Source organism: Dermacentor albipictus, chromosome 2 (genome assembly GCF_038994185.2).
Source record: "Dermacentor albipictus isolate Rhodes 1998 colony chromosome 2, USDA_Dalb.pri_finalv2, whole genome shotgun sequence".
NCBI classification, from domain to species: domain Eukaryota; kingdom Metazoa; phylum Arthropoda; class Arachnida; order Ixodida; family Ixodidae; genus Dermacentor; species Dermacentor albipictus.
In genome coordinates this window covers 82,202,456-82,341,850 of record NC_091822.1, presented here as the reverse complement: position 1 = coordinate 82,341,850, position 139,395 = coordinate 82,202,456, and the positions used below count along the sequence as shown (strand labels likewise).

The window sequence follows — 139,395 nt, the reverse complement described above, 5'->3', positions numbered from 1 at the left end:
CGAAGCGCTGACTTGAAGCGGTGGAGTTTTGCTCTCCTGGTTATATACAAGGGGTGATAATTTTTAAGGTTTCCGGAATGTTTGCTATTACCTGTCGCAGATACCATAATCTTAATTCTTGAGCTGGATTATTCAGACAGGCGTACATTACTTTCGCAAGAACTCGAAACACACATTCAACCAATTAATAAAAAATCACTATTTAACTTCTTAATTACTTCACGGCACATATTGCAATTTACGAATTGGAGCTGGTGAGACTGGAAGGTGCATCCACTTCGAATAACTTTCCAGAATGACACCAGTTGACTGAATAACTGATTGTCTGATTTTCCGATTTTCGTACTATGAAACTTCATAATAATTAAATTATTTTAGCTCTCAGTTGCAAACCCGAAGCAAATAGTAATATATCGAGTGTCCCTCAAACGAATTCTGTCCTGCAAGCTAAAAATTCTGGATGGCTCAAGGACGAAGACAAAGAAAGGGACGCGCTGACATGAGCACATAGGTACGTGCCAGTATATCACTAGGATCTACATGTACCTCTAACTAGTTATTGTTTATTAGCGAGAACTTGATAAATATGAAAAATATATGATCACATCATTATCAATAGGCCAGTCCCCCCCAAAGAAAACAAAAGTGTCTTCACAGCTTTGTGAATGCAAAGAGAGTACAAAAGAACTCCGACGGCCTGCAATGAAGTTTGGGATTTCGCGTACGCAAAGCACCTGGGTGCGCAATTTCTAAAATTCCCTAATGCTTCACTTCGCATATGTGCTTCAAAGAGGAGGAGGAAAGAAAGGATGAAGGCAAGGATGCTAACCAGAAGACCTAGTTGGCTACCCTACGCTGAGGGAAGGTAAAATAGTAATAGAAAGAAGAGAGAGAGAAAGAGAGGGAAGGGAAGATGATGTCGAATGCGCACACGCTCTCGGACGGTGCCTCACAGTCAAATGCGTTCCCAGAGGCCAATCGCCCTAAAGAAGCACAAACATGCTTTCGCTGCCTCGTGGTCTGACGAGCGATGGGTGAAGTACTCGAGGAATATAGCGGCTGCAGCGTACAGTGGTCGATCACCCAGTCGTCGCAATCCGTGGGAGAGTCTTCCTCTTTGTGGTGAAAATCGAGAACCGTGCCATAACAAACGCTCGACGTTGTCTTCGCGTTCCACTGCTGCAAATATAAATAAAAGCTACCTTGCAGCGTTTGTTGTGCAGAGCGGAATGCGAGCGCATTCTGGATGCTACGCTCGAGCAGCTTTCTCTGCGTAATGATTTCTATTGATTTCGCAACGGCCAGGCAACCAAGTGTCCGTAGAAGTGAGTAGGGAATAACGTCTCTTGAATTACAATATATGTATTGCCGTTGTCAAATTCCGACGTTCTGTATGGATGTACATGCTTGATTTACTCTGCTCCGAGGAAGAGACGATACATCCTCGTCCGTTAAAGCATGCATGAACCGATTCCAATGGCTGTGCGATCGAGGCAAATGCTTCTTTCCACTGAATTAGGCACTAAGAAAAGTGTAATTTATTTTCCTTGTGTATTCGTTCGTGTCAATATCCGTTGACCTCATGTGGGGCACAACATGGACATCACTTTTGGCGCACTTTTGCCGCGTCTGTTTGGTGTCATGCAGTGTGCAAGATATATAATCAAAACTACGGTAACGCGGTGCTGCCGCTGATTAAATATAGAGATAAACGGAGTACACTTAATGCAGCCTGCGTTGCATCGCGGACATTGCGCCGAGTGAAACGGACGCACTGAGGCAGTCTACAAGGGTCATAGCAAATACTTTCCTATTGGGAAAGAAATGATGTGACTGCCGCTTGAGCATATGCTTCCCTGTCTCTTCGTGCGGCGTGGTTTCCCCAGGGCAATGAAGCGCTTGTATTTGAGAGCAAGTCCAACTTCTCAGGGATTTTCCAGTGATGGTATTAGTTTCAGCTGAAATAAGCGCCGACATTAAGGACTGCAGTACGAATCCCCCGTTTTGCTCGGAGAGACCAAACACGCTCTTTGATGATTAAACAGTTATCCACGATAGAGTGTCTTGCTCATCAAGCCATCATAGTTGGCAAAAGCCCTTGGCACTCCGTAAGTCCTCCAAATCTTCTGTTATAGTTGTTTTCAATGTAAATGCGTCGGTAAATCTGTGGGATATTTTAAAAGAATGAGTCACGATTCTTCTTTTAGAAGCGTCTTTACGATCATAGACAGCGGTATATACGCTATATTAAGGCGAAAATCCTCCTATGTCCTGCGTTATGGCACCAAAAACTCGTAGGGAGTCGAACCCACTACCTGTGGTACTACTAAAGACGAATTTAAGACCCACGACCTTTGGTGCTAATTAGGGCGAATTTAATTAAGACCCACAACCTTTGGTGGGAGTCGAATCCACGACCTTTGGTGTTAATTAGGGCGCATTAGGACTTCAATTTCTCTATAAGAAAGCGTGAAGCTGAGGCGAAGAATCGTCAGCACGACCTGTGGTGTTAACCCACGACTTTTGGTGGAAGTCGAACGCACTTGAAGATATGGGCGAAGCGGCTATATCTCCAAGTCGGAGTCCAATTGATACTGGAAGGCCGAGAGTCGAAGCCACGACCTCAGATGGGAGTCTAACCCTCGACCTGTGGTGGGAGTCGAACCCATGACCTGTAGGGTTAATTAAGGTAAAGTTAAATAAGGCACAGTTAGTTAAGATAGAGTGAGTAAGCCACTCGTACCTACGACCTCTGTGGGAGTAGAGCCCACTTGTAGATGTGGGTGAACAGGCCACATCTCCAAGTTGGATTCCAATCGACATCGTGAAGGTCGAGAATCGAACCCACTACTTCACTGGGAGTCGAACCCTCGACCTCTGGTGGGAGTCGAACTCATGATCATTGTTGTTAATTAAGGCGGAGTTGATTAAGACACTCGAATCCACGACCCACAAGAGAGATATGGGCGAACCGGCCATATCTCGAAGTTGGATTCGAATTGACATATTCAAGGTCAAGAGTAGAATCCACGACCTTTGGTGGGAGAAGACAAGTAATAGGAAGTAACAATGCATTAGAATGAAAATGTCAAGTAATGTATTGGCTGTCTCATGAGCGGCCAGACTTTCGCTTCATCCTCTTTAGCGTATGCTAAGGGGACTGTCAACTTTCCGCATTGGGTGTCGTGCTCTTCTTGGAAGTTAATTTCTTGATACACTGACTCAGACCACGTGCTTCCACAAAATGACTGAAATCACGTACGAAATTGTACGCGCAATTCTCATAGAAGGTTTTAAATTTTGCGCACGCAAATACGGCTTTAAATACCCAAAGGAACCTTTGCATACCGAAAGCGCGACACCCTGCTTGAGTATTTTTTCGCAGCTATGGCGTTCTTTTGTGCATATTTTCGCGTTCTTCCGTACGTCTTTACGTACGTCCTGTTGTCAGTGTCCCCTGACGTTGGATACTGAACGTGCGACGACGTTGAGTGCGCAAAAATCAAAACTCCCTAATACGTCTTCTACCCCGTTGTCCGTCGCTGTCGCGCACGTATACCGACTCAAACTTTACCTCCCCTTCCCGTGTTGCTGCTCCTTACGGGCGCAGGGTTGGGGCTTCTGCTACCAGGAGTCATGCTACATGACACTCAACGACGATGATAACAGTATTGTACATACATACATACATACATACATACATACATACATACATACATACATACATACATACATACATACATACATACATACATACATACATACATACATACATACATACATACATACATACATACATACATACATACATACATACATACATAAGCGTAAAACAATTGACAGTCACAATTTCACTTTAAGGAGGGGAACATACAAAACCACAAGAACATTCGAAGACAACCGAATTCCCAGCCATGTACAGACGGTAGCCGGCACTCACATTCCTTGAACGACCTCATACTGTCAGCCGTTGCACGCTAGCGCTTCATTGCCTTTAGCCACGACTCGTTCATCTACGATCACTCGCAGCCACGCGACTTGGTGTCGGCCGGCAGGTGTGGAGAAGCATCGAAAGCTTCTCCCTCCTTTGTCACGTTTGTATCGCACTCTGTAGCACTGCGTGTCAGTTCACTGGGCGTTTGACCAGTGCTGCTTAGGGCGGGAGTTGAGGGCACTTGCCTCTTTCAGGGCGTCCGACGTAACGACGCATTCGAAAGCGACAGGTCAGAAGGTCGGGTGCGCTAGATGGTGTGCGTCACGGCACTCGCGGAAAAGAAAACAAAAAATGTAAAAGAAAAGAAAAAGTGGAAGAGCGGACGACCCGAAGGAGCCAAGTGAGGGGCGCTAGCGAAACGGAAGAATGTTAGATGGTTGGGCGGGGTGGGAGGAGAGCGCAGGGGGGGGGGGGGGAGGTGAGGGCTGATCGGAGTTACGAGGTAAAGCCCCCATACTACGAGGTGCCGCCGAAAAGAGAAAAACGACCGAAAACGAGGTACTATGCGCACTCGGGAGCAGGGCGATTGAGATGGAGACGTCGGGGGGGAGGCGTCGTGTCGCCCCTTCCGGCGCGCCACGTTCGCGCAAATCGACGCTGGGTCGATTTCCGGAACTGCAGCGGCGATTCGGGCCGACGCAGAGCGAGTGACTCGCACGCGGTCCGGAAACGTCGAGAGATCCAAAAGATCGACACGCGCAGGTTGGGAGCACTCTTCGCCTTTCGCCCACCTTTCTCGGCACCCCCCCCCCCTCTAATTTACTTTTTTTTTTTTGCGCGTGGGCGCGTTACAGGGCGGTGTTCTGCGATATCGTTTTCTTTGTCTTTTTCTTCTTTTTTTCCTTCTACCGCGTTCTTTTTCGGTCCTTCGGTTTCTTCGTTTTGGTCGGGGACCGTATAAACGGAACCAACTTAACGGCCTCTAAGGAATCAGATTTGACGTAAGGCGACCGTCAGCACCTTTGAGAGTTAAGCGTCTCGGGAAACGCTTTGCCCCGAGGTCGGAGCATTAAGCTGTCCATTTGGAAGGTGCCTGCCGCGCGGGAGGTACGAACGCAACGATTCACATTTGATGCCACCACGCGCGTTTAGTTAAAAGGATGAGAGAGAGAGAGAGAGAGAGAAAACGAATGCGGTACAAGCTCGCAGCAAACGGTATTTCATTTGTTTAAAGGGCTGGGCGATGCATCGATTAACCTTGCGCATAATTAATTAGGGCTTCATTCACGGTAATGCTAATCGGCTGTTGTCAAGAAAGAACAAAAATCAGGCGGACTAGTGCACCGACGTCCCCATTTCGCTTGCTCAATAGCGAGAAATTGAAAGATGGTTTGAGCTACGGTGTTCCGATCAGACGGGGTCTGTGAGTAAATGTGTCTCCTCCTCCTCCTCAGGACAAAAACCTCCCATTCGCGTTGCACTTCGAGCTACCTCTTCCTCTTCAGCAAGATTTGCGATTTATTTATTTATGTCATTATTTTTTTTGCCTCTTAGGCGCTAGTTATGGGGCATTACATGAGGAGGTGTGAGTTTTGATATGCTTGATATGGTCCTTTCAGGGAAAGTGTCGTTCACGTGCAACTGCGAATTCATAGCATGGTTTCATCTGTCTTCAACGTTTGTGCATTTCATTCATCTGTTTTGATTTACTTACCTCAGCAGTGCGTAAAGCAAGATATCCTATTAAGGGAATAATTAATCAGTTAAAAGGTATTTATTTATTTATTTATTTATTTATTTTATCCATTTACTTATATTCATACTTTCAAGGCCTGTTGGCCATGCAGCAAGAAGTGGTATAATAGAAGAAGTAAACGGTAGAACCAGGCACGTCCCCAGGATTTTCTTTCGGGGGGGGGGGGGGTGCACCACCTCCATCATCATCATCATCATCATCATCATCATCACCGTCGTCGTCGTCGTCGTCGTCATCGTCATCATCATCATCATCATCATCACCATCATCCTGTTTTATGTCCATTGCAGATCGAAGGCCTCTTCCTGCGATCTCCAATTACCCCTGTCCTGCCGCCAACCGATTCCAGCTAGCACCCGCGAATTTCCTAATTTCATCGCACCATCTATAGCTTTCTGCCGTTTTCTATTGCGCTTCCCTTCTCTTGGTACCCATTCTGTAACCCTAATGGTCCAACGGTTATCTAACCGGCGCATTACATGACCTGCCCAGCTACATTTTTTCTTCTTGATGTCAATTAGAATATCGTCTATACACGTTCGCTCTCTGATTCAAACTGCACTCTTTCTCTCTCTTAACGTTATGCCTAGAATATTCGTTCGATCGCTCTTTGCGCGGTTCTTAACTTGATCTCAAGTCTCTGCCCCATATGTTTAGCACTGGCAAAATGCATTGAGTGCACACCTTACTTTTCAATAATAATGGTAAGCTTCCAGTCAGGAGCTGGCAATGTCTGCCGTATGCGATCCAACCTATTTTTATGCTTCTGTGAATTTCCTTCTCATGATCAGGGTTCCCTGTGATCAATTGACCTAGGTAAACGAACTCCTTCACAGCCTCTAGTGGCCGACTGGCGATCCTGATGTCTTGTTCCTTTGCCCGACTATTTACCATTATCTTCACCTTCTGCATATTAATATTCAGCGCCACTCTTACATTCTCTCAGTTAAGGTCTCCAATCATTTGTTGTAACTCGTCTGCATTGTTGTTGAATAGAACACTTTCATCGGCAAACAGAAGGTTGCTGAGATATTTGCCGTCGATCTTTACTCCTAAGCCTTCCCAGTTTAATAGCTTGAATTCTTCTAAGCACGCAGTGAACAGCTTTGGAGAAATTGTGTCTCCCTGTCTGACCCCTTCCTCTACAGGTATCTAACTGCTTTTTTTGTGTAGAATTAAGGTAGCTGTAGAACCTCTGTACATATTCTTACGCGAAGGACGAGTCAGTAAGACGAGAAACTATTTACAGTGACAGTGACAAGAACTTGTTTGGATTGTCCTGAGGAACTTGATTGGGGGGAACCGAAGGCTCCCCGATCAAGTTGGTGGCTCCGGCCACGACGGGACAGGGAGATGGTGACTCTCCGCGACGTCGCGGGCCCTCTGGACGGCCTGTAGTTGGCTTGGGAAATCCGAGCTCCTCAGCAAGGCGTCCCACTTGGACTTGTTATGAAAGTCGGAGCCCGCGTTGTATGGGCACAGCCAGAGCATGTGGTCGAAGGAGCAGCACGCGTGACCGATTATATTTACAACAACGGTTGCAGCGCTGACCGGTTAGATTCACAGCGCGAGCCCAGTTCGTTCTTCCTCCTCTTTTCTGGAGTGATGGCGCCCACGCGCCTCGTTCAAACAAACAGATAACACACGCATGTAGCAATATTTTCCAAGCTTTTTACGTGAGCGTTCTGTACTCCTTGATTACGTAGTGCCTCTATGACTGCTGGTATCTCTGCTGAATCAAATGCCTTTTCGTAATCTATATAAGCCACGTAGAGAGGCTTACTGTACTCTGCGGATTTCGCGATAACCTGAGTGATGACATGGATGTCATCCATTGTAAAGTACCTCTTCCCGAAGCCAGCCTGTTCTCTTGGTTGACAAAATCCAGTGTTGCCCTTATTCTATTGGAGATTATTTTGGTAAATATTTTATATCATACTGGGAGCAAGCTAATGGTCCTATAATTTTTCACTTCTTTAACGTCTCCTTTTTTGTGGATTAGTATAATGTCTGCATTCTTCCAGTTTTCTGGGACCCTTGCAGTCGATAGACACTTCGTATAAAGAGCCGCCAGTTTTCCAAGCATTATGTCTCCTCCATCTTTGATTAAATCGACTGTTATTCCACCTTCTCCTCCCGCTCTTCATCGTTTCATTTCTTGCAGGGCCCTTCTGACCTCATCGCTAGTTATAGGAAAGTTTCTGTATCCTGTTCGTTACTGTTTCTAAGTGAGGTGTCGTGTCTCCTCTGAGTACTGTATACAGGTGAGCTTAAAATTTTTCCGCTGCTTTTACTATACCTTCGAGATTCCTGATGATATTATCTTTTAGTGTATACATCATGGTTTGTCCCAAGCCAGGTTTCTTTTTTACTGATTTCAGGCTGCATTCATTTTTCACGGCTTCTTCAGTCTTTCTCATGTTATAGTTTCAAATATCAGTTATTTTCGCCTTGTTAGTCAGTTTTAACAGTTCTGCGAATTGCGTAACGCTGTGCGGCCGCCAGTCCCACACAACCGCGTAGAGCGCAGGACTCTGCGATTCTAGATGTGCTGCGCTCACCGCGAAAGGTTAGATAAACACCCACATAAGCACAGCAGAGAAGTGGCTACGTGAGGCGGTTCGACCGATAACTGTAGAAGCGTCATTCAAAGCAAGTAATTGTTCTCCACTTCCGGCGGCGTTTTCTCTACTTCCTTTTTAAATAAAAAGATGTTGATCCATAAATATTCTCATAAACAACGGTGAACTTTTTTATTATTCGATTTCCCTTTGAGTTTGGTTGTTGCCTTGGCTCTCTCCCTCAGTAGAACACTTAATTTCTCAACTCCTTTCGATTTTTGTTTCCAGTTGCCTATTTTGCACGAAAAGTGCTATACACTTAGGGAAAAACAGACGAGGTAATGGGCGACCGTCATCTTCCTTATGGGTTTAAGGGTTATGGCAGGGTTTCATGATGGACGCACTTTCACATTATTTTATTTCCCACCTTATCTAACCTATATCACGTGTATATGGTTGCGGGCATCTGCCAGCCTCGCGGCGAGCCGTAACTCAAGGAAATAATGAAGCAAAGGGAAAAGTTAAACGCAATTGGCGTTTTCTCAGGCCGCAACTCGTTCCATGAGAGTGCAGACCAGCTCAGTAACAGCCACATCCCTTTTCTGGTCCCAGGATCAGCCTAAACAAAGAAGGTTGAACTAACAAAAGCAACAGCTATGCGCGTGACGGTTGAGGTTGAATAGATGGTGACAACTGAACGCATCTCGAGTTAATCGCGCGGGTGCGGAATCTATGAGAAAACTGTCCTTCACATTACAAGAGATGCCGATAACTACCGCCATCTAAAAGGAGTGAAAAAGGCAGCATAATGCTGACCGATTAATAGCTGCCAAGTCTCAACATTGATCTGGCGGCGCTTTAGGAATGTGTGAGGAGTGGTGGCGTGAATGGGGAGGGGGGGGGGGTATGCCACTTGATTTCGGGGGGGGGGGCCCGGGCCCCCCCCCCGGGCCCCCCACTGGGTACGTGCCTGGGTAGAACCATAACACGCAAGATTTAACCGTTTGCGCGCTAAACAGCTATATTGAAACTGTTTTAACGCAGTCTAATATGAACTGGATTCCAAGGGAAGGGAAGCGTAGCAGGGGGCGGCAGAAAGTTAGGTGGGCGGGTGACATTAAGACGTTTGCAGGGACAACATGGCCACAATTAGCACATGACCGGGGTAGTTGGAGAAGTATGGGAGAGGCCTTTGCCCTGCAGTGGGCGTAACTAGGCTGATGATGATGATGATGAATATACTTTGTGCCCTAATTTTATATGCTATATGTTCTAATTTCGTCTAACATATTCTAATGATGTGTTCTAAATACTATAATGGCTGCAAGGGAGGCAGAAAGGTGGTCCAAGTCCGTACACGTACGGGAAGAAAAAAATAGAATAGAAATGCACGTGTGTACAACAAGACGCCACAGCGACTTTGTGTACGGGATCAGTCCCGGGCGAAAGGTGTAAGAAGGTGCAAGCAGTCGTCGTTTTAGCACCGGGTTGTAGTTATAGATGTTGCCCGAAAGGCAAAAACAACAGTGTTTCCGACGCGATGAAAAATCTGGTAAGCTAAGTGTTTAACTCAAGAATGCAACACTGTTAAGTTAACTCAAGAATGCAACACTGCCGTGACGGGAATTATTAGATAGAATACAGCGGGCTGCTCGGCATTGAAATGGCTTCAAGTATAAGGGTTAGTGATGCTTGATAAGGATCCTAGAAAACATAAGCATATCGTAACGTTGAGCGAGCGAGTGCGGATACTTCTCGACTTAACAATGTGGGAGTTTAGAGCAAATTGAAGACGTCCGTTCCATCTAAGTACCAAACGCAACTAGGAAGTGATCCCATTTGATGTGCTTTGGGTATCTTTCTTTAGTCAAACAATCACACTGTTGAAACCAGAGGCGCTACAACGTAAAGTTATTCCAAACATTTCTATTCCACTTCTGCAGTCATCCCTCTTCGACTGGTCAAGAACTTTTTTGGACCACCCCCACTTCGCCTGTCTGTCACGCGATGTTTGCGTTGCCAGGTAACGTTTTCGAGCACTTTCGGCGCGTTTACGACCTCGTTCTTCCAACTCTTCTTTGCTGAGGATCCGTTTTAGCGTCATTCTTAAGCTTCCGCTGCATGCCACCGCGATTTTCGACCGACCACCGCAAGCTAAGTAAGGGAAAGCGGACCAATCGCTGACGCCGGCACAACTGTCTTCATCCGGTTATCGATTTTCAGTGCACTGGCTCGGCCCAATCGAATCCCTATCCACTGTAGCGTACTCCTCGCTTCTTGCCAGCCAATTAGATAAGACAAGCCGCTCGGTGTAGGCGTTTTTCAAGCAAGCAGAAGTGACCTCCTCTGAACAAGGAGGGCGTTTGATTGGTCTGTTCAGACAACCCTGCGGGTGACCGCCCGATGCTTGCGTCTGCGGTTACGCAAATTTGACGCCAGGAGATTGGAATAAGAACATGTTAGAATAGTTTTACGTTATAGGGCCCCGGGCCATGAAACAATATGTAAAGCGGTGAATCTGCATTCTTGCCAGCCAAAGTGGCCTGCGTGAAATTTTCGGTAGCATAGTTTTCAGTGTAAAAAATCCAGATGCGTCGAACAGTATGCCATTAACAACGAAAAGTTCTTCGATGGAAAGCTTGAAGTGACTTCATATTGATTGTTTCTTTGACAATCTTGCTATGAGCGTTATTCAATTCATCGCTACGAGAGGTTTCTTTCTTGGGATGATTTTTTAGTGGCTGGAATGAGCGTGTAGCTCAGGGGCTGCGCTTCGTGGACTTCCGCTTCGTCCACGGAAGCAACCTGGTCTTCGCCTTGGTAAGCAGTCAACCGTCACAGCATGTCAGCCAGAACGGAAAGCCTACTCTTAATGTACTGGCGGACAAAATTAGAGTTGGGCTAAACACTGAAATAAAACAAAGCGTAAGCATGAAAAAAGCAAAAGCGTGCAACGCGATATTCTATAGGCAACAGTAGTCGTTTGGCGATTGCTAACGTCACAAAGTGGAGGCTTCACCAAGGGGCGTATTATCGGCTGCTTGAATAGAATGAATTGACTGATTTTCAGATTTTCGTCCTATGAAACTCTACGATAATTAATTATAGCTATCAGTTGCAAACTCGAAGCAAATAATAATATTTCGAGCACTCCTGAAGAAAATTTTATCCTGCAAGCTGAAAATTCAGTGCGGCTGAAGGACGAAGACAAAAAAGAAAGAAGGCGCGCACTGACACGAGCACAGAGGTACGTGCCACTATATCACTATGTAGGACCTACATCTAAGAAGTGATCGTTTATTCGCGAGAACATGTGAAATACGAAAAAATACTCTGAACATATCATTATTAATAATTCATGCTTTTTTTTGCTTTAGAATGTATGGAGATCGAGTAGCCGAGGTACTGTGTACCCAAGTTTATCCGCAGGAACAAATGTATAACAGAACAAAAGAGCATGCGCCCGTACGTGACAACAAAGCTGCATGGTGCAGTGAACGAGAAAGATAATGGGATTTGAGGGAGCTCAGCTTTTCGTCAGTCACAACCACGTGAATTGACAGAAGGAAGCCGGAGATAATATAGGGAAGCTAATTGTTATGTTTAATTGGAATTTAGAAAGAATGAAATCAAGGGAAGCGAAAGTGGCGGGAACCGAACTGACATCTTTCGCACTGCGCGTGCGGTGCTTTGTCGATTAAGCTTCCGCCGTGTCATCCTTTCGATCTCTTTGTTGCGTATTTGTGTATGTGTTATAACATCGGCCTTGGAATTGTAACTAAATATAAGCAATATCTTCGGAAGAACACACACACTGACATAGGCTACAACATAACAGACCTCTTCAAGCGTTAAAATTTACGCATTTATTGCTTTCCTATCTGCTAAATCCAATAAAGACATATCCTGATGTACGTTCATGCTTAATTTTTCGAGTTGAATTCGCACCAATTAACCTAGCTTAGCTTACTCCTAATCGTTTCTCGCGGAAAACAGCCGACGGCACATCTTTATGTTCTGATGACGCTGATCGATGTGTGGCCCGAATGGGCCTCGCTCTTCCAAGAGAGCTTTCGTCGCGTGTATACTCACACCTCGGTAAAATGATTGATCGGCGGGTTTTCACGTGACAGAAAATCTGCGGAGGAATAGCTGAGACTCATGGAGACAACAAACACGAACGAAAAAGTACATATGCGGACCGGCCAAAGTTATAGCACACTGTTGACAGAACAACACACAGGCTTCGAGAGACGTCGCGTGCGGACAGCTCTTCCCAGCACTTCTAACTTGCCGAGGTCCCTTAACAAGCGCCCGTCGCTCCAAATCACGAAAGTTTTTTGTTCTTTTGTTTTTTTGCGTTCCGCCTTTGTTGTGAGGCAGCCGACGCGCCCAGAAATTGAAATTGAATGACAGGGCTTGACGTCCCTAAGCTTCAAACTGCTGCGATGACATAGCGTGAGTCTCTGGATTAATTGTGACCGATCTGCGTTCTCTTAAAGGGCACACTGGAAGCACGATTAGCATGATACACGAGGCCTTTTTTGCGTTCACCCCTCCCCCTTTCGCCTCCCCGTCATGATGAATGCAGCCACGGCCGCGGCCGGGAATAGAACCTTGCTATACCTCGGGCCCGGAAATTAGTGCATCATCGTCAGTTAGAACAGATTGAATTTTTCTAATAAAACATGTATGCTCCTAATCTCCTAAAGAAGATGAATCTTTGCTTGTTGACTTCACTAATCTGGTAAAATAACTCCTTTATATACCTTTTGCATCGCCAATTTTGCTCACAGGTGGGTTGCGTTTTGTTCTCTTTCATAAGCTGCTAAAATATTTGTGCAAATGTATTTTAATTATCTACAATTGTAATCGCGTTTATTTATTATATTGTTTAGCGCTTACGCAGTCGAAATACGTAGCACAAGTAACATGTGTTTTAAACCTCCTGGCTACGGGTCTAAACTAGAAATAGACGAATGTTCGAAGTTTCTAGGTTTCTATACGAATCTAACAATACACAGTAAATATTCATATTCGCATCCAAAAATGAACTATTAGGTATTTTCAAGTATATCGCAACAACTGGCCGTTAAAACCTTCTTACTGTTCTCTGTCTGACAAACAAAGTATCGCCAACGAAGTGAATGGAAACAATGCCAAAAACTTTCGAAGCATTGCATAAAAAAAAGGTGGTAATGCAAACTTGGTTTTCGGTTTCGCTCTGGTAACCTACATTAGAGCCTGCTCTTTTTTGTTTGTACTCTGTCATTTATTGTTTTTGGCAGTCTAGTCACTTACCAGTTTTATTTTTACGCTACAACCAGGGGTATTTTCTTGCATCCATGTGTTTTACATTTTCCTATGGCGCACGAGTTCTTCGCAACGTTTTCTTTCATTTCTACACATGTGATGTTTTTTTCGGTGACCATTTATTTATTGTTTTTGGTCACGTTGTTTACAACAGCAATCCATTCTCTGAAAACTTGTTTGCAGCCAGGCGCTAAAGATGTTGAGAGGCTATTCGTGCAGTGACAATTGGCGCTCTTTTGTCTAAACCTGATTGCAATTGTCCTTGATAGTCAGCTGTCTGTTTTTTCTCTAGATGATACACGCGTGGTACCTAAACATGCCGAAATATACGTTCCCGCTGTAAATATATGCATTTGAATTCTATAATCGATTCCATATTCTATTCTTGCTATTCGTGTCCGATTCGTATTCGAAAAAGTATATATTCACCCACCCCTCGTCTAAATGCAATTTCCTTTTTACCACGACAAATAAAGATGAAACCAACTAACCTGAGGTATCTCCCTTTATTTTTGTTATTTCATTCGTTTAATTTTATTTCACTAAAGACATAATGAGCGGGTATTGCATACGGCGTGTGTTGCCGTTAGATTCGGCTAGGTTCGTAGCGGCAGCGCTGTGGGAATGCGTCCGGGGGCCCGTCTTCTTCAGGCGACGTCGCACGGTCGCGCAGAGGAGGATCGAGGCCCCCGTCGGCGGCGTCGATCGGGTCTTGCCGGCGTCGCCGGTCCGGTCCTTGGCAAGGCCCACATTCCCGACTGGGACGATGGCTCCATCACAGTCAGGGCCGCGCGAGAGGGAGAACGCGCCGCCGATTTTTGTCGGCCGAGCACCGTCTCAGCCTGCTTTGCTCGCCGACTAGACGAGAAGCGGACAGGTGCGCAATGAATGACAGCTGGTTGGCGCTGAGATTGGCGCTGAGTGGACTCAGTTAGAGGTGACCAGTAAGTGTCCTGTACAATAACGCGGGCGGGTATATTCGCGCCAATTGAGATGTGGAACGCGGGTTCGCGGTAGTCAGGCGCTGCTAGCTTGGGGCGGGTTCTCGCTTTCCCTTTCTCGCTCCATTCCCCTCGCAGACAAACACACGCACATGCTTGTCTTTTTTTTTCTTCCTTCTCTAAAGCGATGAAAGACGCGATGAAGGCACTTGACACACGAAGCCTGTTACCTTACGCTGATCAGCACCCATCGCTTGAAATCACGCAGTAGCGTCCGCAAAGGCAACAGCGCATATACGCGGTACAGAAGCTTTGAACAATAGAGAGAAAGAGAGAATTTATTTGAAAGAAGGCAGAGAGGTCGGCCTGAGCTAACACGCTCTAGCCTGCTACTCTGCACAGTGAAAGGGTACGTAAAGGTATGAACAAATGAATAGAGCACTGAATTGTTTCTATAGTATTTGTTTACCTGTCACCTCCCTTCAGAAGAGTAGGCAGGCGTTGTGCCCCTTCCGGTGGAAGTTGCCAGCCTGCCCCTCGCTTTCCCTTTCCTAATACCTGTGTATATGTGTATATGTGTTCAAAACAAATAATAATAATAATTACCTATGAGTGTGTCTTTGTACTGCATTTTCTGACATATCTTCTAGAAACGATGTCAATGATTATGCTTAGAACTGGCAAGAAAAGAAGAAGAAGAGAGAGAGGATAATGTACTAGAAGAATAGAGAAAGGTCGCCCTGAGGTCTTGCAGGCCTGTATCTTCTACAGCGTTCAAGTCTGCTCAAAAGGAAAAGACAGAAGAAAACAAATTTTTGACAAAGCAGGATATCGGACGCTAAATAACCGCGCCGTACGGGCTTTTGTGCTTCCACTTGAGCTTGACTGTTCATTAAACCTATATATCGTGGTTTTATCTTTAACCTCACGAGGATAGATGCCTTTATATACGTTGCAAATTATCGACTCTTATTTCATATTTCAGACGCTTCGAACGTGCGGTGTTGTGTGACGCGAAGTCAGCGTTGCCGGCCGTAGAAATATTCACAAAGAGAGCTTACTATTGCGCCTTGGCTCCAGAATTCTCGGAGCTCGATGGCTGTGTTCAGCGAAATATTCACTGCTTGGCGTTTCGAAAGGTATCTTGTCGAACCCTGCCACTGTGCTTGGGTCGGCAAGCACTGTACTGTATGCATTTTACGAGTCAACTCATGCATACCCATAGCTTTAGAAGATTGCGTAATTTTATACAGTTTCATTTGTTATGTAATGTAGAAACCAATGCAAGAAATAATATTAAAACAGAAACGACCGAAATATAATTGTCCCTGTAGACCGGCTGAGATACACATACTGGCACGCCTCAACGCTTAAATGCTGTGAGACGTGTAGGTGCAGTGACGTTTCGCAGCCTGCGGAATCGGCCCGCCCAACAAACCATCGTAAAACCTTTCAGAGGACACACATAGTTCACGGGTAGCAGGATCGGACCATCGCATTATCACCTCTGTTTGCATTGTCTCTGGCATCGGCCCAGTTTACTCGTCCAAACAGTCTTCACCCACACAAAGTGCGGGGGAATACTTAAGGAAGGTTTCGCTTTGCAATCCTCAATGTAGCACGTATCACCCACAGGCGGCCAATATCCATACATCAGTCATGCAGGACCTCTCCACAATAACCCGCCTCATCCTGGCCCCGTCCACAGGAACCTACCTGTATTTGAAGCCGATGAAAAATGTCGTGTACTGCAAAGAAAGAGAGAGAGAGAGAGAAAAGTGAAGGAAAGACTGGGAGGTTAACCAGAGGATATCTCCGGTTGGCTAATTTCTCTCATGTTTCGTTTGTTTCAAAATGCCATGGCGAAGCCGGGCGTATGCTTGTTGCACAGGGTTCGCCTGGGCGTCATTATAAACCCCGTACTACGTTCGCGGCCCGAAGAACGGCGCTGACAGCACGGAAAGTGCCAGGCGTCCGCAAAGGTGGAGCACATATTGCGTATTTGTCCTGTGCGCATCGTAGAAACACGCACCGGCCATTTTCAACGCAAGCATCTACAGGCACTGCCACGCTAAAATGGGGGGGACACGACCGCGGTACTGGCAACCACTATAGCCGAGAACCATTTTATGGACTCATGGCTTGACACGGCAACTGCGAGGTAGACGAGTGGGTTGTTAAAGAATTTTAGCGTGCCGCGAGACAGGACGCGAGAGTTTAGCAGGGCAGTCTTGTCACGCACACGGTGCATCAACACGAGAGCGAACTAAGATTGACGCTTAAAACCGGGAGGTTTCTTTGTTGCTGGGCTGAAAGGAAAACAGTTCTACGATGGGGATTCCGGGAAGACAAAAAATATCGTGAAAATCAGTGATTCGGGTTGTAACTTAAAGGCTTTCGAGTATTGCTGCTATAACGCTCAAGAAATGTAGCCTTTTTAGCCGACACAGCGGGTGCATACGTATACGCATGGTATCGTTCCCTCCGGCCCCTCAGCCTTCTTGAGGGAAAGGGGAGAAGAAGCGTTTCCTGCAGTTGACGCATATTGCCTCTGGTGTATTGACTCACCAGTAATAAAAAGTGAACTCGCTGCCAACGAGGTGTTCTAAGGATGGCACACGCTAACTGCACCAGGTGGTTACAATGCACAACCCTGTGCTTGGCAACCCTGCAACGAGAGGAGAATAATGCGAATAGAAACCGCTTATGGGCTCGCCCTCGCGCTAGCAAATTAGTGTACGATTCAGAGACCAGTGGACACCGTCCAAACTGGCAGTAGCGAGTGTATTGAATGAGAAGCCGCGGTGAAGAGTAATAGAGCAGGGTTTCATTGTAAGCGCGCTGTAATGGATGCATTGGCTTCGACACGTAGGCTCTCGCGCTCTTAACCCGAAGGACATTGCGTATGAGATGCAGCTACAGTCTGCGCACTGGAGCTAAGCAAAAAATTATTAGCGATCAACGTCCGGTTTCAAACGTATCGAGAAGGCCTTCTCTTTGTACACGGCTTCCGTCATGAACAAAGGCTCCTCGTTCCGGGCACTCTGACCGTGCCACAATCGCCTGGTACGAGCCTCGTCTTTTTATTTTAACAGAATGCAAATGTGCTGCGTCTGCGTTTATCTCGGCAGTGTTCGTGATGCACGCCTTGCTGCCAGAATGACTTCTGTGCAATCACGGACAAGAACTTTGCATCACGTTGAAATGCGTATCAACGGCGCACGATCTGGTTCAGTCAGATTAGCTGCACGATCTTGGCCAACAGCGGACGCGGTCGTTCTTGACGCGCACATTCTGCACTGGCTTCTCCTCGCAAACGGAGTTTGCTCTCGGTGATAAATTTCGATCGGTGTACTGTAGTCTCGGTTTTATTACTCCTCAGCGATGCAGCCTTCCAATGAGATTGAGGATTCAAAATGTGCCGAAAAGATCGTGAAAAAAAGAAGTGTGCCGGTGCCTGCATTTATTTTCATTCATTCATTCATTCATTCATTCATTCATTCATTCATTCATTCATTCATTCATTCATTCATTCATTCATTCATTCATTCATTCACTCGCTCCTTCGTTAATTTCTTCAGAATATCCTCCAACATTCTCACAAAATGGTTGTACACACGGCTAGAGATTAGTAATTAGATGAAAACAGCTCTGTACCAAACTGAACAAAAGAAGAAGGAGCACACAGACAAGGCGCTGGTTCCGTTTGGCGACGCCATTTTCATGTAATCGCGAACTAGCTAGCTCGACAGTAAATACAGAGGTTAGTACTGCCACCAAGGTGGGTTATGTTGCGCGTGCCATTTAAGTAAGCGATGGCGGGTGAGCACAGTCAACCTTGAATGTTGGCCTCATAGTCGGAAAATTCTCGTACACGGTGAAACTTCATGGCGCTTTTTTTCAAGCGCTCGTATGAAACCTACTATATGTTCACCGAGCTTTCTCGCGGTCTGCCAACTTATGGGCAGCGAGTGCACGATGCACTGCGTTAGCAGGTGGTTTGGTGGCGGCGTGCCGCATTTATGCGAAGCAGCAATATATGAAAACATTATCAACGTCTATAAAGCAAACAGAGGCCTATTTCTGAGTACTTCGAATCTGTTCCACCCGAGTTGTCCATCCTCATTGCCTGAACTCTCCCTCCAAATCGACTCGTGAATGACTGTTCCTTTTATTTTTGTTTTTACCCTGATCCCAGCTACCAACACTACATAATATCACGAACAATTCTACATCAAAGCGGAGATTATCTCACCGAAGAAGTCAACCTTTGCATTCGTTATGACAGGCTTACTAGAAAAAACGGCAAAGAAACATCACAGGCGCCACAATGACTCATGTTTACCTTGCAACCTAGATGTTGTCATTATCCTTTTCTGTCTATCCTAAAATGCGTGCCTCGTCAATGGTGGTGGTGGTGGTGGTGCAGCCGGCGGGGTTAGCTTGGCGTACACCACCTGCAATTGTTCCGCCTGAGCCTCCTGTGAGTCGACCTCGTTGCTCTCGGCAGCTACAAAGGGAGAAATGTGGATGCTTCACCACACCGCTGAGTTGTATAACGAGAAAGCATCCTAACCTTCTCAGGGGTGTCTTTTTCCTTCCCGAAATCATGAAAGCTTTATTACGCAGTAGACGTCAGTGATTGAACCACCATGTTATCAGGCTGATCGCTATCGTGAGTGGTCGGCGACCGAGCGCACCCTGTGAGGTTCTCATTATTTAGGAAAACTAGGCCCGTCGGAACGACAACGCCTGCTTGCACGTGCACATCCGTCTCTGTTTTGTGACCCCTATTTCTTCGAAGAACCGAGAGCTGCCCTCCCTCTTTATTACAACTAAATAGAAACCTTCTGTTTTTTTTGTTTACATTTCTGCTTCCTTCACTTTATTCTGAGCCCCAGCTTACCGCCTTCTCCTCCTCCATTGAGGGTGAGGCAGTGTGAGCAACACGTACATAAAAAAGCTGCTAAGGAAAGCAACGGCTGCTGTGAAGCGACATTACTTGTTCAACCCCTATTGATCTTGCGTAAAGGAAGTTTTGTGCAAGCAGCCTCTTCAACACAGAGCTGGCATGTGAAGCGCCAGAATGATATCCTAAAACTGAAGACGTAGGAACGGAAATAAATGTTCTGAACATGGGGCCGAGTGCGCACAGCTTTTTGGCGGTTCGAGCGGTGTCCCGCTGGTGAGATACGTTCGCTCGTGGTCACTACTAGCTGGTACTCCTTACGAACGTATATCGCTTATCAGCTGCTTCGTGGATACGAGGCATGGGGCCCTATAACGTAAAACTATTCCAATATGTTTCTATTCCAATCTCCTGACGTCAAATTTGCGTAACCACCGAACGCAAGCACCGGGCGGTCACTCACAGGGTTGTCTGAACTACCAATCAAACGCTGTCCTCGTTCATAGGAGGTCACTTTTGACTGCTTGATAAACGAATAACATTGCCTACACTGAGCGGCTTGTCGTATATAATTGGCTGACAAGAGGCGAGGAAAACGCTCAAGTGGAGAGGGATTCGATGGGGCCGAGCCACTGCACTGAAAGTCGATAACCGGATGAAGAGGGTGGTGTCGGCGTCTACGATTGGTCGGCATTCCCTTACTTAGCTTGCGGTGGCTGGCCGAAATTCGCGGCGGCATGCAACGGAAGCTCAAGAATGACTCTAAAACGGACCCTCAGCAAAAAAGATATGGCAGAATGACGGGGTAAACGTGCCGAAAGTGCTCGAAAACGTTACACGGCCACGCAAGAAGTTTTATTATACGCAAATACACCCAGCTCTCTGGCATGTGCGAGTAGCCAGCGTCTGAGCGATCGGTGGCAGCCATCTTCTATTCCTTTCGGAACGGGGGCAGCCTGCGGCTATTCCGAAGAAAATTCAGTTTTGTTCGGCATATTAATGCATCTTTATCGCGTACACGTCACTTTGACGCGGTGAGTTCTCGCGGTTTTGTGACGTCGCGTGACAGGCAGGTGAAGTGGGTGCTGCCCGAAAACTTTTTACCAATAGCCGAGGGCTAATGGCGAAAAGGGGTCGAATCAGAAATAACTGTTTTTCTTTTTTCTGTCAAAGCATGCATAATCAGTGTGTAAACATCATATCAGATGGGGAGGTATCACGGTTTTCGTGACGTCAAGTGACAGACAGGTGAAGTGGGGGTGGTCGAAAACAGTTTTTGACCAATTGTGGAGGGCTGATAGCAGAATTGGAATAGAAAAGTTTGGAATAGTTTTACGTTATAGCGCCCATGATCCACAGCACCCATCCGTGCGAAAAAAAAAAGGAAAAAGAAAGACGGAGCCTCGCAATATTTATTTCAATTCCTACGAACTCGACGTGACCTGCTTCTTTACAATGGTTTACCGAGCGGATCAGCTTACCGGGCAGCCGCTGCGCATTGTGAGGTATGGTTCGCGCGCATGATGATGATGGTGATTAGTGGTTTCATTGTCTCGTTCGCGCCGTCTTGACCAGCGCGCCGCGTTGCAGCTGCAAAGAGCGGGCGAGGCCCTTGAGCGGCGGAAGTGTGGGCGCGAGGGGAAAGGGTTCCGACGGACTCGCCCGCGAAAAGGCCTCGCCCATCGCTACGGGCATTGTTTGGGTTCCCACGCTCCCCATACGGACGTGCGCACGCTGCAGCTCCCGTCGGCCGGCCGGCCGGCCGCCACGCCGGGTACGATTTGTCACGAGTTAATCGCGCGACCGTGGGCGCGAAGTGCGTGCGTGCGAACCACGCGGCGCCACGTAGCCAGCTTCGAAGGGGACGACGGGGGAGTCGCGCGCGGCGGCGCCAAAGGCGCTCGTAACGGCGTGCCGCTCGGTCAGCCATTGGTGCGCTATAATGCACGTATACACACAAGGCTCGTTAGCCGGTCATTATGCGACTCCCATACAGCCCCTGCACTCACGTGTGCCCGGCACGATACATTCACGCACGCACGGTCAAGAATTAGAGCGGCGTGCATGCGTTGAGGGAGGGCCGAGAGCTGCCATCCGTTCACCTTGAACGTCGCCAGAGAGCTGTTGCTCGCTTTATTGTATTTTTATTTTTTCCGCGCTAAACGGTCGACTTTGTGATGTCACGCTCGCGTTCCGGGAGAGATAAGAACAAACTGAAGGCGCGCATTCTTCCTTTATTACTATTTTTTTCGCCGAAAAAGAAAATATCCGCGAATGCTTTGTTTTTATTAGTCGAATGTGTACATAATCAACCTCCAATCTCAGATCGCAGTCTTCCAAAGGCCGCGAAAAAGAGGCGTAAGTTGCGACCTTGTTCTCACGCGCGCACGCGGACGAGTACAAAGCGGCTCCAAAGTGCGAGGCAAACTTCGTATAGGAGCCCGGCGAGCGCACTTGCGGCGTAAAGTTAAATGAGCTCGCCGTTATGATCCCGTGTAATGAAGAATCTGGCCTTATTAGCATCGCCGGTGCCGCAGAGATTAATTGCCGAAAGCACAAAAGAAACGGTGATCGAAGGCAACAGTGGTGCGGCGTCACCCACTGACAGCGCTCTGGGGCGAACGTTTGTTTCGTCCCCGGTCGTAAAAAATTAAGGTACGTTGGATATGCGGGGAAACATGGAGGCCTCTCAGGCACTTTGAAAAGCTACGGTGAGAGTATGGAAAATTTCCAAGCGGTTTTATTGTGGACGTGAAAACTTATTCAAGGTTATTTAACCTCAGTGTGGGAGAAGACGTGGCCTACTCGTTATTCGTGGTGCTAAAACCGTGCTATGAACCACTAAGATGGATGGAAATAACTTTATTGTAAATCCGGTGAAGCTTAACGACGCGGTCTCAGGTCTCCCATGAGCGGACTTCAAGGCTTGGCCTCGTCGCCGCCTCTCTGAAGCGCTGGACTGCCCATTCTTGAGTCTTGACGTAGGAGCTGACCAAAGAGGCGGCCCACTTCGAGGCAAGAGCCTCCGGAGCTACTGTCATTTTAGCTGATATAACAGGACACTCCCACAACATGTGCGAGAGCGTCGCTCTAGTTGCCTGACATAACTTGCAAAGAGCACTCGGGTATTGCGCGGCGGAAAACGTGCTGCAATCGCGCCAGTCTAGGGAAGGTGTGCGTCTGCAGTTGTCGCCAGACGACTGCCTGGCGACGTTTCAGTTTGGGGTGAAATGCGGACAATATCCGCCTGCCTTACTGGTAGTGCTTGGTGATGTCGTATCCGGCTAAGCGTTCTCGCGTGTTTCGAGCCAGGAGGTCCGAACTCCGAACTCGAAGAGAAGGTCCGAACCAGGAGGTCCAAACTCCGACGTTTGCCGGCGGGTCAGTTCTCGCGCAGTGCGGTGGGCTACCTCGTTCAAGTTAAGGGGCCTTCGTCGGGGGGGGGGGGGGGGGGGAGGTGGAGAGATTATGACGACGTGTGCTGAGAATCATATGATCGCGGTGCTATCGAAGTGCTATCCTAGTGCCGAGATTGGCTCATCCCGTGCAGCATTCCGCTTCTTATTACAGCCACAATTTGACATTCTTCAGCGCGTACCCGATATGTAGCCGACGACGTTCACAAGAACGGCAGCGCATTCTGCTGCGCTGGACGTGGTGGAACCTCCTACTTCGCCAGACGGGCACGTACAGAAGCAGGAAATATGGAACACGGATACCGCTTGATTGCATGCTGAAAGTTATTCGTTATGTTTGCCCTCGAGTTGGTCAGTGTAATTCCAAATTCAAGAACAGATAGATAGATAGATAGATAGATAGATAGATAGATAGATAGATAGATAGATAGATAGATAGATAGATAGATAGATAGATAGATAGATAGATAGATAGATAGATAGATAGATAGATAGATAGATAGATAGATAGATAGATAGATGGATAGATGGATAGATGGATAGATGGATAGATAGATAGATAGATAGATAGATAGATAGATAGATAGATAGATAGATAGATAGATAGATAGATAGATAGATAGATAGATAGATAGATAGATAGATAGATAGATAGATAGATAGATAGATAGATAGTGTGTGATCACTTCCAGGTTCTACTTAAGTTTTAAAAACCGCCGGTGGCAGATAGCGTAAATGTAGCCCTTGGGCTATATTATTCAAAGAGGCGGAGATTACTTGCACAAGGAACCAAAACACACATTCAATGAAACAACGGATATTAACTAAATACCTTCTTAGTTAATTACTTTGCGGCACATAATGCAATTTACGAATTGTAGTGTGATGAGCTTGCTAGGTGTATTCACGTAGAATCACTTTTAAGGATGACATCACTTTCGAAATATTCAGTGCCAAAATGTGCGAATAAATACATGGGTGTCCCAGTCAATCTTGTGCTTCAATGTACAAAGAAGCGTTTTGTAAATAAATTAGGTGGAGCAATGGTTAGTTTGTGTAGTTCTCACCCGTCAACCACACCGACTGACGCGGGCACCAGGCCACGTGGTGAAGCCGGATTACAGGAGACGGGAGCTATGCGGGGAAACAACATATCAGGGACGCGTGAGAGTCACGCATTCCCACAAGTTTTAACGCGATAGGGTTAAGGATTCCATGACGCAAAAAATAAGGTGTCGGCGTCCCGCGTCCGACGTCGTTCCGACAACATGATTTCTGAAACATGCATACCCAAGTCTCCCATGTGACGCAAGGAATTGACTGAACTAAATGAATTTCTCAAGCTAAAATACGTAAACAAATCGTAAACTACGACCTACACACAAGGTACAGACATGCTAGCTCTCGTATTGCAATCTGAATAAACGAGAAAAGATAATTCTGTTACGCCAAAACTCAAACAAAGCCCTTTTCCAGCGTTTCTACAAGGCACAGACCGGAGACGGCGTCCGCCATTTGCGCACGCCGGTGCGTAAATATATCAGAATCCACGCAGCGGCGCGCCCACTTCCTTGAAACATGTCCAGGTGTCGCTCGCCTCCTCGCCATCGTTACCCCATTGCGGCCCATGCAATAGGCCGCGTTTCGAGCAGAAAGCTCGCGTCCGTACATAGCATTCGCCGCGAGCGCTTCCCGATAAACATCACGGTCAGATACGCTGCAGTTGCCGGGAAGCGTGACATGCAGTCAGGGATCGTTGAATGCTATCGCGTTCCACCCTCAAATGCGAAGCTTAAGCATACTCCAAATTTTTTTTTACCACTAATCTGACAGCGCATATCAAGAAACCGATGCCATCCTCAAAATTCGTTCTAAAGGGACATACGTTGCAAACTCACCGGCAAGAATTCGTAATTTGCAATATGTGCCATAAGGGCAATATCTAGGAAAATAATTAGTGATATTTTGGCACTTAATTGATTGCGTGTTTCGATTTCTCGTAAAAGTAACGCCCGCGTCATCAAATAATCCAGCCCGAGGACTAGAATTAAGCTATCTGCCAAAGGCGATTTTCGTAAATTCGGTAAATCTTAAAGTTGGTCACCCCCTACATATGACCGTAGTGACACTTGCTTCTATAATCAACAGGTGCCGTTATCAACCACACATGATGAATCATTAGGGACCGAAATAATAATTTATGTGGACCAGTATCCCCGCTCTTAAGGTAAAAATAGCAACGCTGTTTGTGTACATTCAAAGTTGGTTAGGCGACCTCAAAAGTTCAGCATGTCGCAAGCAATGCAAGCTTAAAATTGTTTTGGCTTGAACCGCCCAGCGACAGCCTCCTCCGCAACGCAGGCGCGCAAGGCGCGTCCCATCCGTCACTGCGAGGCAGAAAAGGCAGTCCTGAGCGGATAGGAAATAAAAAAAAAGCGATACTTGCATGTCCTCCTATATTGAAAGTAAAGTAGGCTGTTGACTTGTTGGTTTTGACACTGTGCAAGCCAATAGTTCCTGTATCATATGAGAGGGGGAGTGGGGAGGGGGCTAGTGCATGACATACTTTGCCACGCCACTTGTGGCAGTAAGTGGGCAAATGCCCCCCCCCCCCCTCCCTCTCGCCCGTAATAATGACCCCTTTGAACTAAGCGAGCCCTCACCGTATACCAGACTCCAGAAGCAGCTTGCACGAACATTTAATAAGGAAAATAATAATGAACTTAAGAGCGCCTTCGTAAATGTTCCATAGACAACGCCTAGTCCGCACAAGAAACCTTTCTTAAATTCGTTATTATTTTTGTTGTTAAACGTTCGTGCAAGCCGTCCCTGGATTCTAACACGAATCACTTCTTAAGAGAACGTGGCTCGCTGGTCGGGATTTTATGGTTGAATTCAGATATTCCTAGACTCGAAGGCAGCGCTCCCAATCCTGAGGTGCGGGTCGCGCAATCATCTGGCGTATGTGATTAAATAGAACTCATCCATACTTTGGTCGAGAGAGGGCACAACGTTACAAATCAGTTGCTTCCAAGTCGTTGCGGCGTCCGAGGTAACGAGCACGCCGACAGCCTGTCAGCCAGCTCTTCAAGACAGCAAAAAGAATTCGAAAGGTCAAGGTGAGAAGCCCACTAGAAAGCTTCCCCTGCTTGCACGACACATCGCGTTCCCCGTGCGGAAGACCCCAAATTTTCAAGACAACCGATTACTACGTCTTCGTATCCTATCTATAAACTCTCCCGACGCGATGCTACCCTGCTGTATTACCGGTGGTTAGGAGTGACACTGCGACGAGCATACCCACGAACAGACCGTTTGCTCTGTATGTTTAAGTAGGTCTAAGCACGAAATTGCTCTTCGTATATTATAGCACATATGCCTTAATCATGATGTTGTCTACCGCCTCACTGAGAAGGACAAAATATTTAACTGCTATCATCGCGTTCTTTTCTGGAAGGGTATACTTCATGCTCCTAGTTTTCCTAACAGCTTCCGATAACTTTCTCTAAAAGTGATGTGTCAGATCTCGCCTGTTCTATCTCGAGGCGCCCTCAGCGTTATATGGGGACAAACTTGGAGCGGTCGTACGCATCTATTCACACATATGTCCTTGGTGTTCGCGTTTCGCATTGCATGTGGGCTCGGCACGCACGATCCTGCATGTCTACACAATAAGCATGTAAATGTTACCTATGCAAGAAATATATTTTTCTTTAGAATAGCAGCTAGAACTGCTACTGTTCCCTGCCTTCAGTCTACGGGTGGAAACGCCTCAGTTATTCTTTTCTCCCAGCGACTTTCGCATTCCAAAGGAGCGCCCTAACGTGGGCACTGAACACAAGTCACAGTTCATGCCTTAAGCTGCGATGCTTAGTTGTACTGTGGACCATCGCCACAAGTGCGCCGTCTCTACGAAGGCGCCTTTAACAATCCTACGTTACAGTGACCCTGCCCCCACCCCCAAAGTAAAAGAAACAGTGAAACTAATAAATAAACCTTTAAATAATTTTGCATCCCGAATTCGGACGTGGTGTGTATCTGGTGCGTTCTGGGCGCATTTAGTCCCAGTATTCCTCTTGAGTGCTAGGTGAACCATCAAGCAAACGTTTTGAAAAAACCTCTCTTTCAGCTCATTGTCAGTGAATAAAACCATCTTTTTGGGAGCTCGTCTTTATGACCACTCTCGCTGTACTCAGTCACAAATTGACCGTCCACCTCACTCTACTTTTCCAATCGGGACTGCTTCCTCCCGTGGCGACCACGGTGGGCTTGCCCGACGGGGTTGACCGACATGAAGGTATCCACACGTCTAACGAAATGATCGTTTATTACCGCGAATCCAGGCGGATATATCTATCCCCGCACGAGACACTGTGAAGAATACAGGCCACTAACCTCAGGAGAGTACAGACTAGATCTGTAGTTAGTCGAAAAAGGCTAGCTGCAATGACCAGTGGTGAATATCCACCAAGCTGCAAACATTGTAACTGCCCCCTGGCGGACCAAGATCACATCTTGTGTGGATGCCAAAAGAACCCTCCCCCGAGAGAACTCTATAGGCGAGCTCCTTCACACGAAGAGTGGGAGATGAAGACGAAAACTTCGAGCCCGCAAGACCAGATATGGTTGGCGGAATGGGCTGATAGCGTCGAGGCGAAGCAGACGCCACGCTAGCCCACACCACTGGGAAAGAAAACTCCACTTAGCCTTGACAATAAAAGTTTTTTTCTCTCTCTCCTGCCATGGCGCTCCACATTCATTTCGCAAAGGGCTAGGTCATCTATCAAAACCAGGCCCTCAACGTCGGAAGGCCCTCAATGCCGGGAATCAGGGGTGGGGGATGGGGGGGGGGGGGGTTGCGCCAAGAAGAGCCGAAGTATGCACAGTAAAGCCGCGGGAGCAGCATGGCCCGAGGAACACGTGCGGCTGTAGTCAAATCGCAAAATGCCGAGAAAGAAAAAAATTATCCGTTCACAGCAGTCATAAATAGTAACCGACTCGTTTGTATAAAGTTGGAGACGTCTGCATCTAAGATGCGCGTGAAAGACAACCCTCCAGTGCGTAAGAGTAGAGAGGGCTAGATCAAAGCGCTTTTAAAATTCACACTACTTCATAATGTGTGCGCCAGCTATAGGCGCCCCTAGAAACGTCGTTTGCCTAAGCAACCGATCTTCTGCGTGCCAAAGGATGGCAGGCACCCAGCGTTACAACACGAACGTCAAACCATATCGTTAGGCTAGTTGGTTTGTCATAGCTTACAGCAGGCACGAGAAAACACTACGGACGAACGGAAAGACATCAAGCCGCAAGCCCCTTGTGATCATGTTTGACAATTTCCTGTCTGTCCTTCATGTTCTTTGGCGCCCTCTGCTAACTAACAACAACGTAACACGAACGGTGCAGAGAGATGTCAAGATAGCGGAGGTATGCGTCAAGCAGAGTAACCTCTGAATTCCTGTCAATAAATTATCTCTCTCTACAAACATTGGAGTGCCGTAGCGGCCTCTCGCGCTACGCGTTTGCCAACTCAAGGAGGTCGGAGCTGCACGCTCGATTTCTGTGGGCGTCGCCATGAAATTTTCGCCCAGCTTTTCTGGAAGATGAAGTTGACTTCGTTTCTTACTGCGTCGCCTCGTGTGTGTGTACATTACCTACAGTGGCGAAGAGGAATGTTTCAGTGTGGCTGAATGTGTCTGTATTTCTCCCTCTACGCCGAACGCATGTCTTGATATCGTGTGTGCTGCAAATAATGTGCCATTAAAACCGTCGCTATAAATGGTCGCCGAAATGAAACATGCTTCTCCTACATGGACATATCTCCGTATCCGTGCAGAAATCCAAACAAGATAGAGGTTCCATAGAGACGAAGTGATCAACAGGTACAGAACAAGCGAGTTGACATGCTGGAGACAGCGTTTCGACAACATGACATGTCTTCACAAGACAACTCCTCTTTAATCGCACAAGCGAGCACGACACTATTCAGCCCAAAAAACAGGACAAGCGCCACGCCCTATCCTGTAATCCCCGTTCCCGTTTGTCCTGTCTTATTAGCTAGCCGTCTAGGTCTTGGTGCTCTCACGATAGTCCCGTTAACATGGTATGCATCAAAATTGTCATGGTATGACAAGACTGTATGACGAACATAAATGATCCGTCATGACACGAATATTGAGTCATGTAGGTCATGAAGCAGCCGCCTAAGGCTTGGTGCTCTCATTGCCGTTTTGTTAACTTGCTATGAACCAAAGTTGGCATTGTATTACAAGAGTATGACGAACACAAATTATAGGTTATAACATTAATCTTATGACATGTGTGTCATGCAGGTCACCAAACAGCCACCTACGTCTTGGGGCTCTCAGGTCATTTCGTTAACTTGGTGTGTACCAATATTGTCGTAGTATGACAAGAGTGTATGACGAACGTAAATCATAAATTATAACATGAATGTCATGACATGCGTGTCATGTAGGTCATGAAACAGCCGCCTACGTCTTGCTGCTCTCATGGTCGTTTCGTTAACTTGGTATGCACCAAAATTCTCATAGTATGACAAGAGTGTATGACGAACATAAATTATAGCTTATAACATGAATGTCATGGCATGCGTGTCATGTAGGTTATGCGACAGCCACCTACGTCTTGGTGCTCTCATGGTCGTTTCGTTAACTTGGTATGTACCAAAGTTGGCATAGTATAACAAAAGCGTATGATGAACCTAACTGATTGGTCATGATATGCGTGTCATGTAGGTCCTAAAACAGCCGCCTACGTCTAGGTGCTCTCATGGTCTTTTCGTTACCTTGGTATGTACCAAAGTTGGCATTGTATTACAAGAGTATGACGAACACAAATTATAGGTTATAACATTAATCTTATGACATGTCTGTCATGCAGGTCACCAAACAGCCACATACGTCTTGGGGCTCTCAGGTCATTTCGTTAACATGGTGTGTACCAATATTGTCGTAGTATGACAAGAGTGTATGACGAACGTAAATCATAGGTTATAACATGAATGTCATGACATGCGTGTCACGTAGGTCATGAAACAGCCGCCTACGTCTTGGTGCTCTCATGGTCGTTTCGTTAACTTGGTATGCACCAAAATTCTCACAGTATGACAAGAGTGTATGACGAACATAAATTATAGCTTATAACATGAATACAGCCGCCTACGTCTTGGTGCTCTCGTTGTCGTTTCGGTAGCTTGGTATGTACCAAAGTTTCATAGTATGACAAGAATGTATGACGAACATAAATGATAGCTTATAACATGAATGCCATGACATGCGTGTGATGTAGGTCATGAAACATCCGCCTACGTCTTGGTGCTCTCGTGGTCGTTTCGGTAGCTTGGTATGTACTGGAATTGACATTTCATGAGAAGAGCGTATGACGAACATAAATGATGGGTCATGACACAAATATCGTGACATGTGTGTCATGTAGGGAATGAAACAGCCGCCTAAGTCATGGTGCTCTCATGGTCGATTCGTTAAGTTTACTTGCTCCCCGTACACTCCTTCGCATAACATCGATCCCCACAGGACGTAGGATGTGCCGGCTTTTTCTTTCTTAATGTTAACCAATTAGCCCGGCAATGCGCATTGTTAAGACAAGTCCTTTTGCGCAAGCGTTGGATCCAACCTAGGACATATTGTTCGACCGCTGTTGATCATAACCGCACAGAAGTTTCGAAAGGGAGACCCCTTAGAATGTGTCATTGTAACTGGCTTTGCTAGAACAGAGCTTTTTAACATTCGCAGCACTCGATGCAAACTTAACGCTTCATGCAGCAGTAAGCATTAGGAAGCGTTTAACGAAGGACATCTTTATTTAGTGTATTTCGTCATTTGGTACCCAGAATTTGTAGATAAACGCCACTGTAGGAAAGGCAAGTTGTTTTTGTTTCTACTGCGATTTTACGCGTGAATATATTTCTGTTCTTCTCCACTCCCCTTTGTTATTAATACCTGAGCCTCGGAGGTACCGGAAGACAAAATAAAATAAAGCGAAACGTGTTATACAGGCCACAGAACACGGCATTCTGTGCGCAGACGTTTACTATTAAGGACTAACTACTCTCACTTTCGTGCAGGCGAAGACGAGAAGCATGGCTTTTCTGAAGGCATTCCCCGGCCGCAACGCCGACGCACACGACGTGACTTACCGAACTAAATGCGGCACGAACTTTTCCTCCGTACGGAGGAGCGGCGGAAAAAAAGCGCGAGCTCCAGTCGAGTACTGTAGAGTCGCAGGAAACTCGTTGCATGCACAGCGCGCTTATAACGGGGAGAAGGCGCAGAATAGCTCCTTAACTGATGAATTGAGTTTGTGTTTTGCATTTGCGGGGGGCTTTATATGCGCAGTCTATTTTGAAGCGCGAAACAGAACGGCGTGAATCCGAGGATAACGACGAATGCCTGCGGTGTGCGTCAGCCGAGTGGGCCTCTTATATAAAATGCGACACAGATGCCGTCTGAACATTCCTCGGAAATCACGACTGCCCGGTCGCTTTTGTTACTTCACTCAACGGAAGCCTCGGTTTCCTCAAGTTATTCAAGTCGACTCGAGAGGAAACATACGGGAATGGGGGGAAGGACACGGATGACTCCGCGTGGTTTACTCGGAGTTGTCGAAGCAGCCTGTTCTTTTTATTTATTTATCTATTTTTTTGTGAGACATGCCAGAGCCCGGGTAGCGAGCCGACGTTAAGTTTTAACTTTCCTACTGTTACCGCTCCATGCAGCAAAAGGCATTACGAAGTCCATTTAATAAAGGACTCTTTCTTCACACGTGTTTCGGCATATCGTGCCAGCCACTTCTCAGCGGAGAGGTTAAGAAAGCTCGGTGCAGCTATTCCGCCACAGTTTGTTCCATAGTAAACAAAGAAGTAAAGAACATGCTCGGTGATATATATACATATAACATCCATTCATATCAAAGATAATGAAGTCAAGGAAAGCACAGGGGAAATTATTTATGGAGTTAATTGAAGCTATCTTTTCCTCTACTTTCATTTTGCTTTAATATATAATTCCTACTCTTCGATTAAATCAACAAATAACCTCCAGTATGCTTTCTGTTTCTTCCTTATTTCTTCACTCTAAAAACAGTTGCACCCTCTGGGGTGTATATTTGTCCCACAACAATAATCGCCATCTGTCTTGCTTGCGTTTCCTTTCTTGAAAACGCTGCGCTCGGTACTTTCCTGTCGAAAATGGTCGCTCATGCTGGTAACGCGCATGCCGTTCGTGACTTGCAAGTACGGGGCTGGCAGCGTTAAAGAATGCCCGTTAAAAATGTCCGTTGACGTCCATCTGCACATCATACGCTACATATTCGTTTAAGGGCAGAAATTGGGAACGAATTCACGGTCGATATAAAAGCTCAGTATGACCGCGTTCATAGTGCAGAGCACCGCGTTGGGAACACTTGTTCCTTCCAGGTGCACTTAAAGAACATGGGCGAGTTCATGACAGCCACGGGACACCGAAGCCGAGCCCACAGCGCAGCGCCTCTACCGCTCGAGAAGATGTTGGAGCCGAATCATTAGTCGCAGAGATGGTGGCAGTACCGTGCCAAGAACCTCATCTCTGTCTCTGGCGACACACCTGAAAATAATTTTCCCCCGGAGATACTCTGGCCGGCCTCCAGGGCGACTTGTAGGGCAGCCGTTGAAAGGAGTAGGGCATCGAGCAGGCGCGAATTTTCGCCGCGACTGCCATTGGGGTGGACGGGCCACTCGAAAGCGTTCGGACCGGCGGCCAGACACGCTTTATTGACCCTTTCGAGCGCCTCCGTGGCGGTGGTGTGGTTGTGACTAGGACAGCCGTCGCCACCATCGCGATCGACGCAGAAAGGTCCGCCGACTGCCCTCGGCATCTTGTCGGCAACGACGACGCCTATAGAGTGGCATAGTTGAAAGAGATGGTTTTCACAAGTGAGTGGGGCCGCCAGAGCAGCTCTTGGTGTGGCCAAACCACCACCGATTCCACAGTCCTCGTCTTTCTGCGACGGCCACGTGTAGGATTGCTGAACCAGTGCGCCGGCGATTCTTCGCGCATCCCTGGCGAGTCTTTCTAAACGGATCGGTGGCCTTACATGTGCCTGATAGCTGGAGGGCACCGATCCGTTAAGAAAGATTCGTCGAGGATGCGCGAAGAATCACCGGCCGCAGTTTCAGGACTGCGCGTATGCAAACGTCTCCTGCGGCAAAGTTTACATAGGGCAGACAGGTAGATGCCTCGGTGACAGGTTAAGGGAACATAAGCCAAAAAAAGTGAACTGTTACCGAGCACTGTGCACTGTGACGATTGCGGGTGTAAACCACTGTTTAAGGATTGTTCCGTCATGGTCACAAATAAGGATAAGGTTACGCGGCAAATTTTCGACGCAAGCTTGATTGCAAAACAGAGTGCTAACTGCGTCAGCGCCCCGTAGATTGAGTGGAAGAGATTTTGCTTCTTCGGAAAATGTTGGTTTGCGCGTGCGATGATTTCTACTCGTTTTGTCGGTATAAGTGCCATGCTCTTCTGAAATAAAATCAGCTGATAGTTAGCGAACATACGGGATGCCATCACCATCTGTACCAAGGACCCTACAGTAACAGAACAAGTAGCAATCGCCTTAGCCAGCCGGGATAATCGGTGGACACGTATTTACAGCGACTCTAGAACAGCCATACGCAACTTCATTAAGGGATATGGGACACGGATAGCAACAAGGTTACTAGAGAAAGTCAACAGTGAGAGGATCGAAATCAGCTGGTGTTTCCTGCACATCTGGGGGTGGTGGACGCTACTCGGAGAAACCTCAATGAGGTGGCAAATGAAGCAGCATGAGGACTTTCTAGCCGTGCTCGTCAAGACCGAGAAACTTACACATCACCCGGGGAACACATGGATCGATTATTAACATATAACGAAATCAAGAAGCACTATTATTTAAGTAGAAGGGAATACCCAATGCCACACGGTAAGCTTTGCAGAGCCCAAGGGGTCACATTACGTTAACTACAGACAAGGCCATACCAAAGTCCAGATTTTATTAACAGGATCTATACGGAGAGGGAAACTCAAACCAATTGTAATAAGTGCAATGACAGCATTACTCTTGACCACATGCTTTGGCAGTGCCCCGCAGTCTTCACAGACTGTGACAATGAACAAGAATGGTGGTGGCAAATGCTACACAGTGAATGACCAATTACGGGCAGTCTAGAAGGCCCGCAATGTGGCTGAAGGGCTCGGCCTGACAGTCCCAACGTGGGAGCGGCCCGCGTCAAGCTAGAGTTGACCTTCAGGACCCAATAAAGTTTTTCATACCATACCATTGTTAGCGCACGTCCTGTCGTCTTTCTTGTCCACGTGAATCCAACGTTATGACCTCAGTTACCGTCACGCAAGGTCACCGGATACAATCCGTAAATTGCAATATGCTCCATAGCGTAACTAGTGATGAAGTGAATTAGCTGATTTCTGTTAATTAGTTAACTGTGTGTATCGATTTCTCGTGCTAGTAATATCCCCTTTTTCGAAAGTTGCAGCTCAAGGACAAGGTTTATAGATATCTGCCTCAGGCGATTTTTAAGAATTCCATAAACCTTGAAAACGGTCACCCTGTAGAGCAATAAAAGAGGTGTTCAAAAACACAGGTGATCAAAACTTTATCTTTCGTAGGTGATTGTAGAAATGTTTTCTGTGAAACCATTATGTTAAATCATTTTTTTTGCTCAGCTGCCTGGTCACAAAATTCACGTTCTACGTGGCACCATCGGTCAAAAGAATGTTGCACAACCAGCACTATGGCCTCAGTGGTGGTGCTACTAGCATTCTCAGGTTACACAAAACAAATAACCAATAATGTAGACGTTGGAACAGCTGACGCCGTAGCACAATTGGTGGTGCATCGCACGCGTAATGCGGATGTTGTGGGTTCGGCTCCCACCGGCGGCAAGTCGTTTCGTTCGTCCACTTTCATTTCCCTTTGTTCTTATTATATCTACACCGAAATTAAAACTACAAATAACTTCATCTATCTCTTACTTGGCTTCATTATCTGTTGGCTTCAGATGGTTTTGATTGATGAAAATCGGGCCCCTCAGTTTTTCATGTGCGGAAAGTTAGTTTCCTTACGTCGTGTGAGACAGGACTTTCCGATTCCCCGCCGAGAAAGTCGTCGGTCGAATTCAGGAAAACGGGGGGATCACTGTACGCTCGCACAGACGTATCAAAGTGATAAGATTATGTCAGGTCGTGCGAATACGTATTTTCAAATGCTTGCAGTACTTTATTCGTCAAGCTGTTCGTGAAAACTGCTCCGATATTTCTTACTTTAAGAAGCACCAAATATAAAAAGCTATAGCAGCAAACAACTCACTCAAATTATTGCTCATTTACGTAACCTGTACTGTAAGCTTCAGCAATGACAGACGTTCCACTGTCGTTTAACATTTTGACAAGCTCTAGCCTATCTAACGTATGCCAGAACGTTTTTATACGCAATGTCCGTTGGGTCGCGTGCAGTTGCGTTCGAACGTCTGAGAGAAGACGAGTTCTAGGTCGACTGCGACTCGCTACAGGCTTCATTAGCTGACGAAACGTTCCATTCGCGACAAACGGTCATTCCCTCGTTTCCTCGTCCGCTGTATACATCCAAAGCGAAGTGAGTCATCGCCGAGGCCATATAGCCGCCTCGCTTGTCGCGACCAAAGGTAAACAAAAATGCGCGCACGAAGGAGCTGCGCTACGGTACAACGCGATCACTCGGAACGAATCCATTTCTTCTACATGCACCGGACGAGTCCTTGGGGGGGTCTTCGCGAGACACACGGCGGAGGAAGGCTTCGACGAACACGCGAGCGCTGGCGCGCACGGCGATATAGGCCGCGGGCATACGTGACGGCCGGCCGGGCATATCAAAGTATACCGTGCGCGCGCCTCCAACAAAACAAAAGTGGCCGCTCGTCTACTGCGGGGAGACGCTTAGGAAGCAATGAAAGGGCGTCGCTCAATGAACGACGGCTATCGTATACTCGTCTGGGACAAGAGGCAGCTCCGGCGAGGTGAGGCTTTCGCGTAAGTAACGCGTCTACGCAGTGAATGACACCCCCGGTTAGCTGGTGGCGCTCAGCGAGTGGTGAACTTCGCGTTGATGAACATCGAGCAGCGGCGGCGGCGGCGGCGCGGCCGTCATCGAAATCGGGGCCAGCCAACCCTCCGACGTTCGCGGACGCGTTGTACGGTGTACAGAAAAAAGGCGCACTGGAGGCCCCGGGAAAAGCCCGCGCGACCTTGGCGAGCGTTGGGCGTGCGGCAGGCCTTTCGACCTTCGGAATGGTGTGGCGACCGCCGCCGCGGCGGCAGAGCCGCGAGGTCCGATCACCCGGGTCCGCCGCCCGCGCTGTCAAGGTAGCTACGTCACGTCCACGGTGCAATGAGAACGGCGCCCGGCTATAGAGGCACAAGCCCCGAGCAAGGAAAAAGAAAAAAGAGCGTTGGTGTTGCGTCTTTTCGGGTATACGGTCATTGCAGTGGCCTGGAAAGAATGTAATAAATGATATGCAGAGCGGAGCCTTGGCAACTCAAAAGGGCGAAACTCAATTGTACAAACATTGGTCCTGCGCCAGCCATTCTGCTACAAGAACTGTACACGCCGTACACATGCCTCACGACGATGTGAGAAGGGGCGGGGTGGGGAGCAATGGGAAATCGCGGTCTGTTGGTGCATGCGCGGGTTCGGCGCTTTGTTTGTGGCAAAAGTAAAAAAAAAGAAAGAAGAAACTAATAGCGAACGAGAAAACACGAAGTTGTCTGCATTTCCCTATAATGGCCGTTCTGTCTCGCGTCGGTTACTCGGCGGTCGCCTCCGGTTCCCCTCGCTCCGCCCAAGCAGTTTCTTGTCTCCTGAGAAAGACATTAATGACCGCCAAGCTGGCGACTATAGCGGCCGCCAGTCCACTAACGGACGCGCGGACCGTCCGGCCGGTCAGCTGGGCCGCGGGTCAAGCCGAGAGAGGCCGGGTATGGGTTTCCTACGCCTTTCTCTCCCTCTTTCTTCAAAGTCTCGCGTTGCCCCTTTCGTGACTCCGCGAATGGACCGTACAAGAGAAAACCATTTGGAGCGGGCAGTATTACTGGGCTGCTGCGCGCCGGGGACTGAGCGCCCGGCCGAATTATCCGCGGTTCCTGCGCTAATCGTTGCCAACGGCGGTTGCGGCGGCGCGAGCAACCGTGCTGCGAGCAGTACACGCCGTGCCGGCTCGCGGCGGCTGCTTTGTTGTTGCGGCTTCGCTTTCACCTTCCAGAGCGTTATGCGCTGTTGCCCTCCGTCTTTCTATCTTTCTTTTTTATTATTATTTCTTTTTTTCCCGTATTTCTGCCCCGTCCAGACACTCGCCTTTCGCTTTCTCTTCGACCCTCTGTTCATTGACGCCGCAAGAACAGAATAGCCGCTCCAGGACAGACCGGTAAATTGCCAGACAGCGATACATTTGTGTCCGTCGATGTGTAGAGTGCCGACGTACACACGGGCCTGGCTTTCTTTTTCTTCTTTTTTAATCTCTCTCTCTCTTCTTTTCTTCGCCGCGATCGCTCCAATTCCTACTTCGTACGTCTGCGCTTAAAGGTTCGCGGTAGACAATTTCCGTACCATCGCCTGTGCATTTGGATGGAGGCAACTGCACGGCTGCCACGAGTGCCCCCAAAGATCCAATGCCACACCGCGTTCGCTTTCCGTCGGAGGCATTTGCGAGCCAGCGATCCATTCGTGCCTCTGTATACGCGTCCCGCGCAATCATGCGCATGGCGTGCTTTCATTCGGAACAGCGCAGCAATCTCTATATTTCGTCGCGCGCAGTATACATGCGTGCGCGTATACTATACGTCTTAAATATTCACCTCGACGCAATCGTCGTACCAATCGTCGGTGCATTTAGAAAGACGCAGCTACGAAGCCCGGCGAACGCAACTTCCAAGGCCCAGCGCTGTTCTGTTTCGTCGGGGTTTGCACGTCGAAACGATAATGACACCCAGCACACTGCACACTCAGGCGTGGCAATTCTGTATTTTCTCTCACTCTCCGTCGTTTCCTCTCACGGCATGTTTACATCGTTTCTTCACCTTCCCTTCGACCAGAGGCGTATGTCTCTGTTAGGCAGTTCGCCGCTCTCTCTCTATCTCTCCGCGTGCGTGGTAGCAGCGGCTCTTGATTGCCCCGTCGAAGCTGCTCTATTCTTCCTCGCCGGCGTCTAATTCACGCGCGCGCTGACGGAATAATGACGGCGTAACCGGCAGCTGGGAGGGGGAGGATATGTGCGCGGTGACAGCCGTATATGCGTCGTCAGACGTCGTTTGTTCTAACGACGTCGTGCGCGTTTGCTCTAGGACGTGACGAGCACGACCGCTTCTGGTGGCCTTTTGTGTTCCTCTCCTGCAGGCGGAAACAATGAGTGCTGTAGCTGCTCACTGCATGTTTTTTTTTTTCACCATCAATATCGCATTCGCGTTTTTCTTTTTCGTTTTTCTTGTGAATTTTTCTTACGCTTGGCTCTAATTATTATCTTTTGTCGCGCGATGACTTAGTGAAAGCATAGCGTCGTCGCTTGCATTATTTACCAAACACAGGGGACCCATAGCGCGGAAAGTAAATATTGGGCGTGTAAGAAGTAAGCAACGTCGACTAAACGGATCCCGCATTGTGATCCTGGTTTATTTCTGGTCAGATGAGCAAAGCTATAAGCAGCTTGAGTGCGACCGCTTCTTGGGAGAAAGAGCATCTTGTAACGCAGTACGCTGACGGCGGTCCCTTTGGAGCAGGTGTATGTCATGTACATAGCTTCCTTCGAGCGATGCGGTTACGGTTTTGCGGAAAAAAGATTCTCTTCTCCGTCTATACCCCGGGGCATGTTCACCGCGGGGAACAAGTTGACCAATGCAGCGTAATCCGCTGCAGTGCCTGAGCGAGCCAAATATGAGCGGAGCGGACTGGGTGGCTAGCGATACCTAAAACCGCCCTGTATTGTCTATACTGACTGCAACCGGCAAGAGAACCGCGGTGCTCTCTGAAGCCCTGTCAAAGTGGAGGACCGAAAAGTTGTGGGAAAGTTGGTCTGAGTAAATGCCGACTATATACTTGGTGACCAGAAATTGGGCAATGATCTGTCGATACCGAGAAACATGTCGCGAAACGCGCTGGGGGACTGTTTCGTGTCCCACCATGAAGTGGCGTTGCTATGCCATTTCTACTATACATTATTCATTTTTAGATGAGGGATATAGGCATCGTTAGAGCAATAAAAAATATAAAGCGGCCACAGCTTGCTCTGGACTGCGAACATGGAGAGCCGTCGCTGCGAAAGCAGGCGACCGTCCTTGTCATCGGTTCCGAATGCCCTGCTTGCAACTCCAGTAGCAGCGTGGAACTAAATAGCAATGCAATCGCCTCCTCGTGGTCCGGGTCAAGAAGTGTGCCTCTCGTCTATACGCATCCCACGCATTACAAGATAAATGAATAAATAACTCTTTGAACGGTACTGTAGCATGCGGCACAAGGTGCGCAGTAGAAAATGAATGTTAAGAAATAAACAGCCACCGGCGCTGACCAACACAGCCGCTCGCGTTTGTGACCGTGTTTCGCTCACTAGGCAACATTCTCCATGTTGCCGACGCTGTTGTGCATTGTGAAAGGATGTTTGGCAAAACACGTGTTGATCAACGCGTTCGTCTGGATGCAGTCAGGACAGATATTTGCCCAATGTGAATTTATTCAAAGCAAGCTTCGTTAACTAAGCTATAGCCAGGAACAAACAATAAATTGTGCGTGCCACTAAATGTTGGTGGCTGTGCTAGTGAAAGGCTACTGTCCTTAATTCGGAGACGTTTGGAAGTATGCGTATGATGGGGCAAAGAGTCATTAAGCACAGCCCTGCGCAGCTGTTCTCACCTCACTTGTCCGGCAAGTAGGTCGTCGGGACGGACCTCGAAACTGTCGCCACTCCTCCCCAAGTTCACTACCTTTATGCAAGGACAACACAGACATACTGCGATGGCATGATTCGCTATCTTCTTAGACGATACAAACGGCTCCAGACCCAGCATATATTTGTCACTGTGTCGTCTGGAATTAAGGGCGTTGCTGAGGGCGCGTAAGAAGCGAAGTTGTCGTCGTACGCGACGAACCCCTTCCAAAAGAATGGTACATAGTCATTCACCTCATGTCCAAAATAAAGTGACCTCGGTGGACGTGGAAGCATGTGCAAGGGCGTAATCACCTCGCCAGAAGGTGTCACGTATGATGTCCCTGTATATGTCTCCAGTGTCACGTACATAATTGGTGAGTTGATCGCTTCACTACCGATACGTTGATTACCAAGGTGAAAGAGTAGACAAAATGACACCAGGAAAAATGCACTGCATTAGACAGAGCAGCTGTCAGCATTCAGGTGCCCGTGCAAGAGCTGGTCTCTTGTCATAACGCTACGACGACGCAGGTGGAACGCTGCCTTGTGATGGCGTGATTGGGCCAAAGAAATTGGAGGACAACGGAAAGTACACTACAGATATAGCTGCTTATCCGCAGCCAGGAATTGTATTAACTGCTGCCCCCGGAGGCTTGCCAAGTGTTTTGAAGTAGCATTTAGCGCATGATGAAGATCCGTCACGGCGATTTCCCCTTATCATTTCCCCTTACATTTAACTTTAATGTCTCTTTAAAATTTCCCGAAGGCAGGGGCCTAACACGAGGCCACGATCCCTAAAGAATGATGCGATAATGGAGGCATATACACCCCTCCTTCCACCCTTTCATATAATGCTGCACAAATTTCAATCAATCAATCAATCAATCAATCAATCAATCAATCAATCAATCAATCAATCAATCAATCAATCAAAGAATCAATCAATCAATCAATCCACACTTCGTTGATCTGAGGTGCTTGTACGAGAGGGTTAAAAGTTAATTTCAAAACCATGGTGTTAGTTTGAAACCCCAGTTGGAAACCCCAGTTTACAAACACGCTCTATGAAGCTGTCGCAAATTCCCCAGGCTCAGGAGACTCCGACGCATGCCATAATGCCACCCCGAAAAAGGCCATGAACCGCGAGAGTCAGGCTTAAATAATTATTCAAACAGTTTACTCCGGTGTAATTGTCACGTTTTTGCATTCGTACAGCCCGTATACGTAATGGCCAGGCTCACAAAGCTGGTAGCGTCTCTTGGGCCATTTCAATGGGTTAAATATAAGTCTGTACATGGGAAAGTTAATGCGTTGTGATCAAAGTGCGACAGCGAGAAAGAAGTTCCCAAGAACAGAAGAAACGCAGATACTCTATACTGACGCCTGAAAAGATTATCTTGTCAAGATCAACTTCTATAAGGCACTCCCCCCTTCCCACTCGAAATAGCATCCATGAACACAAATATGCGCATCCATATTACCATCAATATAAGCGCCTATGTGACTTCTATGTAATGACATGAGACGTATTGGTGCGCAGAAGGAACCATTAAAAACGAATACTCGACGTATTACCCGAGTACAGTTGAATAAACGGGAACAATCGATCGCAGGATGAAATGTTAGGTCTCATCTTATTTCATATGATTATACCCAATGTCCGATCCCCGCCGTACTTTTGCTTGCTGTGGTGGTAAGTCTACATCCACCTCTAGATTACGCCTCTCTGAAAAGGTGCAGACAAAGTCGTCGTGACATCATTTCGTTAATTATCACGCTTTCACGGATTCGCTAGGTGCTATTGAATCTAGTACAAACAAAAGGGCCGTATATATATGTGGAAACCACCCGACTTATCTCTACGCCTCCTGGGTCGCGTACAAATGCCTATTCTGTTCGTGCTAATTTGCTAATGGATACGCGCTGACTATATCCCTTTTACCGCAAATTTATGAACTGCCATCCGCGACAGCGCAAGTAGGATTTTAAGGATGAAAGCACGACCGCAAACAGGACACCTCAAATGGTTGGTTGACACGGTCGCGAAATTTCTGTCATACTGTTCAAACATCGAAAAAAAAAAAAAGACCTACACGCCTCCGTACGCGTAATCACTGCGCCACCAGCAACGCCAACAGCGTGTATGCGTATTGCTGTCACGTATCCATTCGGTATTCATGCACCGTCGGTGCAGCACTGCATTCGTGAGAGCAGGCAGTGCGAGTGTCGGAGTCGTTCGCGCAGAGAACGGACAAAACCAAAAAAAAACAAAAGAAAGAAAACGCTTCGCAGTGCGCAGACGACAAAACTGTGCACACCCGGACACGCAACTCGTCCTCCTCGGTTCCACGCGCTCGCAGCGAACGCGCTGCAAATATAACTCGGTCCGAAACAGTCTTGCGGCGTGCTTTTCCGCTCGACCAAGCGTAGAGCGAACGCATTCACTCTCGTTTCTGTTTTTCCTCTTTTGTCTCTCGACATACACTCTATAGCTGCTCTACGCCGGTGCATTTTTCATTCTTTTCTCGTTCGACCGAGTCGTCGCACTGCTGCCCGCGTCTGTCGCGCAGTCGTTGTCCGCTCTGAGTGAATACATCTGGTTCCGCGCGAGAAGACGTTTCCCGTCTGCCCCCGCTGTTCGATTCCTTTTTTTGTTCTCTCCTCCTGCCTTACGCTTTTACTTTTCTTTTTTTGCCTTGCTTCGCATTACGTGAACAACGAACAAAGTAATCTCTGCAGCTACGGTTGAATATATGGAGGCAGCAGTTCGGTATACGTGCTTTGCTCATACTTTCTTGAACCTCTTCTCAAGAATTTACGAAACCAGTCACAGCAGCGACGGCTTGTGGAGGCCGTTCTGTTGTCTGTGCAGCGTTTCATCCTCTCTCATCCCTCTTCGCCCAACTTCCCCTTTCTTTATTTCATTTGCGCTTTGTTCGTCGCCCTGCATGGCTTTGCGCGACGCACGGCACGCTTTGAATGCCGAACAGAGTCGTCGTTAGCATATTTTCGCGCGCCGGCTGCCGATGATGGCGGCCGCGGCAGCTTCTAAAGCCCGTGCCGCCTTCGACCTAAAATAGCGACGCGTAGTCGGCACGGTGGGAGCTTTCTCTCCTGTCCACAAGGCGCGCGCCAGCGCGGCCAAGAGTTGGGTACGACAACGTTGTCCAAACCGGTCGCACTCCCGCCGTGACAGGCGCGACCGCGTGCGTTCGATCAGGGCAAAGAAAGAAACAATAAGAAAGATAGGTGGACGGGGCTCGTCAATATGCGGCTCTCGGGAGGGAACCGTCCCCATCCGGCGGAGGCACGAGGCCGCACGACAGCGGCGACGGTGGGGCGGCGTCCGACGTCGCCGCCGTAACGCGAATAACGAAGCGAGCTCGATTGACGACTATACTCAAGGTCCCTCGTTGAGCCAAGTAGACCAACGCGTTCACTCGGTAGCCTAGCAGAAGACGGCGGCGTGAGCGACGAGTTCTGTAGTTCGCGGGGACGCGTGTGTACTCTTTAGTGGGATGATCATGATTCCGTTGACGCGCGCGACAAACGGCGTTTGCTCTTGGGAATGAGAGGGGTTTCGTTGCTCTCGGAGACGTATTATTGGAGTGGGACGGTGGCTCCTTGACATGCTACGAGATCTGCGCGGGAAACGGAGTGCGCTGCGATTTAATAGGACATTAGTCCTTCGCAATGTCGGCGAAGGTGACGGGCGACGTTAACGCGCCCGATGTGCAACTTGAGCAACGGCGACCTACTGCGGCGAGTTAAAGCACCTCCAGAGATCGGTATAGGGTACGTTTACGCGTATGTTTACGTGATTAATAATGACAATAATCCCCGAAATGAGGCCTCTGAACTGCGTGATGTACGCCTCCTGTCGACAGGTCGGGCTGCTTGTATAAACGCGGGCGGTTCGTCTAAAATCTTTGCCTGCGCATCCTTTGTTACGAAAGCCAACGCTACCGCCTGCAACGAGAGCTCAGACCCACGCAGCCACTGCAGTCAGCGATAATGTAGTAGTGACATTACGTTCCCGACTTGTCATATCTTTTTGAATGAAGATTCAAGCCCTACCAAACTTAAAAAATTAGTGGCAAGCGTCAGGGCGTCCTGAGTAATTTACAGCAATACTTGCTCCCGCTAACCAGTTTCGGTTTCAGTACCCAAAAGGTGGGTGCGTCATGACGTCATAATACGCTGGTTCGCTCCGTTTCTCCCATCGCTGCGGCTGCCATCCGCGAGCACAGCCAGAATATAAATGCAAGCAACATTCTTGTTTATTTTTTTTATGCACAGTGTCGTCATAGAAAAATGCACAAATGCTTCTGGTCACTGTCCAAATGAAAAGTTAACTGACGATTCGCAATCCATACGAGGTTTCTTGTTCACAATAGCGTAGACATAAGCACATCGTCTGTTTAAGTACGCAGCACCTGACTCATAGGGTATAAGCTTGAGGCAAGGTACCGTCATTTCGGTTGACGGTATCCGGTGTCGACTATATCAGTAAAGGTTCGGGTGACGCTTTTCGCAGTCGATTAGATGGTCGTACTCGCGTACGTGCTCCACCAGTACGTTGGAGGGGTGATCGTTCGCATCGACGTCGCGTCTATGCTCTTTCCCTCGTCTCCAGATCTTTCTGGTTTTACCGACGTAGCTCTAACCGCAATCTGAGCAGGGAATTCTGTAAACAACCCCTGGAAAAATTTTTCAGCACCTTAGCGGTCCTTTGCATTGAGAAGCTTCTTGCGGCGAATTTGTTCGAAGGCATGGGTGCAGCACGCAGGTCACGCCTGGCGAAGACGCGCGACAAAGCTCAGCTGGTTCCGGGCACGCATCGAATGTCGGCGCGTTTCCGGTGCGCCTACGTGTTTGTTGGTTTGGAATTGAGGACACGTTCCTCGGTGCCCTTATCTTTTTTTTTTTCTAATATGCTACCTGACCAGACGAGGTTTCGTCGAACCTTCGGCTACGCGAACGTCATAGTACCTAACCCCATTGCTACAGGACGTCAGCAAACTTCGCTCTGCGTCATGACGTTGCGATAATGTCGATGACGCCAGGTCCGACACTTCTAAACCAACTTCAGTATCAAAGTACAGTATCTTATAAGCGTTTCGGTACCTTCATGCTTGCTAAGCGTTACGCATTTACGTGCGAGAGACGTGCAGTAATGTGTCTACAAAACTTGGAAAATACATATCGGCACTACCTTAAGACACTATAGTGCTGTAGGCTATAAAACGGAGTTACAGCGAAGGGATTTTCATGTTTCCGTTATTTTTTCTCCCACACCGGCTCAAAGTATCTGTCCAGTACAATTACTGACGCCCGTAGTCGCAAAACCTCTTATCACGTAAGTGCTGTCCGCGATTGGACGTCGCCGTGACTGTCATCTCGTCATCACAACGATCGCTAACATCAGCAGCGCCTCTTGCGCAGAGGTAGCACAGTCATTACGGGCGCTTGTTCGTATACGTGCGCGCAACATGAAAGTTTCGAATAAGGACCACCGTGAAGTAAGCATGAAGCAAGTATGTTGCACATGATCACGTGCCAGTCCAGAGAGATAGAGAGGCAAAAGCGAAGGAAATACAGGGAGGTTAGCCAGTGCAAGTACCGGCTGGCTACCCTGTGCTGGGGAAACGGGCAAAGGAAATAAGAAAAGAAAGAAGAGTAAGAAGAGAGACAAAAACTGAGAAAAATGCACACAATAACGCGATGATACGCGCTACAGCATTCAAAGACGGTCGCACAATTCGCAAGCCCTTAAAAACTTCAGCAGAGCCCTTCAGGCCTTGAGTGGCTGTGCAGGTGTCGGCTGCTGACATATATAACACGTAAAAGAATCGGGACTCGGACACTTTCGAAGAGCAGCCGCGACAGTGTTGCTCTGTTATCCGTCATTGGGTGAGCACCGTGCGAGCTCAAAGGCATACAAATGAGGCGGTCAGAACCAGCGGTCCAAACTACGTTAGTTCCAATAACGACTACAATGCAGAAACTAAATTCACAGAGCTGCTCACGTGAGCCAACAGTTCGCCATTACAGAGTAAAATAGAGCGCGGAAAGTGTCTGTTCACGTAATGAAAGGATTTTGTAGCAGCGGCACCGAAGCGCGCCGCCTTCTACGCATGCGCGCTCTGGGACCACTGTATACGTTTTGTATATTCACGCCATTTCCCCGCACTGTCTTAGAACTCCGCATTGTGGAAAGCGAGGGCACAAATGTACTGTTTCGCTGTCCATAAAATCGCTCTTCCTCCATATTGACGCGGGTTTGGGTTGTAAATCGGCTATCGTAGTTTTATAGCGGGCTGGCTGAGAGCCATTGGTACGTGCTCTTATTTGCCTAACGGCTCCACGCGGACAATTTCCAAAGAGCTTCGACAACGGCTCTGGTTTGCCTCCAGTGTGCAGGGTTTTAGCTCGAGAAAGTGCAGCGTCAAGCGCGGTCACGGAGCGTTCTCGTGGAACTTCAGAATTTGCGTGCACAACGACTTGGACATCATCCGCGAACAAGTATAGATGCAAACAGCCCGTTGTGCAATTGGGCACGTAGCGCAAGGTGCGCGTAGATCAACAAACTGGCATCGCTAACGGATCAGCAGTCATCCGGCTGGAATGCGGCCGCTCTAAAACGCCGGCCTAACTTTTTTTCCTTTCCTGTACACGTGCACTATGGCTGCGAGAATGCGAACGCGGACAGTGGCAGGGGTTCGGTCCTGCCGTCTGTCTCGCGACGAGCATCGCTGTTGGGTCCATCCGGGTGTATTTATACGCCGCATATTGCGTGACGCGTGAGGCAACTGAGGGCGGCACCGATACGACCGCACAGCGAATCTGGACTAGTCGATCGAGTTGGGTTACCTGTCGGCAGGGCTTCGAAAGGCAGTTTCAGAAACCCCGTTAACCTGAACAGGAGGGGGTAGAAAGAAAACCGAGTCGGGAGCGTTATTTATTGACACTGGTGCGGTATGCCTTCAATGAATGAATGAATGAATGAATGAATGAATGAATGAATGAATGAATGAATGAATGAATGAATGAATGAATGAATGAATGAATGAGAAATGTGTAGCTGTGTAATAGTAGCTAACTTTAATTATTTTTTTGCAGGTTCGCGTCGCATAGTGATGCACAATAGCATGCGCACCTTATAGGACGTTGATGTTTTTCTTCTGCTGAGGGTTTTATTTTTCTTTACACGAAAGTCGTGTTTAAACATACTCCAAATAGACATGCGCCCTCACATGGGCTTAAAGAAGACAACTGATCAACTACAATGTGGGATACAAGAGGCCAACTCCAGACGGTGCAACTTCGTTTCCGGCTTTCTTTTTGTGTCGTTGTTATTTTCTTTTTCCAATCAAGGCGCTTAGCATTAGCATCTTAAAGTTAGGCGTGAGGATTATACAACGATGCATTTCATTATTTTGATGAATTACCAAGAAACTTCGAGGCACAATTATACAGGGTGTCGCACGTAACTTTATTCAAACTTTAAATATATGCAAATTCCACGTAGCTGGACAAAACCAAGGTAATGTCGTTTACCGTTGTTTACCATTCCGTTTGTTCATTCCACTGAATCACTTAATTAGTACTGCTTAATTAATTAATTATTTATAAATATACATCTCGGATATTACAGTTAGATGAAAAGTGTCTATGAGAAAGTTGTAGAGCAACACGGTAAACTGCCGATACAGGTTTCTGTTTCTCAATACGTGCTACATAAAAGTGTTCTTCCGATCGTGAAAGAAACCCGCGAATACACTCAAAGTTCCTCGAACGGCCAGTCGCGCGGCAGTTATGCTTGTATTCGCGGGCTTCTTTCACGCTGGCATAAACACTTTTATGTAGCACGTATTGAGCAACAGAAAGCTGTATCGGGAGTTTTTAATGTTGCCTTACAATTTTCTTAAACCGGAAACGCACTTTTGGTTAACCTCCCTTCCTTTTCCTCTCTCTCTCTCTATAATTTCCTTATCGACACTATTCATCTTATTAAAATATTTGAGAAGGTGATCAATTAAGTATAATTATCTAATTATGCTGAATGAAACAAAGAACCTGAGTTTCTCCAAGTGACGGCAAACAACATTACCTTTGTTTCTGTCCAGCTACATGGCGTTTGCATGTTTCAAGTGTTTGATGCATGATACGAGTAGCGGGCACACCCTGTATAACGCGAGCGTGGATCTTATACAGCCGTAAATACGCTACTTCCGACAGCCTGGGCCCTCGGCGAACGATTTAATGAGGCCGAACAGGCGGCGTTATGTTTCAGCTACGCTGCTTTATATCTAGCGCTGCGTGACACCACCAGAAACAAGAAAATTAAAATATATATATATATATATATATATATATATATATATATATATATATATATATATATATATATATATATATATATATATATATATATATATATATTTGATTGATGATATTTTTTTAAAGAAGGTGCGATGCAAATTCGACCCGTAATGCGCCCTTCTGGAAACTGACGGGCCATACTTTCGACAGCGTGAAGGTGTGCGCGAAATATGGCATGACTTAGGATGAATATTGAATTAAAAAAACAAAAGATGAATAATGCGCAGCGATGACATTTTTTAAAAACATTTATTTGCATACCCAATTTCCGAAGGCCAGGACAGCTCACGAGCGTCGCAACAGTGACAGTGACAAGAACTTTATTTAGAGTGTCCTGAGGAACTCGATTGGGGGGACCGAAGGCTCCCCGATCAAGTTGGTGGCTCCGCCCACGACGGGACAGGGAGCTGGTGACTCTCCGCGACGTCGCGGGCCCTCTGGACGGCCTGTAGTTGGTTTGTGAAATCCGAGCTCTTCAGCAAGGCGTCCCACTTGGACTTGTTATGAAAGTCGGAGCCCGCGTTGTACGGGCACAGCCAGAGCATGTGGTCGAAGGAGCAGCACGCGTGACCGCATTTGGAGCACGATTGCGGGAAGTTCGGGTCTATCCAACTCAGCGCTCTAGGGGTGAGGTAGGATCTCGTCTGTAAAAGTCTGAAAGTAACAGCCTGAGCCCTGTTGAGTTTCGGGCTGGGGGGAGGGAATTTTCTTCTGCTTAGTCTGTAATGTGATGTAATTTCATGAAAGGTCGTAAGATTATCTTTGAAGGAGCAATCCTGCGGGAGAGCCGGACCGTTATCTCGGGCGCGGTTCGTGAATTCACGCGCCAGGCAGTTGGCCCGCTCGTTAGGGTTGCAACCCGCTTGGTTAGTTACATCGTTCATGTGCGCCGGGAACCACGCTAATGTATGACCTCCAATGTGTTCTCGCGTAGTAATACGAAAGGATCTGTTGACGATGTCGGCTGCGTATTTACAGACTAGAGCGGACGAGAAAGCCCTAACCGCCGTGCGCGAGTCGGAGAAAATCGTCGCTGGGCCTTTTGCGGCTTGAAGAGCCAAAGCTATCGCGGTTTCCTCCGCCTCATTCGCGTGTGTAGCGTAAATTGATGCGGCGCTGATAAGTGTACCGCGCGCGTCAACGACCGTGATTGCAAAGCTGTCTCTGCTGCCATATTTGGCGGCGTCGACGAAGAATGCGTCTGCCCCGTAAGGATCGATTCGTCGAAGGATGGTTCTAGCCCGCGCTCTTCTGCGACCTTCGTTATATATTGGGTGGATGTTCCTCGGCACGGGCTCAACCTTTATACCTTCACGGGCTAATTTAGACAGGGGGTGTCTGTCGAGCGGTGCCTGTATAGGGAGCTGACCAGCTTCATCGAGAATTTTGATTCCCGGCTTAGTTGACGAAAGCCTGGAGATCTGTGCAATAAACTGCGCTTCAATTAATTCGTCTGTGGTATTGTGAATTCCGAGTTGAAGTAGTTTTACTGTGCTAGCGGATTGTGGGATACCGAGTATTCTTTTGATGCCGGACCTGATGAGCGTGTCGAGTTTGTTCCTTTCAATTTTGCTCCATTTGAGGTACGGTGCCGTGTAAGTAATGTGACTGATGAAGAAAGCTTGGAAGACCCTGAGTAGGTTATCCTCCTTGAGTCCCCCCCTTTTGTTTGCGATTCTAGTTATGAGTCTTAATATGTTTTTCGCCTGCGCACCCAGCTTGTTTAGAGCTTCTGCATTACAGCCTTTGGCGTTGATTAGAAGTCCTAAAATTTTGATGGAGTTCACCCTCGGAATGGGGTGCCCTTCTCGTGTTGTAATTTTGACTGGCAGCGTTTCCAGAGGCTCGAGGTTCCTAACGCCCTGCCTCGACTGTCTGTACAGGAGGAGTTCGGATTTGGTCGGTGACAGCTTGAGACCCGTGCTTGTAAGAAATTCTTCCGTTACATCTATGGCCGCCTGGAGAGATTGCTCTAGATCGGCCAGAGATCCCCCCGGGGACCAGATTGTAATATCGTCTGCATAGATTGCGTGGCCGATTTTTGGGAGTGCGGCCAGCCTCTCGGACAGTTTATGCATGGCGATATTAAATAGCAGCGGGGATAGGACCGAGCCCTGAGGGGTTCCGCAGTTGCCCAGTTCGTAAGGACCGCCCGAGATCGTGCCCAGTCGAAGGAACGCTGTCCTTTCCGATAGGAACGAGAGAGTGAAATTAAAGAATTTCCGCCCTAGGTTGAGATTGGAAATTTCGGTCAAGATGTGTTCATGAGCCACCCTATCAAAGGCCTTAGTGAGGTCGAGTGCAATGATAGCTCGTACGTCCCGCGTTTCGTTATCGAATATAGATCTTTTCAGGAGGAGCATTGCGTCCTGTGTGGAGAGTCCCTTTCTAAAACCTATTAGATTATGCCTAAATAGTTCTTGGTTTTCTACGTGTTCGACGATTCGATTGTGCACTGCATGTTCTGCCACTTTGCAAATGCACGATGTTAGAGAGATGGGACGCAGGTTACTTATGTGCGGAGGTTTCCCTGGTTTGGGGATGAGCACCACCTTGGCGGTGCGCCATTCCGACGGTACCTGCCCCGAGCTCCACACCTCGTTTATCTCTGCCGTTAGGATTTCGATGGCCTTGTCGTCCAGGTTCCGGAGGAGCTTGTTGGTAACCCCGTCTGGCCCCGGGGCCGATCTTCCATTTAGGTTGAAGAGTACGTCTCTGATTTCTGAAATCGTGAAAGGTTCGTCTAATTCTGGCCTGTCTAGCCCCGTGTAAGCCGCTCTTACGCTTACGCCTTGCGAATCTCCTTCCTTGACGGGTAGGTAAGTTCGCGCCAGGTCGTCGACAATTGCATCGTTTGTGAGGCCCGAGGTGACCTGTTTATGTATGACCCTATCGACGGCGAGATTTAGCGCATTTCGGGACTGTTTATCGTTTAGGAGGCTTTTAAGCAGATTCCACTTACTACCTCTTCTCATGCGACCGTCCGTTTCGTTGCACGTTTCGTCCCACTGTTGCAGGGCCAGTTGCTTGGAATAGCACTCTATTTCCTTGTTTAGTGATGTTAGTTTCGCTCGCAGTCGGCGATTTAATTTCTGTGTTTTCCACCTCTCTCTAAGAGCGTGTTTAGCCTCCAGGAGATGCGCTAGCCGCGAGTCCATTTTGGGGACCTCCAGTTCTGTGCTAATTTCTTTGGTCGCGTTTTTGACGACCTGTTTAAGATTGGTAATTAGTTCTTTGTAGGATTCGCTTGAGGGGGCGGTTTCGGCTCGAATTTTCCGGAAAAGATCCCAATCGATGTATTCGTATTTGACCGGAGGTTTGGGTTTGACCCGCACCGCAATATCGAGAACGTAGTGGTCACTACCCAAGTCCTCTTGGAGATTATCCCACGTGCCCTCGATATTTCGGAAGAATGTGAGGTCGGGCGTTGTGTCTCGACTGACCGAATTACCCCTTCTAGTGGGAAACCTAGGATCTGTAACAAGCGTGAGGTTAAAATCGGCTGCACATCCGGCTAAGTTTGTGCCCTTCTTGGTGTTAAACCCGTATCCCCATTCCGTGTTCGGAGCGTTGAAGTCCCCCGCAATTAAGAGGGGCGCGTCTCTGGCTGCCCTGATTGCGGAATGGAATAGTGCATTAAAGTCCCTGTTCTTATCTGCAGGCGAACTGTAGACGTTAAGAATAAAGACATTCGCGTTGCTCGATCTACTGGGCACGAGCTCGATCAGTTGTGCTTCTAGTCCGCTACGATATTTTGGAACGGTGTGCTGCACAAAAGAAACGCTCTTTTTAACTAAGGCGGCGATGCCTCTCCCTGTTTCGCCTTTGTACGCTACTGCACGATACCCCGACAGAGTAATCTCCCTTTCCGCGAGCGTCTCCTGCAGTAAAATGACTTGTGGCTTGTCTGTCACCGATCTGACGAGCTGACCTAACGGAGCCTTGCGCCTCTGGAAGCTAGCGCAGTTCCACTGCCAAATTTTAACGGTATTGTTATTTGTGATAGCCATCCTGTTTACTATGAAATTTTAGAAGCCTATGGCGCCCCCGTCGGGATTTGATCCAGTCGGGAGCGGTTCAGTAGGTGTTGTTTGTCTACTTTTGGGTTGAGCCCTAGGTCTTTCTAATAGCGTTACTCTCGACTCTATGGCGGAGAGCATTTCCATAATCCTACTCAGGGTCTTTTCCAGTTTACCCTCGGTTTTGACGGGGGAAGCCGAGGTGGCGGACGGGGACTCGTTGACCTCGGTTATGTCACCTTCTTCTTCCTCCTCTGTGTCGCTAAAAGGTTCCGGGTTGGGCGCCTTGCGTTTCGACTGCCCGGCTAACGGGCCTGGGTTACTGTTGCTAACCTCATGCCGGTTTATAAGTTTTCCTTTCATGCTGTTAAGAGATTCCTTAAGCTCTGCGAGCTCGCGTCTAAGTTCCCTATTTTCTGCTTCGAGCGCTTGGATACGGGGATCGATCCTATGCTCTGGCTGTGCCTCACCTGTCGTTCCTTTGCTTGATGCGTTCTTCTTCCCAGACGGCTGTGTCGCTCCCTTGACCTTGTCAGCCCAAGTGGCCCGCTTGACGGACTGGGAGCGAGACCGGGATCTCGATCTGGAGGAGCATTGCCTCGGTTTGGGTTCTCTCCTTCTCGAGCGTGAGCGCCCTCCGGATAGAGATCGGGTACCTAGGATGGAATCGCTCCGCGCAGCTGGTGCAACCGACGAGATGTCGCCAATTACCTCGGTGACGTCAGATTCTTCGTCCAGTTGTGCCTTCCTTGCTCTTTGTCGGCGTCTTCGGCGTCGGCATCGTACGATGTACGGGATTTGATAGCGCTTTTTGCACGTTCGGTCTCCGGTGACGTGGGGCCCACCGCACGCCTCGCACTTGGGGGTGCATTGATGTTCTTCTTCGTTGTCCGATTTTGCTTTTCCGCAACCGCGACATTTACCTCTCTCTTCCTCGCTGCTGATGCAAACGTCGGCACGGTGGCCTACGTGGCCGCAAGCATGGCAAACGTCGACTTGGCGTCGGTATAAAGAACATGGCAACAAGGCTGTGCCGCAGATCACGTGGTTGGGCACGCGCATGCCTCTGAATAAAATCACGACTACGTGTGAGTCCTTGATTCGTCTGGCTTCTAGTGCCGTGGGATTTCTTTCATTCACAATCATGTTTCTGAGCGTGGCTTCATCGTGACAGGGGTCGATGTGCCTTATTACGCCTTTGCACGTATCTTCGGGGGCGGCGACGTACGCCGAGACTTCGTAGGCGCCATACTTGGTATGGATTTTATGTAGTCTCGCATAGGCCCTCGCATTAGAGGCGTGCGGAGTGGCGATGATTAAAATATTCTGTACCTTGTTTGGGCACACGGTGTCTTCCTTCGTTTGATGTTCAGGCAGGGCCGCCGCCATGGCCAGGGCTTGAGCGAGCAGTACTACGTCGGCTTTTGATACGTCGAGGCCTCCCTTTGGGCGCACGATAACCTTGATCTGTTCCTTCGGGAGCTTCGGAAGTCGCGAAGCTGCCGTTACTTGCGACAACAGACTTTTAGCCGGTCCCTTGGCAGTGCGGTAGCCAGCCGTCTTGTTCACGGTACCACGTTGGCCATCTCGTAATGGCGGCCTCTTCGTCTCCTGCTTTTTACGGTTGCTGAGGGCAGTGATCCACCCCGCACCGTTGAGATCTGCTTGGGTTACGTCCATGCCTTCCACAGTTACGACTTTGGGCATTGCGTCGCTTTCGATGAACGCACGTGTTGTCGCTTCAGTCGCGCACAGAGACGGGAAAACGCGAGCGTGGGACTGCCTCTACAGGCAGGCCTGCCTGCACCGCCGCGCCGAGAGCAGGCTGTGCCCGTTAGGGCTAGCTCCCTCGTCGGCGTGATCGTAGAGCGAAAGCTTCAGAATATGGCGAAAAGTCCACCCACCGATAAAACTCTGGCATCGGTGGATTCCTTGAAACTTGGCGGTTCCGGTGAGGTATATATATCCAAGCTTCTTCTTGGAAAGACGCCCAAAAATATTTAAGAACGCGGGAGCCGACGTGGATACGTCTGCACTGCTCGGCACCTCTTCCGTCGCAACAGTCGTATATTTATTTTTAATAATAACATTTAAAAGGAAAATAAAAGAAAGAAGTTTAGTCACCTATACAATTATGACGGCTACTCCGCCTCACGTATTATAGTAATTATGATGATGATAATAATAATAATAATACTGTGAAATAATAAGTAACGACGCAGGTTCGGAAAATATAGATTGGAGTTAGACTACACAGTAAACTCATTTCCCATATATCCCTAGACGCACTTGAACATACAGACAAGGAAGGAAGGAAAGAAAAAGTGGAGAAAGAAAGGCAGGGAGGTTAACCAGTTTAGCTTAACCGGTTTGCTACCCTACACATAACATACAGACAAAATGCCAGGAGAGGTTGCGACACTCAATTTACTGAGTCTCGACTCATTTACGTATATCGAGTTCCAAACACATATATATGCACAAGGCATTTTGGCCTCGCGTAAAACAGCCATCAGTTTACAAAACCAGCTGGATGCCGCACATCGGTCTCTTGTGAATTGCGGGAAAGCGCTTCAAGCGGGTGCTTTCATCGCGGCCGTGGTCGTCGCCGCCTTCGTGGATTACCGCAACACCTCCAAATCAGCAGCAACGTCCCGTGATATCGGAGAATCATTGAACGACAGAATAAAATGCACTGAAACATGTTTTAATTACAAGCTGTTTCTCAGTTGTCTGTACGATTACTGGGCAATCACTTTGGAGCATCTGAGATTGTTCTGACTTTAACTGGAATTTAGCGGTACGGGCGATCTCGCGACTGCCCCTCCCTCCCCTGTGTGTTTCTTTTTCTACGTCCTGTTTGTCTAAAGCGCTCTGATTATCGTAATAATGCATTACCAACTAGCCCACCTATCCATCCTCCCTTGATGCTTCACTGCGCCTTCGACGGCAGCGTGGTCCACCCCTACGCGAGTTCAACTTTACTCTGCTGCTTGTGGCTGGGCGTCACTCTAACGAACGCCAACGGTTTTCGTATCGGCGTGGCGTGCAAGTTTTGTGATGGCGATGAGACCATAGAGAACATTCTTTTTCTCTGCGCTTCTTTTGACGAAATATGAACTTTATGTGTCACTTTAAGCCAAATGGACTACAGAACGTTCGCGGAAGGAAATATATCGGGACCATAAAATCAGCCGTCATCCACACAGAAAGCGACCAGGGCATTGCTGCACCTTACATAAAAACACTCCAGTGTCCCGTACAATTGGGGTACGTTAAAGATCCCCTGATGCTCAAAATTAACTCGAAGTACCCCACTATATGCGGTGTGCCTCATAATCAAATCGCGTTTTTCGCACGTAAAACCCCAGAATTCCATTCAATTGAATCCAAAATGCTGAGCAAGCGACACGGCTTGGAAAAGCGCCCCTGTTGCCGCACTTAATGCATAACGAATGCCCACCTCCCTCTTGCGTAAGCTTTAAAGATCGGGAGCTGAGGATGCAGGTAAACAGCCCTCCTTGAATGCATTAATATTTTCTTCGGGGCTCTGAATATTATTTACACGCATGCAGCAAGGAAGGTGATGAAGTTCCGGACGACTTGTACACACTGTTCCGGAAAACAGTGGGTACTTCTCGAGAACAATGACCTAGATTCTTTGTATTAAGCATTTTATTTCTCGTGCTGACGCCGCGGATTTTGTTAGCGTGGCAACGAATTCGATTCTCAGACCCAACAAGTGCCTGTGTTGCGCCATATGTTCGCAGCTCCTTATCTTCCACAAGAAGTGTGCACCCGTATTTTCTCAAGAATATCAATAAACTTTTTCAGACAGACTTACCCTTTGTCGGTACATTGCAGTGATTGCGTCATTTCGAGGGTACGCCTGAAATTTGCTCACTGCCATAAAGAGCCGCTCGGACAGAATGATGCGCCGCCCTTCCCCTCTTCCCAACCTTTGGCTCCAGGCTCCATACTCCTAGTATACATGAAATGCTAACTCACGATGCACATTCCTTTCCCTTCCCGCGATTATTTAGTGATGTCGCAATAGTTTAGCGCTCAGTGTTATGTCAGTAATGCAAGAGACCAACAGTGCACATTTAATTGCTCACCGACGGAGTCTGGATGAATACGTTGAACCATAAACTGACGCAAAAAGCAGGAAGCGTTGCGTCAATGTTTCTGTTTTGTTTTTCTGACTTTAATCAAGTTACAAGGCCTCTGCGCGGCTCAAGCCGAATTAGACAGTGTGTCGTAACTCACTGTCCCACACACACTAAAAAGAAGAAAATAAGCTTTATTAAAAAGAATGGTCCGGCAGTTCTTGTTGTGGTGGTCTCACGTGGCGGCTCGATTTCCTTGGACTCGGGCGGCACCTTCAGCTTGCCGGACGGCCCAGAGCAGGTCTTCCAACTCCGAAGTTTTGAGAGCCGCCTCCAGCGGCTGCGCCGCGAACGGAGGAGGTTCTCGGTGGCCCCCGCAGCTGGGGCAGAGTCTGCAAGAAGCGAGCTCGAGGATTCCTGCATGCTGGTAACGGCCGTGGTTATGGACGCGTCGCGAACGGCGACGGTTTCGGTACCGTTGTTGCCGACACATTCCCAGAGCATGTGTCTGTCCACACTCTTTACACGCGTCAGTTTCGTATAATCCTGGGTAACAGTGGTGTAAGACCGCCGGGCTACGTGTGTGTTTGGAGCAAGCGTAAGGTTACGGCCTCGTTCCTGTTTAATTTATCGTGTTGTGGCGGGAATGTGCGTCTTTCGAGTCTGTAACGTGGTCAGGTGATCGCCCCATGCCCACTGCAATTCTTGTTGCTGCATTTCTGTGGTGGCATCCCGATCCGGCAGATCCGATGCGCCGCTCTCGGAGGCGGAGGCTCCGTCTGTCTGAAAAGACGCCCACATAATCTGCAGCGGCTCGGCGTGTGGGGCATCGAGCCGTGGCGTGGGCCGCCTCGTTAACCGCAAGCGGGACATCGGTCTGTGCCGGGGTCCAGATGAGCAAGACCGTAGAATTTTGGGCTTGCGAGGGCGATGTCGAGTCGCCGTGGTTACCGATTTGGAGTATGCGGGCCGCTTCCCACGAGACGCAGCCACGGCTTCGCGCGCGGCTAACACACATATATTTTTTCCCCGACTATGTGGTCCACGCAATTCCGTTTTTGCAATTTTTCCCGAAATTTAAAATTCTTCTACCGTCTCAAAACCTGCTTCCTGTCTTAAGGGGATGGTTTGTGACATTGAATTTCGGGCTGCATTACGAAGAGGAAACTTGATTTCACAACATTACGCGTCACGCAAACGTCAGGGTAGTCTGGTACACAGGAGGACAATCGCGCAACGAGAGACTGGGCAGTGCAAGTTACTAGAAAACAACACGCATTGCGTCAGCTAGACCCGCACCACATCGCTTCACGCGCGTTACACCCGCAACGCATTACTGTCATCGAAAGCGATCTCGACGACATCTGGCGCGCACAGCCGGGGCGTCGCGCGCATCATAATCTGCACACGCCGTGGCCGAAAGAACTGCGCACGCACGGTGGACCAGCCGGTCGCCCGTAACGGTCAAGCGTGGCCCGTGACCACCGCGTTGTCGGGCTCTCGCCTTCCGGTTGAAAGGAAACGGTCTTCCGCGGCAGGGGAAGGAGGGGTGGGCGAAAGCGCCGAGGACGAGGAGGAAGTCCGGTGCCTTTGCGTCGGCGGCGAACGGCGACCGCGCGCCCGCAGACGCCACGGGCCGAGAAGGGCTCGAGGGGGAGGCGGGTGGGGGAGAAAAGCGCAGTGTTAAAAAAGACGAGGGAGCGCGGGCGACTTGGGCGGCAGCGGGCAAGCGAAAGTGGCGAGGGCCCACAGCGGCAGGCGAGGCAACGCGAAAAGAAATCACGCTCGTCACGTGACGGCCGCTACCGTGGTCTGGCCAGCCCAGAGAAAAGGGGAGGGCGATTGCGGTATAAATGCATTTTGGCGGCCCCCGACCGGCCGCAAAACTGTAGTGACTCTCGCTGGGTAATCTGTTCGACTGTGCACGCTCCTTGTGCCGGTGCTGGTGGACCTTTACGCACTCGACCGACGGGAGGAGGAGAGAGAGACGACTCACCGCTGCCATGTGTTCTTGGGTGAGTGTGGCCAGCGCTGATTTTTGCTCGGGTCGTCGGCCCCCGTTCTTCAATCTCCAGCGCGTGTCGACCGAGTGAGTCGGATCCCCGGCGGCAGAGCCATCGGCCCACCGTGTTTCCTGTGCCCCCACGGCTGGATTGTACTCCGCGGAACACGACGAGTCCCGATCCGAGTCTCGCCGTCCCGTTTCAGTCCGCAGAGGATGCGGAGGGCCGATGAGCGCGATCGCCGAGGATGAACAGGATGCGCCGCCCTGAGAGGTGGTCTTCCCCGTTCGCTTAGAGAGCCGAACGGTGCAGCCGGTTCAAAGCGGTTCTGAACGGTTCAGAGCGTGCCACGCTCGGCGCGCAGTCCCCTAGACGTGTGCTGACAGAAACTTGCTGGATATTACTCCGTACGTAATCAAATTACAACAAATCATTCGTGAAAGCGTCTGCGTCCTTACGGTATAATGAGCAGCTGATCCGAGAAACGTACCTGTGAAAGCCGTCGAACTTCAGTGTGTAGCTCAGGCACGAACACTAACATTTGTTTCTCCAAACGGTTCCATACCACATAACTCTCAGTCGCACGTCGTAGGAATCAATCGACTGATACGTTGAATGTGTTTATGGTGGAACCATTTGAATTTTAGCGGCAATCTGTCTATAACGTCTTCGGGGCATGTGCACTTCCAGATAAAAAACGTTGCATTCGTGCGCAGGACTTGTCTTTACCTCTGGCTCACCTGTGAATGCTATTAATCTGATGTGAGAAATGCTAGCGTTAAATACAGCACACTGTACTCGGATTACTTACTACCACCGAGATAGATATGAAGTTGCGATTGTAATAACCAACAGCTCTTTCGAGAAATCACAGTTATTAGGCGACAGTATCGTTTCTACTTTTGAGACTTTCGACTACATAGGTGTGGAGACATTTGCCATAGTCTTCCTGTGGAAACGTTGCTTTATAAGTCCTGGTGCTTGTGTGAAATGATTATTTGATATGTAACCGTGAACCCTGAATGATGTATGACGGAACCACCCAAGAGATAAGGAGTAGCCGGCGCCTTAAATTGCGCGCCAACATCTCCTTACATCATATCAATAAAAAAAAAATCACAGTTATAGTCTTGTATATTTCGTTATGAAGTGTAACGCATAGACGGAACGCATAGTCGATGGAGATAACTCTACAGGTGCGCCGACTTGAACACTACATTTATTGTGACACAGTGCTTGTCTCGTCGACTTCTTCGTGCTTTTTTTTTTTTTGTCCGTCTGTTCGCGCTTTTATAGTTCACAGTGCAGCCATACCAACTCCCCCAACTTTCTCTCCTTTGATCTTGTATAGTGCGGTCAGAAGGGCACGTTTTCGTAGCAGAAACAAAAAAGAAAAAATATCACGCTACTTCCATGTCTGCACATAAAAACGGCGTATAATATAGCTACGTCGTTCAACCGTAATTGGATCTCAGTTTCACAACACTCGCTGCTCTCTGTACTTAGATGCATCATAAGCATGTATGTGGGTCGCAAGTGTGCAGCGGTTTGTGAAATAAGTCACGGAGTGTCGCTTCGAAAGCTTGAAGGAACATTCCGTACTCATTACGATGATATTAAATCTTATAGCTCCCACAATATTTGATCGCGTCGTTGTATCAAGTGCGCTACGAAAATGACTCGAGTATGTCAAGCAACGAGAAGTGCCGCAGAGATTGGTCCAGTCCCACATCAACTAAGTGAGAGACATAGAGAGGGAAGGGAAACTAAAATGACAGCTACAGATGCTGACCTGGCCGTATGACAGGCATGCTTCTCCAGATGATAGGGATGAAGGAAAAAAAGAAAATGCAGGAAAAACAACAATAAAAAAGAAAAGAAAAGCATGAACATGGCGGACGAATGAATCATTCTGGGCAAGTGATCTGAAAGAATATCTTAAAGCATTTCGCCATGACAATTAATGGTCGTTATTATATAAGGCCTAGCATATCGGGCAGTTACTTAACGTGCAGTCTCGGCTGCGATAAACGCTGCGTCTAAATGTATGCGAGTAGCAATGGCCTTCCGGGGTCGATCACTGTCGCTAACCTAAGCTTGTTATACCGCCTGATTGTGCGCAGTTAGCCGTAAACGAGCAAGGCTCACTAAAAGAAAGGTTCTATGTCAAATTGAGTCACGCATCAGCAAGCGCACAGTGGCGAACAGCATCAAACAAAAACAAACACGTTTTTCCTTTGATGGCAATTAGGGCGCCATCTCGATTTCTCGAGCTAAGTATATGCTTCAAAGCACTACACGTACTCTGGGGACCGTCCTTAGATTACGCGCTCAACTGCTGTATTCGTTTTTTCATAGAATCAATGAGAGAGGACGGAAGAACATTAACGGACCTTATGTCCGAGCGGCGCTGAAGCGGAATCTTCGAATTGCCTGACAGCGCACGCAACAACCACCGAACCGCCAACAATATGGCACGGAAAGGAGCAACCTCTATTGACCCAAATGCTCTCGGGAGCACGAGCAGAAGACGATTATCGCAGAGGCTCTTTAAGCTGAACGGTACTTATGCACTTTCACTAATAATAATGGCGATATAACGCGACGAGCGATCAACTTCTGCGTACGTAAGTGTCCCCGCTGCACGCGCGCGTAACGTCGGTGACGTTTCTCCTGTACGCGTACCACTCCGGATCACACGAGCGCGCGCAATGTGGAAAAGTGTTCCGCGTTCTGCAGCAGCTGGCGGCCTGCGCGGTTGCGCCCAGCGAGTGCCCGGCAAAGCGATAATTCGCGTGACCTCGATGTATCAGTGGTCTGAGAGTTTGCGTACCTTGTATTTTATTTCACTTCTTTTTCTTTTTCTCACTTTAATGCCGCGCAATATAGAGAAAGGCTGCGGACTGTGACGAAATAAGAGAACCAGGCTATCGGGCGAAGTAACCGCCTGCCTAGCGAGCGAGCAAGCCGACTGAACGCGAGTAATAAAAAGACCGGGAGAGCGCAAATTCCATCAAACCACCGAGGCTTTAAAGAAAGAATTGGCTGTTTATAACGAGTCCGCTTGGAGCGCGAAAAGTAGTTGAGTGTGCGCCGTCGTACCCAAGCGGAGTGTACGTACACCGACTGTGCGCAACTTTCTCAACCCACCCCCTCGATCCACCTCCTTCTCGGCTGTCAGCGAAACAATGGACGGATTCCTCCTCCTCCTCTCAAGCTCCCGCTGCTACGCAGTGGCCCGTCGTTGCTGGTCGCCGCTCGTCAGGAGTAACCGACCGAGTTGAGTTCGTAACACCCGCATGCGGCCGCTGCAGCCTGCTTCCGTTATAGTGCAGTAGCACACGACTCGCGACGCCGTGGCGCGGCGGGTTGCGCAACCTCCTTCCTATTCCCCCTGCTGTCGGCTGAAGGGATGCTCGTCCGTCACAGACGTCGATTAGACGACGCAAATTACGTTCGACGCTCTCTCGGACAGAGAGAGAGAGAGAGACGATATGGCGAGACAAGGGGAGAGGGGACGATGCGAGAAATGTCAGAGAGGGAAAGGTTGGCGATCTCATAGACGCCGGCGGGAGACGCGCCTAATTATCGCGCGTGTCCCCACTCCGCCGTGCCTGCGGGCGGCCTTGGGAACCACGCCCTGCGAAGACGGGCGGGCGCGCGCGGGAGAAAGAAATGCGTTCGGCCGATCGGCCCGTGTCGCCGGCCGGCCGTCGCAGTTAAAGTGTCATTTCACAGAAAAGTAGGTTACCCGGAGTGCACCCTACGAACAAAGGTGGCCGCACTGGTGGCACTGTTACGCATACAGCCGCGGCTGCGACGTGTCCTTCGCTGTCCCCTTGTTCCGGTCGCATGGCCTCTGGTAGATACGGCAAGAGCCTGCGTTGCGTGCGCAACGTGTTGCGTAAGCATGTGGCCTTGCACTGCATAATCTGGCTGATGAGCCTGTAAAATCTGACGAAAACTACGTTGGACTCATTTAAACTTTTCTTATTTTACCTTTTATTGCCTTTGCCCCTCTCAGCAGCACAGCTTAGCCAGCCGGTACTTCAACTGTCTAACCTCCCTGTCTTTCCTTGCCTTTTATCTCTGTCTCTCTACGTTGGAAAAGAGTTTAACGGAAATGTTGCGTAGGCAGTGCTTTTCAGCTGGAGTCACTTCAAACCTGTACTTCCGGGTCTTCTCATTCTTTCGTCTTTTGGCCACATTTAATTAATGTGTATTGGAGTATAACAACGCAGTTCTATTTACTTATACGAGGCCGCTGAAGTTGGGAGACTGAATTTGAGCACCTTAATTTGTGCAATTTTTCTAAACTTTCATTGTATCCTTTTTTTTTCTTCGGTGGCACCTTCCCGTATGTACCGATATCATAATGAAGTATAGTTAGCGGCTCCACACTCCGAGATGAACACATGTGCTTTCAAAAGTGTCACTTATGTCAGTGATAATGCGCAGTTAAGCAACAAAAAAGTACGTTTTACAGAAAAAAGCATAATGCAAACACCGCTGGCATGTAATTTCACTCTTTCGCCGTATGCGCGGCGTTGGCCCAGTCACGCACATTCGGTTGGTATACCACTTTGGCGGGACCATTATTAGAAAAAAAATTGCGATCACGCAGGACGAAAATGCGGCCGTCAATTCCATGCCCCAGGAGTCTAGATCTTTTTTTGTTGCTGGTGGTGTTGCTTCTGCTGCTGTTGTTATAACTTCTTTTGTTGATATGAAAACTGAGTTTACAGGTTCTGGCCGTGCAACTGCAGCCTTTTCAAGAAGAGATTTGCGGAAATTGAAAGAAAAAAGAATATATAACGCGAGAAATACAATGCTTGATAGACGACAATCCACTCGCGTGAAAAAGAAAGCTTAGGAAAAGGAAGAAGGCTGATCGTAATTACGACAGGTTGCTGGAATCATCGTCTCGCCATCCATTTCAAGCGAACCTTTCTCGTTTTTCTTAAATTTTTTATTTCAAAAAAATTTTTTTCACTCACTTTCTTTTTTCCGCAGGCGGTTTGTGGTGTCTCCCTTGAAGACGGCGCCCCATATACATTGTTGTTGTTGTTCCTATGCACATGTAGCACATACCCACCGTCGGGGATCGGCCAGGAATTGAACGGTTGGCACAAAATGAGGGGAAGTTTAGATGCTTGCACCATTCATTCCTCCTTTTTCTCCTCAGTGACCCACTCACAAAAATCATTGCGTATCCGCGGTGCCTTCTGGTTACTTCAGTTTCGTAACGCTTATTGCTCTTGAGTATCTGCCTATATTTTCTAGGTTTATTTCTCCACCAGTCGTGAAGACTTTATTCTGCACGCTGCTCCGAGATTGCCCTTTCGGAGAGAAAAATAGTTTAGCTCTCCACAACGGCTGACAATAAAAGCCAATGACGCCTGCGTGCTACCGGCAACTGTACTGACTTTCCACAGTCGACTTGATCGCTGCTGCAAGGAGCAGTTCGTTCGGGATATACGCACACGTCGGCACGCTCCGACACAATGGACCGAACAGCGAGTGAACAGTCGTTCCAGAGCGGGGTGTGAGCCGGATGAAAGGAAACGCAAAAAAGAGAAACCCAGATAAATTTAAGGCGGTTTCTTAACATTGGCGCGGAACGAAAACGGTGCCGTGGAAATGGGATACGACAAGCGTAATAAATGACGGCCACCTGTTGGCCCAACCGGACCGGCTGCTGAATCAAGTTGCTGCGAAGCGGTGCCTTCGGTTTCGTCGAGTACGAACCAGGCATTCAAGACGTTTGCAGCGACCTTAAGATAGCCGCAGGCACGTGTAGTATTCAAAGGCACTGATTTTATATGTAGTCACGCGCACTGAAGCGTTCGGCGTAAAGCCGCCAAGGTACCCCGCGCCCGCAAAACACAGGTGCGCTCACACTGACATGTACGGATGTGCGCAGGTAAACACGCGTACACGCGCATGCAAAAAGATATCCGCGCACAAGCCCGCATGCAAACACAGGCACAGAAATGCACTCGCGCATGTACGCACACATACGCTCACACGCACAGACGCGCGCATATCCGCGAGCTTGGAACGCTAGGAATGGCACACGCTTACAGCATTGCGTGTAATGGTGATTACGACGCTCTTTGTCCGCACTGGAAGAATTCACACGTTTCGAGAGGCATGTTGCTCACCCAAATACCATGCGCTGCTAGAACGTGTGAAGTGGCAAACCTTGCGCGTGTTCTGGAGATGAAAATTACTAGGGCAGAGAATCTGGGTGCGCCCGATACGAAAACATCTGAGGTCGAGGCACAAGGCCTACGCCTGAGGTTGTGTTACATCTCTACGGTGCACGAATTAAAAAGATTGTGCGGGCGTTCCACCATACCGAGAAATGAGTGGGTCTGCAGGTGTGAAACGCGGGATTGAAATAGGCTAGAGCATTAACGAAACAAATGAAAGGTTTCATTCATACCGAGGATCGAAGCACTCGCTACATCCTGGGGAAGGAATCCACACCATGCAAGCGCTAGTCTAAACCATGCGAGCGTAAACAACCAATCATTATAGAATAATGAGTTGCACATCTTAAGGCCCCGAGGTAGTGGTTCTCTAACATTTAAGCATTCAGGAATTTAAGGGAGTTGATGACGATATTTTCAACACGCAAATGTATGCGGAGGAAAACAGTTGCAAGCTGGCTGGGAGTGTTATTGATTAAAACATTTTATATTTACTGCGGCGGATAATCTGTCTTCCATGTGCCATGAGACAGTTGCAGTTTGCTATCGATGAGAAAGCTACCGTGGCGTATTGGAAACGATGGTGCTGACTTGAATGTTAATTAAAGAAAAGGTAGTTAGTATTCTTGAACATGGTTTCTGTACCTTTCAGTTTTACCTGAATTCATTCGAAGAACACACCTGGAGTTACTGTTAGTCGGTCCATGGATATGTGATGCTCGGCAAAGGTGCAGCTCTGTCAGAGTTGCTGCTTCCGTGCCTCGTAAAAGCAGCTAACGCAAGAAAGGAAAAGTAGGGTATTGGGGACAAGGTTTTGCCTGCCACTGCCACAGAAGCAGAGAAATTTATATAGCGTCGAGAATATGCCTCGTAGAGTCGTTGTTTCTTTGAACATTGCTCGTTGTTTAATCTGTACGCGAGTGATTACGCGAAATTCTTTAGAAGTTGCTGACACGAAGTTGAGAAGGCTCGAAAAAAGAAGGCCGAAACAGATTTGCTTTCAAAAGCCCGTGAGAACCTCCTTGTCCTGCTTCCCTCTTTTGAGCATGTAAGTTGCCAATTTTCTTTTTCGGCATCTAAGAACAACATCCTTGGAAGCCACAACAAATAAAGACGATAGCCTTGAATATAAGTGCAGAAAAAAAAAGGAAAAGCCGACTTTGATTCGACACGCCAACACTTTGACCGCAATTTCGACGCCATTTGGGTGCTGGCGTGGAAACAAAAAGCGGCTAGCATCACCAACCGGTCGAGTTCGCACACGTCGCAGTCACGATTGCGCGGGCGTCTCCGTGAAATCGCGGCGCGTTCCTTTTCCGGAACAAAGGGACTCGGCGCGTCGTCTGTTAGCGCCGCATGCGGAAACGGCAAGGTCGCCGCAGTCGATCAGGTGCCGCACGGCGGGAACCCCTGGCACTGCCTTCGGCTAAGCTTTTCACCCTGGACGTGCGGAAATAATTGCTGCCAAGCAATTCGCCCCAAGCCGAAATCGGCGCCGAACTTCAGCCGTGAGCGGCGGGCGTGACCGGCGGGAGCAGGGTAATGACTAACAGATGAGCGCTGGTGAGATCAAGCCAAGCCAAGCGGGGCGGTGTCCATACGATCGCGCGATCACGGCGTATAGCGTGGCACGCCGGAAGTTGTCGAGCTACGTCGAGAGGTGTTCCAGATAATAACCTACCCCGGCGATTAATGCGTGCAAAGAGGAAACGTGATGTCCTCTTCTGGCGTGCTCGCCTAGGATTTAAACGTAAATCGTAGTAAAATTACATTTTCATTGAAGCGATTTCTAACGCTGGTTACTCCCCTCCTAATTCGATCGTGCTTTCCTCTATACTTAATTACCTACCCACCCCTCTTTTCTCGCCCCCGCTCCCGCATATGACAAATGCCAGTCTAGAATACCCGGACATCTACGTAGCCCACAAAATTACCAATTCAACGAGGCAAACTCAAATCACGAAAACGCTAAAATAAAAATAAAAGCTGTGGCTAGCCGATTCATCGGCAATAAGCGTGGTGACAATGGTTGAAATAGTCATAAATCCAAATCTTGCGACGGCAGCCGAGGTCATACAAAGGTTCGATTGCAAAAGACCTGTCCGATATGACGTATGGCAAGATCTGAAACGTCTGCACACTGCTTTGAAACACCGCAGGGGGTTACCTATGTCCTTCTTCCTATTTTCCTCATTCGTGTTCCAAGGAATCCTGTTACGGAAACAGATCGTCTTGCTCACTTGACATAGGGAAGAGAAGAAAATATTCAAAATACGGCTACCGCGGGCCCATTTGGAAAACTGGGTAACGCGAAACAAGATCGAGCGGGCTAAGTAAGGCTCACCGTGGAAGCACCACATGCGAAGTTCCATAGTGAGTCGAGTGCACATTTAACCGTAGCCCGTGTGCTTCGACAATGCTATGCAGCCCGCAACGCTCTACGATCGGAACAATGACGCGTTTTGCGCGTTTTTTCGTTAGAATCGCATTCCACCGCCGCGACATTAATCGCCCCGAAGTGAAGGACAGACAAGCTTTCAACATTTACGAAAAGAAGAACAAACGGGCGAGCGTACGAACCCGCTTGCACGGTTAACCAGTGCTCTTAACCGACGAAACACGAAGTTATCGATGCGCATTCTTTGTTGTGCCTATGAGGCTCTTACCAAAGTCTATACGTTGTGACTCACACACACACGAAAAAAAAGTAAAATAAAAAAAGCGAGTGATAAGGAAGGCGAGGAGGCTGTTCTACTGAGATCCATGCGCCCCATTTCTGGATTGATACGCAGGGAGAAAATGAGCGAGACTGGAGAATGTGGAGGAAACAGGGAAAGGAGGGGGTTATGCGCTGCCGGAAGAGTGAGAAAAAAAAAGAAGCTCAGGAATGCCTACTCCCCTCCACCGGGCGTAACGCGGAATCGCGCCGCACGCCTTGGGCTCGTTATCGGGCGCTTAATGGTTGTAGGTCGAGGCACCATTAGCATCGGTGGCCCGTTTATGGCCTCCGTGTCCTTTTGTCTCTGCCTCGTAATTTTTATATTTTTCCCCCCCTCTCGTATTTCTACCTAACTCCGTTTATTGTCATCACTGTCGCTCGGGCTTAAGTGTCATTTCGCCTATAGCAAAGTAGATGCGTGCGTGCGCGCGCGTTCTCAGCAATAAGTGGCACCAAGCGGCCTCGCGATCGGTCTAGAGGCGGACCATTTCTGAACTTCCGCGAGTTTCTGGAAGCCCGTTTAGAGGGCATCCAATGTTGGGGGCTACCGGCCACTCTTTCCTCGCCCTCCTTTCCTTTTCTATAGTACGTCGCTCGGAATACCTGCAGATAAACGTTTGAGCACTTATTATGGACATAACGAACGAGAAGGACGAAAAATATGCGTGATGCAGCAGTGCGGGAAGCCATACTAGGAAGCTTGGAACCACTGAGTTGTAGGCGGCAGGAAACAGAGAGAAAAAAAAAAAGAATTGGGACTGCTTGAAATGGGTGACTGAGCACATGTGCTTTGTGGGACCTGGAGTCAGTGAAGCGAATAGAAAATGCATTTTTGTTTGCGTACTGTCGCATGTCGCAAGCGTGCATCACATCATCTGTTTAGATGAACGGTTGCGAAACCTTCGTCAACAACACGACGCCGCAAAGCAGGACTACCTCCGCAGCCTATATTGAACCGGAGGGTTGCTGTTAGCAACGGCTGGCTTGCCTTTAGTTCGAGCTCTTGAGCGGGAAAGTTGCTTTAATCCGACAGTCGGTGATGATATTCAAGTACGTCTGATTACCTTCAGCTGAAGGATTCCTGAAACAGTATTTCTGTTCACTGATCTGTTACTGGCTTACTAATAACTGAAATGCGATGCGCAAGCAATAGAGGCAGGCCTAGAGTGCAGGCTCGTCGAACAATTCACTATAGTCTGTGTCGCTAAAAACTAAAGCCCATCGCGTGTGATACAATTAAGCACTTCATTACTAGAAATGCTTCACATCACTTCGTGTGATGGTTCCTTTCACTCAGCGATTTGTCGTTCCGGAGACACCACACTGTAAAGTAATTTACACCCTAAAAAGTGAAAAAGGGTGTAAATGTGTCTATAACTAACACCTTTAGGGTGTCCGTCATATAGGTAACACCCTAAGGGTGTGAGTTATAGACACATTTACACCCTTTTTCACTTTTTAGGGTGTAAATTACTTTACAGTGCAGCGCACTGGGTATACCGGGCGCTGTAGCTGCTATATCGGCGTCCGTCATAGCGGACAGCCAAATAATAGCCCAGTGAAGGCAAGCGCCGGCAAATAGATGAAACAGTTCAACAAGGTCTCTCAGCCTGGCAACAAGAACGGTGACCTTTGCGGCAGACAGCGCGAGCGCACGAAGTCTGCGTCGGCTGCATGCGTGCAATGGCGACATGCGAAGAAAATGTATTTGTCCTTATGCTTAACACAGCTTCACGTTGAGATTATCGATGGAAAATGTGCCGCTAAAGGCATTCGGCCACTGCTGTTATCACCGGTTTTGCGTGAACTTTTTCTGCGATTCGGCATGGATTCATCGAAAGGTCGCATTGCGTTGTTTTTTAATCGTCTTTACGGTGTAACTGCGTTGTGTGTTAGCCTCACCACGCCAACTACAATCGTTTGTTTTACGTTCAGGACTAATACAACTTGTCAGGTAATATACTGTGAATATGTCAACACGACATAGTCGAGCGCTGAAACAGCTTGTTGTTCCTTAAGAAATGCCGTATACATGCATACGTACGAGGACGAATCAGGGAGACAGCTTTCCCCATACGTGGGCTGCAGTTCCCTGTGAATTATAGGAATTAGAGGTTTCAAGTGGCTGATCATTCTTCTACAACGTGTTCGAGATTAAAGAAAAAAAAGAAAAGCTATCTGGAATTCGATTAATATAAGAATGAACAAAGTCGCGTTTGACGCCAGAAGGACGACGTCGTGGCAAATCTCCGTACTCTCATCTACCATTCCCGTGCTGAAGCAATCTAGCACCACACACTGCAGCGACGGATTTCCCTCTAGTGATCGCAAGATGAAAATACGTCATGGACGACCTCGGAGGGCTCCAGTGCTCGCTGCCCGATCTTGGAGGCTATTATGCTATGCAGCGTGGTCTACAATTAATTACGGTTTTTCCACCGATGCTGGCGAAACCAAACCTTCCCCCCGTGCTGGCGGAAGGTTTGTGTTACGCTAGTTTGTTTTTCGCACGCACTAGACCGCGAAAGTTACTGCATCGTGGCCAGGTACCACATCGAAACGAAGTTTCCTTGCAGTTAAGACATTCTCTCTATATAACTGAAACGCGCAGTGACTAGGACACTAAAGGAACCAGGTACGCAAGACGCTTTTCTTTTCTTCTGAGTGAGGTCACTATATGTAACGGCGGCAACCAATTTCAAACTGCTTGCGAAGTCGCTAGCAAACGTTAGCTTCCTGGCATTCCATTCTGTGAAAACCTTCACAGTCGGGTATGCACTGTTAGACAGCACCAAGCGTAAGTACGTGATGGGCTGTGACGATTTCTGGGCGCTTCCGCAGAGGCTTGCCTGCGTATCCTTACCCCCTCTTTCTCATTTTTCACTATTTAATTTCAACTCCATTATTCCCTCCATCCAGCGAAGAAGAGGTTACCGGAACCTGCTTTAGTTAGCGTCCCAGTCTTTCCAACGTTGTTCTTGTTTGCTGCCTAGCTGGGCGCCTTGTTGAGCCCTTCTGATGCGTCGCGCACACGTTTGTTGCGTTGATGTTTTGGTTTTGGCGATTTAATCTAGAAAGCTAACGGTCCGTTAGACGGTATATTAAGAAGACTTTTCCACTCGACATCGTTGAACATGCAGGTGCCTCACTTTGCAATAACTTGGCCGCGTTAGTACACCAGCCTCCTGTGCGCCGTATGTATGCACAGGGCGACTGAAGTTGGCCGCTGAAGTCCCAGGCAAGGAGTGCGCCTGAACTATATACGGCGCTATGCATGACTAACTCGAGTTGCGGAGAAAAAAAAAAAAACGAGCTCGGAAAATTTTAATGTCACGTTTAACTTCTTCAGCGTCAAGCTTCGGGTAACTAAAACCGGGTAATTACTACGAGCCGAGTTCCTCCTACACAGTCCACGTCTCTTCAACGAAACTTCTCCGAAGAAGAACCGTATATCTCGTTCGCAGCTAAAATGGTTGAACATTTTCCACGCAACGCCCTTGATGTATGCGTTTAGGTGCGCAGCTGCATGCTTAGGATTCCTCTTCGGCGCCTCCCCCCCCCCTTCCCCTGCCCCTCGCCCCTTCTCTGAAAAGGCTGGGTTACGGTTTCTGCAGCGCTCTCAATGCGAAACTGCTTTCGAAGTTTCCACGGTGTCTTGGGAGCCGTCGTTTCCACACATTTGCTTCGCGCGCGTACATGGACTCCGGGGTGTACATTATTAGTTGGTTCGCAGTTCACTTGTTCGCGCGTCCTCTGCGGAGCCGCTTCGAAAGATGTACCGGTCTATTTGCACAGCTAATGGATCGAAGTTGGCGGGAGTAACGAGGTGGGAGAGAGACTGGAATGGTGAGGGTGGTGGAAAGCTTCAAGTGGCAATCACCCGCGCTCGTTATGCGTGGGCAGCTTCTATAGCGCGTCATTATGCGGCGCGGCGGTCAGTATTGGGCCCTACAGCTACCGCCATTCCAACATTGAGTAACTATAATAGTTGCAGGTTCGGCGAGGGCGCCTTGGACCACGTACGTTGGTGTTTACCTGCTGCGTAGCAGAAAACAACTGAGCAGAAAGAAGTCTTTTCGACGTAGCTAGCAAAGAAGGAGAAGAAGCCTGCGAAATATCTTGCCAAGATTTTGCAGTGTTGCGACGGACAACGCGTGTACCAGTGAAATAGCAGATTTGGTAGCACCATTTGCACGCAGCATCTTGACATGATGCAAGGAGATGTTAACGCCAGACATTGTGGCCGTTTTCGCCAGCAAACGGATGTAGCGACCGCCGACAATCCAATGTCTCTTTGTTACTTCGCGCGTATAATATCTTGCCTATTAATAATTTGTTCCAGTTTAACATACTCGTCTTACTCCCCAAGTTGCTTCATATTAACCTTACGTTTCCGTTCATTGCAGTTGACCTTTTGCAGAATAAAAATATGACCAGATTTGCGGCTAACAACAATTTCTTGTTACCCATGGTTCGTACCAATTACGGCAAAAAAAAAAAAACATCTTCCTTCGCTGCAATTTCTCTTTGGAATGAATTACCATCAACCATAAAATCCTGTACTTCTCTTGAAATTTTAAAAAAATACCTTAAGCATTATTTCCTGCGATAACTTGACTACGATCTGGCGGTGTACCTTTGACTTTTCTCTCACATGTCATTTCTTTTATTTCATCTATGCTTTTCTCCGACTTTCTTTTATAACGTGATTTTTCGTGTTTGATTGTAAATGACATGTCTAATGATATATTTGATCAGTAGATGTTGTTTATAATAACGCTAATTTGCTGACTATTGATATCACCATCAATGTTGTTATTATTAAGCGAGGGTCCCACTACAGTTCTTTCACTTTGGGACCCTCATCTGTATATTTGTCATGTAATTACTTCTTTTTTTGGAACCAATAAATCTGAAATCTGAATCTGAGTCAGTCACCGCATACGGCTTTGCTGAGCAATCCGTTATTCAATACAACGTTATGTGTAATCATTACCCTCCTTACAACGAACGTTTATAGAGTTAGGCGGTGCAGTTAAGTATCACTGGGTCGTTGTCAAATTTTGGAATCCCCTCACACATATATCAGCTACAACAAAGGCGATAAAAGTTACTGCTCTATGAAGTGTACGTATGTACGCGTATACGCGAACTACGTTTGTGGCACTGTTTTATGTGTACGTGTTTAATCACCTCTAACGTAGCGTAGATGCTCATTTGTCTATATTTATTAAACAACAACATACCATGTGGTGAAGACTGTACGCAACCCGAAAGACGGACAATGAGTAGGCCGTGAAACGAAACCAGTTGATGTAATGGCAAGCCTGGCTCCGCGCCTTTTGAGCATAGGCTTTAGCGCCAAGAGCAACAGGACGTAACAAACGTCAAGTACGCATTTGCAGAAATAAAGAAACGACGTAAACAGCGGCGAACAACGTGGGTGTTGCGAGGAAAAGCGAACCGAGCCTTGACAGCCGCTTAGTGAAGACCAGAAGACGTTCTCGCCTCCTCGGCGGTTGTATAGGTTCGAACGGATTCTCTCTCTCTCTTTCCACTTCGAAGCGCTCCACCACGCGACGTTCCCTTACGTTGCCGCTCACGCGACGTGCAATTAGGCGACCCTGATAGGAGATGAAAAGCGCGTGGCGTGCCACTCCACTTCGACAGTCCGATTACCGAGGTACGACGGCCCGCGCACGCGACTGCTGCCGTCGCTGCTCGTCAGCCGGGGCTGTAGCCGCTATATCGACGGGGAGGCCGGGCGCCGCCTGACAGGCCGATTGCAGGGCCGGCAGCGGGATGCACTGCCGACCGCTGAGACAATGCACGCACATCCGAGCAGCTGTATAGCCCGCATATAAAGGGGCGCTGCGGCTACTTCCGGACACCGCGCGGTCGGCTGCAGCCTGGGTGGGCGCGGTGAAATCGAGAGCGTAACAAAGTGTTCAGCCGGCTCACCATCACCGTGTTTACAGTGTCGATTACGCTGCGGTCGCCCATCGCGTAGCTCTTCCGGCACTCCGCGCGCTCGCCATGAAGCGATAAGGAATAATGAGGGGGCATTGGCGCGTTGGAAAGTTATTGCTGCGTTTATGTGCCCGCTATCTTGCACTTCCTTTTCGACCATTTGCGCTTCTTCTTACGCCTCTTCCCTTCCTCCTCCTGTTCTTCGCCCGTCTTCTTTAATTTAGTTTGATGCTGCGAGCGGTCTGCTTAGCGTGACAGGAGAATTAGTTCGCGCTGCTGGCGACATGGCGTTCCTAATAGGCAAGACGAGCGTAATGGCAGCAGGAAATATCTGAGGCCGATGCCGAGTTGCATGTCGCTTCTCACGGGAACTCGTTTGAGCGGGGCCGTTGTCGTGAGACTTCCGGTCTGCTGCGACCGTTTCGCCACACCGCCTATTCCCGTCATGGCGTGCGATCTTATGACGAGCGCGAAAAATGTCCGTTGCTTCTGTTCGAACACAACCAACTGATTGTCAGTTAGATGGTACGCGAGACAAATAAAGAGAAACGTTAGTGCTCCGGCATGTCTGTAGAAATCATGCGGATTAAGGTGCCTCGATGCGCGCGCCTCACGCAGATCATCTCATGGTGACAACCACGGGAAATTTAGAAAAGAAAGCTTTACTATTGTTCTATGCTGGAGGCCACACCTGAAAGGCAGCTTAGCCGTAGAGATGCTAACGGGAAGTGAATGTGTTCCTACTTTTGCGCGCACGAGTTCACCGGACGGCGAAGGACAAACAAGATAAGTTCTTGATTCACTAGATTCTGCGCTGATCGACACCCTTGACACGATGCTGCATAGTCATGAAAAATAACCGCCTCCGACTGCTAAAATGGCCGAACTGGCATCTTTTGCAGCTTCATGTAAAAGTCTTAGTACACAATTTGAGTTTCTTTGTACTTTAAGCAATTGGGAAATGTTTTAAGTATTTCACTTGTTTTTTATACATATTGTTCTCCCATTTAGTGTTCGTTCTTGTTTAGCTAAGATTCTGGGATAGCAGTCTCTTCGGTGAGCAAGTTTTTCATAATATAGCATTTAATGTTCGAAAAGATTTGGAATACACGTTCCTTACACATGGCGGCAGCAATAATTAGCGCTGCCTCTAGAGACGGAGATAGAATTATTGCGTGTATTTATAGCCTGAGGGAAAGACAGGGAGGTTGGGCAAAGCATACGATTCCCCTTGGATGTCCTGTACTGGCGAAACGTAATGAAGAGATAGGATAGAAACACGGCGTCAAAATAATTATTCTTTTAAGTAATGGGCGCAAGCGTAAAGAGGTTTGCAAGCACCTATCGTGAGCTGTCATGCATAATTCACGCGCATGCGCGTGCTCACCAGAAGCGCAAACACGTGTTTAGGGCTATCTTGTGATCGCGCCCAATCTTTAACGTTTTCCTTCAATGGTGTGCGGTTCTAAACTGCGGTGAACGGCGGTTTCATTTGTGCACGGAAGGGCTTCTAAACTGAGAGCAGAAAGCTCGGGTTGGCCATGAAGCCACCTATACGGCTTACATTTTGGGAAGGATAAGAAAAGTCCTCTGAAATGCTAATTTTAAGCTATGGTGTAAGTTTTCTTGCTGATGGAAGTGGTGCATATAAGTTTGAAATGATAAGAAATATGAAAGAGCACGCTTCGTCCTGGCATACGTTCTCGAGTACAAAGTTGACATTCACTGGTAAGGGCTTGGTCAAGCTGAGTTCAACAAATAACGCGAATAATGAAGAATCCACAACTGTGGATGATGAAGCCGCATGAAAAATCGGAACAGCCAAACATCTCCACATTCCGAATTTCTGCATAGCACAACCCTCCCGCCCACTCCACCTCTTCTCGTTCTAAACACGTCCGACTCCTCAGTTGTAAGCGACATCCACGCCGCGTTTGAAAGATGGCCTGCGCTAGCATCTACGTTCATTTCTGAGACCGCAAGCTTGGCGAACTGTAGTGGTTACTTACGCTCTAACTTAACGTGTGTTCCAAATCCTTAGACACCTCTTTCCAAACTCCTCTCGACGTTCCCACAAGTACCATTCCGAAAGCCCATCTTGGCGGTGAATCGATGCGTCCCTTCCTTCATACATACATCGACTCGCACTTTCTCCCGCACAAGTCTGCAGATCGCCACACGAAAGGAGGGCCATAAAGGATGGCGGAGAATGCGGCGATTTCCGTCGCGTAACGATGACCAAGGCTGAAAGCCATGAAAGGAAGGTGCAACAACGACACCGAGAGCGGCCACGCAATAACACCGCCGACAAAACACACTCCATCCCACCGGGCATTTCGTTAGCGCCTGCTTCGTATCGCTGGTTGATGGAGACAACTTCCCGCGCTTACCCGGCGTGTGCTAGCCGTCATTTTCACTGCTGTTCAGCGCCGCTACACAAGAGCCCCTTCTTTCATTTCTCCAGACGTATGCCAAGCCAATCGTCTTCCTCGGCGCTCGACCTGCTTTGCTTTCCCGCTTTCACTTTTCCGGTTTGGTGCTTGCTTTCGCCTTCATTCTGTCTTTCTCGCCGTGAGGTTCTTTTTAGTTTTGACCCTAGTCACTCAACTATTTCTTTTTGTTTGTATTTTTTTCTTTTTTTTACGCTCGCTGTTACGTGTGTTGCGATGGTTTGGACTCGAAACCTGAAGGACATCCCAGGCTCTACACAAAGGCGAAGTTACAATAAGGGAAGAGCACAAAAACCAAACAATAACAAAACAAGTCCTTGCAGTTTGCAGAGTGCCGCTCTTCTTTCGCCGGGCAATGTGGTCGCGGGCTTTGCGCCGCTCGCGCCGTCCACAGCTCAATTACAGTTTCGGATCGCCACTTTGAAACGCCAGCCTCTTTCGCCGACGGCGGCTCGTCACGGTCGCCTGGTTCTCGCATCCGAAGGACGCCTGTGCGCGGCAGAAAAGCCAAGAACCGCAATAAAGAGTTGGGCGGGCAGAACGGACGGGTCGTGTGCCGAAGGCGAGGCGGTAGTTTGCGTTCCTTGTCCCGTCTAGTATTTGCTATGAGCGTCTGAACCAGTTACCGCACTTATAAGTGCTGTTATGGTCAGCGCCTTTGAGATTTGCATTAGACATTCCAACGGGTGAAAAAAAAAAGAAAACGAATTCCTCAGTGGTCAGTCTAGTCGCCCCTTTGCATAAGTTGGCGAATCACCACACGTCTCGCCTTAGCAAGCTTACGCATTCACCTTTTTTCTCTACAAATATCAGGCACAATCATTACTTTAAAAGCGATCTAACCAATCGGTTCTGAACTCCTTGGTGCGTTGTCCATATCCCGGAGCTTCGAATACCTATCCATGTCCGACGATTGGTCGCAGTCTATAGAGTCACCCGTTTCTTTCGCTACGACAATGAAGCTGCAAGACACAGCGAGGTGGAACAAGCTCTTAGTATGAGACGCCAGTTTCAACGTTCATCTGCTGACTTCCTGCGCGCCCCAATCACGCCATATGCGCAGCGAACGAGTGAGCGAGAGAGAGAGAGTAAGAACTTGTTCGGAGGAGGAGTGGTTAAGGGAATTCTAGTCAGTCAGGACCGTGTGGAGCAGCTTGCTCACCTCGATTGCTGCTAGCTGAGTCCGAGCGCCATAAGAGAGCCTGATCTGCGACCGTACAGAACGTCGGGACTATATATCGGTGAACGTTTACCGTTACGGTTAACGCTGCTCGATTGCCTGTTGTCCCGGTAACGTGTACATTAGCTCGTGCGGTTAGGATGACCATGCGTGCCGTGTTTGTGTGGGGCGTTGAACATTCCTGCCTCAGCTCGGAGCAGTTGCGTAACGTTATATATATTGGGCGTGGCCGTTGGAAACGGCAGCCCAATTGCGTACACCGTCTGACGATGCGAAACTACTGGTTGTCCTCATTTGAAGGTATCCAGTCATTCACTTGTAAACAGAGAAAGAAAGAGAGAAAGTGAGAGAAATAGGAGATCAAAGCCACAGAAATTTAGCAGGATAACCATCCGATGGGCTACTCTGCTCCAGAGGAAGTGGAAAGGATAGAGAGGATACGGAGAAAGGAAAATGTAGATGGGAAGAGGAAGAACTAACGCACACGTGATGAGACACGCAACAAAGAGCACGGCCTTTGATGCAGTCCCGATACCTAATAATATATCTGTGGCCATTTAGAGGTAAATGCGAGAGAAATGGCTCACATATGGGACACAATTGAAAGTTCGCGTGCGGGTTATTCACAAACTACCTGCTTGGTTTGCTTTCCTTCGGTTTTTCTTTTTTTTGCATATAATGCCACTGTATGCACGCGAAACTTTGTACTCCCGCTATAGCACCACTGTATGTTCGCGCAAGTTTGCATTCACGGTTGTTTTCGTTCAATTTGACATGAGCCAGTGCATGTGTTGATGCATGACGTGTGGTCATAGGGTACGGTTTTTCTTTAGTGTCAATCTTTGTACGTTTGTAAAGTTTGTATTCACGTTTTTGTTTTCGCTCTCTCGGTTCTTTTCTTTTACGAAAAAAATGCATAAATTGAACTCTGTGTGCTTGCAATCGCACTCTTGATGAGGCCATGACTCCGGCCGAAGCGTCAGTAAAATCCTGTGACTTTTTCTAAGTGCTTCTATTCTTTAAACTACGTCAGTGCCGAATCTTGGGATTCTATGCATATATATATAGAACTTAACCTACGGCACCCTACCCTGCTTTAATGCCATCTTTCTCTTACATAAAACCATTTGCATATTTTTCTACTCTTTCTTTCTTTCTTTCTTTCTTTCTTTCTTTCTTTCTTTCTTTCTTTCTTTCTTTCTTTCTTTCTTTCTTTCTTTCTTTCTTTCTTTCTTTCTTCTGTGATTGCAGTATCTCCGATATCGGCCGTATCATTCGTTGAGTAATGCCACATTTCTCTTTCCTGTTTTAGAAGCGCACATTCTGAACAAATGCATGCATCTGTGTTTTGTTGCGGCCTTTCTGCGCTAATTACGCATAATTAATGGCCCGTAAATAGCACTGCGCTAACAAGATGCATGTTTTTGTTCCAAGCTTCATTTTGACGACTTTTTTTTTGTCGTCTTACGTGCACTAGAAGGCCAGAAATCGTCTACTTTGACGAGGCGAACGTGGCCGAATACCCAGACGCCGCGATCCCCAAACCAACCTGAAGTCACCAAAAAGGACCTTGCCTTCAACAAACACACCAGAGGGTTTATAGCCACTGGGGATGACGTTAGGTGGGCCGACGAATGAAAGATTCTGCTTCCAGGTAATAAGAATGACAGATGAAGAGATGAAAAGCAACGTAGTTCCAGAGAGAGAGAGAGAAACGAAGAGGGAAAGGTAGGCAGGTTAATCGAGGACGTGCCTGGTTTGCTAACCTACATTTGGGGAGGGTAAAAAGGGGAAGAATAGATAATAACGAGACAGAAGAAAAATAATAAAGTGTCAGTCATTCACAGAGTGTGTCGCAGAGGAATGTACGCTGTTACAAGTGTTCGCAGAGTTCAGTAGCCTTCAAGAAGTGTTCCAGAATATCTGTGTCATTTAAATAGATAGCACTATATCAGCTAAAGAGAAGGTGACGCGCTCTCATACGATAACATGAAGGCTTATATCAACGCTGCACGATAGCCGTATGGAGCCGTCTTCTCTGAGGTCAGTCACTTCAGGAGCTATTCGTGGAAGTTTCATTGTGCAGTCCAACGTTTTCACATACGTTCCTCGTTGTCTTTAAGTGAGTGATGCGAAATTGACGCGTCATATTTATCGTATTTGCCAAAGAATCGTGCGGAAAACTTTAGTTATTGGATTACACACGGAGAACCTTGGGTATGAAACAGACGATGGACAACAGAGGCAGTCAGCAAGCGAGGACACCCAGAGCCCGTATCGACGAAGCTCTATTCCCTCCTTTCTTCGCGACGGCGGTCGCACTGACAACGGGTCACCTCCCGGCCGCCCGGATGCCGTGCCGGCGCAGCAGGCCGCGCCAACGCGCCCCGAGCTGGACGCATTACGCAAGCAGGCGTCGGCGAGACGCCTCCAGCTCCGTCGGCCGGCCAGCCGGTACGCCCCGGGAAACGAGAGCACAGTGCCGCTGCACAGCGATCGCGGTTGCAGCGGAGGCGAGATAACCCTTTTCTTTTCCGGAGGCGCGGTCAGCTGCTCGGACAGGGCTCTCTGCCTGTGCCGCGGACTGTGCTTCAGGAAGGCAGGCCGGAAGATATGAGGGGGAAGCTAAAAAGGCGAGATAGTTAATGGTTGGCACCGCTTTCGCTCGGGTCGATCGGTTGGCCGAGTCACTCGCAGGCCGAGGCGGCTCTGACATTGCCTGTCCCTGATCGATGCGCAGCTCTGAGGTTACAGTGGTTGCGTGAGCGGAAAGGAAGAATCTGGGTTAACGTATCGTCGTTTCCCCGAGGCCCGTTGGCCGTGGCCCACGTATGTTTAGCGGGCGCCCTAGCTCCCCTAAGTGCGCGCACATTCTCACGGCGAGCAGACGATGGCTGGACGTCCGGTGTAGTTTATACGTATGACCAGAATAATTACGACACTTACTATACGACGCTTGTCTGGTTCGAGGCGAAGCACGCAGAGCCCACAAGCGAAAGTTGAGCTGCGTGCTTATATATACGACTTGAGTCGTGCGCCTAACCAGCGCGTCAGCGATAAGAGAAGCGAAGCGGGAAGTCCCACTCGTACAGTATTGTAGGTCTTATCGCCTTATCGTTCGCTTACTGAGTGGATTGTATTTAAGTTGTGGATAGAGAGAGAAATCATGCATAATTTAGCACAGCATCAGTGCGCTCTCGTGTATGCACCGAATCAACTAACTATAAAGAGAGCTATTCAACGTCCGCGTAGCCACGCCTGCTGAAATTGAGCACGGCGTGGTATACTCCTTCCCCCAGTTTCCCTTTCTGTGGTTCCGCGTGAACGCGCTTATCACGAGTTATTTGCATGTTCGTTCTGACACACGAAGAAAAATTTAGCAAGGTCTAAAGTGCCACTTTGGCCCACAGATGTCCAGTCTGCCTTAGAAAAAATGTTGACTAAATCTCACTGCCCGACAGTTGACTTTCGCGAAAGCACAGCTAGATGACAAATATTACAGAATTATTTCGTCTCAAAATGCATACCGACAATTGCAAAAGTAACTTGTTTTACTACCCGGCTAAGGCTGTTCAATTGCTACAGCGAAGTCATTTTATTTGTTTTATTTTTTAGAGTCGGAATCACCGTCAGATTTTTTCTTACTTTTGGTCCTGACAATATGACAGTCATTTCTTCTCTCTCTCTGCAAATAAGGCAAATTACTCTGCATGATTTACGGAGGCCTTTAGGCTAAGTTAGCGCGGCGAAGAATTCTCGGAACAATCGTTTCATACCGAAGGCGAGGAAATTTTTGCATCGGCACGATCCCAGCTACACAGTCACAGTCCGCAGTGGGGACACAGGCGAGATTCTCAGTGCAGCAAAGCGCGGTCAGTCCGGCCAGTGGCTATATGTCGCGGGCGCGCATGCCTACGGCGCAGAGCGGCTCCGGTGCTGTCCGGCGCTGCTCCAAATACCGCGCGAAACATTCTATCGGGCCGTCGGCGACTGCGCTATCGCTGAAGGGCGGTGCTCGACCTCGCCGTCTTATAGACTTCACAGCGAGCGTGCGCCGCCTCCTTTCCACCGAGAGAAGGAAGCAGCGGGCAGTGAAGGCCCAGCGCGGCGTCGAAGCAGCGCGGGCCACAGACGGAGAGCGCGCGTACACAGCACGTGCTCAGCGCGTTGCAGCGCGGCCACCTTCCGCTTTGCCTTCGACGACGGCAGGCCGCTCCGGTTCCGAGCGGGACCCTGAAAGGAGTTGCGGAAATATGAAAAGAACGATGACGGCGACAGATAGCGACCGGGCCGGTCGGCGTACAATCTCTCTCTCTCTCTCTCTCTCTCTCGACGACCAAACACTCGCCAGAGCAGCTCACAACAATGTGGAAAGCTCGGACTTTAAACGTGTAAGAGGCTGTGCATGAAGCGAGTTTTTTTGGTCGAATCTCCAGCTTGTCTGGGAACCTGTACCTTAAGAGATTACACAATTTCACGGTCCGATCTCGCACGATGTCGAAAACATTCATATGTACAGCACAAATACGACGACGGTAAAGGTGGCGCTGTGATCTTGAGCTCGAGCGGTTATGCATGTCGCCCTTCGTGTTCTTGCATAAAAAAGGGGGGGAAAGCGTCCCTGCAAGCATTCGTAGCCTCTCGGCGTACGACACGCCGGCAGACGCCTTCTCTTCGTGCGCGGTGAAAGAGATAGCGTTGATATACGTGGGCGCGGCCTGTAGGTGGCGTCGCCCGCTCGTTATCTGTGATTTGTTAGACATGCGTGAAAGCGCTGCAAAAACGGCAAGCAAAAAAAAAAAGAATAGTAATAATAAATAAATAAATAAACAGCGCGAGATCGTTGCCGAAGTTTACTAATATAACAGTATATCAAATGGGGCAAACGCAAGCAGGGTTAACTCTCGAACATATCCTTTGCGTACATGGAAACGGGCCACTTTGCGCGCTTAATATCGGACTAAAGCACCTTGGGGAGGAGGTGGGCGAAAATGATAACAGTAAGATGAATGAACATAATACGGCTAAGAAAACAGCTCATGACTAAAATAAGGAATATGGTCGTTGGTCAAGAGGGCTGTAGTAAATATTCGCAAAAGTCAATCGAAATTGGTGCCCCAACATTTCCCTTTTCCATAGTTTTGTTGATTTCACACGTGGGATGTCCTGCCAAGCGATGCGTAATATATAACGCAGTCCTGAGCATTATCGAGGAACAGCCACGGTATACGGGATAAAAGGTATTCTGTTTCATCTTGGGAGAGAGCGCGTCCATGCACTTGTAATCAGGAACGCCACTGGGGGCCCTTCGAAAAAACACAATCGGCGAAGTATTAAGACCGCTACAAACGCAGGAAATGGTTCAAGGGAGCTATCTCCGGGCTGCTTACATGTTTCAACTGATTTCCGCATCGTGGGCGTCTCTTCGACAACAGGCTGGCTTTCAAGGGCCGCTATTTTCGTCGTCGTGGTTCGCTGTTCATCTACGTCTCGTCAAGGCTTATGCGCGGAATTTAGAGCACCGCTTTGTACTCAGGTGCAGCGGTAGGCCATCGCTGCTCTCTACGAAAAAGGCACGAGCGCGAAGTTCCGAGCATATACACGATAGCGTGGGAAACAGGACCCCCGAGTTTCGTCGGCCCACTGGTTTCGAGAAGGGCCGCTTCGCCTCCACACGCGCGGGTTTAAGCAAGCTTTCTATCACCATGTATCCCTCCGCGTGCTCTCGTTCTTTGTACCTCGCCTCTCTCCGATTCTATTGCAGAACGGGAAACGTGCAGCAGACATCTCAAGCAGACCTGGAACGACACGTTGGTGACCCGAATGCAAAGCTGGGCATGCACTTGCTCTGCTTTATCAAACGAATTTCTTGTGCGAATGAAGAAACGTCTGAGCCAAGACTTAGGAGAGGGGGGTGGGAGGAGGTACGAGCCCTTGCGGCACGTGCAAAGGCTCTCTGACACGCGCGCGAATCTCGCGTAACTGCGTTCGAGGCCTTCGAGAAATGTTCAGATGGTGCTTCCAGAACAAACCCACGCACGCTCAGTCTAAATGGGGCGCATTGCGTTTGTATATGCGCACCTTGTTTCGTCATCACCGACATTAGGCGTGATTAAGACACGCTCACGTAAAGCGCAGTGGTGCAGCACGCAGCGGTTCGTGTTGGGGTTTCACACACCGCGTAAACTTTCTCACGTTCGCAATTCCCGGGAAAGAATAAAGTGACGGAATTTCGCACGGGCCGTTGCGTAAGAGAGACTTGCATCTGCGAGAGAGAGAGAGAGAGAGAAATAATATGAGAGAAAATGTCCGCGAGTACTAACCGAGTGGTTCGGTGGGATACGCACTGACAGCGTAGACATTGAAACACTGGTAATCATCAGCGCAAGACTGTTTTCTGATAACGACTAAACGACCTATCAACGCACTACACTACTGGCATGACGTGGTTATATTCTCTTCTTTTATAGCAAAGCTGTTCATGCGGACCCTGTGCCGTCATTATCGGAGTTATCTAAAACTATCATCATCAGCAATGAGTCGAACGTCGTCGTCTTATTCCACAACTGGTTCGTTGGCGCCCCTCCGGGCAACCGCACTAACGCGCTCGTGCCACTGCTCCCGCGTTCGTCGTCGTCGTCTTCTCCCACAGCTGGCTCAGTTGCCTCTCGTCATTCGAGCGTACAATATCACTTCTCTTCCGTCGTCGCAATGGGGAGGCCGCCTTGACGGGGATATGTGCCATTGCTTACGGGGGTATGAGCCATTCATTGCCTTACGTGACAGACAGATTTAGTTTTGAAGCAATCTAATTTTGAAGAATCGCAAGCGGCAATGCCAGGCGGATGCTGCTAACCACGCCAAATAGCGAACTCGAGACATCAAACGGAAGCGACACCGGCGGACTGCGGGCATACCGTCACTGACGTCGTTCTCTCCGTCGCAGCCGAACGTGCGTGTAAACTCATTAAGAAACGCAAAGACGTCAATCGTCAAACCAATCCACCCAATTGTCAAAACGATTGCAGTGCCCGCATCTCCATTGGTGGGCCTTGGGCTCAATAAATGGAGCTTTGGATTAGTGGTTCCGCACATTCCATCCCAGCTACAACTATGGGAAAGCCACGAGTAGTGCGTATGCCTGAGGAAGAAGCTGCCTACCACGAGCGTCAACGAGAGTTGTCCCGTCAACGGGCTCGTCATCGTAGGGCCGACCCCAAGCTGCGCGCCACAGATGCCGAGTTTAAACGGCAGCCTGGGAGAACCGCAAAACAAAGGACTCCTAAAGCATGCTCACCGCGCGAAGCTCGAAAAATCAAAAATGAGGTGAAAAACGGTGAAACAAACGATTTACAATATAGACTGCTCGCGAAGTTTGACTTGCATGGTGTAACACTCGCTGTAAAAACCACAGCTTCGCTGTTCGACAATCTTCATGGACTAGAAGGGATGGGGATTTTTCCTTCTCTGTATTGAAGTGAAGATGGGAAAGAAAGAGATTTAGTGGCGCCAGAGTGGTTACTCTTCTTCACACGGCATACATTCACGGATGAATTCTGTGATATACATTTGTCTGCGTAAATTTGTTTTCTATTGATGATAGCGCTGTATTCTGTCTACGCAGGGAGCAGCCTGCATCGATATCTTTCACAAACATCTAATGACAGTGCATTAATGTTTGTAAATGACACAGGCTGTGTGTTCCACATAAGGCCATAGACACGGATGAAACATGCCATATACGCAGAACTATTTCCTTACATAACAAGCGGAGCAGCCAGACATAACTTCGGGAGGGGTGGGTGATGCGTCACCTTCTCAGAAAGTGTTAAAGCGAAATGAAAAAAAAATAACCCCTTTGCAAACAATTACATTACGGTGGTTGGGCGCATACGTACCCGATTTAACACGATCTTGCGGAGTAAGCCAATTTCTGACATGAATATTTCGCCAACGCTGCTGCTGAATGTTTAGCATCTATGCGCGGAGGAAGCGTGTAGTTGAGTATGGTCGAACCACCCGTGAGTGCACTTTGGGAACGTCTACGACACCTAAACGACGCCTTCAAGATGCATAGCAAAACAAGTGGCTTGCCATCTTTCCTGAGCAGATCAGCCATTACGCTATCGAAAGCTAAGAACAGAAGCTTGCGTACCCCATCCGCGTTGTCCTTTTTCGTGGCGTACTCCGTAATGCCTTGCACCGCCTCGTGGCCTTATCCTCTCTTCGAAGGCATATACGACCAGCGCGCAATTTCACCCTCCCAACCTCGCATTAGTCCTTTGGGACACAAACATACCCGCTGCGCTCTCGGGCCCTCGCTCCGCTTCTTGATAACAGTCTACGAGAGCCGGAAGACAAGGGTGTACGCTTCTGACCAGCACTTTGGGCAAAGCTGTGCCGGAAACACAGAGCAGCTCGAGCACACAACCAGGGCTTGACGCTACATTGAACACAAAGTTATGGCGTCTGTGCTGACCGCTCGCGGGTGTCTTTATGTATGTGTTCGTGTTACTGCTGCAGCCCTCGTTGGACCGGCACTTTCAGCAACATCGTGAGCGTAAACATATGCACACGTGGCATGTCGGTGACGAAAGGAACATAAGTAGGTACCGGTCGTTGGGGCGCCGACTGGAAAGTGCTTACCAGGCGCGCCCCAGTCGTTTGTCGTTTAGTCGTTTGTCAGACACTGTTTCTGGTACCGACGATTTGATTACAATCACCGTTAGCAAATGATGATGCTAACTAAGGTACACGTCAAAGAACGCATTTCATTAATTTGAAAGGTCCGCGCGAGAGAGGCAGGTATAAAAGAGAGAAAGAATTAGGGAGAAGGAAAGTAGAGAGGTGAACCAGAAGAGCCTCCGGTTTGTTACCCTACACTGGGGGTAAGGGAAAAGGCAAGTGGAAAGAGGGAGAGAGAGCACTGCACGCGCGCACTAGGACGTATAAGCGGCAGGACAAGCGGTCGCTGAGAGTGTGACCGGCCAAATATGGCGCCAGAATGGAGAACTGACATCTTTCCTAGCCTATTCGAGTGCACCTACATTTAAGTGGTCGTTACGCCGTTTCGGTACTTCGATGTGTGGCTGACAGAGGTGTAAAGCTATTTGGAGCAACAGACTATCTGGAGATGGTGGAAGACAGGTGCTTCCAGTTGCTCCATTTTACCTGTGGCTGTAAATGGAAATCAAGCACGCCCCTGCATGTACCGCTCGCTGTGATTAAGAAATGTTAAAATACGAGTAATTGCTCTCTAAGAACCAAAGAGCAATCTTCGTCGGTCGATCTGCTTCTCTTTCCGACAGTGGCACGTGCGGAAAGAGGTAAACTGCTCCTAAACTTCTCGCCCGTGTACGTGCAAATGCGTTATCATTCAATTAATCTCGCCGCTGTACATGATAACACGAGGTGATCAACGATAAAGACAAATTGAATTTTTGGGCGTACTTCTAGAATACCAATCTTCCTCACACTAAATATCTCTCAGTCTACCCCTTTCAATGCAGAGACGCAATCTCACCAACTGAGAGGTTGTCATCAATGTGCATAAAAATACGCCACTCACGAAATTTCGCGATGAGATAGTGGGCCGTCACTCCACGCAACGAAGAATGCATTAAGGTTGCCTCGGGCTGCAGCTTCCCCCTGCGTTACATTGAAGTAAACCCGGGCTTCCTGTATGCGCGTCATGATCGCTTATCCGGAAGGGGCGGTTCGAGTGCTTGCGTCTCGAAGGAAAAAAAAATTTAGTTTTGACGAACCGCCATTCGAAACTTCCCTGTATACTGAACGCTCTCCTTAAAGACTCGCCTCCACCCGGCCCATTCCTCGGACTTCTCAAATGCGCCGGAAATTTCGAGTGTTATCGAAGAAGAGGCCAGTTTAGAGACACGTACTTGGAGTGCACGCTTATCGCGGCATATTTAAGGCAATGCCAATCGGATGACTCTCAATAAAAGCAACCGAAAGAAAGGACCTCCTAATTTTGACAAGACGTGATGACTTAGAGTAGACAGCGCGAATAATGGAAGCCTTTGTTTTGTTCACTCGCTACGCGTTTCAACCTGTCGGGCACGCCCCAGTACAGACACTTTGAAAGTCAACGCCTCCAGATGAATGAGGCAAAAACCGTCGTCAATTCGAGCGGAAACAATCACAGCTCCGGAAAAAACACTTTCGCCTCCCGCTCAGCGGACCGTGCGAGGAGTGCAAGCAAAATCAGCATGCCATTCGCTTTGACCTTATTTATTTTACGCCAGGCATTTCCATGACGCACAGTATCTACGCTACGCGTTTCTTTTTTTTTAATCTCGTTTGGAGGCCTCTCTGCCGTCGCATATATGCGCAGCCGGTCAGCCCCATCGACGCATAAATAACGGCCGGCGAAACAATAACCCGCGCGTCGCTTCCTGGTCTCTATACGCCCGTGTTTCCGTCGTTAATCGTCCCGCTCATTTCTTTTCCTTCGTAGCAGTAATGGTCAGCTTTGCTGTTTTATTCGATCTCCAGAAATGGGTCGCGTGTGGGCAGCAGCCCTGTTTCATGTTACGTTTAAGGATAAACCTCCAAGACGAAAAAGCGCATTGTCCCGATTTCATGCCTCGGGATGCGTGACTGGTTTTGCATTCTGTGCCAGCTATCAGAAGGAGCAGCGCTCAGGCCAGCGCACGTCATGAACCGATCTGGCGCGGGAACGGCTTTCCGCACCAATGACGGATGCGGTCACGGTCGAAGTGTTGTCTCTGAAAATCTTTTGGATTCCAGCCAGTTTAGTGCGATCTGTAGAGAGATGCAGTAAACGTCGTTTTCAAAAGGGTGTGAATATCGCGCAACGTGTGTTCGATTATTCCTTTCATACCCGCAAAAGTTACACTTTCGTTTATCGGTCATTCTATGACCTTAAGCAAAGGTTCGTGCGTTAAAAAAAAAAAGAAGTTAAACGCACAGAGCCTGCGAAAAAGTTTTGCAAGTTCTGGAAATGAAGCGCGAAGAGAGCTTAACAATCGTGAACCAGGCCAACCTGCCTAACTAAACACCACCCAGTCAAAGTATATGTCCATGCACGCACAAAAGGCGGGGCCCTTCGCTTCCCGGCCTCTGCGTTTGTTTACGCGGCGGCGGCTGAATCGTTCCGTTCGGCTTCGTCCGTTTGTTCCGCCGCAGACCTCTCGTTCTCGTCATTCGGCTTCTCCGCGTGACGCCTCGAAAGTAAGCCAGTGGGTTGCGCAGGCGTGGATCCCGGCGTGTCTAAACACGCGTGCATCGTCGTGCTGCTGCGTCTTGTAACCGATAGCAGCGGGGTTGACACGCGCTCCGCGTTCACGTGACGATGGGCGCGTTAATGGCCGCGCGATGCAACAACGCACACGAGCACGCCTGCTGGCAGCTGAGCGTACGTCCGCCTTACATGCACGCGCGAATGGGCGCAGTTCGCGAAGAATCGACTCGCCACCCGATGGTGCGCCCTACTCGGATGAAGTCGTTCCCCCCTGCCCTCCTCCCCCCCTCCCCCCTTTAGGAGTTTGATAACGCGCCTCGATTTTCGCGCGGGGTTCATTTGAGGTGGGCTCTCTGTTCAACGTTCTCTGCTTGGTGCGGATGAAACGAAGTCACCGAAGGCTCCGAGATGGAGGAAATTGCGCACGCGTCTTGAACGTGGCCGTGCCGCACGTATACGAATGAATACGATCGAAAACGAAGTGTGAAGTGGTTGATGTTTGGGAGCTACGTGGCATAACCTTCCGACGCGAGGCCACTGAAAATACGAGCAATGTAAATGCCAAATGCGATATAAGCTAAACGTAGCTATACTAAAATAAAGCACACTCCAGCTGGATTTCTTTGCCATCTTTCATTTAAAGACCTCCCCACACCCCAACCCCCCTTGGGCTCAAAAAAAAATCTATAAATTGTCATCGTGTGCTTTCCATGCAAAGACAGAAATAAGACAAATGAATGAAAAAAAAAACGCGATCTTGAAATGTTCTGACGACTGGGACGTGTCTGTACTTCATAAAGAAAGCTTCACGTGGAACTGTACTTACTGGACACTTTAGCAATATGATTTTAGTGTTATTATTTTCTTTGCACATATGTGTCAACCCTCCCGAGTATTTCGTAAGGTTTACGACTTCTTGGCTCCTTTTACAATTTTGCGAATGCCGCATCAAGATTTAAGAAAAAGAAAATGAACTCGCTTCGAGAAAAAATTTCACTCATAGGTCTTGTAACTTGCCATTGAATGTCTTCTCTTCGGGAAAGGATGCCAGAAAGGTGCTTCCTTCGAGCTAATTTATACAAACCATTTCCAGAATAAGGCCAAATCACTAACAGCAAATCAGCTAACAGAGCCACCATTATCTCTTTTGTAGCTTGTCAGGCTCTGCCGGTTCATTTTTGCTGCTTATTGTGCGCCGCATTTAAGAAAGAGATAGAGAAAAGTTATAAAGGAAAGGCAGGTAGGCTAACCAGTCTGAGCCCGGTAGGCTACCCTGCACTGGAGAAAGGGGATCGAAAGAGGCAAAGGAAGAAACAGGTTGACAGTTTGCACTGTTAAAGATACAAAGGCTCTAAAGTGCGTTTGTGTACTAATATACTTATGTATGTATCTAATAAAGTGCGTATATATGATTCAAAAGGCACGTGTTAAGAGCAAGCTTTAAAAAAACAAAAGAATTCCGTTTTGGGGGAGCGGGGGGTTACGACTTATGATGCTAACAAGTTGGCACATACGTAATTTGGCTTTCATGAGCGAAGAGCTGGAAAGCGGCGTTTCAAACGATGCAACTGGTCGCTTGAAAATTAAATTCTGGGGTTTTATCTGCCATGACCGCCATCTGATTAGGAAGTACGCCATAGTGGGGGACTCCGGATTAATGTAATCATGAGTCCCGGGAATTCATGAGACGCCAATCATGAGACACGGGTGTTTTTGTATTTCGTCCCCATCGAAATGCGGCCGCCGCGGCCGGGATTTGATACCGTGGCCTCGTGCTTAGCAGCGTAATGCCAAAGCCACTAAGCAACCATGGAGGGTGAGATGCGCGACAGAAAAGGTTGCCCATTGTATTTTATAGTCGGCGCTCAATCACGCCTTGTTCCACACCTAACGAGAACAAGCAATAATGCGCTACGTCTCGTGAAGATAAAGGGGCAAAGAACGTGCTATGGGGTTGAAATGCGGGAGAGAGAGAAAGAGACAGACTGTGAGAATTAATAGAGTATAGCCAGCAGGCCCTACCGATATTCATCAGGAGGAAATGACATAATCGCTACATATATCCAGCCAGCGATAAGGAACGCGGGCCCACACTGTAGTCTAGCAAAGAAATTAGGAATGAAGCTAAGTACCGCGCAATTACTGATGGATGGGAAAATTAAAGGTTCAACGTTAAGATATGGAAAGGCAGCAATTATGGATCAAACGAGAACGGACGATATTCCAATTGAGATCCAGAGGAAGCATTAGAGTTGGGCTGGCCATATAACGCGTATAACAGGAAAGCCGGTGGTCTACTATCAGAGTAGATGCAGACTGCAGGAAAACACTATCGAAAGGTGCAGAGGCTTAGACGAAGCGATAAGATTAGAAGGTTTGCGGAGGCAGACTGGGCTGCGTCCGACCAGGACATATGTAATTGGACTAAGGTTCTCTATGAGGCGCTTTGTTTTCGAAATGACTCAATTAGGCTGCTATCGCTGTGAGGTATTGAGGACTCTGCTCACTCTCAGCAGCGTCAGGCAGAGGGCGATCAGGTTTTCGTCACCTAGGTCGGTCAGTCGCGATATGTGTCGCAACTGCGGAAGTGAGCAGCCGACACCCGATCGGCCAAGTCGATGCGTGACGCAGTTGTCGCCGCTGTTGAGCGAACAGGGGCAGCTGCAGCGCGGGTGGTCCGAACATTATTCCCTCCCCTCTCTCCCACTCCCTCTTCCAACTTTCCGCTGCACACCCCCGCCCCGTCATGCGCCGTGACAATCAGTGCACCCGCTCAGTGCGCTGCCCGGGGGTGTCATGATCGGCGGTGGCTTCGCGTGAGGCAATCGATTCGGGCTCGCCTTCGCTCTGGCTCGTGTTTTTGCTGGTTTAATTGTCGATCCATCGGTGACGCACGAAGCCCCCTGCGTGTTCATTGTTCTTGCTTTCCGGGTTCATGTACAGGAGCTAGCTGCCACTGCTATGGCAAATCAGTTCCGCGGAAGACCGCAACGCGGAGGAAATGTTCCCGAAACGAATAATTGTCATCCGCCCGTCTGTAGCACGAAGCTACAGAGAAATCCCACGCGGGTTTCACGAAAACAAAGATTCTAAACTGAAGAAAAATTCCTTTTGGTCTGGTAAGCTGGGTTGGTGGCTGGAAACTGGAACTAAATTATTTTTTTTGCGTTTTTTTTTCACTGTCTCGGTCGATTGAACATGCCAGGGCAGGTTGCACGGCAAACTCATGCGTGGCAATGTGGAATTTTCTTTTAATTTTCTAATAGCGCGACGGCTACTACTTTTCGTGCTTCACTGTGAAAGCTTATAACGCTGAAAAAACGAGAAGACAACGTGGCGCTAGTTCATCGCTACATTGTCCCCCCAGATTATGGGGTTTTACGTGCCAAAACCACTTTCTGATTATGAGGCATGCCGTAGTGGAGGACTCCGGAAATTTCGACCACGTGGAGTTCTTTAACGTGCACCTAAATCTATGTAAACGGGTGTTTTCGCATTTCGCTCCCATACAAATGCGGCCGCCGCGGCCAGGATGTCCCCCCAGAAGAGCCACGGGTACAGGCGCGCGCCCATGTTTAAGGTCATCGTAATTTATCACGCAAACACTAGAGCGAGCGCCAGACAACTTTGCCCATCTATTGCTTTCCGCGTGGCGACAGGGGTATTCTACGCATCGCTATAGCATTGAAACTAAATAAACGAAGCGCCGGCCTCGCGTCCCATCTCCCACATTTCGTCGTCCCGCATAAGAGCGATTACGCGTTCGCAGGCGCGTGGGCCGTCCCAGGTTGTCTCACTCGCTGCGCAAAAGTTGAGGCCCCCTTCGAAAGACGTGCAAACGGAGCGCACGGGAGTGCCGGCAATCGAGACGGGGGTCAAAGGGCGCAACGAGGCGACTGAGATAACGCGGTGACCTGCAGCCGCCGAACGGGCGCCTCAAACTTTAGAGGCCTGCAGATTATCCTGCGCTCTATTTGACCCCCGCGCCCTCGAACCGTGCAGTCCACGCGGCGGCAAAGGGTAACACCTACGCGCACACGAGTCGAGCACGCGCTCCCACCATCGTCCCAATCGGGGGTTGAAAAGCAAGAAAGAAAAACCCCATTTCCTTCCACTTCTATACCACGGCGGCTGACTCCGCAGGTGGCCCACTCCGGAGGCACGCCGGTGCGTAGACCAGCAGGAGTGCGTCCGTTAAAGCGAGACGTGAGCGCGCGCTGCACGGGGCGCGGCCGGCCGGTCCTTGCTACAGGCTACAGACATCTGGGCAGGGCATTGTTTTCTGTTGACCGCTCTGGTTTCTCGGAGAAGTGCGCTCTTTCGCAGCGTTCCGCGCACGAGAGAAATGGGTTTCCGCTCCAATCCTATCCCCCCTCCCACTCCCAGCGCGCACACACACACACGCACTCATTCTTGAGCCCCCGCACGGCGGCAGCCCCTAGTGGCCCTGCTCCTACCCTCCATTACGAACGCAGGCAGCACAGAAGGGCGCGTGCTCAATCTTTCTGTTTTTGTCTTAGCGCGGCGCGCCACCCACAAGGAATCTCAGAAAAAAACAAAAACGGTAAATAAAAGGAAGAACGCGGTTCTTTCTGTCCTAACTATCCGCATGCTGTCCAAAATGTTTGTAGAGAGCGAGAAAAAAAAAAAGAGAAGAAAGAAAGTACGACGCCTTTCGCTCATTGTTTACCGGGTTGTTGTTCACTTCAATCTGAGGCAGCGGAGCGCGCGCGCTTTCGTTATGTAATACGTCTGGAGGAAGACCTCCGTTCACTGGCCGGCTCGCCGACAGGAAAGTAAGAGCGAAAATCGATCGATGCTCCAAGTGCGTGGGAAAAGGGCCTCGCCACGCGCACTCGGGCATTCTTCAAAAGCGGCGCTCAGCTGTGGCCGGTCGCTCACGCGCCGCACCTTCAACTCGGCCTGACCGCGCGCATATACGCCGCTGTGATTACTGTTTGCCCGATCGCCACGCGAGCGCCGCCGCCGTCTCCTCCTCCCCACCTCGACGGCCCATAGTGTACTTCTCGATTCACGCGGCGTAATAATTGCTCGCGGTCTGCACCACACTCTCGGGCCACAGTGTATATACTGTATACGGCATGCGCTCTGCCTTCGAGTGCGCGCAGAAACCTGTGGGTATGCTTACGAAGTGGGCTACACACTCGATCTCGATCGAGTATAGCCATTCCGGCTTCGCCCACGCGACGCCCTGCAGGAAGCAGGAAGACGAAGCGAGGCTAACGGTGCGGTGGCCGAGGGCACACTTAAGCAAGGCGGCTGTCGCCACTCGACGCGTGTCACCGGTTCCTTGTCCGTGCGCATGTCGTTACACGGGGCGAGGGAGCAGCGGGCGAACGCCAGCGGTCCGACGATTTATGCGCCCCGCACGTTTAGAAAGGGCGCGCCGTTTTGGCCAGTCCAGCGGGGCTCCAGCTTCCGCCTCCTCTGGCATTGCCTGATCTAGGATTTTTCCAGAAACGGGACGCTTCTGCGCATTCACGGTCGATGGACGTCAAGCCTTATGAGACAGTCAGGACTGGCAAAGTTCGCGTTGATACGCAAATCCTATTCATCTTATGGAAATAGGTTGACCCCTATAGAGCAAAATATAAAGGCAAAAATTTCGTTTCTCGAATTTCGTGTCGAAGACTCATTGCCGGAACGATGGTCTGAGGTCGGGGATTTCAAAGTATTTGAAAGTATGCCGTGCTGGGCAAATGTATAGAATCACGAATATCAATCGTACTTTGGCTGCTTTCCGAGGTGGAAACGCTCTGAAAGTCCTTGAAGCTTGCGAGGTTGAGTGTTTAGTTCCTGCAGAATGCACTGTAGTCTTTCTTTACCGTCAAGTATTTGAATGTTTATGCAATACGGGAGAACGTTGCCAAAAGTTACGGTCAACTGCCGCGCAAATTTCAGTACGGCACCCACAATCCATCTTTAGTTTATGTGGCCTTACTGCTTTGACAAGCCTAGTTTCACGGTAAGGGCGGCTATTTTGCTACCGCAATAACGTAATTCATTAGTTCATCATAACAATGATACCAGGTGGGTATCATGCGCAAGCAAGAATGTATATGGCGTCGCGATTTTAGTCCCTATACTTGGTGCCTGTTGAGTGATAAATGATACAAAGTGACAAAGGAACTGCGACGCAAAAGCTATAGTAGTTTGTCACCAGGTACGCTCTTTGCCCTTGCACATGACTACTTGCTCCTGGCTACGCACTACTATAGCCAGGTGATCACCTGCGGAATCCTTTCTCCACGCTCTCTGTCTTCGCATTCCTTTACCCCGGTGTAATCAACTGGTTGCAATTTCTTTTCATTGCGTCCTCGAACTTGTTGCTTTTTCATTAACATCTACGAGTATAAATCGTCGCACGGAAAGTGCAACCACTTAGTCATTGGCTGGGACTGCCTGTCCTGGACAGTGTCAGTCTAGAAAGTCGCAACTTTAGTTTGGCCGTGCGACATGCCTTCGACACTTATTCGAAGAAATGAAATCGCGTTCCTTAATTCTCTTCTCGAATTTCTAAATTAGAGCGTTCCGAGCGAGCTAGACTTTTTGCACCAGAAACACCGCCTACCGGAGTTTCACTTAATGAGTTCCCGCTTACCCCCTAAGCAACGCGGCGCGTCGCCTTTCTTCATAGACACTTTCACGGAAATCTCGATCTTGTTAATATAGATGGGCCAGTACGGGCCTCTCTTTGCTCCGGAGTTGCTTCCATTTAAGTATTTCTTTGCTATGGCAGGTGCTCGCTACGGTGTGGATCTTTAATGACCTGAAACTCCAATTATAAGACCAAGGCGAAAACTGGAAAAGGCAAAAGGAGAAAAAAAAAAGAAGAATGAGAAAAAAGAATCTGAGAGATGACGGAAAGCACCGTCGCTTCCACGGCGACACTCAATGATGGAGTCCTTCCTACAGACCTCCGACGACGTCGCTTTCCGACGCTTCTGGTTCAGTAACGCACGTGTACACAGATGAAACGGACAGCGAAGCACAGATCGAGGAAGCAGTGTGTATAGAACACGGAAACCACTTCTTGCGAGGGGTGTCCCTTGAGGAAGCTGAACAGAGAACGAAAAGTAACCACATAGAAAAGAATACCCTAACAAGACGCGAAAGAACTCCCGAGCTCTATCCTTTGAAATATTAATGGAAATGACCAAAAGGAACGAAAAAGAAAGAAAAAAAAAGAAACACTACCGAGATACGTTGCATGATGTCTGCAATGCTTAGGCGCGTCTCCCACTTCCCGAGTCACCCACACGTCAGCAATTTCGTGGCGTGAAAACGGTTGCCCCAAGTTGCAGGCGGAAGCCGCCAGCTGCTTTTCGTAAAGTCGTGACTCACGCTTAAGTTGCAAGCAGCAGCAGAAGAAAAGAAAAGGTGGCAGTTATTCCTCGCGCTGAGCCGTGTAAATGGAGCACCGGCATGGACTTTAATCTCGTGTGCGCGCCGCGTATGGGCCTTATTTCCCAGTTCTCGCTCAAACTCTTCCGAGTACGAATGGAGCCTCGGCGCGATCCCGCGCTTTCTTGCCAGGCAAAGACCCTACTTGAAGCGGCGCTCCTTTACAGGGTGCACGACCGCCCATGGCATAGCGGCATTCACGATGAGCCGACTTCCTGAAAACTCCGGAGAGGAGCTATTAAGCGGCCGCTGCACGGTAACGCGAGGAGCTGCAGCGCGGTCTACTGCTTATTTATTATATTTTCGTGGCATGAAAAGAGCTTGGCTATGAGGTGCCACGTTGTGTTTGACTCTCCCTTGGTTCATGATTGAATATTGACTCGAATGCTGTACAGTCTGTGTTGTCAACTTATCCACAATGTACATAAATATATATCATGAAGAAATAAAAAAAAGCAAGAAAGAAAGAGAGAGATAGAGAGAGAGAGAGAGAAATTAGAAGAAATTGTGGAGCTTAACGTCCTGAAACTTCCCAGTGTGACACTATAGGGGAACGCTCCGGGTAAATCTTGACAGCCTAGGGCTCTCTAACGCGCGAACAAAGCAGTCGCATTTGCGTTACAATTTGCGTTAGGAAATCGAACCCGAGACCTCTTGCTCAACAGTGAAACACTATACATTCAGTGAACTATCGCGGCGAGGGAGACAGGTCGAAAAGAGATTGGCCCGTATAGGAGGGCATTTCACGTATTAACCAAAAAAATGTACGAAACCCCGCGTTAAACCGACGTTAAACGAGAGCATCTAGCTGGATTGGGTCACTGGACTTCTGGAATTCCAAAGAGACCAATATTTACTGTGAGCGCAAGGTTGGGAAGCGAGAAAAGACTCAAAAGTGAAAGACGGGCCATGATGTTCTGGCGCCGTGAAGTTCTCGCGTCATGTAATGGCTTCAGGAGTCCTTTTTTTTTTTTTGAGAGCGTTAGCTCTGCGCTAGTGGCACGGCGTATCGACGAAGGAATATATTATATCTCAAATGAACCAAGAGCGCTAGCTTCTGCGAAAAAGAGGCCGAACTACAAGAAAATATTCTGAAACCTGTGACGCCACATTGTGGTAAGGCTGCTGTTTGAAAGCGAAATTTAAAAGGTGAAATTCGACATTCTTTTTCTTTCTTTCATTTTTTCTTTCTTCTTTCTTTGTCTTCTTCATTGCATGATCAAGCCCTTCTTTCGATATAAATGTAAGGAGAGTTTTTTCGCGGATATTTAGGTGAAGTGATTCCATGTTTCTCTTAAAACACCCTTTCATTTTAAGCCACGACCTAGCTTACGCGGGCGCTAGCTGTCTCATGCCTTGTCAAGCAGCTCGCCGACTGAACAAATGGCGAAAGCTTGAGAGCGACCGGTCTTTCAATCGCAATGGATCGACGGACGAGACACATCGGCAAATATTCACTTTCTCGCATAGCGACCGCTCATATAGAGCACAACGCTCGTCCTTTCTCTTTCGTCGCTATTTACAAAAGGAGCAGAGTCCGTTCATACATCGGAGCACAGTACACGCTTCGGTGGTTCTGAGTACTCGCACACTCACCTAGGTATGCGTGCACGTGTACGTGTGTGTGTGTGTGTCGGCCTCGTTCTGTCAACGCTATGTTAAAGGGCGCGCCTGCTTTCTGACGGGTGATTTCGCGCGCGCATGCACGTGTGAACACGGTCGCTAGCGCTCGGCAATGCAACACGTGTTTGCTGCGCGCGCGTAATCCAGTGGTTCGAGCGTATCATTAAAGTTTGCGTCATGCTCTCTCCTTCTCTCCGGTGGCTCGGAAGCATGCAGATCACTGTAAGAGTAAAAAAAAAAAGGCTTGCCTACATTGTCGTGGTCTAAAATACACATCCGGCCTTTGCTATCGCGCTCTCTTCGCTGCTCCATCTAATTTTTCTAATTGAACAATGCAAAAACGACAACTGACGCGTTCGCTTTAACGGAAAACGCAGAAACTGCGAGGATCCTTTCATTATCGCCGAGCGTTATCTTATTCGTTAGCGTTTGTAACCATGCCCTTATAGGGAGACTTCAGTGACGCCTGACATTTCTCCTAATGCAAGAAAAAACCAGTTCTCTAAGTCTGATTATCACGTCCACCGCCGCTTTTTAGACGGTGTCACAGAACTTCCCACTAATATCGCATGCAGGAGGGAAACGTGGTGCTGAATTCGTTCAGCCATCGCTGCTAAACTCATAGACCCAGATTTTAGGAGGAGGAAGAGGATGGTGTTGTTGGCGGATCCGTATATAGCTAGCGAGACCGATGCCGGCATTTGCTGCACTCCAGCGCCACCTGTCGTCATAGTTCGATAAAGCTAAACTCTAAAGGCAACGCATTTTCTACTGCGCAATCAGAGACAGGCGAACACGGGGACGAGCGCGGCGAGGCAAATATGGACCCAAGCCGGCAGCACGTGATGCACCCAGCGTGCTCTGCGCGCGCTCTCACGCGCCGCCTTCGGCACAAGCCCTTCGCGAAATGAAATGTGCTCAGCGTTACCACTTGCAAGTGACGCACGCTGAGCACTTAAGGACTTCTGGAGCAATTGAACAGAGCGTCATGCTGAATGTCCAGCGTCCTCGCGCGAACGGCGCGCCACATCACTGATCGCGTGCGGATGTGTCGCGACGCTGAAGTGCCTCAAACAGTATTTTGCGCTCTCTAACGCGTGTCCGTTGTTCACGTGTGTGAAGCATTTTGCTGAGACAGTGTTCAAAATCAACATGATTCCTACAGTTCACGCGTAATTCCTTCTGCTATTCTTACGTCTGTTGACGGTGTGTCGAGGTCGTCACACAATAAATATATGAATAAATAAATAAATAAATAAATAAATAAATAAATAAATAAATAAATAAATAAATTGAAACGTCCAGGTCAAGATACTCGCTCGCCTGCCTGGGTTGGATGCGACGGCAAAGACATGCAGGTATGCGGCTCTGGGCGTCATACTTCGTGCACCTTTGCCTTGTTGTTGATGTTGAAACTAGGAAGGAAATGTAGGAAACTTCCTAACACGTTATGCCTCGTCACCGGTCCCGCACGACAGCGCTCGACCGACTTGATGGCCGGCCTTCTGACCTACAAGAGGGCAGTGCCCTTGATTTGCGTCACTAGAACTGTTTCACTTGAAATGCTTCACTTAACTTTTGATTTAACAATTTATGGTTATCGAGAAGCCGGCGACACATCGTGCTCGTCCATAGAATTTCCTACCTACAAAGAACGGATAAATCAACAAATCAATCAAACCGATCCTGTATGCTCAAATCAACCAACGCAGTAAGTAAAGTGTGCCAAGTTCTGTGCTGCGCTCTGCCACCGTGACGTGGATTTAGAGATGTGCGAGCCCTCGAATATTCCAACAACGTTAAAATACCTTTACGAGAGAATGGAAATAAGCGGAGAGTGTGATGCCTAATTTCCTTGAATATTCACTCAGTCCCGATACATCGGGATTCCCACATTCCATGTGTCTTAATTATGTTTGGGAACATACGAAATGCTCAAAATTAATGCTGTTGAGATAACAGTCCATTACTTTTCGCCAGTGCACTCCGACTCCCGAAAGTCACAAGTGAATGTACAATAATCACCGATGAAACAAGTAACAATGTATCATTCACTCGTTAGTCATTAATTGGTTACATTATGGTGCACGTTGCAATCGCGGTGTCTATACCGGTCAGTAAGGGCACCGTTACACGCTACCAACTGAGGACAATTTTGTTCCCCAACGACGTGCAAAGACAGTTCTTGTCTTGATAAGAACTGTAACGTAAGAACTGGGCGCACCATCAATGTCCTATATGACACGGATAGATTGCATCTGGATGACGTAGACGCCATAGATGGGATGGATGTCATCTGGATGACATGCCCTGTCATACGCTGGGGTGGTAAAACCTGGAAACGGAAAAATGAGAGAGAGAGAGAGAGAGAGAGAGAGAGAGAGAGGAAAGACGCAGGGAAAGCGCACAAGCATGCGGATGGCGCCGCGCACTCAAAGACGTCCATACAGTTCAATCATACAGAAAAAGCACAAATGTGGTTTCAATTCGTTGTGGACCACTGAACAGAATGGGGTTTAACTTTCCAAAGCAACGCAAGGGACTATATGAAAGACGCCGCAGTGGAGAACTACACAGTTACTGCACGAGTGCACCTCCGTCGGAATGCTCCTTCACCACCGGAAGGCAAGGCCCCGACTTCACGCTCATATGTAGAACGCTACCCTCACTAAGCTACCGCGGCGGCGACAACTCGGTAGTTCTAGTATTAACCGTAAGATTTCTTATTCAGTCAACAGTAGTTTTGCCACTTACGGTGCAGAGAAGCATTTCACCTTTCGAAATACTGACGCCGAATATTTTAATTTCACTCGACGATTTACCTTCTGCGCTGAAGGATACAGAAAAGGCGTTAAGGGATATATTTACTGCAACTCAAACTAAACTTGGCACTTTCGCCCAAGGGGTGATGCAGTGACAGCGGTAGCAAGGTTTATCGTTGCACTTGAACTGCTCGTAAGCTGTTCCAGCTTAGCGCAACTGCGTATTGTTGGCCTGATGCAGCGATAAACGCGACTGCTGCTGGACGCACAAAGAAACAGCGCCCTGGCAGCTACCAGGCGTCTCGTAACGCCGGTGGGATGGCGGGCGCCGCCGGTGGAGTTGCAGGCGTCGCACCTCGATGGTGCACGAGACAAGCCTCGACGGGAAACAGTCGTCGTTACAGCCAGCGCCGAGTGATATATTAGATAACGTTAGCTGGGTGTATGCATTTCGTTCCGCTCAGACCGGTGCACACACAAAGTAGCTCAGCAGGAGAGCTAGCGTGCTTGTAGTGTGCGGGCCAGCACACTACAAGAATGCTGCTGCTACAAGGCGGCGGTGACGCCGACTGCGTAAACGCGCCTATGGAGCCTCCGTATAAGTGCTGCGACAATAAAACAAAAATTTACCACAAAAAACCACAAACACTCTAAAGAAAGAAAAGAAGAAAGAGCACTCAGTATCCGAACAAGAATACCCTGGAGGAGGAGGAAAAACTTTATTTGCTTTAATTGGTTAGAAATTCGCGGTGGCAGATGTAGTCGGCCGTGTTTACGGTCTTCTTCTTCCCCATCTGCGCAGAATCGACGCCCCTATTCCAGGGCACCACTGGAACGTTCGCAAGAACAAAGCAGAGAATGAACGTTCAGTCCGTGTTTGATCATTGCGGAATACGTCCCTACCCGTGGCCCCAATGGCTACCAACACCAGTTCGAGGCTTACTGTTACGCGAGTGACGCCCGGGTTCACTGCGTAGCCTTGATGTGTTCTAGTAAAACCATCGCTGTATATCTGGTTAATTCGCGAAGCGTTTATAGATATCTTACCCTCATGTGATAGCAGTGTAAATCACGGATAACAAAATGACATTGTGCCTTAACACCAACAGTCGGTTTTTAACAGAGCGTCTAAAAATGACGGAAAAAAGAGTCAGAATGCTAGATTTTGTGCTCTAAATTGTGTTCACTACTGCTACATCTATTGCAAGCACACTCTAGGAGGCGCTTTCACGTCGTTGGCACCGTCGTCGTCGTGCTGTCACGGTGTCGAAGACACATTTGCGTGGCCCGCACACGGTAGGTTTAGAAGGTCTCGAGGGATGCGAGTGACGAACAGTGACGTTCGTCTGCGAGCACGACGAAGCCCAAATGGAGGCGCCGTCACGCTACGCGTGCTCAATCGGCTCTGTAGCGGAGCCAAGGCGGCGAGCGTTCTGCGTTCTGCCGCTGGCATGAACGTCAGGCGCACGCCCGTTACGTTGGCGCGAAGCAAGCTTGTGTGCGCACATTAGTCGGATCCGAACGGAAGCAACCGTCTAATCATTTCACTGGGCGTTGGCAAACGTTAACGGTTTCCCGTCGCGGGTTCTCCTGGTGCACCATCGAGGCACGACGCCTGCTCCTCGTCCCAGCGTTGTGCCTGGCATCACGTCAGGCGATGGGTCATCGTGCCGTCGTTAGCCGGGTGCGTGATGATGTTGACCAGGGCAATGGTTGTAGCAGCAGCAGGTGCTGCGTTGCGGCAAACATGTCGCTCCACGCGTTGTTTTTAGAAGGTGGTCCGAGGAGCTCGAACGCATCTGTGAAAAGCGGCGCTCGCTTTGCCAAAATCTCCTTCCTGGTGGGGGTGTGAAAGCCTCACCGGGCTTTAAGTGAAGTCGAACGCAACCGCGGCTGCGAGTCAGTAGCTATGGCTTCTGTTGCTAGGCGCAAGGTTCTGAGTTCGATTCCGGGCAATGAATGGCCGCACTGCTACGCGAGTGCCGAACGCTAACATTCTCGCGTATCTGCAGGCTTCGATGCACGTCAAAAAACCCTCAGGTGGACCAGAGAAATTTAGAACTCTCCACTACAACATGCTGTAGCATGTCCAGCTTCGGGTCTATAAGCTTCGAAAACGAAAGTGATTGTTGTTCTTTCTTTTCTTCTTTTGGGGGTGGGGGTAGTGGGGAGGGGGAAGGGGGAGAGGAAGTTAAGTTTAGCGCGGAGCAAGCGACTATACGTACACACATACATACATGGAGATACAAGACCAAGGTTGATTGGGACTAACCATTTTTCTAGCGTAAAAATGCGTGGACGAGAGACTACAGAACGATGGGATGCACCCTAGACTTTCAAGTGGTGGCCTGTTTTCAGAGATCGAACGTGCGAAGCACGTAACAACCCGCGGGTGAAAGAAATGGCATGGCACGTCACCCCCGAGACTGGGGCCTGTGCTGCCGGATTTCAGATGCCGTACGTGATGACATGGACGTGCTGTCGCGTCCGTAGGCCCCAACTGCGTCATTCAGTCGCCGTCGGTCTGCGGGTGCATATACCGGGCTCCTCGTATTTGTCTCACTGAACGTTAACGCTTGACCTCGACGCGGCCGCATTTGGCTAACTCCGCGCGCTGAGTCGGAGGTGGGAGAGAAACGAGACCTGAGTGCACGCTGATACTGCAGGACGTGCCGGATACAGGGAGCCAGGGGCATAGCGTTTACTTGAAGGCTTAAAAAAAGTAAGAAAGAAAGAAAGAAAGAAAGAAAGAAAGAAAGAAAGAAAGAAAGAAAGAAAGAAAGAAAGAGAAGGTAGAAAGGCAGGAAAAGAAGACGCACAAGTAAATAAATGGAGCCCGAGTGAAGTGAAAACTTCTGTCCTCTTAAAGTGCGATGTAAAACGATATGACCGGGAGTGCCGAGCGTTGACGACCGCCCTGAAAGGAAGGGGGGTGGTTTGTCTGCACTATCGTGGTGTACGGGAACGTCACATTGTGCGTCGACCTTTCTCCGCAAGTATAAAAGCTGGTGCGCTGAAAGGGAGGAGGTGGAGAAACACTCAGATAGTGCGACAGGCCTTTTGAACTGCAGCTTTCAAAGAGCTGAGCGACCGCCGCCCGTTCGGCGCCGCTCCAGTGCAGATGAAGGGCTGTGACGTAAAAGAAGCGGCGACAGCGAGAAGAACGCTCGTCGGTGTCTGCCGCAGGGTCAGACTCGTGCTCCGAACGAAATGAAATATTAACGTGGATCGAAAGACGGACAGCGACGTGATGAAATGCGCAAGGGGCAAATCAGAGGCGGAAAGGGAAGGGAGTGATTACAAAAGAGCGACCTTCATTTTCGCCGAGGCATTGTCGTATTCACGAGCTGATGCGATGATGATGATGATGACGACGAGGACGACAAACTCGTGCTGACCCCATTGTATGGCCGGACGTTGCAGTAGACAATTGTACGTCCAGAAAGGCGAGGGGAGGCTCGTGCGGAGTTGGTGTCGTGTAGCAGCGCTGTCGAGATGGGGAAATTTCACATCGACCTATGTTAAAGCGACCGGTGTTTCTGAAGGCAGTTTCCCAAGACCGTTTATACTTTCCCACAGACGTGCACGATGCACGAGCCAATGCATAAATGAGCGGATGCGTCCGTACACGACCGGTACCTAGACGTATCGAAGATGTGTTCCAGGGTTTTCGTGCGCTTGTCAGAGAAAAATTAACGTGCGGCCGTGGAGAGCTATGCGTCCGGCACAGCCTGTTCCTCGGCCGCCGATTCTTCAATCTCTTGAGAAAGGGACGCATTGCCGGAACTTAGAAATAGGAAATAACTAGGGCATAACAGGGCTGTACTCATGGCAATTTGCATTGTAAGTTTTCCCGGAATAAATCGGAAGCTTGTATGTTCACAACGCGGAAGATGATTCATCGCCGAAATGGGTCCCCGCTTGATCCCGGGAAAGTATGAGCCAACTAGCTCAGCTCAAAGCCATCGGTCTTTTCAGATCACGATGCAACGTAACCGGTGCAGAACAATCGAAGGTGCAGTCCGGCCTGCGTTGACAGCAAAAAGGAAGGAAGGAAAGAAGAAATGAATGAATGAAAATTCGAGGTTCACCATTACCACGCGCTTCATCTCTGCTGTCGTGTATACAAAAGGAGCGTGCACGATTCCATAATGCACCGCACCCAGATCGACACGTCGCCTACAGAAACAGCGCGCCGTATCGACGTGCCAACGGAAGAGAACGTACCAGGGCGGCTTGATCGAACTCTGCCCCTTTGTCTCGCGCAACTTGAAACAATGAGCCCTCGCACGCGAGTTCCCGGTACCCGTAAAGGGAACGACTCAATCCGCGCGTCCGTCAGCAGCCCTGCGCCTCTCAAAACAATGCGACAGCAGGAGCAACACGTGCCTCGCAGCGTTATGCGTGTACATACACCTCGCTAGCAAACCTCTTCCTCGCCCTTGATACACAAGCAGGGCGAAAACCACGATTAGCGTCAACGACCCGCCCGAGACAGCGCCACGGTACGCGAGAGAGCAATCTCCGGCACCCACTGGTGCTCGCAGGAAGCGAGCAGGTCGACGACGCTCTCGCACTCAATCACGCGAACGCAAACGGCAAAGGCGCGAAAGTGGGAGCCACGTGACCGGCCTCACGTGCGTACACCACGCTCGTCGTGTGCGCCCCAGGCACAAAGCCACCGCCTTTTGGCGTTGGGGGGGTGTTTCGCCGTTCTTTGCGATCTGTTCTTCACGTGCACTCGGCGAGCGCGAACACAATGGCGGACAGCGGCGGCGGCGGTGGACGCCCACAGAAAAATGGAGGAGCAGGAGCGGAGAGCCGTGCCCTGAACTTTCTTTATTTTTTTTCCCACGAATTCCGGGGCGACGGAAAAGCGATAAGCGCGCCAAGAGAGCGGCTAGCGCTGGAAGAAATAAATCTGGAGCACGTGGTGCTATTCGGCGTCATTGTTCCGGACTTGAACGTGGGGTAGGTGTTTCTTGCTGGCGGCCTGTCCGATCTGAACGATGCCTTGCGGTGACGGAGCCGTATGTTGCACGCCACTGAACCGTGCGGCTTGCGCAGATTAAGGACACGCGTGTCCTTAATCAAGGCGTACACGCGACTCCTCATCATAACGTTCAACAAAGGTATGCCGTTAAAACAGAAAAAGGGAAGCGGTCCGAGTCCCTCTTCAGTACAGTTACGACGAATAGCAGGAGAAATTGCGGACTGAGGATGGACTTGCCGACGGTGGGATTTGTCTTTGGTCGCCACGCATTAAAATATTCACCTGTGCTATATACTGTTGCTGCTTTTCTTTCTCGCTGCCCGGTCCCACAGTGCTGGAAAGCAAACGGCTGAGCCGACCTCAGCCGACCAAAGCGCAGCTACATTCACCTTGCCAAACGGGCAGGGAGTTAAGAGAAAACTGTATAGATCAGGATCAGCTCAGATTTCCTTACTTAAATACACGTAAAACGTTGGAATCGCTTTATGAGGCAAGCGCTTAGGCAATTTGAATGAAATGGGTTGCACTTGAAAGAAAACGTTGAACTTTAGTGACATTACGAAAAATGAAATCTTAGTTAACGTTCTTTAATTATTAACAAGAATTACTAAAAAATTGGTACGGATAGAAAAAATACAACCGCGCGAAGTTTACAAATCCATAACTCTACACCAAAACCAGATAGCGCAATTGTGTAAACTCGATCCGTTAGAGCATCCAAAGCGGGAAAATATAAGAATTTGCGCCTTACAGTAAATTGGTAAAATGTTTACGACGGCGTCGCGAAAGCTGTACTCGCAGCTTACGGCATACTTCGGTATAATTAGGGCATAATTTGTCCGCTTGGGATGTATGACTAAGTGCAGTTTACAGAATTGGGATATCTTGTGAACTTGATGCTTAAGTTTGTGGGAATTTCCAATTTTCAAAAAATTGTTTTGAAATTCATATCACGAATGGAAAATACACTTTCTATACCGTATAACAGATTGCACCTTTTCCTTTTAACCTTAACAATCCTCATCAAAATTGTTGCAGTGGTTCCGGAGAAAAACGATTAATCTTTTCTTATGTATACATTTATCGAGATTTATTCTATTCTCACATATCTATATGTTATATATTCTGATATATCTGGCTAAAGCTTCATCTTCAAAAGGAAACTTTAGCTTCCATTAGGAAGCGCCTATCTGAATGCATTGGAGATAAAAATTTTAAACTATTTGTCCGCAAGCGAAACGGTTTATGTGATCCTAGCGAATTTCGAATACAGATGCTCTCAACTGCGCAGGCCACGCGCGATGTCTGTGATAGGTAGATCGGGCAACTAAAACGTGATTAGGTGAATGATGGTACTTGGCACAGCTCCGTGGGGAGAGTCTCGTTCTTGCTCCGCAAAATAAGCTCCGTCACGCCACCCCGTTTTCCGAAAAGTACACCTCTGATAAACCGCCGAATATCAGCGCAGACGAAACCAAGAGCGGAAATAGAGTTAGAATTCAGAGACTCGAATACGCCTGAATGGACATTCTGCACGCTTACGGAGCTGTTGGTCCGTCGCGGTCCGATAAAGCGAGACGTGTGCTTGGACGCCGTGCCTGGTGCACGAGTGATCGCGTAGGTTCCCCCGCAATTTAGGCCGCTGCGTTCCGTATATCGTTGATACTCGCTGTTTCGGAGCTGCTAGCTTTTTCTTTTCTGTTTTTTTTTCTTTCCCCGTTCGGCTATCCCCCTTCGCTGCGCTTTCCCCGGTCCTTTGATTTCCGGCGTATAGCTATAGTGCGAGCCACCCAGCCGTATCCGGCATCGAATGGGACTGACCACCGCCTGCCGAAACAATAGTCTTGCCTCCGGCCAAGCGGGAGAGACGCAGCGTAGCCTTATATATAAGAATGAGAGCCCGCATGACATGCCATTGTTTTGAACCGAGCAATATGCGCGCGTTGTTCGTAACTGCGCCCAACATACATGCGTGTATACGCTTGCGCTGTGAATGCTATACGTTAGACTACCTTTACGCTTAGTCTACCCCACCGAACAATAATTTGCGCTGCGCTGAGTTACGCAGTACCTAACACTCCAATCATGGAATGCTTTCATGCAGTACGCAATTGACAACGATCAAGTGGCCCCCGACGCTCAGAAAAGCGTGGACTTTGTTCGTTTGCTCAATATTAGTATGCTGAGAAGCCAGGAAAGAACGAAATAGCTGTAAAACACGCACTTGTCTCTGGCTGCTTTCACTGATTCTTTTTTTTAATGGTTGACGAAAGGAGAAGAAACTACTTCTGATACTACTTATCGCTGTTTAGATTTTTCTAGGCATCGCTAAAACAGCGAATAAAGTCGATTATCACATACTTCGTGAATGCCCTCCTGTTTTCAGACTACGCAATCTGATTTTGTAACATATTTAAATGCACAACAATGTTCGGACTGTTTGCGCCCCATGCGCGGCATTTAAGATATCGCGTCTTCTTGAGACGTATTCTATAGGGGATAAACCAATCGAACGTGTTGCTATTAAGTAGTTGTGCGATTATTGGTCCTTCTGCATGTAAAAGTGAACGCGACAACCGCGCGATCGAGAATGGAATAATAGAAAAGGCGAGGAAATTATGTCGTCCCATCACGGATACTTATTCAAATGCTTCAAGAGCAAGAACGTATTCCATAAATAAATTTTCGCTCGCATAAAACACTTTATGCAACCGAGCAATCAGTAGCACACACGCTACGTTGTGGAGCGAAACGTTAACGCATCGGACCATATGATAGTAAACAAATTTGAAGACACCGATGCAGTTATAAACGTTGTATGGTAAACATCACCACGTGAGGCCGTATACTACCACGGTTACGTAGCAACCGTCCAATACAAGGTTGTAGGGAGGCCGCGAATTGGGTGCTGTGAGCACTACAGTGCGAATTACATCTTTTATTCTGGGGAAAAAGAAAGGGGGGGGGGGGGGGCATCTGTAGCTACCGCGCCTTTAGCACGACTATGTTGCAACAGACCCTGTCTTATACAGGTTAGTAAGCTCTGATTTCGTAACGTGCGCTGGGCACAACTTCGGTGTATACTAGCCGCAAGATACGCGCGAGATACTAGCCGAAGTAGCCATGTCGGCGCAGTTCAGTGCAGCCGATGGGAACGCCAAATGCTACGTTGACGAGAAGCGTCCAGGATTGTTGCCAACCGTTATTGTTGCGCGACGATCGGATGCCTGTAGTCATGAATGCGGGCTGACGGCGCTATCGGTTGTGCACAGCAAAGAAAGTTCTAGAAGACGCGTCTCTCGAGAGGCCACGCATTGTTCTTGGCCTTTGATCCTAAGGCCAGGCAGGAATTTCGAAGCACTTTTTTTTTTGCATTCAGGGTTTGGTGGCATTGACCCTTTTATCCGGGCATCTCGGCAATCTTGTAATGTGCGCATTTATAGGCTGTTCTTTCCTCATTGTGCTGCTTCCTTGCTTTGCTTCTTTATCGCGTTGGTTTGAGTCCCTTTGTCGCAAATATTTGTACGGCGCGGTGCGTGGTAAAGTCGGCCTTTGCGGAATCCGAAATTGGAAGGGATATATAATGCACCGGTTGTCCACAGTTTCCATATATTTGTGACAGACGAATGTACGTAATCGTCAAACAAGAGCGAGTGAATGGCCAAACATGAGTGAAGCAATAAATGCAGTCCCCGTTTGATTTCGACAAACCTATCTCTCCAGTACCGAACGGACGACAAGCCGCTGTATAAAAGGACCACATGCAGGAGGCCAGACGTTAAAAAAACAAAACCGATTCAATGGCGCCTCGCCAACTCGCGTCATCTGTTTTCGGACACTCGGGAAAGCGTTTCTGTAACTGCCGTGCCCGAGAAATCCCGGCACGTGTTATCGCAGTCTGTAATAACACCACGGTTTCATCCCGTTTCATCGATGATCCCGTTTCTAAAGGCGTAAGTAAACTTTCGGTGGGCCCTTATCACTGCAATAACACACGTGTTTGCGCAGAGAGTGGTTGCACCACGAAACATTTTTCGCGGCACACACAGTGCACCTGCTTATTGTTTCTTTTTTTCTTTCCTTTTTTATTTTTATGGCAATGGTTGCGCCAGCGAAGGCCCGGATCTAATCCCACATTTCTCCACGCTCGAATTCGTCGCAATCGACTAAAATGGGGCTCGAACATGTTCACTTGATGGTATATGCCAGACAGTTCTCCTTGTCTTGTCAAACCTCCTGGGAACTTGACAACGGTATCTATACGCAGTCGATCGTAGTCGATGCGTCGTACATGTGCTAAAAGCTGAGAGGAAACACGAAGACCTTTTTGATCACTCACAAAAAAAAAAACAATTGTGTAGACGTTGTTCAAAATTACACTGACGCATCTATATCACCTGCCGCACGTGCTACGAGAAGTATATAATACAGTATAAAAATGAAAACTAGGGGTCCTAACGACAGCCTGAAAGGCGTAAGCGAAATTCACATGCAATGCATAGCGAAGAAAATAGGTGACAGAGAAGCGGACCATCTCCTATTTTTCGTAGCTAGACATTGCACGTGCATGTGTTTATGCCCTTCAGTCTCTCATTAAGATGTACTAACTCTCCCAGCAACAGGTTCCGCTAGGAGAGCTAGCATTTCCTTTTTAGATTACAGCTTCAAGCGCTCGGGCGGCACCATATAGTTTTGTTAGTCAATAGTACTTCTTTTTTTTTCTTTTTTCCCCCCTGGCTTCAGAGGAAATTGGTGCTTCCATTACTAAATAAGTTCTTTTTCCTCGTAAAATATTTTGGCTCATGTTTTTTTTATTTATACATAACATTCTTTTATTTTCTAACAGATATTAGTGTGTCTGTGGTCTCGGCCTTGTGGCGGATGTCGAACGGAATCGAATTAGGGAATGTTATTCAAACAATCGATAAAAACGCAATACGGCTACGGCTTAGTTAAGTAGTTATTGTGAGCAAAGATGGTCCGCTAGACGTTATAACTGAAGCATGTCTTAGTAAACACAAAGGAAAGAGCCAGGTTTACTCATGATTATAAACTTCAGGGAAGAGCAGTGTGTCAAACCCAAATACGCCATTTCGGTTTACAGAGCCTATTTCTGTACTTCTCACGAAAACTGATTTAACGAAAGATGTCTCTTAGTGAACGATTCTATTCGGACCTGTTTGCAAGAACGAATGTTTAGTAGCAAATTTAGAATGAGGTAGAAATGAAAGGTATATACGTGGTAAAAGAAAGCGATGGCCTAAACTGCTGAATGAGTTAGGGCTGTTTGAAGAATAGCAGCGGGAAAAGTTAGTGTAGAAGATTACGCAGGTGGAAAAATGTGAAACTATCAAAGAAAACAAATCATTAGTACATAAAGCAAGAAGTGAGCAAAAGTGTAAGAACCTAGTTATTGCACGTAAATTGAACACTGTTGTAAATGCGTGAGAAACGGAGCTTCAGATTTTATAATGAATTCAAGCTGGTGAAAACACGAACTCGGTTTCGAGGGTTTCTTTCTGTCCGAAATCTTCATGATGTCATTCCAGCCCTAGGCTAGGGCGCTTGAGAATGTAATGCAACCATGGCTTTCCTCAAGTTGTCTGCTATATAAACAGAAGCATCGGTCACTCGTGGACAGTACAGTTACTTCACGTATATAAAGCAGACTTTCAGTTCTCCACCACAAGGGCACTCTAACGAGGCTTCTTTAACATCCTAATATTCTCGCCTCAACAATAAACATCGTTTGCTAAGCCCGCCCATGCAAAAAAAAGAACATAAGTAAAAACATAACCAAAAAGAAAGAGGCGTGGCCCAACCTAGGAGAAGAATGTGGCTATGTTATTATACAAACATATAGTGTGCCCGATGACGCTCTCATAGCGACTTCTGATGGCTTCCGAACTTGCTAGGAAGTGTTACTTTTCCGAGGCGTCGCAAAGCTCGCTCTAGGGCCGCGTTCAACGGAGAAGACACGTGATTCAAAATGTGTCGTCTGCTCCGCGTCGCTCGTGGGAAGCCGGGAAAAGAGGACCTTCCGCTTTTTCCTTCAAAGTAGAGGCTATGGGCTGACGTGAATAGGCTCTCAGGTGACGGATGGTGGAGGTACGGTCCTCTGCAAGCTGCTACGGCACAAGTAGACAAAGAAACGCGGTCGACGGAGATCGAGAAGCCCTGAGACAAGTTGACACCGGCGAGACGCTTCGCCGTTCAGCGCTGCAAAGCCGCTGGGTAAATAAACAAATTAAACATTCGCATGCGTCTTGACAGGGTCATAGAAAGCGTCAGCCCCAATTTGCTGTTTTGACCCGCGGTCAATGACGACTTTATCACGCTATTCGCCCTTTTTCCTGGACCGATATCTGCCTGCGAAGCTAACGATAGTGGAGAAGACAAAAGAAAATTAACGAGAAAGCTTAGAGCGTCGTTGTGGGCGCGGTGCCACCCTAGAGCTTTCAGGCGTGACAGGCGACGATGATGGAAAACGCCGTTGCGCGAAATTATGCGGAGAGCGCCCGATGGTGCCTCTCCGAGGCTTCGGAAGAAGGCGTTGGGCTGTGTGCTAGACAGGTGCCTTCCGCGTTTCATGTCGTATTTCATATAATCCCACGTATACCTGAGCATTTGTCGGGCCTCATTCTTCGCAGCCTCACCATCTGTTCTTTTCAGGTTGCAACGTTAAGGGAGCGTCGGAAGGACATGCGTTTGTTTTGTTTAATCCATGAGACTAACTTGCAGGAGAAGTCAGGATTTTTCAGTCAGTGCAGTCGATCAAAAACGGTTCTTCCTCTTCGTTAGGTGACAGACAAACTGTTGTGACAGGTTCGAACGAGCCGCGTGGGAAAGAACATAAGAACCAGTTGGAGGTGCCATGTAGGCGGTGCTAGTATGGAAGGTGATGGAAGGTTCGAGACGGAAGGGCTGTATTTGTGCAAGGGCCGTTGTTTCAAGTCGTATAGCGTTGATCTTCACATATGTATGCAAGAGGAGGTTGCAATGGGCTTCGTACGATGTTTAGTGAGAAACCAGTGGGAAAAAGTTCTTTCGTAGAATATAATACGTTAGCAATCTTGTTATTCCCGTTATATAGCGAATCGTACTTTGCAACGGCGTCGCCGGAACGGCGTAAAGTGAGAGATACACTCCTTAGTTAAAACAGGAGAGGTTTGTTTGGCTGCACACCTAACATGCTACTTGATGTGCATTCGGTGTGCATAATATATTAATTTTTTTTTTCTTCAAGAAAGCTTTTGCCAATACGAGCCTGTGCAGAAAATTTTTAGCTGTCATTCGTCAAGGTTGCACAAGTCTGCCGTGTCTTTCCCTTCTTTTGCGTTTTTTCTGGAAACAGACTAAAAAAGGCCCAACTTAAGATGCTTTAAATTGGCAATCACTTTTCCTCTCTTTTCTTTTTCTTTATTTGCTTGCAACAGCTCTTCCACAGAAGCAGCGAAATGCGCGACTCAAAAGAAGCTACTTCTAATGATGTGGAGATTCGTTTGCGTTTGCTTTCACATCTCTGATTGTACGTATACTACGTTACAAGTTCACATCTTCAGCTGGCCACGCGGTACGCAGTAAAAGGTTCGCGTATCTGAGGATGTCATGCATCGCCTGCCGTACTAGTGCTTGGACGAGCGAGATCGTAATATTTCGCAATAATTAATTTCACTAACATAGAAACCGTCTCCTCTAATACCAGTTTCTAGATTAATATCCCGATGTCCTTCCTGATGTCTTCGCGAATGCACGCGCACTCGCTATACCTGTCAAATTACGTTCTCCCTTTCAATTGCGTCGACGGCCGGCACGTCTCCGGTTCCTTGCGTATCGCACCTTGTCGCACACTCGATGCAGTCGGTGCGCCCACACCGGTCCGCTCTTGCGCGAAATAATTTCCGTGCGGCTTTCGGCCGGACCCCGCCGGTGCCGGACAGCAGCGATCCGGGCGCACGCGCCCTGGCTGGTCAGGGAAACGGAGCAGGTATTTAATTAACGAACGGCCGGGCGAGAGGCGAGGCGACAGCGGTGGCCCCGAAACCCGCTTCGGGTGGTTCGGCCGCTTTCTCCGACAGCGCCGCGTGCGCCCGTGTAGACCCGTGGCTCCTTGAGAGCCCGTACGGGGGGGCGGCCGAAGCTTTCGGAGCAGATACGCGTCCCAGTAGTAGTAGTGGTCCCACAGCTGGCGGGCGACACGCCCGTGTCAACACCGAAGGTGTGGTCGCTCTATAGGCCGTTGAAACGTGCGAAATCGTACCGGAGTTATTCGTAGCGTTCTCTCTGATTGATCACCGCAGAGACGCGAGCGGTTCGTTCAAAAACGCAAGTCGATTCTCGGTTTCCTTTCCTCAGTTTTCGTATCATGAAACGCGTCGAGAGTCACTCTTGCTGGGCACTCCGGTGGCATTGTGGATTATAACGTCTACAACACGTTCGCAAATGACAAGTCTGCCAGAAGCGTTCTATATATAAATAGTCGCACACACGTGCGGCGCATACATTTCGGTGGTTCGTGGACGTGAGCTAGTTTTTTGCCGTGGTGGTCGTTCATCGTCTTCGGCCGGGGCCAGAGCGTTGGCGTTACACGGCTGAATGCGATTTCGTTTCACTGGCGCTAAGCTTCGAGCTTCGCTTCCGCAAATTTAGCGTGCTACTTGTGCCGCTGCAGCACTCTATACATAACACAATATCGTAGCGTCAACGGGCCCGCGAAGCGGCCGTAAGGCTTGGCCTTTCGTGGGAGCGGCCCACTTCGGGCTAGGAAGCTAGCGCGACCTAATGGACCATGACAAAAATTTTTCCATCCATCCATCCATCCATTGAGAAACAGACCTGCATGCTTCACATCGCGATGCATTTCTGCGTGTTTTACTTGCAATGCGAAGGCCGTTGCTGCTGTTCTTTTTTTTTTGTGCCGCAGAAATAAAAAAAGAACAATGACCTATATCCTGTGCGCTCCAGCTAACGTAAGTCAAGCAGCTAAAAAAAACAACAAAAAAAGAAAACGTCATGGTGCAAGATACGGTGATAAGACCTGGGTATTCGGTCGTCACACTTAGGGTGGCTGAACACTTTTTAGGTTTTATAATCGGATCTCGCACCGTGATTTTCTAATATATATACATTTTTTTTTTTGCTTTCAGCAGCCAGGTTAACGTTAGCTGGCACACTCTATATAAGATATAGTGCGACATGTGGCGTAAAGTTGAAGTCGTGGTTTAATATGGTTCGTGCCCCCATTAAAAAAAAAAGAATCAAGCATGACAAAGAACATACCTTAACATGGAAAAACGGAAGTAAGAAAAATTAATAAAGAAATTAAAGGAAAAGAAAAAGAAAGGAAAAACGTAATGTAAACGGATGCCAACGACATCCAATCGACGACTACTCCTCGCTTCATCTACTTATCCATGCAGTCCACATGATTATTGCAAAATAAAATCGTTTCACGTGGTAATTGGCCCGAGTTATGCAGCCTGCTTCCACTGGAGCCGCGGGCTGAATAGAAAGCATCGGGCACACGTGCAGGCACTCGCGTTTCCTTAAATGATATGCAGTGCATGGTTATACATTACGGGATGGCATTATAGACGTTCAGCTGGTGGAGACCGGTTCCCTTTGAACGCGCCGCCGCTAAAGAAAGCCGTACTCGACTTGCGCCTCTTTTCACTGCGATTCCGTACACAGCCTTCATCGATTGCAGCTCGGAATGAACGCAACAAATATTTCTACCGAGTAATAACCGAAATTCTCATTATGTGATCGAGCTCAACGATGTTTGAAAGTAAGGGGAAGGAGGCATAGTTGCATCTGCAGTCTGCTATATTAGCAAGCTCATTTACACGCCTACAGACGCGAAGTGACTACGTGGCGACTCACCAAAATAGGCTAATCGAGCATTACAAGATCGAGCCAGCACGGTTGTGCTGTGTTAGTCGTTGGTGCCGCACGCGGTAGCGATTTTCTAGCGAGAAATGAGGATGGTAAATGAGGTAAATGAGGATGCGAGTAGATTTAGTGAAGCTTGAGAACCCTGCGCATACTTCTAGAGATATAATACATCCTTTCTCAGAAATTAATCATAGGCGTCGTTTGGCTGTGTGCACGGCGTGTTTCCCCCATGGCGTGACTTGAACTCCAGACCTGTGGACGGTGAGTGAGAGAGTTGTTTTCTTTCCCCAGGGCGTTGTAACTTATGGCACACCACGTGATGTCCCTTAAATGGCTGTCCTGGCGGTCGCAGGAAACGTGTTTCCCGCACACTCTTCGGAAAGATTACATATTCGATCATTTTCCTCTCTACGCTCACACAGGCACTGTAAAAGAAGGAAATTATGCTGACGTAAGCATTCTTTCTTTTTTTGCACCATTAACTGTTGTGCCTGTGAAGAAGACCAGACTGCGCCAATGTGTCACGAACGCTGAGCGTCCCCATAGATACCATGCGGGCTTCCAGAGAGACGTCGGCGCTTCGTGAGTGCTTCAGAGCAAGGAGCATGTGGGGGCGAAAAATTACGCTTCAGACGGCGGCGTTCCTGTCGCATAATCCCCTCTCCTGAAAGTGCCGACCAATTTGAGACTCAATTCTGCAAAGTTTCTTTACATTATTGCGATCATCCTTAAATATCTTTGTATTCTCTTTAAAATGTCCCTTGTGGAGTACTACATCTTTTACCTTCGCGTTTGGCCAGCAGAAATTCGTGGCCTTCTGCCGCTCAGCGGTATGGATGTTAAGACATGGTTAGAAACAAAGGAAAAAAAAAAACAAATTCATACGGAAAAAGAATCGCGGAGAATCGTTCCAAAATACAGTCGCATGATTCTTTACTGTTGACGATATTAGCTAGCACCCCCCCCCCCCCCCCACCGCCGCTAATAGCCGCCCTCGCTTTTATTATTACCAATTTTTTTTAATATCTCTCGCGCTCCTACTTCCGCAACTGTTTCTGTGATACTTTTCGCACAGCTACTACCGGTATCCCTATTCCTGCCGCTTTGTGTGCCTATAACAACGCGCGTTTAGACCGGTCGTTGGCCGAATCAAAGTCTCTCTCGTCGTCTCGCCCATTTTCCACGCCTGAAAGCGCGCGACTGCGCAAACATATCACACGGGCTCGCCGCGACGGTATTTCACGCCCCGCGACTCGCCCACCCGAGCCGATCGACCGCAAGCAGTCACGCAACCGATCCGATCCACGTTTCTTTAGCCGAGTCGCGTGTTGCGTGCGTGTACGGCGACGCGGAAGGGTTACGCCGGCATTCCCTAAATAGACCGACCGGCTAATTGAAAAGCAGTGTCGTGCCTGGGTTGTTAAGTGGGCCTCCTGTTTTAAAAGAACGTTCGCACGTTCGCATGTTGTTTAAACGCCAACTGCGGCAACCTGGATCGAGAGTATAATGGCATGGGCGTCCGTGACCGGAAGGACAGGCAGACGAGTGGCCTCAATGACTATACGTGCTCGGACAGATGTTGTCAGGAGGCATGTTGGAGCCGCGGTGTCAAGCAGCACATCCATTTCTTTTCTTTTCTTTCTTTGTCCTACCAGGAAGTATTATGTGCAATCACCATGCAGCACTCCTTCAAGCCGTCTCTAGATCGTTAAAAGTACACTAAACAAAAAACAGTAATAATTTTGACCAGCATTAGTAAACCATCCTTCTACAACACACAAAGAAAAAAAGTCGCTTTTACCATGAGAGGATAATTAGTAAGCCTGAAAAGATGTAAATAGGGAGTTTTTCAAGAATATTTTATACGTTTAAACATTCAGTGCTTCTCTTATTGTCCCTTTAACAACTTCAAGAACACGCCCGTGTGCTGGTCCTGCGTGATAATTTTTTGCAAACCCAATTTGTTTTGGGACCGTGTATTCTAAGGAGACATTTCCTTCGATTTTATTCATTTCTTATGTCATTCATGCGTGCCGACAGCGGCTTCGTGCGAGGAAATAAAGAAGCGCAAAAACAACTAAAACTTGGCATACTCGTGACGATATACGGTAGAATATATGGTAATGAATAGAATTTTAAGAACAAGTGAGTTAGTAATACTGCGTTCATTTCTTCCTGTAAAGGTGCTTTTTGAAATAAGCGGGGCGGGCGTAGTGTGTGACATTACACGCTGTTCGACATCGTCCACATACCGACAATTGCCCCCCCTCCCCTCCCCATTTCAAGTTTACTTTAGAAATACAGCTGTATGTTGTTTCCTCTGCGTGTCGCGGTTAGGTGGCGTTGTGACTCTCGCATAAAACAAGAATAGAAAGAAGTAGTGTGGCCACACCTTTTTTTTTTTTTGCTTATGCGACGTTTTCCATTTTGTAAACGCGTAAGTGTTTCGGCGTATCGCCCTGATCACAACTGAGTTTTAGCACGAAGAGCAGAATGCTCATTTGAGGATCTACAAATATCGAGATAGATCTCAGACAAAAAAAGGTTGTTTATTAGAAGATACGGAAAACAAGTACAAGCGAATGCTGGAGGAAATGTTCGAGTCAATGCGGTTATTCAGTCATGTGCGACATCGCACCCGACCGTTTCTTTTGTTATATTTTTTCTTCTTTTTTTGCGAGAACCCGCTGGTGTCACTTAGAGGTAAACATCTGCAGAACTATGTTCGATCTTTCCTACAGCCATCGCGCATTCTTCAGCACGAAGGCACGCCCCTGCCCCTATATATAGACGAATATAAATGTCCTCAATGCGTGCTACGTCGACGGACAAGCCCATCCGTACACAACATTGTTCTACTCATAGGCATTCCCGTCACCATACATTTCTACGCAACAATAAGGAATATCTTAAGGAAAAGAGAAAAATAGCACCAGCAGCGTTTTATAAGTTAAACCACCGCACAAATCACATAACGTGATTGGCGCCACGAATTCCCTTGCTTTTAATCACACGATGTCGAAGCACCCGATGAGAGCTCTGACTTATATCATATTGATCCATTTATTGAATTCAAATTTTCATTGTCATTAGATAGAACTATGGAAACGCTTATTCATCGATTAAGGCTAGGCACTGCCTACACAAAGCATTTCTTACACAGAATTGGCCGAGCGGAAACCCCCGAATGTGATTGCGAATTTGTAGATGAAGATATATATCACTTCCTTCTAGATTGCCCACATCACGACACACCAAGATGCCGACTTAAATCAGCGCTAAGTAAATTAGACCGCAGACCTTTCAGTTTAAGGAAACTTTTGGGCCCTTGGCCAACAACGGCCTTGCAGAAGAGCGCTTTAAAAGCACTAAAGACTTTCTTTGAAGACAGCGGCATCGCTGGACGTTATTAGTGCTTTCATTGTTCTGTTCATTTCAATGTGACTCTATATATCCATCTGTTTGGGAAATATGTTATGTTGACTGCTTTGTTGTGACTGTATGTGCTAATATATTCACACGATGTATATACCACCCGCTGACTAGACAATGTGTTATTAGGCAACAGTATCGTTTGTACTTTTGAGACTTTCGACTACATAAGTGTGGGGACATTTGCCATGTATATTGTATGTACCCGCTGACCCGCTGACTAGAAAATGTGTTATTAGGTGACAGTATCGTTTCTACTTTTGAGACTTTCGACTACATAGGTGTGGAGACATTTGCCATAGTCTTCCTGTGGAAACGTTGCTTTATAAGTCCTGGTGCTTGTGTGAAATGATTATTTGATATGTAACCGTGAACCCTGAATGATGTATGACGGAACCACCCAAGAGATAAGGAGTAGCCGGCGCCTTAATTTGCGCGCCAACATCTCCTTATATCATATCAATAAAAAAAAAAAAGAGCTCGCGCACTCGTACCCGCTGACGCGTATGGCGCGACACTAGACACGCGCTTGCGCGAAGCTCAGCACCGACTACTGGTTTTCTGCCGCTGCGTGCCACAGATTCATAAGAGAGGCGAGGAATGTGCGGAAAAAAAAAAGAAAGAAGAAAAGTCTTAGGGCAAACACGGAAAGGAAAAGCAAATAAAAACAAAAAAATTCATAAGCCTAGAAAGACTGACATGCGCTCGAGCCGAGGCACGCCCTGTCGGAAGAGGCAAGAAAAGCGAAAGCCGGCGAATTGGCGCCATGCGATGGAATTCCTTGCGTTTATTTCGCGTCCGCCTCGATACGTTCAAGGGCAACTGCTACATACGTTCGTGTACATACGTTGCTCAGTTTCGATTCACTTATGCCCAGGTTTCACGGTGGCCTGATAGCACGGAAGCTCAGCTACCGCTGTACTATATACGTGACTTATAGTTTTATATAGAAATTGCTGCGGCATATGTAGTATGGAAACCAAGACGAAAGAGTGCCTGTCGCGCCTGAGCCTTTTCACTTCAATCTGTGCACACTACGAAAGTACAACGGTGAACATAGGCCAGACCATTTTGTGCATGTGTTGATAGCTGATATAGCTATCAGGCGTTTCTTAACCCGCAAGTGTTCTGACAAAGAGCGACGATCAACGAGTCTTTGAGATTCTGTGAACAGCCGTAAGCACAGACCCGAGTCGGCAGTTCATGTTTATGCTGCTTGAATTACAGCCTCGCTATGTGCGTTATTTCGATGGTTTCAAGCAGGCGCATAGGGCACGCGCTGTCCCGCTGTAATTGCTTTGGACTAGACGTTCACGCGTGTTCGCAACACCGCTTTGCTCACAATGGCGGCACGAAGGAGGTTTTGTTTCTAAAGGCCTCCGCTGCGATGAAGTACCCCCATTGACTGAACAACGATTCCATAGTTAGCGATTAATTGCATAACGGCTGCAAGGTCACATTAGGACAAGTCGAGTGACGCCTATAGAATCGAGCTGATTGCAATCGCGTAATAGGGGTGCAGAATTAATGGCCCTGTCAAGCGTGTCGTGCGCAAAGGTTGTCTGAAGGATGGTCGACATAGCTCGTTGCATGTATGCATGTACGCACTGCAAAAGACAGAAAACGTTTAACGTGTTGCACTAGTTAGTAAGTCCACCGTGATTACCTGCAGACATTTGCGCCGCGAAACTACGCATGCGTTTAGCAAATAAAAGTGCTGATCGAGTGCTTTCAAGGAAAATCCTTTTTTTCAGGTGTTCACAAATGTCCACTGCAATTCAGCCTTGGTTAAGGTTGCATTCGAACGAATGCATCGAACCATTTCACTTAACACGTGCGACCTTAACGAAGCGGAATGCGTGGTTCTTTTGCGTAACCCTGCTAAATGCAAAGGACACGAAGATGTGTGACGAGCTCTTATGTGTCGCGAACAACGCTTGTGACACATAACATCTTTCATTAAAAAGCGGTGAAGACAAAGACGAAAGAACGCATACGACAGGGCTTCGTCTCCGTCTTTAGCGCTTTTTTTATGAAAACTGTCGAGATGAACCAACTCGCCCAAATCAAGGTATTGTTGACACATAACATTTAGGAGATTCCTCGTGCCCTTTGCATTTCGCTAGTGCTGGACAAAAATGTGCGTGCATCTCACAGCTGTGCACTGACCCACATATGTACTGCCGAATAATGGAGATAAAATCGTCGCCATGTTAGCAACAAGGACAGCGTGCTAACACATTGGTCATGAAGTCTGGCAATCTTGGCTGCCTCAGTAATCTCCCGAACCACCTGATCATTGTGTTTTTCCAGCATCTCACAGTGTCTGAATTCTGCGGCACAAATATCCCTGACGTGGATGCCTGAATTCCTGTTCGCCTGCCGAACATTAAGTTTATGTTCTTTTAGACTTTAGTTTGCGCGTCTTCCAGTTTCCCTTATATACTTTTTTCCCACATTTCAAAGTTATAGAATACACCACGGCTTCTGTGCAATCCACAAAGTGGCTATAGTAATCTACAGTTTCCAATAAACGTTGTTTAAAGTGAGCGCTCGTGGTGTCATCTTCTGGTCTCGTCTCCCCGTTTACCCTGTGCGCTGTTAACACCACGATTGAAAACCAACAAGCCCAAGCTGCTGCTCTAGCGAATACAGCTCCGTTCCTGGCTAAGCGAGCGAACTGTTGCAAGGCGACCTGGAAGAACAAGTAGCTGATATATTTTAAGAAAATCCATACGTGACTGCATGTACTCGGAGACGTCGTAAACGAATTTAGGTTAGGGCAATCTGGTATCACGCCAGAAAGCCCGGAATCACCGACGGTCGAGGCACGCCCGTCCGACCTTGTCTGGCACGCCGTGATCGCAATCATCTTTCCGTCGGGGCGACCTTCCTAGTAACCTACGCATGGAGGCAGGGGCGAAATCTTTCTCTCTCTCGAGCTTTCAGGCTTTTTTCTAGACGAGCGCCGAGAACTCTCTGCTTGTCGCTGATCGAAACGACGCGGAAAAAATAACCACGAGCGATCTGACGAATAACGGTAAAAGCGACAGCGAACCAACCTGTTTTCGACAAGTGATTCCTTGTGGAATCAAATTTCCCGGGCCACCTTTCCAGGCCATGTACGTTTGCAAACGTCTGCGACGGCTGTAAGGGCAAAAAAATTTGAGTTTCCTCTAAGATGGATGTGACTGCAGGAGCTGTCTCATGGCGCATTCTATTGTGGGTGGAATCGAGAAGATAAGAATGAAGTATAGGTGGCAAGAGAGAACAAACACAAAAAATAAAAATAAAAAATAAATGGTGACAAACGAGTTTTCCTATGTTCGGAACAAGAGTGGAATGAATGCAAGGCAATCGTGTACACACAGAATATTGTTGGACGAAGCCGATTGATATAACTATAGCGAATACAAAAGCTCAAAGCAATGGTAGAAAAGGTAGTAACATCAGAGCCAACTACACTAATAATAATAATAATAATAATAATAATAATAATAATAATAATAATAATAATAATAATAATAACATTCTAAAATTTTCGTTTCAGTAGCCAATGCTCTTTCTCACTCTTTCACACTTCTTCCACATTTGATTTTTTTTTCGTATCTCCTTTCTTCAATTTTAACCGCTTTATCTTCATTCGTTTTCCTTTCTTTTCAATTTTTTTCCCTGACGCTCCGCTGTAAAACTCCAACAAAGCAACCACTCAGTCATATATGTGGTTATCTAATAGCGCGTAATCTGTTCAGCACACGCCAAGTTGTCAGCACGGCGAGCACGGCGAGCACGGCGAGCATAGGCTTGCAGTTCTTTCTTGTTTTGGCGCTGTTTCGCATGGTATGATGTCTCACAATCTCGTTCAAGTTTCCGTTCTGGCAGAGCGAATAATTTTTTCACCCAGACTTCGAAACTCTGGCTACGCCACCTAACACTTGTTTGTTGGGTGAAGCACACTTTCAGTGTTTCCGTTGTTTGCGTTGTTTGGGATGTTTTCTTTTATGCTTTACTTCACGCTTACATTCGGCAAAATGAAATATGAGACTTGTTGCTTAAGAGTTGTAAGGAAGCGTAAAGCTGTGACTTCGGCCAACTAGGACAAATAATATTTCAGAACATCAACATCATAATCTACCAAATATACTTTCTTAATTTGGGGTCGCTGAGGGCAATGCCACCGTTCACAAAAATAAAATATCAAGCCTACAAACTCTCGCTGGTCAGTAAACTGAGTCACTCTCCCGCGAGACCCTGTCATCCCGTGAAGCCAGTGTAAATTACGATAATAATTAATGCCCTTCTTTTGGCGTCATGAAAAACGCATCTTTGCTGCGGCGAATGTTTAGAAGCTTGTATATAACTAATTGGTACCCAACGTACTTTACACGAAGCTGAGGTTTATTTATTTATTTATTTGATTTAACGTCCCGACGGAACATAGGCACCACAACAACAGCGGTATTCGTCAGCTCTGGCCTAATATTTGACCAGCTGGAAATCTTAACGTAGGCGCAATCATCGTTAGACGAGCACTTTTGTGCTTCACACACACAGTAGAAGCGGCCTAGCGCCAACGACACAGCCAACTTGGGTGTACGCATAGTTGTCAGACATTGCAAAATGAAAGAGGACTGCTCGCAATCTTTGGTGAGCACTCGCTATATGGCCCATGTTTATTACTAGTTAGTCATTCGCTCATGCGTCATTCCGTCATGCATTAGTCATACGTCGTCTTCGCAAACTGAGAGGCGACATCTGCACGACCTGTAAACCAAAAGAACGCAATAAGCGCGCGCCGTGGGGCTGCTGGCGACATCTCGCGTCAGAGACGGGAAACCCCGAGAAGTGCGTCGGCAGCGCCGTTCTTCGGCGCCGGCGTTCATTCGTCCTTTTGTAATCGTCCTTGACATTTACCGGTTTGGTTGCTGCGCCGCGGGAGCAGACCCGTTGAAACACTGGTGGTTTATGGGCCTTGCGAAACCGGTGCGATGCCTCCCCCCACCCTCCCACTCCCTATTAGCCAACGACGTCCATTAATGAACGCGATCGATCCAGGCAGTTATGTCACACTTGCGGTGCACACAGGACGGTAGTCTGGGAACGTGCACAAAGAAAATACGTTGCGTAGATGCATTCACTTCCCATCGACATATACCTGGACACATAAACGCACTCCTATAGTTATAAAGGTATGAGCAACTTCGGTTGTTTTCTACTTGCGGATAACAAATTTTACGCGTTTAATAGAAAGAGAAAAAGAAAGTAGAGAAAGGGTAAAGAAAAAAAGAAAACTCGCAGTTACGATAATGGTGAGGAACTGCCGGTATCACCATGGTTCATCGTGGGATGACACCCTTCATGCATTCTTTTAATGAATTATGCACCTATTCTGACGATGTATTAACACCTGATTGGTGCTTCTATATAAGGCATTCCATATAAACATATAAGGCACTCTGCTGTTTACTTCTGCAAAACTCACAGGTTCTAACCAGGCCGTGCTGGGCCTCATAAATAATGGCTATAAATGCCGACACAGATATCCCGCGTAATGCGCAGTGCGGCACGTACAGAATCTTGCTGGCTCATTGACCTGCTGCTAGTTTGGTGCTGTGTCTTGAGCATTTTGTGGGCAGCGTACTGCCATGGAGATGTTGCATTCTAAATGTTAGTATTATTATCTGATGCTGTGTTGATCATGACACAGCACGCTGACCGGGCATATTGAGAACAGCCATTTTTCATCTTTTGATTTTGTTTATTAATAATAAGCATCAGAGTGCACTGAATATGGCTTGCTGATGCTACATGATGGTGCGTATACATTGAAGGAATGAGCATATGCATGTAATATTGAATCTGGATCTCTGCATATGCAGATATCCAGTCAATGTGCTGTCAGCGGCATAAAAAGTGCGCTATTTCAGGCGCAGCATGTAAACAGGATGTTAGCTGAAATTTCAATGTTCAAAAGATCTTCATAGGGTGCTGATGGTTGACTGGCATTTCGCAAGTGCAACTCGTGACGTCCACTCACGTTACGTGGTCTCTGACAGCTGGAACAGGTAAAATACACAAATCGTGATGGTGTGGCTGTCAATCCTTTAAGAGCTATTTAATTTTAGAGAGAATACAACAATAAGCTTGCGGGAGGCAAAGAGTAAAGACCTTCACACAAAACCTTTAGCAAAGACAAAACCTTTAGACCACTGACGTGTGCTATACAGCAGGGAGAATGGACAGTACGGTGAAGGACAAAGAAAAATAACGTTCGCAGATATCATAGCAAAAATATATCACATTACCAATCCTGTAGAGATTCGATAAGTTTAATATAAGCTGAAACAAAACTGTTTTGAAACTGTGGACAACATATACGTTAGGTCACACGCAACCCCAGTGTAGTCCCTGCCCGATCTATAAGCGCCTCGGTGTCAAGCTCTGACCTGTACTTTACTTTATCGACGGCACACTCTTTCGCTGCTCCTCCTGCCCTCCATTCAGTTCTTAGAAGAGTCCCCTCGCTGAATCTGACACGATATATATCGCACTCAATCTGGCGATTAACCCATTAGCGCGCAGCGTGCTCTTAGAAGTACGGTACCATTTTCATTTGTAAATAACTAAAGACGACATACACAGTGTTCCTTGATACGCCATCTTGCTAAGAAGAGTCCCGCGAAAACGATCGCATTGTAGTTTTTTGTCAGCTGCATAATGTATTGGTTCTGTTCATCGCCAAACTTGGAAAAGAGCTGAACATAGCAGGTGCTGCTCTACATGCAGCTTGTTTATTTTTTGTCAAGCATGGGATACGCTTCTCGAAGCTGAAATTTTTGGGGGAAGTTTTAAAAGAAGGTTGTAAACGATGAATGCATGACATTTCATGTATAATACATATTTATACCGTCGCAAGAAAATGAATGCAGGTGTACTTTGTAAAGTACGCTGGGCATATGTGTATGCTAGAGGGGCGCGCTTGATCTCGAAGCACACACGATGGTTCTTTTGGCTGTATTTTGTCAAAAGATTTTTTTTGCCGGCTACAATAACTTCAGAGACTGTTGCACGAAAGAAGTGTATTTAGAATTACATCAACATTGCTATTGTTCCTCCTGGTTCCTTTCTTGCTGCTGACAAAGATGATGCTCCTCTTGTCTTCACAGTCAATAATATAGCGAGCAGTGATAGAGCAAATTAAGATAAACATAAACCATTTAGATATCACATGAAGAATATTCAAAAAGAAAGATGATTCATGCATCATTTATTTCAAAATGGAAAATCAGTGGGAGGGAACAAAAAACAACAAAGACTGTGTATATTCCTGTTGCAATTGAGATGAGTTATGCAATAAAAGTAAGATTGGTGAGCCAGACGTAGATACCACCTTTTGAAATGACAGAAAATGCTAACAAAAATGACACCTAGCAATCATACAACAGGACTGTAATGGAAGAACCGACTGTCCTTGGAGGAGGTTTCACCACTCTCTTGAATGTTACTTGATGTTACTTGATGAAGTTACTTGATGAAGCTTGTTACTTGATGTTACTTGTTACTTGTTACTTGATGAAGCCATGCCACACACTTCATAAGTAAAAACACCTCCACAAACAATATTTCGCACTAAAATGCTAATTTTGGTCCCAGAAGGTCAAGCGGGCTTGCGCAAAATTTCGTTTCAGCCATCGCTGCAAGCCTTTTTGTTTTTGGAAGCTGCAAGACATAGCATATACATTTCGGGACCTACACCAGCTTTTCCTCCCATAAAGGCCCAGCGCACTTAATAAACTACGCTATCGCAGCGTTTGAAAGAATAAAACGCCACTCACAAAACTTTCACAATGTATTTACAGTGTGAAAAGATCGTCTGACACGAAAAATCAACAAAATGGAGCTAGTAGATTTTTCTCGGGCCTTGCTTAATGGGTTAAGGAGCTGTGAGCAGCGATGCCCAATGATGATAATCCCACTGATCGCATCTTATGTAGACCATCAATACCGTGCCAGACGTCTCCTCTAAGCGCTGTTCTTTACTCGCCCGTGCGCAGATTGTGGCATCGTGGCTGCTGGCTGCTTCGGCGACGCTCTGCGCCGCGCAGCAGCAGTACCTCCAGGGTCCACCGCCCCTCAACGGCGGCTACAAGGGATTCCAGCCGTACGGCTCGGGACTCGCCGGAGGTGGCGCACCAGCACAGGGTGGAGCCGGATCCGGCGCCATTCCCCGGGGCTACCAGCTGCCCCAGGGCTACGTGCCGCAGCAGGTGATCCCGCCCACGCAACCGAGGCAGCCTTTCGTCTCGCAGGGATTCCAGCCGCAGGGGCCGCCACCTTCCGCGTCGGCTGGTGTTGTGAGTACACATTGTACTACACGATTGACGATTGAAGTTATCTGTGCCACAAAAAAAAAAACAAAGCATGCAATCATTGTATGCAGCATTATGCTAGAACAAACCGGAAAAAGTCGCTAGGTTTGTCTCTTTTTATTGAACTGATGAAAAGACGATGTTGGCGAGTGAATGCGGCTCTTTCCGATAAGGTCTAGATTGTATCATGGACAGGAAGTGTTGCGCACGCGAAGTACTGTAAACATGCGCATATTGGTCGCGTAGTGAAGCAAGTTTGTCCCCATTTTTAAGATAGGTAACGTGTTCACATACAACCACTACTGATCGTTGGTGGGGAGACCGTTCAGGTTGAAACAGTTCAACTGTGATATATCACAGTTGAACTGTTTCAACTGCGATATCATCACGCTTAGAAAACCTGCAGTCAAATGTGAACCGTTTACGATTGCAGAAAGTGACGATGACGTAGTAATAGTTATGTGCTTTTTGCGTTCCAAATAATTTTTGCATGTATGTTCATTTGCATACAGTAACTCCCTCGAAAGTATCCTGACTACCTTGATTCTATGCCAGCCTTTTCTTCACTGAGCCATTTTCCGTCAAATATGATAAAAACATAATTAAACGAAAATATGATGCTGCAATCGTTCAATTACTTTGGGGATTCGTGGGTATCATTATGTAAATGTTTCCTTGGATTTGGCATGGGTTTCTTGCAGAACATTTGGTGTGGCTTCTTTTATTTTTCTGCTTTTGCGGATTAGATAAGGCTGCGTGCTTGCATCGCAGTATTTCAACACGTTTTTACAAGCAGTGCAGCGTTTTAGGCTCACGAACTGCTCGTCCTATTACGCAACATACAGCGCACAAGCAAATCAAGGCACTTTCACGTACGTGAGTCATGAGACACCCATGAAGTTTCAGGATTAACACAATCTCCTTGCCAAATTATTTCTAATATTCTGAACAATTATTTAGTACCAATTTGTGAAAATAAAGTCGTGTGCAGTAGACATTGCAGGCTGAACGAGAGTAATTGTAGTCATAGAACCAACTTGAGATGGCAAATGAGGTTTGAGGAGGCTAACAAGAGGACGCACAGTGTCGTTAATAGCTGAAACCTTGCAATTCCGACGAAATAATATACTGCGAATTATGCCCAATCTGGCTTAACTGTCACATTGCATCGTGGCGCGTGCAAGCATCAGCGGCATGCAGGTTCCTTTCGTCATTCTCGCTATCCTCTTCGAGGTGGGGGAAAACAGGGTCACAAGGATTAATGCGGGGGCACAGCGCCAGCATGCCCATACCTGAAAAACTTAAATCTGAAAACATGTAATCACCTTTGACAGATAGAAGCGCAGTGGCCGGTACAGGTTAAAGTCACAAATTCACACAGCTTGGAACGATGTCGCTTCAAACACTCGTGTTTGTTTACGTATATCAAGAACGTGCGAAGATTCTTTCTATAGGTTTTATCACGTGAGGCTAACACATGTCTTTCGCACCGACATGTCAGTCGTACGCACGATCGCTTGCACGTAGAAAAAATGGTTATTTTCATTCCATTAAAACTGACATAGCACGCCCATTCCGTAATTGGCCCGCTGCATCCAGATGGTCGTATTAGAGGTACTTTGTAAACTTCAAACATAACCAAATGTCCATGAAATTCGAGACGAATTAACTATTGTAGAAATATGCGCAGGTGACGTTGCCTTAGCTTACTATAATAATGTGATAATGTGGCAAATTGAATTGCCTACTGTACATAAAGCTTACCTCAAGAACTAATCAGTTGTTTCGTCTTGCCCTTCGCAGAGCTACGTTCCGAGAGCAGCACCTCAGCCGCAGTATCAGCCGCAGTACCGGCCGCCAGCGCAGCCGCCCCAATACCGGCCACCACAACAGCTGCAGCAATACCAGCCGCCACCACAGCAGCAGCAATACCGGCCGCCACCACAGCAGCAGCAGTACCAGCCACCCCCACAGCAGCAGCCACAGCCGCCACCACAGGTGCAGGCTCTGCAGAAGTCCCAGTCTCAATCCGCATCACAGTCGTCCGGCAGCTCCGCTAAAGCCGAGGAAGCGAAGCTGGCTGTGTTCAATGCCGCTCCCCTACACTACGTCAGCATCGGTGCCAAGCTTGAGGGCGACTACAAGTTCGGCTACGACACTGGAAAGGGTTCCGACAAGACCGGCAGCTTCCGCGAGGAGACCAGGCTTCCCGACGGTACGGTGAAGGGCTCCTACGGCTTCATCGACGCTTCCGGTCGCCAGAGGATCATCAAGTACACAGCTGGCAAGGAGGGCTTCAAGGCCGAAGGCGACATCTACCAGGAAGGGGCGCCAAAGGACACCATCCCGCAGCACCTCCAGCAACAGACCGTGGCGGCCTCTTCGTCTGCACCGGCTCCGTCGGCCCCAGCTCCTGCTCCAGCTCCCGCTCCTGCTCCGGCCCCAGCGCCATCTAGTGCCAGTCCAGCTGCCAAGTACAAGCCTCCAAGCTACTCCGATGCCCCTCAGAGCCCACCTGCCCAGTACAGGCCTCCGGCCTACCCTCAGTTCCAGCCGACTGCTCCTCCTTTCCAGCCTTCGCCCGGCCCTTCTCACGTGCCCGTGCTGCGTCTCACACCAAACTTGCCCATCGAGAACCTCGCCTTCCCAGACTTCTTTAAGCAGCACCTAACCGAGCAAAGGTCCGCAGCTGCTACGAGCCAGCCCGCGTCGACTGCATCTTCATTCCAAGGAGGAGCCCCCCAGTCCGCGCCACGGCAGCCCCCTACCTTCGGCTACGTACCATATGCGCCTCCCACTGTCCAGACAAGGGCAAGCCCCTACGCGCCGCAGTTTAACGCTAAATCTCCAGCGCCCCAGCAGCCTTCCAGGCCTTTCGCGGGTCTTCAGCTTCCGGCGGCCACCTCTCAGCGACCCAGCTACCCAACGTTCGCACAACAGCAGGGCTACCCTCTGCCTCTTATTAGACCCGGTACTTACCCACCTGCTGGTGCAGCTAGGCCCGGCGGCGCGCCGTTTGCCACCGCTCCGACTTCAGCGGCTCCAGCGAAGCAGTACGTTCCTGCCCAGTACCTGCAACAGCAACAGGCACAACCCAAGGTCAGCATAGCCAACATTTTCGCCCAGGAAGCCCAGAAAGCCGCCAACAAGCCGAACTTCGCCGACTTCCTCAAACAATTCATTCCACGGCAGCCACCGCAGCAACAGTTTGCTCCACCTGGGGGTGCTCCTGGCACTGGAACCACGCGACCGGGCTTCTCTCAATACGGACCTCCCGCCACCACAGCTCCAGCCTTCCAGAGGCCACCCGTCTACCTACCACAGCAGGCAGCACAACTGAAGGCTCCGCCCAGCTATGGTCCTCCGCAAGGCGCCGGTGGTCAAGTACCGCTCTACAACTCCTTTAGGCCTCCCGCGCAGCAGGCTCCTGCTTTCATTCCGAGAACTGGGCAGGCGGCACCTCAGCTACCCACGTACCCACTGCAGGGAGCCGGAGGATACCCCCAGCAGGCACCGACGGGGTACGCAGCGGCTCCTCAGGGAGCACAGACGGGATTGGGCGGCACCGCTGCGCAGTCGCTGAAGAAGGACGACGATGACGAGAACGACGACGGCACGTACAAACCGGAACTGTACGACCACGGTCTCTACGATCCCAAGAAGTACGAAGAACCGTACCTGAAGAAGAAGACTTCTTCCTCGTCAGCCTCTCCAGCCACCGGTGCCGCGGTCCAGCCACAGCAGTTCTACCAGCCCAGCGGTCAGGGGGCACCGGCGCAAGGGCAAGTTGAGGAAAAGGCGCTGCCTTTGTTTGACACAACACTCCTGTCGTACAACATCGGCACAGGCTAAGTGGTCGCCGACAGCTCCTATGACGGGCGTCCCGAAGGGCTCCCGCACCCATACCGTGCTATAGCTCTCATCATCCTCGGCATTCAACTCCATCGCCGTTTGCACTACAGTGACTCCGTCCTGTGCTCACGTTTATGTCGAGTTCTTCAGCGTGCGTGAAGCGAAGCGCGATTCTTGCGCGTGTCACAGACAGCACCTGCCGTTTTATATGGCTCGCCAACGTCGCGGCCCCTGGCCAGTCACAGCTCGTACATCACACAGCAGGGACGTTCCTGTCAACTTTAGGCTCGAAAAGTTTCTATCGACTGCAACGCTTCCCAGTTTTGTTTGCCAAAGTTGGGCTTCTGTGCAGATGCATACCACCAGAGAGCACACGGCATTGACGTCAGAATCGCTTAAACCCATGAAACTATCGAAAAATGTTGACCTTGGAAGTGTAATGAAAGTGAACAAAGCTAATTAGCCAATGAGTGAGTTAATTTAATTTTTATTGCGCCACAGAATGGCGCTATACTAACTATGCGAGGTTTCCGCGCATCTCAATGTGGGCTCCGCGCTTTCTGACACCAAAAATGCACCTTTATTACTCCTTGAACGGATTCCTGGCATATGGGCATTCTTTGAAAAAAAGAAAGAAAAACGAAAGCATTGCCTTTTTTCAAGCAGAGTTTTGCATTCACAAGCTTTAAACAAGTCATAAACCATGCAGGCATTAAAGTATTTGGTTGAAAAAGACTGAAAATTGTTGGGTCTACGATTCCAAAGCTAGCGCTTCTGACGTCATGAAGAAGGCAGTTGACACGTTTTTCTAGGCATTACAGGAATGCACTTCCCTTCCTTACCTCAATGTTTCCCGTCTTAGCGCTATCGGAGAGGTCCCTGGATAGTACTGAAGAGAGTAGGTTTACAAAGTAATATATTTATTTAAATCTACGATACGCAGAGGATAATTTACCGACTTAAAAGTTTCGAGACCTAATTCGCATGATTGATTCGAAGCGAAGCTTGCGTTTTCTGCTGGGAAAGATATTAATCGCGTACCGTAGTCATCGGTTTGTTTTTACAGCTCTCGAAGAAAATTATCGACAAGTAGCAGTTTCATCTTCTTCAGGCGAATAGATAGTTGCACCGTATAGTCTTGTATATAGCATTGTTACTGTGCGTCAATTAACTATACACATCTCTTGTTGATCATATTACGTGTATTCATACTCCCGCGCGCACTAACCCTTTTCTTACCATGACAAGCTCATCATGTTGCATGTCATTGACAGGCTCTATATCAGAGTCTGTGCGCTCAGCTAAACTGCCAAACAGTCCGAGTTTTCGAGCTTACCTGAGCGCAGAGGCCTTCTGACGCTAACATCTCTTTTTTTTCTAGTTTTTATAGCTGAGAATAAGTATTTTACCATCTGAATACTTCCTTGTCCTAACTCTTATCCCAAACCTTCCTTTAACATCCCTACTTTGTCCCTACCTTTCTACTCACCATTGGCATGAAAGCTGGTGTTCGGCGAGCTAAGCAAGTTACTGCGTTACTTTTTGCGTCAAAACACCTCAAATAAATCACACGCCAAATGACACGCTGTTCCAAAAAATTGTAAGATGATAAGACATTTTTTACGATGACTTTGGAATGTTCTCAAACAGTGCACAATGAAGTATTCACATATTTTCTTCTGTGTTTTATGCACATTCTTTACGTGGAATAAAGTCAGAGAGTGAAAGAGGACAAGCTTGGGTCTGTCTTACATGTGGTCTTATTTTCTTTTCAGTTACCGACAATTTTAGGAGAGCAGAACACACAGGACCAGGACACCCTCCATTTTCACTGACACAACAGCATCGAGAAAGCGAGAGCAGAGTAGTCCTGGACACAAACGGCTTCCCAGTAAGCGCACAAGATCGAAATCTCAAGACACGGAGGCGCAAAGGTGACAAAGAAACACATTCCACAGAAAACGCTTCTCTCAGATCGCCCTGCGGAACCACAGTCACCATGGATCAACGTCGTAACCCGGACTCCACGTCATGTCGCCGACATTACGCGCCCCATGTACATGTCGATGTCGAAGGCCGTCTGATGTAACGTTTTGGCTGAATCCAAATAACGTCGATTAGTTGAACCGCAACCATTAGCCTATATGTCAGGGCTTTGCCTTGCTGTGAATATTGTGACTAAGTGGCTCGTTCATAAGGGAAAGCAATTCGAGATGATGTAATTATTAACCACAACGACGACCACAATGAACGCTAACTAGCGCTCAGAGCCTTTTTGCTTCTAGAAACTGTATGCTGATGCTGGGGTTCTTGTGGAATGAAGTGAAGCTGATATGAGTGTACTGTTGAAGCAATGGAAGTTTTCTCTATTGCAGTCGCGGCCCCGACATGCGTTAATCATGGATGCAAAGCAGCCCATCAGATGACCTTTGATATCTACACGAGCGTTAATTGCTTAATTTACTTCTCACGATGGTTCACATGCACCCCGTGGCCAACAAAAAGCTGCGAAACGCCATCCTCGAAAACTTCCAGGAACAATACATGTGCGCAGAACGATGTAGATAGGATGTTTACTTCCAAGAATTCTAGACATGTTGTGCATGAATCGCCTCCCAATTTATTGTTAGACGTAACAAAACATTATGCGTTGGTAAGAGCAAGTAATGATTTCATGAGTGTGCCTGTGATGACTATAGCTTTGCTTTTAGCCAGTCTGCCTCTCATAATGCTGGTGTTTGAAATGTCTCCATAACAATTAAGGCTATAAATAGCTGCAAATCACGCACCTTACGTCACTGTTACGCTGCTAACGACAGGGCTTCTAACCTGCTGCAATATGGCGGCACATGTCAGAACCGTCCCTGCACGTGCTCACGACCACGGCCTTTGCAGTCATGCGCAACCTTATCGTATCCTGAATTGTTATCCATCGCAGAAGCGCAGAGAAAGAGAGAGTGCAATCATTTGATTATTTTCCACGCTTCTCGGCTTGAATCTTCGATCAAGAAGGCGCTAGGCAGCCAGCGGCGGTGTATATGGTAATATTGTGGCGACCTCGCAAAGGGCTTTAAATGAACGAATGTGGAATTCGCTAGAGAGAGAGAGAGAATAAACATTTTTATTAGGTAAATGCAGCTAGGGAGAGGCGTCCTCATTCCAGGATGCCTTGAGCTCGGGCCGCGTCCTGGGCCCTCGCAATCAGCCGTTGCTGATCCTCGAGGTCGGAGCTGGCCAAGGCTCTCTCCCAAAGCTCGTTAGTGGGGTAAGGGTTCGGATGATTTAATGGTGCCGCTCTGCAACCCCCTACTATGTGCCTGAGGGACCCGGGCTCTGCGCAGAAGCGGCATTGCGGAGAGAATTTTGTAGGGTCTATGAGGTGATTTCTGGTTGGGTGGGGGAATGTATTGACCTGTAGAGCTCGGAGGAATCGCTCCTGCTCTCTAGGTAGTGACTTGTGTGGGGGTGCATATGTTCTGCGGGTTAGCTTGTAGTGTTGTGTGATGTCTTGGTAAGAGACTAGAGGGTGCATGCGCTCGGGTTCAGATTCCTCGGCGTCGGCTCGGTGGGTCAGATCTCGAGCCACGTGGTTGGCGACCTCGTTGCCAGGAATGCCTTGATGAGCTGGCGCCCAGATGATCATGACTGATCTCGTTGGCGGCTTTTGCTTGATGATCCGGAGTGTAGTGGCATGAATTCTAGTAAAGGGCACAGCCACAACAAGAGCGTTGCAAAAAGTAACAAAGAAGAAGACAAAAACACGACGCAAATTATTCAAGAACGCTGCGATTAAGTGCTACGTGCTACCTACGTCAAGAAGCGAGCAGGTATCATGTCATTTTCCGTTCCTTCAGGCTACGTAGGTGCCTTTGTTTGTTAAATTGCACCTGTAATTTATGCCGGCATGGCACGTCTGCCCTCCGGGCTATATACGAGGCGAATACAATCAACCATTAATCGCCGGGGACGCATGACTTTGCATTTCATGCGCCGCGCTCGCCTGCCCAGCTTGTTTATGAAGCGTAAGCAAGTTGCGTCCACCACACTCGTCTGTGTGGCCGCTGTATGTAGAGAGTTATGTATGAGGCATGCGGGGGAGACGCCCTGTAACGCTTTCTCGGTTCGGCGGCCGCCTACCCCCCGGGCGTCTTAATTGGCAGCCACCGTCATCACGCTTCGTAATAGATGCCCAATTTCACGCGGCCTTAAATCAAAGAAGAAAAAGAAAAACAGGGCCAACAATATCATCGCCGGATTTTAGAGCGGGAGTCCATTTAAATGCAGAGGCGTTACTATACGTGCCAGGGTGCCTCTCGCAACGAGCGACTTTTCCGATCGTACGAACGGCGGCGCTCCGATCGTTTCGGCTGAACGTGGGAACACCCTTGAGCCAGGTATAATGCGCCGGCCGGCGCGACCGCTCTAGAAACGAACGCAAGAAACTAAAGCGAGCTCGGGACCGGGAAAATAAATGAATGAAAAAGAAAAGAAAGAAAAGCCGTTCGGCATTCACGAGCATGGCGTGTCGGCCACGCCTTTGTCCAGGCCTGGCCGCGCTACAATGGAAGGCACCGGTTCCGGAGTCGTTGAAGGGCCGCATAACTGCGGCGCTTCGAGAGCCATTCGGTTGGTGTCAGGCGCTTGCGGACACCCTCTGTGAGGCCGTAAATGAAGAAAAAAGAACCACAAACAAAAAGTAGAGAATAGCGGCTGGTCGGCGGGCTATAATTTTTTGGTATGCTTTCCTTTGCTCTGTCTTTATTTTTGCCTTTATTTTCCGTTCGGCGGTTACCTTGTCATAGAAGAGAAGTGACCTGCTACGAAGGGAGCAGCCGAAGCACAAAGACAGAAAAAGAAATTGGCTACAGCGAGAATTGTTCGGATCTTCCAGTCACCCCTGCTGTGTGAAGGGGGGGATGAAGTCGTCCTCGCAGGCTCAACGGTTCCTGCTTCAGCACCGAACAATTTTTCTGCTGTTCCGTGTGTCTCTGCATGTATGTACAATATGAGTCTATCAATAACGCTGTTATTTAAATCTCGTTAGGTTTTACTTGCTTGTTGAGCGTCGAGAATTATAGTATTATTTATGTTGTGTCTGTTCTGCTTGTTGATAACAGTTTCTTTCGAGAATTGCATTTTTTTTCTGCAGTGTACACGACGCTTATGACCACTTTAACGAGTCGTGTAGCTGGCCCAGTTAGGTTAAGAGCGTAAAGCAAACCACTGGTGTAGCTTAGTGCCCACTGACGGCCAGATCCTTCTCCAGGCCCTCTGTTTCGTGTCAACGCGCCATTAATACAATCCCACGGGATTATTCGTTCGAAGCTAAGATGCAAGGCTGTGAGGGCAAACGTATGCTTCTGAAGTACCTAGCATGACAACCATAGAAAGAAGTCGATGAGGATAGCAAGAGGGGTGTGTTGGTACGGCATATCTTATTTTGTTATAGCGCAAGCTTGACAGCGCTGTGTGTGTCAGGTGTGCCTTCTGTTGTCCGTGTCAAGCTTGCGCTATAAAAAAGTAAGATAGAAAGAAGTGCCTCCCAATTTTAACAGAAGCAACAATTCGCAGAGTTCAATATCAACGTCAGCTCCGTTTCACTGAACGCGTAAAGCGAACCTAAAAATGATTTCAGCAACATTTTCTTTTTGTCAGCTTTTGCGCATCAACGTACAAGAGGTGGCCATGTCTCACTTGCCCACGTAGGCTGCATAATTTGACTCAGCACTTCGAACGACACTTTGCTAGTAAAACATTGGTCAGAAGTACTATTTACAACTCGTGTTCAAAGCAATGTTTACATGGAATTGTCTCTTGCTTTAGGGTTGCTTCAAGCGGAATGCATTTGAATTTAAGAAAGTCGGCATGAATTTAATCCAGCTTCCTTTTGTCTTTTCTTCAGACTGCAATTAATTTTGCGCTACTGCCTGCCAGTGCTAAATAAGTGAAAAAGTATCTGTTTTGTCACCATCTACAGCTTTGTCGGCAAACCGAATCAAAGCACAGCCATAAGCAATTTCCTGAGTTGTTTACCTTCTATCGTTGTGGTGTGTAGTTGTCTTCCTTTCTTTCGGCCTCGACGCTGAGCATGTGCGTTATTCATATTCACTCATTGTGGGGGGCGGAGTGTATTTATTTCATGTAAATAAAGTCTTTCCTTTCCACACTTTCGTCTGACCGCGTCTGAAGTTTTCCAAAGCGGGCGAAGGACAAGGTGACACGCATGCTCGTCTCTGCAAAAACTGGCGACCATACTCGGTCACTGCACCTAGTTTCGCAAGACAAGGATTATTTTCCTTTAACGTTGCTCATTGGTGAATTGCAGTATAAACAGCAAGAATGAAAATAATAAAACTCTTGGCCACTGTGGTCGTGAGTGTGTCATAAAGAAGGCTTGAATGCAAGAAATAAGTCCTTTAAGTTGACAAGTACGCCTGCCGCTTTGTGCGTAATCAGTGTTTGTACTTTGACGTTTGTGTCCTTCTCGCGCCATAACTCACGTTTTGATAGAAGTGGGGCCCAAATATTCATTCGATCACTAGATTGCTCTCACTTCGTCCAATAAAAAGCTGAAGGAAGTCACAAAATAAGCCACACTCGCGGCTGCGCGGGCTTGGGCCAGAATGATGGGCTTGCCGACTACTCAGAAACTTTGGCAGGAAACATACACAAAGAAAGGAGAGAACGGTGGTTTTTGCGAAAATTGAAAAATGGCGCCCGCCGCCATTTTCATCGCATCCTATTTTAGGTGAGTATAGGCACAGCGGCAGGAATTAAAAGCTGACGAAAACGTAAAAAAATAAAAGCAACACAAAGTACATATCCGGAAAGCACACAATCATATTCAAAGGTACGGCCTTCGCTATCGGGAGGCGGCGCGCAACACCTGCCCCATGATATTGCAAGTAATGCGAAACGATGTCCACAAGTACCGTCAGAGTAAGGGAAAAGGGCGGCAAATATAGACAGGTAAGTTCAGCTGAGGTAGTTTTGGTTTTCCACTCGGCACGTGGGAAAGGGAGAGAGAGAGAGTGAAGGAACTTGATTGCTGTCGTATGGTCAGGAGATGGAGCCCTTAGTCGAGGGAAAAGGCAAGGATACACTAAATGAAAGAGTCTGAGTGGATTCTGCGATTTTACGAGCCAAAACCACGATTTGATTATGAAGCACGCCGTAGTGGGATACTCTGGATTAATTTGGAGCCCCAGGAAATCTCTAACGTGCTCCCAATGCAGAGAACACGAGCGTATTTTGCATTCCACCCCCACGGAAATGCGGCCGCCGCGGCCGGGATTTGATCTCGCGACCTCGGGCTCATCTGCGCAGCAGCATAGCCGTTAAGCCACCGCAACGGATAATGAATATCACTATAAGAGATCACTAAGCCATTATTAATATTGGTATGCGGCGTCGTAAATGTGCAGCAGACGTACACAGGCGGCTAGAATTTTGAAAAAATGTAATGTCAATGTTACGGTCAGTTGAAGCCGCCACGCACCTAAGTCGAGTTACAGCAAAACCCCAAAGGCCGAGAATGCCTTTGTTTATCGCTTTGTTAGGTAGACACTCAACAACTCTCGCAAGGGCGACATTTGATGATACGGCAATTGCTACTTCTTCAGTACTACTACATTCTTGTTTACGAGAACTGCAGTGTCTCTATTAGCAGAAAAACTTTTTTCCAAGCACTTAAGCACTTAAAACGCTCAGTCAATCCGTCCTCTATCGGTGTGCACAGCACATGCGCTATACATGAGGTTTCTTAAACCGAGTTTGTTGTGCAGCCCAAATGTTATCCCTATATTATATTGCGCTGGGACTTTGTCATTGACTCTGTCCATGCCAAAGTACTGCAGACGTTGTTGTGTGACTGTATTCGTCGACTCGCTTCTTGTGCCTTAACTCCTGCGTCGCTTTCCTGTGACGGCCCACGTGACTCAGCTGTTTTTTTTTTTCCTCCTCCTGAAGCCGCTGTCTATCGACTGCTTTTTAGTTACTTTCATCGTACTCCCAATTCATGATGGTTCCTTCGCGATGTTTGCTTCTATTCCGTTTTGCCTCCACTTTACTTGAAAAGAAGTGGCTTGGTCATAGTGGCGGACTTGGCCCTGAGTGCTCGTACGCCGTACCTTACTACCCGATTCTAGGTCATGCTCATACCCATTACGCTTCTGTTCTGTCGTCTTACCGATATTTTGCTGAGGCCTTTTCTTAATATACCGGCACTCACCTTACGAAGCAGTAATGCGCCCAACATCGCCTTCGTCGGAGGATAGCGTGACAGCTTCGACTTAATGTATTTTCTCCGAAGCCTGGAAAAAGTTCTGTCCTACAACTAGGCTCAAGTCAAATGTAGATAAGTCGCGCTTTTCGGCCCGAAAAGAGCTTACTGTGTGCTATGTCGCCCGCCAGATTCCGTCGAAACTTCATGTCCTTGTCGAGTTTTCTAAAGGCAATGACTCTAAAAGAACTTGGTAACTTCCTCGACCTTTCGCTCATATTTCCATCGCTTCATCCCCAACTTCGCCTCTATTGCAGTACCTCTCACTCAGCTTCCCCGCTATAGCAGCAATCTTTAGACACGGTTACCGGAGTGCAGTGAAGGGATCACAACTGTCGCTGTTATGCACGCCTGACATAAACTTTTTTTGAACGAGTAGATTGTTGCTTAGGCCAGCCGTGTGCTCACCGACGAAAAGCCTCAATATTTGGGTACCGAAAGACTGTCAGTCGGGAAAAACGATTTTCTAACGTACCTCTACGCGTGCTCATTCGACGTAGTCGCGGACCACCATGCTTTACTTTGGTTCTCCTGTTCAAAAGATCTGTCACATCAACTCAACCACTGGGCGCTCAAGTCCAGAAACATAGAATTCGTATCACTTACCGATCTGCCCGTAACCATGCCCCGTCTGTGTGCACTACCAGTCCTCGTTACTCTCCATCGCCGACACACTTCACGAAGCAATGGAGGAACT

General features: G+C 48.2%; 1 protein-coding gene across 2 annotated transcripts; it reads left to right on the top strand.

The window, feature by feature from the left end:
• The first annotated feature begins 58,164 nt into the window (after positions 1-58,164).
• On the top strand, positions 58,165-136,583 carry LOC135895853 (uncharacterized). 2 transcript variants are annotated; one of them, XM_065424050.1, is made up of 4 exons: positions 58,165-58,324; positions 126,251-126,550; positions 128,369-130,347; positions 132,193-136,583. In XM_065424050.1, exons 1-4 carry the CDS (start codon positions 58,313-58,315, stop codon positions 132,206-132,208), a joined length of 2,307 nt encoding a protein of 768 aa, XP_065280122.1. In that variant the 5' UTR covers positions 58,165-58,312; the 3' UTR covers positions 132,209-136,583. The 2 variants fall into 2 exon arrangements, with proteins under 2 accessions (XP_065280122.1, XP_065280121.1); XM_065424049.1 differs by lacking the exon at positions 132,193-136,583 and having other exon boundaries at positions 128,369-132,152.
• The last annotated feature ends 2,812 nt before the right edge of the window (positions 136,584-139,395 follow it).

Coding starts and splice junctions, on each gene's coding strand:
- LOC135895853 (XM_065424049.1), top strand. Junction 126,551..128,368: donor CTTCCGCGTCGGCTGGTGTT/GTGAGTACACAT, acceptor TGCCCTTCGCAG/AGCTACGTTCCGAGAGCAGC.